Genomic DNA, 141,840 nt, shown 5'->3' with positions numbered 1-141,840 from the left:
TTCAGAACAATGCCTGCCCCATAGCCTAATAAATGCTAATAACATATTCTCCAGCCTTAAGGTGTTTTTTGCCTGGGTTGATGAGGTGTAGTTGTAGGCAGAATTCAGTGTTCAGGTTGGCTTCAAATGATTTCCAGGTATAGGAATTGAAAAGCCTTAAGTATTTCCTCCATAGCCAGCTTATGTCTTCCTGGCCTAATAAATGGGAATCTCGATAAATATTTTACTGTATTGATTCATTTAGATGGAGTGGGAGTCACTAAGCAGTGGAAAAAGTTTCAAACGCAGTCCTCAAGCAAATATTTTAGAAAGGGCCCCTTGCCCTTAATTCATGTCAAAATATATTCAGAAACCCTCCCACCCTGTCTCTTGCCAAAACTCAAAGGCTGCCTTGGAGATATTTATGCCCCTTGGGAGAATCTGCCAGTGTGCAGTTGTCTTTACTGGGTAGTGAGAATACCGCAGCCCCTCCGTGTCGCCAGCTCTGGTTCAGACAGACGGGCCTGTCTTCTGCCTCCGGGACTCCTGGGTCTCAGCCAGATCCTGGGGTGAGCTGAGGAGCGCGGGCAGGGTGGGGGGGACTGCTTGGGGCTGCAAGATGAATGGTTTCATCAGTTTGACAGGGGAGGAGGGAGATGGGCTTTGGGGCTTGCAAAACATCACATCTTGGCAAAAATGCTTTGAAAAACAGGAGATTCCTGGAAAGCAATAATGCTGACAGCGGAGAGCGAGTCCCGGGCCTGCCAGAAAGTGGAGCGGAGCTTTGGTTTAGATGCCGAAGAGGTGCTGAGTCTGAGAACAGGCTGGCCTCTCCTGCTGTCTGCGGGCCTGTTTCGGCCACAGGCACTGCTGTCAGCTCCCCGTTTTTCTGGAAATTGTACGGTCCACGCAGCATCCTCATATCTGCATTTGGAAAAACTTGCCTCTGCGTCAGTCAGAACGGGGCTCGCCCTGGGCACGGCTGGTTGGCATCTAAATCTGGTCCCCGTGTCAGGCTGTGCCCTCCACCTCCGGGGCCTCCCTCCTGCCTGCAATCAACCTGGTCTTTTCCCTTCCGGGCTCAGCTCAGGTGCCACGTTCTCCCCAGGTCTTCCTCATCCGGGCCCCCGGCCTTCCCCTCCTCTTTTTTTCCTTTTGGAGTGGATTTCCTGAAATGTTTCGGCTCATCGGTCGTGAGGATCAAAACAGTTCTCTTCAAACAGCTGTATGAAGCCTCCAGGAGGCTCTGGCTGGTGCCTCGGCCCCTCTCCATGTGGGTCCCCCCCCATCGGCCTCCTCTATCCTGTGAGATTACAGGCCCTCAGGGCCGGCCTGTATCTGCTGCTCGGATCCCCGGCAGACACAGGAGCAGCGCTGGCACTAACACGATGTCTGTTGCCTGAGGTGTGTGAATTCTTGGGGAAAAGAATCTTCTCTGAAGGCTGGGGGGCCACCATTATAAGCCGGAGTAGCTGATCTGCATTCCCAGTGAAAGGCACCCGGTGACCTCCCATGACCAAGGCGGATGGGTGACCACATAGGTGAGGATAGGGATCTATCAGTTCCTAATTTCAGACACTTCCTTTGAATGAACTTTCTACCAGAACTGTGACCCAGAAGCAGCTGACTTCTCTTGTCCCCAGCCCTGCAGTTTGCAAGGAATGTAATAGGGGATGGCCTGGCCAATCGGCAAGGAACGGGGGGTGGGGAGGGGGTGCCTCCTGTGCTATGTGACTGTCACAGACTGAACTGTGTCCCCTCCAAAAGTCCTAACTGTCCATACCTCAGAGTGTACTGGAGATGAGCCCTTTAAAGAGGTGATTAAGGTAAGGAGGTCATATGGGTGGGCCCTGATCCCATCTGCCTGGGGTCCTTAAATGAGATTAGCACACAGATCCACAAAGGAAAGGCCATGTGAAGAAACCAGATGACAGCTGCCTACAAGTCACGGAGAGAGGCCTCGGAAGACCCAAACCCTGTCAACACCTTGATCTTGGGCTTCCGGCCTCCGGAACTGTGAGAGAGGATATTTCTGTTGCTGTCTGCAGTACTTTGTCACCGCAGTCCTAGTGGGCTAAGACGGTGACATACGCATGTGTCAACATGAACAGTCCTGACCTGTCTTCAACAATCACATCCTGAAAGGTCTGTAAACAACACAACTGCAGTTCGCCTCAAACTTGCGCTCTTCCTGGCCTCTCAGGGGCTGTGATGCTAGGGGGAGAATTCCAGAACGAAAACCTACAACCTGAGTGTTTATGATCTGGTGTGGGGACCAAGGTAAATGCACCCTTGTTCTATGTGCCAGACTCTGCCTGGGGACGAAGATCAGAGACCAGAGGAGGCTTGGACCAGGTGCTGGGGATGTGGAGTCACTTTGTCCTTAAGATGAGCTGGTTGGGGCACCTCGGTGGCTCGATCGGTTAAGCGTTTGACTTTGGCTCAGGTCATGATCTCATGGTTTGTGAGTTTGAGCCCCGCATCGCGCTGTGTGCTGAGAGCCTGGAGCCTGCTTCGGATTCTGTATCTCCCTCTCTCTCTGCCCCTCCCCCATTCTCTCTCTCTGTCTCTATCTCTCTCAAATAAGCATGAAGAAGAAGAAGAAGAAGAAAAGGATGAGCTGGATTTGGTCGATGGTAGAGAAAGGGTGTCTGGGAGGCCACAAAACCCTGTGTGGCTCCAGGAGTCCCCGGACACAGACAGGAAAACCTTGGGCAGCCCCAGAGTGAAGCAGGCCTGGGGACTGATCGCTGGGGTAGATTTCCCAAGGCTTCTGCTGAGAGCTTCCTGAAGCTGAGAACTGGACATTGTGACTCCATTCATGAGGTCCAGGGGGAGGCACTGAGTCTCACTGATGTTTCTTTCCTCGCCTGTGGCCTCTGTAGGAGCTCAGCCTGGAGCTCACCCCAGAGTGAACAGTTTGTGGCCCTAAGCACATCACTGACAGTTTCAAAGATCGCTGATGCAAAGATTGAGGCAATTTATTTTAATTGGAAACCTCTAGATGCATTTCCGGCGCTGATATTCCCCAGATGACCCCGTTGGTGGACTGGAAGCTAAACAAGAAAATGTGTGTGTTTCAGAAAACCTGATGATTTGAGTTTTCAGACAAGCCCCCTCCCCGAGTTCTGCATGTGTTAATGTGCAGATGAAAGGCCCTGGGTGACTTGGATCTACAGAAACTGTCAATTCTAAAAGGCCTTCTTTTGGTCTTAAAAGGTGTCCTTGAAATTACTCCCAGGTTTTGGCCCCAACTGACTTTGCAGTCAAATATAATTGGCGGAGTTTAGAGCACAGCTGTGTGGATTTTGAAGCTGCCTTTGAGAGTTCCCTGCTGGCGAGTGATCTCAATGGCGACACGTATAGAGATACCAGCCAGAGTACAAGAGGAAGGGAAATGGGGTGCCTTTTGGAAGACGGTGTCACAAGAGAGCCCAGGCAGCACAGGAGCCTGGAGCTGGTTCCACGCAGCCAGGCCAGATCTGTAGGGCTCGGATTGTTCTCCTCTCCCCCGGCCCCACACCTTCCAGCACCTTCGACGAGCACCTGTCTCTGCAGATGGCTGGTGGGCTAGAGGTGTCTATGGCCACGAGCGGAGAAAGCTAAGTGCCAGGCGGCCATAGATTTTCAATGCCACGCAGAGACCTGCTGGTGGCACGTTATTCCGCACGCTGGCTTTGATGCCCTGTCAGCACCTCGGCGTCAAAGTCATCAAACTTGGACACATATTCTCTTCCCCCAGGTGGCTTTTTCTCCTGCGTTCCTTGTTTCCGTCAATAATGCCACCAGCTCCCTGGCCACGTGCTCAGAAATGCTGGGCTCCTCTTGCATGTGTCCCGACTCATTGAACCGCTGTCCTGTTCCAGATCCCACCCTCCCACTCCATCTCCTCCCTTCTAGCTCACTCCCTGCTGCCTCTCTGTTGGGGACTCTCCAGCCTTCTAACTGGTTTCCTCACCTCTCATTTCTCCTCCGAGTCTACCAGTTCTCAATTTCCATATGCGTTCAAATCTTGGAGGTCTTTAAAGTACTGATTCCTGGGCCCCTTCCTTAGAGAATCTGATTGTGGTTGTGGGACGTGGCCTGAGGATCTGACATGTATTCTGACCTGTTCCTGAGGGATTCTGATCTAGTTGGCAGGGGACCACATTTTGAGAAGTTCTGCTTTTACCTTTTGGGCCCTGGTGGTCAGGGAAGTCTTCCTGTGGCCTGTCATGAGGCCACTCCTCAGCTCAAAACTACCTAAGGCCCCCATTGGCTCAAGCACAACCTTCTGGGGCAGGCTTTCAGAGCCTCCTGTGTATCCACCCCCAAAAGATGTCTGGCTTCATTTCCCACTCTCCCCATGAACTGTGTCATCTAGCTCAGTGGATTTCAAACTTTTTAAGAGACAGAATCAATTAGGGGCACCTGGGTGGCTCAGTTGGTTGAGGGACCAACTCTTGATTTCAGCTCAGGTGGTGATCCTGGAGTTGTGGGATCAAGCCCCACGTGAAGCCCCACGTCAAGCTCCATGCTGAAAGCGGAGCCTGCTTGGGATGCTCTCTTTCTCTTCATCTGCCCCTCTTCCCCACTCACGCTCACTCTCTTACTTTCTCTCTCCAAAAGAGAGAGAGAGAGAGAGAGAGAGAGAGAGAGAATCAATTAAAATAACTATGTAATTAGTGCAGAGTCAATGTTCAATATGAAATTCTAATTCTAACCTACAAGTGGAAAAGGGACCAAAGATTTTTTTTTTTTAATTATAGAGGCCACATATGTAAAATTAGGAAAATTCAATTATTTACTGTGTTTTGGGAAGAGAATCGTACTGGAATTCTTCAAATTTATGTGAGTAGTACTTGGGCCTCATCCTTAGGGTAGTGCGAATCTGGGGTGTAGAGTTTGGGGCCTAACTAACCCAGGCTATTTGTTTTTGTGTCTCGTGTCAACCAAGAATGTGGCGGTGAGCCAGGTGGCAGTGCAGGGCTTTGGAAAGACACTTCAAACTATTCCTTCTGCCCCCAACACTCAGGTTATGATGGGCCTCAGGCCTACGGCGGACCATTTAGTAGATGACAGTGGTTAACACAGAAGCAGTTCATGGCTCCAAATTATCCTCTCAGCTTCCATTCTCTCTCAGATTCAATCTGTTCTTCATAAAATCTAGAATTAACTTCTGAATCAAGAATCTTACTGAAACACTTCCCTGCAATAGTCTTCCTTTGACTCTCCACTACCCACTGGTTTTGGGGTAGGGTCCACCCCCTAGGTGAGGCCCTTTATGGCTTCCTCACTGACCATTTCCCTCAAAAATATCCTAAATGCTACAGCCACGCAGAACTGTTTGTTCTCAACTTTGGATGCCTTCATGCCTCAGAACATCCTTTTTTCCTTCTGCGTGGAGGGTTCTTTCTTTTTCTTCTTTGCAACCATCTTCTTTTTCTTTAGCACTCAACTGAAATATAACCACCTATGAGAAGCCTTTCCAATTTCCTTCAGAGAAAGTAACATGCTTTTTCCCCCTGGCTTCTATGGTACTCCCTGTGTACCCCCACCACAGAGTTCTGTAAATAAATATTTGTGTTAATATTGCTTTCTCCCATAAGTTAATACCTCCTCGGTATTCAGGACTTGGCCCAAATGTCATTTCTTCAAATACCTAGGTCCAAGTAAGGCTCCATTTTTTGCTAAGCTCTTTCATAGACCTGAATATTTCCTTAAGGGTCCATATCTCTGTAACTTTATGTTCATGAGTGAGATTACCTGTCTAGTACCTCTCTCCCCTCTGGACTACAAGCATCAAGAGGGCAGATACTGGATTTGTCACTGAATCCTCAGTAGGTATCACAGTATGGTTGGCACATAGTAGGAGCTCAATAAATAGTCTTTAATGAAAGAATGAATGGTTGAAGAGCTCCTCCTCTGGGTACCAAGGGAATTAGCAAATCCCTTCTTCTGGAGCTACCTTCCTCATTAGATGGAGTCCTTTTGGTTATAGTTTTTTAAAATAAGTTTAATCATAAAGGGTTTATTGGAAGGTTCCTTGGCATGTCGTGTGATTCAGGGAGGAGTTGAAAAGTCAACCCAAAGAAGATGGGAACTAGGCTGCCCTACTGATGTCAACCCCAGAAGTTACTAGGCCTTTCCTGCAGAATATTGATATTAATGTGGTTAGTTCCCATCTCCTGGTGTCTGTTACCCTCATTCAAATTCCAAATTCCCAGAATAAAGAAGTTGATTGGCCCATTTAGGTGAGGGATGGGTCCTCTTCCCCAGTCAGCTCTGCAAGTTCATGCGGTATAAACAGGGTGGCCAGTACCCCATTTCTGGAGTTCCCAGAGAAAAGAGGTTTCCCATGAGCAAAAGACAGAGTTACTAAAACAGGTGTTCACTTTGGTCTTCTGATTCATCTCTAATATTGTTTCTTCTCTCCTTCTCCTCACTCCCTTAAGTGATGTATATTGGCGGTAGCAGAGTCCCTAGGGTACAGAACTGGAAGAAATGACCATGACGGAATGAAGGGGAGGAATGAACATCAGTTGGAGTTTGGGGACACTCTGAACCGTGCACCTTGAGCATTACTTTCTGTGTCCGTTAAGATAATGGTAGCTCTTATAAAACCGATACCAAGAATGTACTAGGGCTTAAACACCATAGAAACTTCTTTCTTGCTCTCCTACAATCCCACATACATTCCTGATCTGTTGGTACCTCTTTTCCAAGAAGTGACTCAGGGACCCAAGCTCCTTCCATGTTGTGGTTTGTCCATATTCAGTTTACAGAAGCTTGCCAAGGCCACTGCATATGTCGTGTCAGTGGAGTGAGAAGCGTGAGGAGGATTGGACCTGGAAATGATACCCAACACTCCGGCTCACGTCCATGGACTAGAACTTTGTCAGGTGCCACAACTAATTCCAAGGGAGGCTGGGGACTGGAGTGAGTCTGTGAGCCCCTGAAGAAAAGGAATTCAGTTTGAGAAGCTCCTAGTCCATCTGCTAACTGTTATCTGGACATGACTTTGTTTTTTTTCTCCTGGAGAGTGGATGAGTGTGCCTTTGTGCCTCTGTGTTCTGTAGCGTGCTACCCAGGGTCATATCAGGATGCACAGGAAGACTGGTATGTGTCGGTGTTTGGCAGTTAAGGTGTGGAACTTCTGGGGACTTGTCCAGCTACATGGTGATTCCCCTCTTTCTAGAAATTGTCCCCTTAATCTATAAGATTGGTCCCCATTTGTCTTGCTGATACTACATGACCATAATTGGTTGGCATAGGATTAGACACCTGACTGGCCAATCAAAGCCTCTCATTTGGGAATTTGAAATTAAATCAGAGCCTCAATCTTGGAGGTTGGCTGTAGAGTCATCTTCATAGCGACCTCTTGGGTGAAGACCCTCAACCCCCTGTAGGGAAGGCCCTGAACGGGCTGGGCCCTGGCTTTCCCATGGCAAACTGCTCATGGCTCCCTTGGCTGGAGGGATCTCTACCATCAAAACTTTTTTTTATGTCTGAGTAATTCAAATTGGTGGCTACTTCTCGCAACCAAAACAATTTTAATCAGTAAAGAAATTTAATTTTTATCTTGGACAAGTCACTTTAACAGCCATGGATTTCTCCGGGTGCCTAGGTGGCTCAGTCAGTTGAGTGTCCAACTCTTGGTTTTGGCTCAGGTCATGAGCTCATGGTTCGTAGGTTCAAACCCCATGTGGGGCTCAGTGCTGGCAGCATGGAGCCTGCTTGGGATTCTCTCTCTCCCTCTCTTTCTGTCCCTCCCCTGATCACTCTCTCTGTCTCTCTCTCAAAATAAATAAATTATCTTAAAAAAAAAAAACAGCCACAGATTTCTCATTTGTAAGTTGAAGATAATTTTTATCTGCCCTGCCTATCCAGACTTTTTTTTTAAATTAATTAATTAATTTTGAGAGAGCGAGGGACCACAAGCAGGGGAGGGGCAGAGAGAAGGAGAATCAGAATCCTAAGCAGCTTCTGCATCATCAGCACAGAGCCTGATGCGCCGCTTGAACTCATGAACCATGAGATTATGACCTGAGCCAAGACCAAGCGTTGGATGCTCAACTGACTGAGCCACCCAGGAGCCCCTCTCAGGACTTTTAAATGGAATAAACTGAAAACCCATACAAATATAAGTGGGGCTATTTGTCTATAGCAGGCAGAGTTTTAAGAGCGTTTTTCCATGTACGAAATAGAAGGTTTTCTTTCTTTTTTGACCTTACTTTAATTGCTTTATGGTCAATTTCTCTCACATGCAGGAAATCACCATAGTTAGAGGTTTACTTTTCTTTTCTTTTACTAGATATTTAATACTTTGATTATTTCTGACACTGAAATTACCCATGCTTTGCCTTTGCCAAACCAAAACCAATTTTTGCATTATTATTGCTGTTTGGAGCTGTATTAAAAAATGCTGTTTGAGAGTCTGAATTGGACAGTTATTCTCAACCCATCACACCCAATACCCTCTTTTTATGCTACCTCTCATACTCCTGTACTTTTCCAGAATGAAATTATATTAGTTTGTATAACAAATGAACTGGGGGGCTGCCATAACAAAGTATCATAGACCTCACAGCTTAAATATCAGAAAGTTTTGTCTCATAGTCCTGAAGACAGGAAGTCAAAGACCAAGACGTCAACAGGGTTGATTCCTTCTAAGGGCCTTGAGGGAAGGGTCTGTTCCAGGCCCTCTTCCTGCACGTATAGCTGGCCATCTTCTCCCTGTGTCTCTTTATATTGTCTTCCTTCTATGCATGCCTGTGTCCAAATTTCCCCTTTCAATAAGGGCACCAGTCATATTGGATTAGAACCCACCCTGATGACCTAATTATATAACTTGATTCTTTCCATAAAGACCTTATTTCCAAATAAATTTGTATTCTGAGGTTCTGGAGGTTAGAACTTCAACATGGGAATTTGGATGCTTGTAGGGGGAGGTGACACAATTCAGCCCATAACAGAAATGAATCTAATCTCTGTACATGCATTGTATTATATATATATATATTTTTTTTAAATGTTTATTTTTGAGAGAGAGAGAGAGCACAAGAGAGGGAGGGGCAGAGAGAGAGGGAGACAGAGGATCCAAAGCAAGCTCCATGCTGTCAGCACAGAGCCTGATGCAGGGCTCAAACCCACAAACCATGAGATCATGACCCAAGCCAAAGTCAGATGCTTCACCAACGGAGCCACCCAGACACCCTGCATACATGCATTATATTTTCAATGGTCAACATAGGGGTGCCTGGGTGGCTCAGTTGGTAAGCATCCAACTCTTGGTTTTGGCTCAGGTCATGATCTCACGGTCATGGAATTGAGCCCTGTGTCAGGCTCCACACTGAGGATGGAGCCTGCTTGGGATTCTCTCTCTCCTCTCACGCTGCCCCTCCCCTGCTCACACACTCTCTTTCTAAATAAATAAATAAACATGAAAAAAATTAAATGATCAATATAATGCTCTGACTTAAAAAGATGTGGGAAGTAATTTATAGCAAGATAGTATGTTTCCACAGATAAATGCTCAGGCAGGAGTAAGGTAGAAAATGTAATGCTCAAGTCAGATTCTTGGGTGTCTGCACAGCCTTTCTATGAAAGCAGCAGATAAGAATGCAGCCTGCCGCAGGTGAGCTGTGCTGGCAACTCAAATACCATGGGGCACTGTCATTGGTGACATGGTGTCCCAGATAGTGACTGACTCTTTACAAAGTACAGTCTTCCCTCAATTTATATGGGAGTCTCATTCCAGGGAATTCAGCATATTTAGAACCTTGCAAGAAATACTTTGTGTGTTTTTTTTTATCTATGGGAAGCTCTGGTGGAACATTTGGAAGTTGGCAGGATGTGGGATAACTCTTTACTGCAGGGGACTGTCCCAGGCATTGCAGAATGTTGAGTATTCTTGGCTTCCACCAAATAAATATCAGTGGGACACCCCTGGTCATTGAGACGAAAGTACCATACAAAGTTTTACAATAGTTGACACACTGAGAACCGTGGGAGGAGAGAGAACTTCAAATAGCCCAAGGAGAGTTACTGCCAAGGTGAGGGATGAGAGGCAATGGGGTGCACCATGTGCCATGCTGAAGGGACCATGTCTGTTTCCTACCAGACACTGGCATCCCTGATCAAGAGGGGCAGGACAGAAAACATCAACCAGTGCTCTCCTATCTGTGATCTTGTGTGCCTGATTGCAACTTAGAAGTCCCAACTCTTCTTTATTACAGTAGTATGTTCAGGGCCCAGCCTAGTGCTTGGCACATAGCAGGCACCCAATGTTTTCTGGGTATTGTTGAATGGCATTCTTTTTTTTTTTTATTTATTTATTTAGTGTGTGTGTGTGTGTGTGTGTGTGTAAGAGAGAGAGAGAGAAAGAGGGAGCGAGGGAGGAGCAGAGAGAGAGGGAGAGAGGGAATCCCAAGCAGGCCCCGAGCTGTCAGCACAGAACCTGACATGGGGTTCAATCTCAGGAACTGTGAGATCATGATCTGAGCCGAGATCAAGAGTCGGACGCTTAACCAACTGAGCCACCCGGATGCCCCTGAATGCAATTCTTAAAGTAGAGTTGGATGAGTCGATGTGAGAAAATTCACATATGTATTTTATGTTTGTTCATTTACATATGCATTCGAACAGTTGTTGAACTATGAGTTGACATGGTGTTAATTCCTGGAAAAACCCACCAGCAAGAGACAGTCCCTGATTTTAGTGTGTGCAGTCTAATGAGGGAGAGAGACCCATATGCAGGTCCATTCCAATATGGCGCCAGTCAAGTGTTACATATGGTGGGAACCTGAAAAGAGGGGTACTCCACCCAGGATGGGGTGAGGGGTGGGATAAGGGAATTCTGGTAATTATCAGGGGTGACTGAGGGTGCCCCAGGGAGTGATGTGCTGCTGGGCTACTACTTTCTTTCTCAGTAGGGACAGAAGATAGTGGGGAAATAGAAAGGGAACCCCAGTTTTGCAGATAGAAGATAAGTCATGGGATAAGGAGCCAGAGATGCCACTTATGCCCCATTACAAGTCCTGGTCCCCCCCAAACTTCACCCCACACCTGGAATTCTCAGAGCCTCTTCACTCCAGTTACACCCCCTTTCCTCTTCTTTTGTCACTCTTCCTAACTCTGTTTTCTGGTGTAAGCTCTGCCTTGAGCAGAAGATGACAAATATATTCAAGGGTGGTGGATTCTGGGGGCTCAGTCTGGCCTAGACTTTGAAGAAACCAATCCTTCTGGAAGTAGCAACAGGCTCCTGGCCCCCCAGAACAACCCCCCAGGCCCATCTTTCTGGAGCTCCTACCTATAAAGGTGCTGTTACAATGTCCTCTACCTCTGCTGCCCATCCCCCTCCCATCTGTCCTCTCCTAACTTGTCCATGCTCCCAGCTGGGTTCACCATCATGGTGTTTTCATCCATGTCCAACCTTCTGAGAAGCAGCTCTGGATTCCGGCTAAAATATGGGGATGGAGACATGCTTAAATGAACTCCTAATGGCAACAAGAAGAATTGAATTAAACAAAAAAGCTTCTGAGTGGGGTCCAGAGCCTCAATAAAACATCTTTGTGCTGGAGTTCGGAAGAAGACTTTGATGAAGGAATGATGAAGGGAACAAATGGGAAAAACGTGGTCCCTGCTCACCCTCTGTGAGTCTGAAGGCAGCGGAAACACTTCCAGGCATCATTTCTAGCCAAGGAAAGAGGCTAAGCAGTTTTCTGGAGCCAAAGACTGCCAGGAGTAATAAGAAAACCCTTTAAGTGAGCTTTCTCCATCTGTTTCGTTTCTCATGCTGAAAAAAGAAGAAAAAATATAAATAAATGATTCAGAGAAATGTCATATGCAATTACCTCCACCAGGGAAAAATAAACAAGACTTCACTTCATTAGGAAGATTCTCACATGGAAGATTCTGGTGGTCTTCCACATGATGAGCTTCCAAAGTTTGGTTGCTCAGACTCAACTTCCGCCCAAACTTGACTCCAGCAGCCAGGGTGATCTAGTGCACTGGACATCTCCCTGTCTGCTCAATCAAATTGTCCAGAGATGAAATCCAGTTGAAGGGAATATCTGGGTAGACTGGAAGATGAGGGGTCAATAAGGCCCTGGCCTGTCAAATATGTTGGTAGGATGGTGGGAGCTTACTCTGTGAGCACCCACACCAGCCTTCCATTGTTTTTACCACCAGTTGTCTAACCAGCTGCCAATGGTGCTAACCAATGGCTTCCTTGGGATCACTGAGAGCAAATTACAGCATGGCCCTACTTGGCAAACACAGGAATGTGCCATGCCCTTGGGGCTGACTCTGCCCAACAACATCAGAACAGGAGAAAGTCAATTTGGACCTTTAACTTTAAAATTGATTTAACTTTAAAATAGCAAGAGTGTTTGCTCTTAGCCGGCAGCTAGCCTTGTAAGTCTCCAGCAGGGCCAGGGAAGCTGGTCATTCAACAATGCTCATAAAAGCAATGTCCTTCTAAAATTCTCTCTGCAGAGCACTGAGCCCAGGGTCTTATGTGCTCGGATCTTCAGTGAACAAGATTCATAGAAGGTGAGTGGTAAGTAGGGACTGCTTCTGTACAGAGATCTCTGTCCCTACTGACATCTGAGCAGATGACCACACCCCCAGGTTTTCAGAAAAAACCAAGGCCACGTACACCAGCAACCTCAACTTTTCTGTTCCATGTATGTTGGTTTCTTGAAAGCTTTCCCTCCTTCTCCCCCCACCCCAACCCATTCTCTTTTATCTCAGAGAAAGCAAGAAGGGTGTATATCTTCATCTCTCGGCACATGAGACCCCAACCTCCGTCTTGGTCACATCCACTCCTTTCTCATTTGGAATCTTTCTCCAATAATTTATTTTACTTCTTAAATTTCTCCTTCTCCGCTGCCTTCTTCATGTTTGTCTACAAATGTCTTTGGCTTTCCTTCACACCTTAAATTTGGCTTGTCTAAAAATGCAGTTATTCTGTACTTCACAAAACCCACCCATCCTCCCAGTGGGAGACCGTTCTCCCAAGCAGCTGAGACCAAACTTTGGAGTGCTTTTTGATTCATCTGCCTTCCTTGTGTAACTCTTGCATTCAGTCCTTCTTTTCCATTATCACTGCAACAAACCCAGTTCAGACCCTTACTGTGTCACATCGGGCATAGAAATAACAATGGCTGTTTCTTAAGGGTTTGTTATCTGCCGTGCACCATGCTGCCTGCTTTATATGCATGAGCTTCCTCTTCACACCGATGTTATGAAGCACCTGCTATTATCCACTTTTTTCAAGTGGGCAAACTGAGGCTTAAGTAACTTACCCAGGGTCAGTATAGCTGACAAATGGAAGAGTCGGACTTCACAGGCAGGTCTGCTGGCCCCACAGCTTGAGTTCTGAACTGTGACGCTAGGCTCACAATTGTGGTTGATTCTTCAAAGGTCTCACAAACACACAGGGCTTCCTGGGCTTCCTCTAGTCTACCTTCTTCCTTGTTACCAGAGTGATCTCCCTAATGTGCCACTGGGAATGCGTCTTCCGCTGCTCACAATTTCTCACTGGCTCTTCACTGCCTGCAGGATAAAGTCCAAACCCCTTAGCTTGATAGTCAAAGTCCCAGCCCCACCTGGAGGCTTATACCTGCCCTATTCTTTCCTTGTAGCTCTTTTTACTTCCATCTTCTCTTGGCTCCAAAGTCCAGTGCAAATGTGACCTCCTCCATGGAACGTTTTCTGGCCACACTAACTGGAGCGGTTATTCTCTTTGCTTAAACTCACCTTGTGCTTTATTTGGGCCCCTTTCATGGTGCTCGTGATCTAGACTAATTCACAGTACCATGATTTGCATACTGCTTTATTATATTCTTGAGGTCAGGGATATGTCTGGGTTTTTAAAAAAAAATTTTTTTTTAATATATTTGTTTATTTTGAGAGGGAGAGAGACAATGCATGCATGTCGGGGAGGAGCAGAGAGAGGGAGAGACAGAATTCCAAGCAGGCTCCGGGCTGTCAGTGCAGAGCCAGATGTAGGGCTCAAACCCACGAACCGTGAGATCATGACCTGAGCCGAGATCAAGAGTCAGAGGCTTAACTGACTGAGCCACTCAGGCACCCCATATGTCTGTCTATTTTGGCAACGCTTACAACATCTGTCAAAATGTCTCACACAAAGGGAAGGTATTACTTAAGGTAACACTGGCTGCTGTGATAGCTACCCCGCAAATATTGGTGGCTTGACACAATGAACATTTATTTCTGAATCTTGTAAAGTTCAGTTGACGATGGGGGGTGGGAATGGCGCTGTGCTCCACATGGTCATTCGGGGGGAAAGAGACCCCTCCATCTTCAACATGTGGCTTCCAACTTTGCTCTGGGCACTGACAGCCAGGCGGCAGATGTAGTAACAGAGAATAAAGGGAGAAAGATGGCAGGTGTCGGGGGTAGGGGGCGGGTTGCATGGCCCGGGCCTGGAAGTGACACATTCCATTGGCTGAAACTCAGTCTCGTGGCCATAGAAGCCATAAGGAAGATAGGAGATTAGGCATTGTGTGCTAGGAAGGAGAAGAAATGGGGTGGGACGGTAGCTATCCAGGTTATATTTGTGAAATGAATAATTAATACGTTGCTATGTATGTATCAGGGAAGTGGGTTAAGAATGATGGTCTCTAAAGCCCGACACACACACTCCAGCGTGCACAAGGTGATCTGTTGGGACAAGGAGAAGGATATTAGAGCATCTTTTTAAAAATCTAAAATAATAAGAAGGAACTTCAGCATCGCTGACATTCGGCCTGTGAAATGACGCTGGTGCCTCCATTTGGTCCTGGTGTCGGATCTTCCCGTGTCCCATCCAACGTGCGAGAGTCATCTTGAGGGGAGAGTAGACTTCCCCTGTATGCGCAGGCTAACAGCAGCCCCTGCATTCATTCATTCATTTTAGCCCAGGGAGGTCTGACAAATGCAAATCATGTGAGCTAAGTCAAGTGGCTCTATGGCTTATATTATCTTGTTTTTAACGAAACCAGTCCTCACAAAGTGAACAAGTGGCTTTAAACGTACTTCCAGATTAATCGCCGGGTGCAGATAATACTGGTGATAAAAGCAGTGGTGAACCATTAGAAAAATGTCAAGGTTGACCCTCCGATGCAAGCCCTTTGGCGGCCACAGTATGAGGCAAAACATTGATAATCTAATCAGTTCTGGCAATGAGTGACCCCCTCCTCCGCAAATTTGAAAGGCCCACAAACACTGCTTGAAATAGGAATTACGTCATCTACCATTAACAATGAAATCCAAGCTAAATGGATATTGTAACCGGGGTATCAGCTAAGGCTCGTACGAAGCCAAAACTATGTGCGAAACATTTAAAAACTTATGTGGAATATCAAGTAAATGTCTACAATTTGTTTTTAATGTTCAGAACGATTAGTTAATCCATTGCTTTGCAAACATCACAATAAATTTAATGGTAAACATTTGGAAGCCCCTAAAGCCTTATTTAAGTTTCTTATTGAATGGTCACTTTCTTATTCAATAGTAAATGGGGGAAAAAGCCACATACTATGGAGGAAACACTTGTGACTCCCGTTGTGGGGACAACTGCGGAACAATAATGCCCGGAACACAAACCGGCAAGCAAATGAAAATGTGTTCCTTTGTCGGCACACACACTTGGAAGGTGCCTTGAAAACATCGCTGAAGATTTAACGGAATAAGTACCAGGAGAAATTAGACAGTGTGGGAGGCTTACTCTGCAGTTGGGTTGAAGTACAGATGCTTCTAACATGTCTCAGCCTCCAGAATTCCCCAATTCTACTCAGTAATGAAATACATCCAGGACGACTTTCTCCGTGGACGTCTAGAGAAAGGTGGCCTGGAGAAGATATTTTTAATGCGAAGCGACTTCTGTAACCAGAACAATGTTGTAGGAGACAACAGCATCAGTGTCACGCTTGATGAGGCAGCTCATTTGACCCGCATGTAAAAGGAATCCCAAGGGAGCCCTACGGAGACAGATCCAAAGGTGATTTTCATTTACGACTTCCTTCACAGGCAGGCGAGCCCTACGAAGGGGTTGTTGCTGCCTTGAAGGAAGAGTTTTAGAGGATGGCGCTGATGAAGCTAATTTTCAAAACAAAATATAGCAGTTAAACACACACACACACACACACAGGAGCGCCTGGGTGGCTCAGTCAGTTAAGTGTCTGACTTCAGCTCAGGTCATGATCTCATGGGTTGTGAGTTCAAGCCCCACCTCGGGCTCTGCACTGACAGTGTGGAGCCTGTTTGGGATTCTCTCTCTGCCCCTCTGCCACTCACTCTCACGCTCTCTCTCTCTCTCTCAAAACAAATAGATAAAAACTTTAAAAAGCACAGAAAAAGGCTTCAAAATACGAGAGACAAGGGGCGCCTGTGGGTGGCTCAGTGGGTTGAGCATCCGACTTCCGCTCAGGTCATGATCTTGAGGTTCATGAGTTTGAGCCCTGCGTGGGGCTCTGTGCTGACAGCTCAGAGCCTGGATCTTGCTTTGGATTCTGTGTCTCCCTCTCTCTCTGCCCCTCCCCCCCGCTCATGCTCACTCTCACGTGCTCTCTCTCTCTCTCTCAAAAAAAAAAAAAACATTAAAAAATTAAAAAATAAAGAAATAAAATATGTGAGGTTCTTCGGACCATTCTGTAATGCAAGGAGGAGTATTACGAACATGTTTTGTATTGCACAGAGGTTACTGGTTATCTTTCATAAAATAACTTAGAAGCATTTGTACAACTTAGAGAGGAGGCATCCGGTTGCTTTGACCATAAGATTAGTGTTGCAAATTCGGGCGGTTTTCTGCAGCCTGTGGCTCTCGGTGGTTTGCTATCTGGCAGAGATTTCCGAAGCAATAAATCAACATAATCTCTAAAGGTAAAGATGATACTCTACCTTCGAGTAAGAAAGTTACCGATTCTCCAGAGTAAATCACGCCGTGGAGAAAGCAGTTTGAAAACAGATGTTTGGAAATATTCCAGGACTGTGTAGTATTGTTGTTGAAAATGATGTGCTCACTATAAAAACTCCTGTCTGCACATTTTTTAATAACGGAAACTTTTTTCCAACCTGTTCCAAAATCTTCCAGAGGTAGTATTTCAGTGAGCTTTTAACCTGTTGGTTTAAAATATCAAAAAGCCAACGCCTTCTGTTGAGACTGCAGGAAAATTCTATTACGTCAGTTAAAAGAAAACGAGCGCCATTTCAAGAAAGACGTCATGGTCGGGGGGAAGGAGGAAACAGTGAGCATCTTGACACAGTAAAGTACGAACAGACACACACACACCTTCCGTTTGGTTCTCTCAGATTGGAGCAGTAACTTTTTTTTAGCCATGCCAGCCAATAAAACCGTGCCTCTAGAGACGGGCTTTGTTGGCGTGCCTGGGCGGCTCGGCCAGCTGAGCACCAACTCTGGCTCAGGTCATGATCTCATGGTTCGTGAGTTCGAGCCCCACCTCGGGCTCTGTGCTGACAGTACAGAGCCTGCTTTGGATCCTGTATCCCCCTCTCTTTCAGCCCCTCTCCCGCTTCCTCTGTTTCTCTCTCTCAAAAATAAATAAAACTTTTTTAAAAAACAGGCTTTGTTGGGGTGCCTGGGTGGCGCAGTCGGTGAAGCGTCCGACTTCAGCCAGGTCACGATCTCGCGGTCCGGGAGTTCGAGCCCCGCGTCAGGCTCTGGGCTGATGGCTCAGAGCCTGGAGCCTGTTTCAGATTCTGTGTCTCCCTCTCTCTCTGCCCCTCCCCTGTTCATGCTCTGTCTCTCTCTGTCCCAAAAATAAATAAAACATTGAAAAAAAAATTAAAAAAAAAAAAACAGGCTTTGTTGTTTCACAAAGTATAAAGCTAAGTCTTTCAAAACTGATGAAGTATATTACTCACCTCTCTCTCATTAAAGATATATTTTTAAGTGTCCTTCACTGTTGGTCCATATTCTGTGAGAGACGAGGGGGCAGTGCTTCATTCAGTTTCTCAAAGTCTTCTAAACATGTGACCGTGACTCTTCCTGACATCACTCATCAGGTGGCACAGGGTCACGAGCAATAGCAAAGTTTCTGAGTGATTGGAGGAATTCGAATGATGATTGGGGTTCAAATAGAGATAAGAAGGTGTCATTTAAAAGAAGCCACCCAGGGGCGCCTGGGTGGCGCAGTCGGTGAAGCGTCCGACTTCAGCCAGGTCACGATCTCGCGGTCCGTGAGTTCGAGCCCCGCGTCAGGCTCTGGGCTGATGGCTCAGAGCCTGGAGCCTGCTTCCGATTCTGTGTCTCCCTCTCTCTCTGCCCCTCCCCTGTTCATGCTCTGTCTCTCTCTGTCCCAAAAATAAATAAACGTTGAAAAAAAAAAATTTTAAAAGAAGCCACCCATTGGGCAAAAAAACTCACTAAAGGGTGAAAAAAAAAAAAGAAAGAAATTGCACATCCACTGGACCTTTAAAATGGTCAATTACATGCTTTGTTGAATGAATGGATTTGTATCTTGGCAAAAATAAAGACCTGGGCCCGGACTGAGGTACACCAATGGAGCAAGGGAATTTCTTTACATGTTTTCCATTTTTTACTGCTTTGTCTCATGCTTAGTCATGTGTGTGTGTGTTTTAGTTCTGTATGTCAAGTCTCTCTTGTCCAATGAGGTCATGAAGGGTACAAGAAGGAGGGTAATATGATATTAGGATAACTCAATGAATTGTAGAATGTTCGATCTCAGGCAAAATTAGAAATTACCTAGCCCTGATGAGTGCTTTCCAAGATTAAATCCTTACAAGTTCTCGAAAAAATGAAAACTAAAGACGATGTTCATGTGTGAGCAAAAAAATAAAATAAAATAAAATAAAATAAAATAAAATAAAATATAGAATAAAAACATAAAGCCATCCATTGGAACCCGAGTGTATTTTGTTAAGCGAAATAAGTCCCTCAGAGAAAGACAGGTATCATATGATTACATTCATATGTGGAATTTGAGACACCCAACAGATGCGCATAGGCAAAGGGAAGGAAAAATAAGATAAAAACAGAGGGAGGCAAACCATAAGAGACTCTTAAATACAGAGAAGAAACTGAGAGTTGCTAGAGGGGTGGTGGAGGGGGGGATGGGCTAGATGAACGATGGGCATTAAAGAGGGTACTTTTTAGGATGTGCACTGGGTGTTACATGTAACTGATGAATCACTGGGTTCTACTCCTGAAGCCAAGACCACACTGTATGGTATCTAACTTGAGTTTAAAAAAAAAAAAAGCCATCCACTGTTTTACCTGTGCTGAATTAGCATTTGAATAATGCCTGGATTGGTAGATGAGGTGGTTAAGGGGAAAAACTCAGCAATGCCTCCTTCACCCAGTCAACATTGTTTTTAATGCTTATTTATTTTTGAGAGAGAAAGAGAGAGAGAGGAAGGGACAAAGAGAGAGAGAGACCGAGACGGAATCCAAAGCAGGTTCCAGGCTCTGAGTTGTCAGCGCAGAGCTCCACACGGGGCTCAAACTCACGAACCCTGAGATCATGACCTGAGCCAAAGTCTGTTGCTTAACTAACTGAGCCACTCAGGGGTCCCCACCCATTCAACATTTATTGGTTCTCCGCCACCTAAGCAGACACTGCAGGTACAAAGACAGCTAAGTCAAGGGCCTGCCCTCAAAGAACACAGAGCCCAGGTTCCACAGGTGACTGAACTTGACAGTTATGCCACCATGCTGGCGACTGTCTTGTCTCCTCCCCATTCCCCGCCCCGGCCCCGCCTGCCTTTTCTCAGTGAAGATTCTTTGATAAAATGGCATAACTCCATCTCTCTTCCAGTTCCTGCTGTTGTATTCTTGGTTTCCTGAGAAGAGCTAGAGAAAGTTCTGTCGTTCTAGATCTGGAAACTTTGCCCTAACTCATTGAGGATCTTCTAATACTTCAGTTAGTCCCATATGCTTTCAACCTGCATCTTTTTTTTTTTTTAATTTTTTTTGTCAACGTTTATTTGTTTTTGGGACAGAGAGAGACAGAGCATGAACAGGGGAGGGGCAGAGAGAGAGGGAGACACAGAATCGGAAACAGGCTCCAGGCTCTGAGCCATCACCCCAGAGCCCAACGCGGGGCTGGAACTCACGGACCGCGAGATCGTGACCTGGCTGAAGTCGGACGCTTCACCGACTGCGCCACCCAGGCGCCCCCCTGCATCTTTTTATAATCTGGGGATTTGTATTTCCTGGCTCTTTTGTCATTTTGCTCACAGTTCCTTATTAAAATCCCAGCCTGAAGCTGTTGACGGCTCCCTCTTATCTTTGGTAGGAAAATAGGGTGACACATTCAACTGACATTAAGGGGCATGATAATACACAACTGTGATTTATGAGCAATGACTGTGTTCTTGGTAGCGAGCTGAGCACTCTTACACACATTATTTAGTTTTTTTTAAGGTTTATTCCTTTTCCAGAGACAGAGACAGAGTGTCAGCAGGGGAAGGGCAGAGAGAGAGGGAGACACAGAATCCTAAACAGGCTCCAGGCTCTGAGCTGTCAGCACAGAGCCCAACGTGGGGCCCAAACTCACGGACGGTGAGATCATGACCTGAGCTGAATCGGAAGCTCAACCGACTGAGCCACCCGGGTGCCCCTATATACATTGTTAAATTTAATCTTCACTTTGACCTTTGGACCTCACTGGGAAAACTTCAGCTCAGAGAGTTCTCTTCTGGCCCAAAATTACGCAGCTGGAAAGTCATAGCCTATGTCTGTGGGACTCCAAAACCCACAGTCTAACCACAATACTACCCCATCTTTCCTCTTCAATGACACACCAGTCTTAACATGTAACACTTACATTAGCTAAATCAGCCAACAAATACTGTCATTGAGAGGTGCTTCCAGAATTCCCTCCCATCCAACTGATGGGTCTCAGTTTTGCAATTCAAATGTTCAGGAAAATAGGCTTCAGTTTTACGAACTCTGCCCTTGACATTACTGTTAGACCCCAAGGGGCTGTGCCCCCCTCTCCATCCCCCTCTCCATCTACTTGTTCCCATTTCCCTGTATACCCTTTGCTCTGGCCACACCAATCTATTTTCATTGCTGAGTTGGGCCATGCCACTCCTTGATGTCCAGGCTCTACAGTGGCAAAACTTGCTGTCTCTAGCACACTCCATTTTCTTCCTTGCCTGTTTCTTGAACCCTTTTCATCCTCAAGACCTAGCTCAAGGGCCCTGTCCTCTCTGAGAATGTCCCAGAGACCGATTCCATCCAGTTGTCGGTAGAGTGGCCCATCCTTCTCTGTGACCCCACATCTCTGTTAGAACACCCTGCCCATCACCCTGCTATACAGAGACAGGCTGTGCCTGTTCAGAGTTTCATTCCCAGTGCCTACCTAGCACTTTATCTGGCCCTGACAGGTAATCAGTTAGTGTCATTTGAATGAATGAATGGAAAGTACGAAATGGGGGCAGGGATGGAAGAATCTGGGAAGTCTCCTGGCCACGTCTGTGGCTGGAATGGCTATGTTTCCAGAACTTTCCACAAACACTCAAGTATAATTCAGCCAGCCAGGGTAAGTGGCGTGGCTTGGAAGAAGGAGAAGAAGAGGAGAGAGATCTTCCCCAAGCGTCTGCCCAGTGTTGAGACCCCCCACAACTTGGCCTGGTCCACTAAGCTCAACCCAAAGCCAGGAATTCCAGAAAACATCCTAGTCCTCTCTATGTGGCTTCAGCCCAAAACAACAAGACGGTTGTTTTTAGGATCTGGGACAGTGGGAAAAAATACAGGGGAAAAGTGAGCCGATCACACACCTAAAAGTAACGGTTGCCTGGGGCAGAATGGCAAGCTCATTGCTCGTAAAGCAAAATACTGTGGGCAAGAACCACAACGGTGGGGCGCCTGGGTGGCTCAGCTGGTTAAACGTCCGACTTCGGCTCAGGTCATGATCTCACAGTTCGTGGGTTCGAGACCTGTGTTCAGCTCGGTGCTGACAGCTCAGAGCCTGGAGCCTGCTTGGGATTCTAAGTCTACCTCTCTCTCTGCCCCTCCCCCTCTCACATGCATGCTCTCTCTCTCTCTCTTTCTCTCTCTTTCAAAAATAAACATAAAAAAAAAAAAACCCCAAGAAGTGCAGAAAGCAGGGAGTATTAGGTTCCTATTGCTGCTGTAACAAATTATCACAAACTCAGTGGCTTAACACAACATCAATGTATTGCCTTACAGTTCTGGAGTTCAAAACTCCAGAATCAGTTTCACTAGGCTAAATGTAAGGTGTTGGTAGGGCTGCATTTCTTCTGGAGGCACCAGGGGAGAATCTGTTTCCTTCCCTTTTCCAGCTTGCAAGGGCTGCCCACATTCCTAGGTTCATGGCCTCTTCTCCATCTTCAAATCGAATCAGTCCTTTTCTACTTCTACCCTTATATATTCTCTCTCTCATTCTGATCCTTCTGCCTTTCTCTTATTAGGACCCCTTTGATTATATTGGGCCCACTGGTATTATCTTGGAGAATCTCCCCATTTTAGGATCATTAATGTAATCCCATCTGCAAATTCTCTTTACCATGTAGGTAACATTTTTGTTCCCATAGTTTCCTGGGATTAGGATGTGGACATCATCAAGGGACCATTATTTCGCCAATCATGGGGGTAGGTTCAGGAGTTTGTGTTCTAGTTCCCCAAATAACTTTTTTAACTTTTTTTTTTTTTTAACAAAAGTAAAAACAGACTACCAAAATGAATACAGCCCTCCATATAAAAGAAAACAAATCAGGGGCGCCTGGGTGGCTCAGTTGGTTAAACCTCTGACTCTTGGTTTCAGCTCAGGTCATGATCTCACAGCTTCACATGTTCGAGCCCCACTCTGTGCTCACAGTGCGTAGGCTGCTTGGGATTCTCTCTCCCTCTTTCTCTGCCTGTCCCCTACTTGCGGTGTCTCTGTCTCTCTCACAGTAAATAAACTTTAAAAAAAATTTTAAAAACAAAAGGAAACATATCAGTTAAATATTTATTTTGGTTTACTTCTGAACAAAGCAGAGAAAAATTCACTTAATGTATAAATAATAAAACTAACATTGGTTGAACTGCAACTTTTCCATTGACTAGCTGTGACCTTGGGTGAGTTATTTAATTTTTCTAATCCTAGATTTTCTACTGAAACAGAAATACCAATACCTACTTTCCCCGTTAAAAAATGAGAGGTTTTATGACCATACAAAACATAAAAAAATAATCCCATTCCTTCAACCCTGCTATGTCTTAATTCCACTAATAAAAAATATAAAAATGCATATCCATTTGACTCAAAAGTCAGAGATGCGTACAAAAACGTAGAGGGCCTAGCCAACTTCATGACCTGGCCAGAACTACAGCAGATATACTCAGTGAGATTGAGCACAAAATAGGAGCATTCTCAAGAACGTTTCCTGATATTTTGGGGCACCTGGGTGGCTCAGTCAGTTAAGTGTATGACTTTGACTCAGGTCATGATCTCACAGTTTGTGAATTCAAGCCCCACGTCAGGCTGTGTACTGTCGTTGCAGAGCCTGGAGCCTGCTTGGGATTCTGTGACTCCCTCTCTCTCTGCCCCTACTCACGCTTATGCTCTCTCTCTCTCTCTCTGTCTCTGTCTCTGTCTCTCTGTCTGTCTCTCAAAAATAAACATTAAAAAAATTTTAATAAAAAATAAAAAATTTATTTCCGGCTTTATTGAGATATAGTGGACATATAACATCATGTAAATTGAAGGTGCACAATGAGTCGACTTGATATACTGCAAATAATTACCACCACAGCATTAATACATCCATCATGGCACATAATTAGCATTGCATTTTTGTGGCGAGGACATTTAAGACCTACCCTTTTAGCAACTTTCAAGTATGTAATTATTAACTATAATCACCATGCTCTACATTCACGTTCCAGAACTCGGACATACTCTAACGATATAGGTTTGTGCACTCTGGCCGACATCTCCCCATTTCCCCCACCTCCAGCCCCAGGTACCAACCATTCCACTCTGTTTCTGCAGGTTTGCCTCTTTTAGATTCTACGTATAAGTGAGATCATACAGTATTTGTCTTTCTCTGTCTAACTTATCTCACTTAACCTGACTTAGGAGTCGGTGGCTCTCCACAGAGAAGACTCACGCGAACCTAGGGAGCTGGGAATGGTGAGCGTAGGTTTGCCGGCTGGAGAGATCATGGTGGGCACGACCATATTCTGACCAAGGTTGTGAAGCACCTGGTGGAGCACGGAACTCATAGATATTTCCATTGGGGTTTGGTGGTCTCAGAAAAAGCAAATACGTCGAGGGAGGATGCCTGGGAAAGCCCATTGGCTGGTAGCCTACTGATATCCTGACATGGTATCTCACGGAGATGCTTAAGCCCAGGACATTCCTTGCATTGTTGTTCCGATTCTTCTCTGGATCCACATTTCACATGGAGCCTATCTTCTGTGGCCTGTTACCGAGCATCTTGGTCCCCAGGGGAGACATCCGCCAACGGCAGAGGGGTGGCATTGTGGAGGAGGGTGGGCCCAGCCGTGGGCAGGCGAGAACACACATACCCGCGTGGGCTCTGAACATTTGTCCTCCCCCTCCTGTCATCTCCTGTCACTTCGTGCCTCTCCCTTGGAGAACAGTGCTTTGTACATAGTGATTAGTCATTGTTAAATAACTGAAAGACTTCTGGAAAAATTAGGATTTTAAAGTAATTCAGTGGAAAAATAATAAATAAACCCAATGGTTATTATTCTTTAAAGAGATAGTATGAATAAAACTCAGACTGTCAAACACTAAACATTCAGAGGAGGCCTTTCCATAGAAAGAGGGGGGTGACAAGGGCAGAGACAGTCGCTTATCTCCCCTGTTCACGTTCCTCTAACTCAGCCTTGACTGAGCCTTATTATCACCCAGAGAATGTTTAAAAAATACCAATGCCAGGGACGCTTCCCAGACCAATTCAGTTGGAATCTCTGGGCATGAGCCAGGGCATTGAGATTTTATTTGAAAGCTCCCTGGAATCATCTAATGCCTGGTCAGTGGTGAGAACACAGATGCTTGTATTCCAGCCTCCCAGGGAATGAGCTTCCAGAGTTGGATTCCCAGTCCCCAGGGGGCCACATCTCCATGATGTTTACTGCTTGGTCTAGCCCACCAGGCAGATACCCGGTCTGCCCCTGTTTCTTACCCATCAGGTCTTGTGTATCAGTGCTTGAGGAACAGCCTAGAAGACTCCATATCCATGCCCAGGATGGTCAGCAGAGAGAACAGACTCCTGGTGGAGTTGTTAAAGGAGGTACCTCATTTCCCAGGGACAGGTCACCTGGCCGCTGGCCTTTCCTGGCATCAGTGATCCTTGGGAACCAGTCCCCACATCTGCCTGATCAGAAGGAGTTTGTACCAGGAGGCTTCTTACTCACCTAATGCTTTTCTCTTCATCCTGTTTCCCGCACTGACCATTTCCCAACCCTGTCCCAGTGAGCTCTCACCCTGCATGACCCCTATACCTCTTGCAGCTGTCCTGAGCTCTGCCTTAGACAAAAAGACTCAGATTCAGGTCAGCTTTCTGGATTCAGGGTTCTTCACTTCCTGGACCCGAGTTTAACTCCTTGTGTGGAGTCCTCTGACCCTGGGGGTCTGCCTGTCTTCCAGTTCTAGTTCTCTACAACCCTCTCATTCTCCCTGCTGCCCAAACCTTGCTCATGACAATTATTTTTCTCAATTGCCTCATGCAAGGTTTCTGCGGGGAACCAAATCTGGTCCCCATAAATGTGCGGTGAGCTTTAAACAAATATTCACAGTGGCATTACAATACCAGCCACCAGATACAGCTCCAAGGGAATGGGTGGAAACTCAGAATGGATGAGAATGTGGTTTCTAGCATCAGTCTTTTAAGTGCATAAGTATCTTGGTGAGTGGTAAAAGAACCCCAGTTATTTATTTTACTTCTCCCTCAGCTCAAGTTGAAGACTTTTTGCCTATAAACCATGAAGATGTAAATTACTGTGGCCATTTTGTGGGCTTCCCTATTATAAAAACCACTTGTTTTCCTGGTGGTTCCACATTATGTTATTTTGAAATTTTAGGTGAGAAACTCGATAAACTCCCAGGATTCTTTTTTAGGCAAGTGGTATTTTGCCAAGCTTGGGAACATCAGTCAGTCCCTACATTTGAGCAAACTATAGAGGGCCAATCTTGAGTGCATCTCAACGTCCACCCCTACATGTTCTTGTTGCCAGCAGCTAGAAGCTGCAGGGAGTCTGGACACCGTGTGGGGAAGGGTTTTCAAGGGAACCGGGCCTGGGAGCAAACCTTAGATTCTTGCCCCTCAAAATGTGGTCTGAGGACCAGTCGCATCAGATTCACCTGCGCAACTGTTAGAAACGCAGAATCTCAGGCTCCACCCAGATCCATTCAGATCCAATCCGCAGGTTAACCAGATCCCCGGGTGGCTTGTGTGCACATGTACGGCTTGAGAAGCAGTGTTCTCAGCCTTTTCCTGGCCCCTTCTTCCTCTCCCCTGGATTTTACTGTCCCCTGCCAAAGAAGCATTTGGTCCCAATTGCCCCCTTCACCTAAAAGCTAAGAAGACGGTAGTGATTTGATGTCACCTGGGTTTCAGGTTGTGGCCTTGTCTGCTGGGGGAGGTATCTGTGCTGAGACACCGTAAAGCGGGTGGGTGCAGGTTGGGCAGGCTTTCAGTAGGTTTGCCTGGGAAGTATGTCCTTCAGCCGAGGTCATTGTCATCACGGGTGAATAAAGAAGATGTCAGCCTTCCCCTTCCAGCACCCCACATTTGTGAGAACTGTGGCATGAATCCTCTGTCCCCTGCTTGCCCCCATCCCATGCACCCACAATGCAGAGGAACCGGGTCAAAGTTTCTTAACTCATCAAGGCTCAGTTCCTTCTTCCCCTGTTGGTGTAGCCGGCATTACCCAAACCCTTCTTATCCCAGAATTGTTTACAACAAAACTGACTGTTCACAAAACTTGTTTCTCCACCCACTTGAATGGCTTGATATTTCCTTACTTCACTCCTTGGTAGTTCCTCTTCCAGGAGAAAGATGGTGGTGGACAGGGTGGGGAAGGGATAAAGGAAAGGTAAGTAAGACTTAGTTTGGGCTTATTTGAGAGGTTCAGATAAGTCAGCAAAACAGTCCCCTGCACCCCAAGTGGCCCTTGTTCTTATATAGTTTGCACAATCAAGAATACCGTACATGACATGGACAAAGCTTTGGGAGTTCTTCAGATTTTCTCCATGCCCACTTTACCAGTGATCAAATGAGGCAGGCACAATGGTTCTCACCTGAATGAGGGAGGGGATTTTTTTTTAATGCCAATGCCCAGTCTCCTTGCAGACCTGTTAGGTGGGATCTTTGGGGGTAAGGGCAGGCAATGATATTTCTTTTACAAGCTCCACAGATAATTCTAGGAGATGGCCAGGGCTGAGAACCTCTGGGCTAGTACAATAGTCAAGAGCAGTGGTTCTTAAACTTCAGTGTGCATCAGAATCGTTCAGAAGACTGTGGGCTCAAGACGTTTGCACTTTTTCTATATGGTTTTGACAACCTCTGCACCCATAACATAGGGTGTAATGTAATCACATTTTATGAGCCCCAAATCAGGACGTGTGGTCATACAAGTATGGATGACTGTGGGCAGGATGTTTGACTTCAGTTTCATCATTAAGATTCTGGGCCTTCCATCACTGTAACCACAATACCAGATAACAAAGACTTCTTATTCCTCATCAATCACTTAGGAATGCTCTGTTAACCTTAATCCTTGGAATCATTATTTTTAAGGAACTTCCAATTTTTTATTAAAAAGTAAAATATATTAAGTGTGGAAAATATAGATGTGAAAGAGAAGTAAGCAAAATAAAATCATCCATCCATTAAAAAAAAAAAGACGTTTCCGCTTTTAACAAATTCCCAGGTGATGCTGGGGCTGCTGGCCCTTGTTCTGAGACCAAGTTTGAGAACTATTGCTCAAGAGATCTAAGAGGAAATCTTAGTCATACTGCCAATTCACCATAAATATGAATAATCATTATGCCTTCTCTTTGCCTTGATGTTCTGCAACAGGGGTAGGCAACCATCTTCAGGTAAGGGCCATTTAATAAATATTTCTAGCCTTGTGGGCCATACAGTCTCTGTTGTAACTACTCAACTCTGCCACTATAGCACAAAAGTAGCCATAAATGATATGGAAACAAATGGCGTGGCTGTGTTCCCTTAAAATTGTATGTAGGTGGCAGGGAGGATTTGGTCCATGGGCCAAACTGCTGACCCTTGGTCCACAGTTTTACTGCCAAGATATCTAAGTGAGGATTTTTTTTTAGGTAGTCTTTACACCCAGCACAGAGTCCAGTGTGGGGCTTGAACTCAAGACCCTGAGATCAAGACCTCAGCTGAGATCGAGTGGGGCACTTAACCAACTAAGCCACCCAGTTGCCCCTAAGTGAGGATTTTTTTAAATTATCTGATTTGGTGTTCTTTAGGCCTTCTGAATCTGAAGGTTGCTGTCTTTCATTGGTTCTGTGAAATTCATGGTTATTACCTTTTAAAATCCTGCTTTTTCCACATCATTCCTGTTACCTATTCATGCAACTCTCACCTGGTAAAGTTAGATCTTCCCCCTTCGTCCTATTCCTCTTAACCACTTTTATATTTTTTACCTGTTTCTCTGTGCTGTATCCACACTGACTTTCCATTTCTGACAGTACTTTTTGGCTCCTTATCAAACCTGCCTGATGTATTTTGATGCCTATGAATCCTCACCTTACATTCAATCCCCTTATTTCTTTCTTTAAGTATTTTTACATAAACTGATGTCACATTCTCTGCTGGTATTTCCAGTAGCTGCAGTCTTTGCAGGTCTGATTCTATGGTTTATGATTTCTCTTGATTTTCATTAATGGTGGCTTACTTTTTCATGAGTTTGGTGGATTTTGATCCTGAGCTCATATTTCTTAAAATCTTTCCTGTGATGATTCTTTGAGGCGTTACCTTTGCTTCTTTCAGGGGCACGGGGGTAGTCCCAACGTGTTATCGCGTGAAATAAATTGCTGGCTTTAGAGCTAGCCAAGCGGTATGAATTTTGGCTCGCTATTAGAAATTCTTGGGAGACATTTTTCTTTCCTCCTGCAACCAAAGGGCCCCTCAGAGGGGCAGGTTCTTTTGCCCTGGTTCAGTTCTTCAGCATATTGTTCTTTAGTGGTCCTGGCTTTATGTGAGGGGTCTCCCAGTCCCCTCCTCACCCCGCCTGTCCCTGGTACCTGCATGACCCATTAAAGCCTGGGCTAGGTCACCAAGAAATGGCCATGCCCCCACAGGTAATGACTGCCTCCAGCATTAGTTCTCCTCTCTGGATTCATGCTTTCTCAAGATTTCTGATCTCTTAGGAATGCCTTGTTCTGATGCTGGTTCAGCTGTGCTTTAAATATATATATATATATATATATTTTTTTTTTTTTTAATTAATATCATCTCTAGCATTTTAAGCAGGCTGTTTAGTGGTGGTGTCACTGTATTACCAGAGACATCAGAGACAACTTCCTCATCTCTAAATGGAGAAACGAACAGAACCAGGACTCGATACGCTTTTTTTAAATGAATGAATCAGTGATTTTTATATTGCTCTCTGCATTCTTAGAGTTATACTGTCATCAGGCTACTGTGCAAGCTGCTAACAGACTAATGAAATGTTTCTCAGATTAGACCAAGTTAATAATATGAATCTATTTCATAAAAATTTTTTTGAAAGGTACCGTATGGAATTTGTGGACTCAGCATTTGTGGGGTTGAGTTTCCCTGTGTGATTCAGAAGGCCCACATCAGATTGCAACTTGTCCTTTTGCTGAGGCATCAATATGAACCGACTACGCCATGGGGTTTGTACTGGGGACAAATCTTTCGGCTTCATGAATGTGCCTAGATTATCCTCCCACCCACTGACAGCCTCGTCCTAGGGCAGCGTATTGACCTCCTCTCCTTGACTAACGCTACAGAGTAAGTCTTTTGAATTCTAAAGCAACAAGAAGTCATTTTTGTGTATGTGAAGAGTGGCCACCAAGTAAAAGCTCGAAGCTTTGTAAAAGTTGGGAGGCAGTTAGATTGTGGTGTGCAAGGATGTGCAGGAAGCACTTAACTCCCGATGGAAATGTGATTCGGGAAGACGGCAGGAGCCTGGACAAATTTTCCACATTCTTGAGTTGGGGAATTCTGGAAGAAGCAAGCGTGCCATCCCATGAGGATTTCAAGTGCCTACTGCATATTAATAAATAGTTTTGTGGAAAATAAAGTCAAGCAGAAATGCTAAGTTTAAAAAGAGCCCGTACACTTTGACATTTTCTTACACACGATCCAGCAACCAAGCTTCCTGGTGTTTACCCAAATGAGTTGAAAACTTCTGTCCACCACACACAAACCTGCACGTGAGTGTTTATAGCAACTTTATTCAGAATTGCCAAAACTTGGAAATAACTAAGATGTCCTTCAGTCGGGGATTGGAGAAACTATGGTCCATGGGACAATGGAATATTATTCAGCCATAAAAAGAAATGAGCTATCAAGCCATGAAAAGACAGGGAGGAGACTTAAATTCAGCAAATTATTATGTGAAAGAAGCCCATCTGAAAAGGCTATGGACTGTACAATTCTAACCATATGACATTCTGGAGAAGCATAACTAGGGAGACTGGAAAAAAAATCAGGGGATGCCAGGGCTTGGATCAGGGAGAGAGATGAATGGGTAGAGCACAGAAGATTCTTGGGGCAGCGAAACTACTCTGTGTGATATTCTAATGGTGGATACCTGTGATGTACATTTGTCAAAACTCATAGAATGCGTAACACCAAGAGTGAACCCTAACGTAAATTATGGGCCTTGAGTGATAATGATGTGTCCCCGTTGGTTCATTGATTCTAACAAATGTGCCACCCTGGTGTCAGATTTGATAACGGGAGAGGCTGTGCATATGTAGGGACAAGGGCTATATGAAAATTCTCTGAACTTTCTGCTCAGTTTTGCTGCGAATGTAAAACTTCTCTTAAAAACAAAGCTTATCAATTAAAAAAAAAAATGAGACCACAAGCCTGGGACATCGCTTCTGTGAAGGATGAGGGGGAACAAGAAGAGAACTCAGGCCATATGGCATTTCCTGCCTCCCCAAGAATGGCCAGGGTGCCTTTCTGGGAAAGCTGATGCGTTGGACAGAAATCTGCACCCCTGGGAGCGTCAGAGTGAGCAGGGAGAGGCTGGCCGGGAAGCTGGAAGATCCCACCTCTGGCCTCTCTTGAGTCTTAGTGAAAAGCAGGACCCACACACAGGCACGCACTAGCACGTGCAAGAACAAATGCACAGAAGGAGACAGATCGGCAGGCATGCATTGATGCACACATGCCCGGCATACACTTGCACGATTATGTGCGTGTGCACAGTCGGAGCTCACATCTATTATAGATACACACAGACAGACGACTGAGGCAGCTTGCCATTCTGGAATACAAGCAGTAGCTGCTGATAAACATGTTCTCTTGAGAGCCTGGGGAGTTAATTGTTCTAACACATGTCCCCTGGGAATGGAACAGCCTTCCAGAACAATCAGCCCTCCCTCCTCCATCAGTCAGCTGCAAGCGGTCGGAATCTGTCTGTATCTGAAACTCCCTGTATGGGTTCTGGCAAGTGCCCACGTGTGTTCATCTCAGGCTGCCTGCAGGCAGCTTTCCCACCCACGCATCCGCAATGCCCAACGCAGGTCATAATTTAGCGCTGTCGGCCGATGACACTCACTTCCCCCATGTGACACTGCAGGGCTTTCAGGGCAAGAACGTGCTGCCTGCAGCTGCCCGGGAGGGTCAGTGACAGGCGCGGTGAAGGAATTGAGTCATGTTGGGCCAGAGGAGTGTTGGTTCCCTTCCGGCCCCAACAGCTTCACCCTTCTAACTTGGAGCCTGACTCTCCATGTTGCATAAGCTGCCTGAAGAGATCAGCAGTAGTTTGGGACACTTCTGCCTCGAGGCTGCACATGGGAGAAAATCTCCTAAGTGGAAACAGCCCCATTTGCACATTGGCAGATGGAATCCAACTGAATGTGGAAAAAAGCTCAACACGGGGCTCAAACCAAACAAAAAAAATTAACCAAAACAACACCTTTTAAGTTTAACAAGGACTTAAAAACTATTTTGAAAAACTTCTGGTACTAATAGACAATTTTCAAAACTTAATTTAAAGACTCTTCCCTTGAGTTAAGAAGCAGGAAGCCTTTCAGGACTTCCATCCTTTTAAAAATTCTCTGCTTCTGAACACAACCGAATTATTTTCTTATAAAATTACTCTCCTGAACTGTTTTGCAACTGTGGTAGACAGGATAATGGCCCCCCGAGGATGTTCCCTTGAACCTGTGAGTGAGTTACCATACACGGCAAAAAAGGGACTGTGCAGATGGGATTACGTTAAGGTTTTTGAGATCACCCTGGATTATGCAGGCAGGCCGAGTGAGTTAGAAAGGTCCTCCCAAGAGGGAGGCTGGAGGGTCAGAATCTGAAAAGGAGATGTGAAGGCAGAATCAAAGGCTAGAGTGGTGACTATAATGACAGAGGAAGAAGCATTAAGCCAACGGACCCAGGTGGCCTCTAGACACTTGAAAAGGGCACGAGAGTGAGTTCTCTTCTGTGGCCTCCAGAAGCGTGGAGCACGGCCTGGCCAACACCCCCATTTCAGGATTTCTTACTTCCCCCGCGGGAAGACGCTAAATTTGTTTTAAGCTACTAAGTTTGTTTTAATTTGTTTTTGCAGCAGCAAGAAACTAATACAACCTATTGCGAGCGATCAGATCACGCCTGCTAGCTTGAGAGAGGAATGACTTGACAAACTGATGGCTCCGCGTGAATCTTCATACAGTTTCCCCGACCGCCGTCCCCCCTGTTCGGGTGAGCTCATAGTAGAATTGTTTGCGGATTTTTCACGTACTTATGCCAAGTGAAAAATACATGGTGAGAGGCTTAAATCTATCTAATTACTGACGTCTTCATACATCTTTGTTGGGGATTATCCTACAGTATTAGTGTTCTAGGACTGCTGATACGAAGTGCCACAGACTGGGAGCTTGAACAACAGAAATCTATTTTCTCACAGGTCTAGAGGCCGGAAGCCCAAGAGAAAGGTATCTTCTGAGACCTTCCTGCTTGTCTTGCGGGCGGCCTCCTTCTTGCCGTGTCCTCGCATGGCCTTTCCTCTGTACCTGCACATGTCTGTGTCCAAATTTCCTCTTCTTGTAAGGACACCAGTAATATTGGATGAGGACCCGTCCTAAAATTACCAAAAACAATTTGAACTTAATTACCTTTTAAGTTTGTTTATTTTGAGAGAGAGAGAGAGCGAGAGAGAGAGAGAGCAGCATGAGCAGGGGAGGAGCAGAGAGAGAGGAGCACAAGAATCCCAAGCAGGCTCTGCATTGTGAGCGCAAAGCCCGTCACGGGGCTCCATCTCGAGAACTGTGAGATCATGACCTGAGCTGAAATCAAGAGTCTGACACTTAACTCGCTGAGCCACCCAGCAGCCCCTGACTTAATTACCTTTTCACAGGCCCGATTCCTGGTCATTTCCCTAGGTACCGGGGGTTCGGGCTCCAACATATGAATCGTGGGGGAGACACATTCCAACCCATAACCTCTATACTAGCTACAGGTGGGAGAGAGTCTGTGCCAGCCAAACAGATCAGACTCTGTAGACCACTGAAGTGACACATCAAGACTATTCACCATAATTCCACATTATTTCTGCTTTGGTACACTCAAGTGTATTATGATATGAGTCCATTGGAACTGTCTCGCTTTGTCACCTTCTGGCCCACGAGAATATGTTGCAGAGACCGTTAAACTAAGATGAGGACAGGCCAGCTCTGGAATGGCAGAAACAATCCTAGGAAGATCTTATGGGATTGGGCAGTTGGGGGGTGGAGGGGAGGGAGGGCTGTATAAATGCAATTAAATCGCTACTTCACACCATACACTGTACACATACATCACCGGATGGATTATAGACCTAAATGTGAAAAAACACACTTCAAAAACTAATAAAGAAAATAAAGGACAACGCCTACATGATCTTAGAGTAGAGGAAACCTAAAAAAAAAAAAAAAAAATTTACAAAGTCCCAACAATAAAGAAAAAGATAGATTTAACTATGTCAAATTTTAAAATTCTGTACAGAAAAAGCATGTAGCCTTCTATTGGCCAAAGATTAAAAACAGACTAGGAGACACATTTAATAGACTAGGAATGAACATACAAAAACACAAAATAAAAAAAGTAGAAAAAAATGAACCAGTTGTCTGAAAAGGAGATGTGAAGGGCCGACAAATAAGGAAACAAACAAAAACGATGTTCAAGCCCAGAGAAGGCAAAGAAACAACACAAAAGGAGACCACTTTCCATTCATTGTATTCGTAAAATTTAAGGGGCGGGCCATCTCAACTGTTGGCGAGGTCGTAGGAGAAATAAATAAATTGTTGCTGGAAATGTGAATTGGTAAAAGCGCCGAGGAGAAAAGTTTGGTGGCAGCTAGGAAAACGTGTTTACCCGGTGTGCTAGAAATCGTGCTTTGGGATACACACTGGACAGCCTCCTGCATAGTATCATAAGCATCTTGCACACAACGGTGTCAGTGCGGCATGTTTTTGTAATGGCAGGGACAAAAAGCAAGTGACTGAAACATCTCCCAATACAGGAATACAGAAAATGTGGTATTCTCTATGATGAGATACCAGACAGCAATTAAAAATAATAAATAAAATTGGTCTATATCGTCCCTAGTAGATGTTACAAACAGAAGGTAGAGTGTAACAGCAAGATGCAGATTGATGGGATTTATACTTGTATGCGCTAAAAACCAAACTATAGGGTGTGTGTGCACGCGTGTGTGTTTTAACAGATGCGCATCTATCTAACAATAAAACTTTTTAAAGTGATACAAGAACATTTTTGTCTGTAGAGGGATGTCAAGAAGAATAGGTGGGGAGGTACTGGTTTGGGGACATTGGTTAATATCGCTCCTTGGCTCGCTCCTCCCCTTTCCTCCCTCCCTCCCTCCCTCCCTCCCTCCTTCCTTCCCTTCCTTCCTTCCTTTCTTCCTTCTTTTTCTCTTCCAAAAAATTGATAAGAAGCAAACAAGACAAAAAAGCTAACATCTGTTCATTCTGAATTGTGGAAATACGGAAGTCTAAGTTACTCCTTTATTTTGCTGTAACTTTTAAATCTCGGAAAGCAGAAGCCAAACCAAACAAAAAAGCCCTGGTATTTATATAAATACAATCATGAGCTATAAAACTCTACTAAAAGAAGTAAAGGAAGACTTGAACAAAAGAAGACGAGTATTCTCGTGAGTATGCTGTGTTCTACAGAGCGGGCTAACTTCCACTCTCCAACCGACTCCTCAAAGTTGGGAGGTCCCAGGGGTCTTTGAATTGGAAAGACCCGTAGTGATCATTTGGTGCCAAAGCCCCTTTTCACTTCCCTCATGAATGGTGTCCAGTCTCTTGAAATAATGTGTTAAGGGTGTCTTCTTCCAGTGCCAGTGGCCAGCCCTACTGTTCTGAAGCAAGTGGTTCCATTCATTTGTCAGCAGCTCAAACCATTAAGGAAAGTGCTTTCTAACTTTGAGAAGAAATCTGTTCCTGTAGACTCCGCCCCTTGGTTCCATTTCTTCCTTCTGGAGCAACAGAGCTGAAACCCAGTGCTCCTTTGACAGGAATGTCCTTCAAAATGTGAAGACAGCTATCCTGCGTTTACGAGTTTTTATACGTAAAAATATAAAGAGCTCTTTACGCAAACGCAAACGTGAGCATCACCTGGAGACGTCACCATAAAACTCCAACAGGCTGTGAAACGGAGTTTTGAAAATTCTCTTTCATAATGTGGAAGAAACTAACGGAGAGCTCGGCCTCTCTCAGGTAGTGAATTTTTCTCTGGGCTTGGAGGCAAAGGACTCCCCACCTCCACCCCAACCCCGGGAGGGAGAAGTACATAATTGATGAGCAATCCTTATCAGACTTGAAAGGACAAAGATACAAAGGGGAACCGGATGCCTGGCTACAAACTGATACCTCAACAGACATAAGAGGAAGCTACATAATCTCCTTGTTAAGGACATTGTATATTTTATAAGAGAATAGCAATGCCTTGCCAATTTCAGTGCCAATGTGGGCTGACAAAGGGATCCGAATACTGACTTAGGAAAGTTTATCTTAAAGGTAAAGGCCTCTGGAGACACAGACCCTACTGTATTGGTGTTTATTGGTTGGCTTCTTTTTCACCAGCTTGAAAAGCGACCAATGGACAAGAAAGGCTGTTGGCATTCCAGTTTGAGAGGTTATTGGTTGATGCTGTTTAAGTTACCTGAGATGTTATGTATCACTGTGGGTAAGAGGAAAGGGGAAGGGAGGAAAGGAAGGTCAGGTTCCCACTGTTAGAAATGGAACAGGGATTCCAACTCAACCTCCTGGAACTCAAATGTTCTTCACTTTGTTGTGTTCTAAACCTCACCCCTCTCAGGTTGTGAAAGCATCCATATCACTCATAAAAATATTTAATGGCTTGTATCAACCAGTCAAAACGGACTATGGGTGCTATGCCTTATGGGTACATCCTGGCTGGATATCCGCAGGCCTACAGCTCTAACCAATCAGGAGCAGAGAAGCCCTTTCCAAGGTGATACAGCAGATAAAGCAGTATTGCTTTAAGAAAGGTAATTGGGTTGTGCTCGTCTTATAAAATAGTTTTATTTCACATTAGATCTCTCTGAAATTATATTTTAGATATTATGCCACTTCTTTTTACAACTTCTCTTTAGAAATCACTTCAATTTGTCTTCGAATGCAGAAGAAAATAATGGAGGAAGGGTAAGGGAAGGGGTGGCTTAATTTTTCTAAATTGCAAAGTGACTGACAAAACTTGATCCTTCTCAAAGGTCTGTGCGTGGCCCGAATGGAGAGAGGGGGTCTAAGCCTCCTTTAACGCTCTCTCCATAGCTCTGCCCCCTGCCCCCATAGTTCCCTCTTTGGAGAATGTTGTCTTCTTAAAACCCCACTCCCCAGCCCCACCTGTTGCCATCTGATCTCAGAGCCATTTCCTGCTCACAGTCTTGCTTTCCCCCTTACCAGACTCTGTCTGCCCCTCCTTTCAGCTGTAAGTCTGTTTTCTAAACCTGACATCGAACAAGCAGGTAAATAAATCTTCGGATAGTATTTCCCAGGCAGCGTCCCTAACGTTGGGGGGGTTGTGACCACCTACGATGGAAAATGATTATTTCAACCTCTCCCTTACCACCCCTCCCCCCGCCCCCAATTGCGGTATGTTTATTTGTTTTTGACTAGAGTGAATTAAAATCAGTTTTGTGTGGAAGATTTCACAACAGTCGTTGACATTTTTGGAGAGACAATGGAGAAAGATTGAAGACCAATGGAAACCTAACGGCCATGCAGCATCTCATGAGTTTGTGGGGCTTTTCCCCTTAGTTGTGCAAATTCAGTCCAGTGGGATATAGAAATAAGTGCTGCAGGAAAGCATTTTTCTGTTTGCCAAAAAGCAGTGGCGTTGAACGGCTTGAGAGACCACAAAATCACATTTCTCTACTCAGCACTGGGAAAAATTGTAATATGAAAGCATATTACCGATTCACATCACCTGGGTCCACTACAGCCAGAGGAAAAGAGATTCCAACCCAGCCGCTAATATGCAATGGATTATCTTGCTGTGAGTGTTTTTCTGGGTCTTGCTGTTGTCTTTTGATTCAACCACATAATTGCCTAAAGTAAGCAGTGGAGAGTGCCTGGCTCCTTAGTTCTGGGTTGCTGCCCCTGGACTCGCATCGTTTAGATTAAGGAAGAGATGAAGGCAAGCAGGAAGGTTCTGGGTTGTGATTGCTGTGGACATGAACTTCAGCTTCAGTCCCCACTCTGCCCCCAGCATTTCAGGTGCAGGAGGTCTGGCTGGTTTCTCAAGAATTTCCCTGGTCTGATGCCCACTTGAGAAGCTTGCTCTCCAAAACTCAACCTCAATAATTATAAAAACTTATTGGAAATGTTTTCAATATTTTCAAGCTGAAAATATGCCTATATATTTTAAACAACCCCAAAGGGATCGAGAATGGGAGAATGTCAGGGCTGGGTGAGAGGCAGCCTCACGCCGAAGGCCCAGGTGGGAATGTGCCAATGTTAAGTTATTGGATGAGATTTCTGAGCAAGAATCAAATATTTGAGTCCTCCAGCATTTGTGGAAATTATTTTAGCAGGGAACAGCGGTGGCACCAAGACAATGATTTGTTTTCTCAAAGTCCAATTTGAGAAACCGTATGGCTCCATGTTTCACTTCTAATTAAAATTGTAATCCCTAAGATATTCTACCTGAGCTATGAGGAGCCAAGGGATAGAGCTCCGATTGTTTTGAATGGCAGGGGGTCTTGAAGACCCAGAGAATTGCCCAGTGATAGATCAGTGATCTCCAGCCTCAAATGACTTCCACATATATAAATTGCAAGCCAGAAGGAGACACTAAGGAGAAGAACAGAAGGGTTTGTTTGGAGTGTACCACAAATAATTATAAGTTATGGGAACAGAGAAGAAAATAAGGCATGTTGATTAGAAACACCAGGATGAATTGGCATTGATTTCGCCGTACAATAGAAAATTTGTTTCAAATTTTCTTCCAACAGATGCATAGCATGGTGAGTGGGGAATTAAATTTTATTCCAGGTTCAAATTTAAGTTTGGAAATGAAATTTGGGAAGGTATGCCTTATTTCACAGAGACAAAGCAACTTTCTGAATACTCTTACATAAGGTAGCCAATAGAGGGCTGATGTGCTTTTCTAGATCTATAGGCTCAGAAAAATTGCTCTCTTGCTTTTGAGTATACGTTTAGCCTTTTTTGTTCACCGACGGACGCATTCTAATATTCTTCTCTGTGAATCTTTGCGTGTTCTGTTATAGCCTGGTTCTGACAGCAGTCTCCTAAAGATTAAAAGAACCCAGGAGTTTCAATAAAGCCCTTGCTGCTTATATGGCTAGAGAATATTAAATCATACATTCTGCTCGGTTACGTTGCAGCTGTTAATTTTCCTTCAGGTCCTTAATAACTGGAATAAATACAGTAGCCACATACTTTATTTCTCTTTTTAAGCCAAGAGTTGGTTGGCATCATCAATTCTGTACCGGTTCCTTCAAGTGGGAGTTGACAGTTTGTGGCACTTCTTTTCCCCGGAGGTACAGGCCCACGTTGTCTCTTGACCAGGGAGCCCTGTCACTCAGCTGGCTATGGGTGCAGGGGCAGAGCTGGCCCGAGGCAGAACCGACAGGTGGGCATGGCCTCTGGGCTCAATCATAGGTGTTCCCCCAGCTTCTTAAGAGGAGACTGTGCCCTGAGCATGTCCTCACCCCCGGCTCCACTGGCCCTCTCCTGGAGCCACTATGTAGAAGGCCACTCATACCTCACTCCATTGGCCTTCCTCTGCCCTAATCTCCAGCCCAGAATCATGTTCAGTGTCCCTGCGTCCCTGCCCGCAAGCATCAAAAGGTCCCTGTTCGTGGGTCCCCTCGGAAAGGCCTACGTGGCTGATGAGCAACACCAGAGAGCCCCCAGAACACTGCCCACAGTGGCTCCTCCTACCCCTGGGGCTCCCCTGGGCCACATTCTCAGCACATGCCTGGGCCCCACAGAGAAGACAGGGGGACCCGCTTAGAAGGTAAGCACCAAAGAGGATCGTAGTTGGGCTTCCGGATGGCCATAATCCACACTCAACAAAGGGCTGGGACACCTTGGGAGACCCCCCCCCCTCCTCTTTTCCTCCTTCCTTCCCTTCAGAGAAGAAGACCTCTTCTCCTGATCAAGGATGACCTCAGCCTGCCTTGCCGTCCTCTGCTCTAGAAGCCTGGTCCTCCCTGGTGTCCTGCCCAGGGTCGTCGTCATCATCTTCCCCCTGCCCTCAGCACCATCCCTTTTCTAAGCAGCATCCTCTGTTACCTTCCCCCCCCCCCCCCACTCCACGGCAAAGCTGAAAACTTGTGTTTATGGGGTAAATAGAAGCGCCACCACTTAAAGAAGGGGCTGGGGCTCTCACGAGGAGATAAGGGGAAACATGGAAGAAGTGACATCGGCCAGCGGCTCTGAAGGGTTCTTAACGTGTTTGGAATTTGCCGCCAAGATTAAAAAAGAAACGATTTCAGATAAAACTCAAGACTTTTGCAGGCTGCTCCTGAAAACCAGAAGGCCTGGAAATGCCAGACCAATAGATCCACATGTCGACAGGCACCAGCTGTTCCTTTCCAGAAGGCCTTGCGCCAGGCAGACGCAACAGACGTCACCTCCTGCCCTCTTCCGTAATGTGGCCCTGCCACTCTGCCACCAAGAGACAGCGTCTAATTGCTCTCCCCCTGAATCTCACTGGCCTTGGTGATTTGCTCGAAACCAGGCGAATGTAGTGGGTCCGCTGAAGAGACACCACAAGATTTCTGAAGCTGGGAGAGCTGGCGATCCGCTAGAGAGGGGAGCCGCTTCCATGGTCGGCGTGTAGACATAATGCTTTGTAATTTCGTTTCCAAAAATATTACCGGCTGCCTAATCCTGATGGACAGACACCCACTCTGGTCCCTGTTTGTAGAGCTGGAGGTTCTTACGCTGAACTTAGCAGTGGTGGAGAGAAGACAGCTCTTGCTGAACTCTTTTCACTCTGTCTTCCGATCTGATGGAGCCACCCCCAGCCCCTCTCACCTTTCTCTCCGGAAACATCCCAACCGTGTGACCATGTGACCAAAACCCCCTGAAGTTCCTCAACATCCAGGAAAGCCACATTCCGGAAGACTGAGAGCCAGGCAGAGACAAAGACCCTTTGTCGATGAAGCACTTACTGACATATTTCTGAGAGATTAATTGGCATCAGAATACAAAGAGGAGCGGGGTGAAAAACGCCCTCTATAAAAGACGTATTTAAAAACGTGATCGCAGGGGCGCCTGGGTGGCGCAGCCGGTTAAGCGTCCGACTTCAGCCAGGTCGCGATCTCGCGGTCCGGGAGTTCGAGCCCCGCGTCGGGCTCTGGGCTGATGGCTCAGAGCCTGGAGCCTGTTTCCGATGCTGTGTCTCCCTCTCTCTCTCTGCCCCTCCCCCGTTCATGCTCTGTCTCTCTCTCTGTCCCAAAAATAAATAAACGTTGAAAAAAAATAATAAAAAAAAATAAAAACGCGATTGCAAACATAGTTCACATTCATTGCCGAAAACTCAGGAAACACAGAGAAGCACAAAGAAGCAAATAAAAACCACCTCTACCCTCACGCCATCCTTCTCCTTTATTTTTTATTCTTATACATGGAACAAATAATGTTGCAAAGATCAGGTCCCATTGTAACCCCCTGTCCTGCGTAATATTATACACATTTCCTCGTGGCAATAAATGTGCACCTACAGTATAATTTTATGGATAATTTTACACATGGTATTCTATTGTGTGAATGTATCATAATTTAGATAATCATCTCCTATTGTCTGGCATTTGTTTCCAATTTTCTCCTAGTTATGAACATCCATCCTTGCCCACGTATCTTTTCACATGCCTGGGATTATTTCCCGGCTAAACGTCTAGAAATGGGATCGCTGTGTCACAGCTACAACAATTTTCTCAAGGCTTTTGTTACTTATTGTCACATTGTCCTCTAGCGTCATATCCTCACCAACAGGGTATAGGCATGCACGTTTCACCAAACCCACGCTAACCGGACAACACGTCCTCATGGTTTGGTCAATCGACAGCTGTAGCACTTTGCATTTAACAATAATATGCCAGTAGCCGAGGACAAAACCCGGAAAACGGTGGAGAGAACAGAAGAAATCTCTGAGGATGCAGGGTGGCTCTTTTACAGAGGAGGAAAGTGAGACCCAGAGAAGTAGGTGATTTGCCCAAAGTTATACGGGGAATCAGTGCGTGGGTCATCGACACTGGACTGGAGCGTAGTCACTGGCCTGTAGCACCATGACCAATTCTGGTCACAGTGTCAGATCGACGAGCTGACAGTTGTCCTAAGCTTACCTGATTCCCTTCGTCCCCTTCCATTTTGAAGCGTTATATTCAGTCAGCTGCTCTATGACCTTCAAACTGGACCAAGTCCGCCTCATGTTTGCTTTTCAATATGTATGCTGAGTCCGGTCAAACTTCCTGACAAGGAGGCTTGTATTGGGATCAAAAAAGGGCTAAATGGTCTGTCCCCCGAAGAACGGGGCAGGCGACGGTGTCCCCAGTTCAAGGTACATGACTAGGTGCACCCAGAGGCGGCTGGTAAGGCCGAGGGAAGCGTTGTGCGGGTGGCCTCCGTGCCCTGAGAGCCCACTGCCTCACTTCTCACAGCCAACTTGGGGGGACCGTGGCTCATCCCTGGCTCTTCAGGCATCAGCTCCTTGGATGCTCCCCTGCTGCGACCCAGTTCACGGATCTCTTCCTTCCCCTGACTTCTGTGACATCACCTATCTCTTTGGGGTTTTGTCCTACTTTTCTGTGTCTATTTCAGTGTCTCTGCGTTTCCTTCTAGTCTTAAACGTGTGGCACAAATCTCAGATCACAAACTCAGAGACGTTCATTATTTTAATTTTCAAAATAACCACCTTTACATTCTATTTCGGGCTCTTAGTTTGCCACATAGTGGAAACCGAAATGTCTGTGAACTCGGGGTCACCTCAGATCTTTCTGCTGCCCTGTTCTCCCCTTTCCCCCCGGGATTCTTATGCCGGGAGGTGGTGGGGGTGAGGGTCTGGCATCCGGTTACCACTCATCATCCTCCACACACACTGGCACAGCCCGAGGCTTCTGTCACTCCTGTCAGGTCCCTGTCCTCGGCAATGTATGTCACCGCAGTGTCCTCCTGGGGCCCCTGAGTTCTGGCTCTCTCTCTCTATTACTTCTTACTCTGGGGCACACGGGGATCATCCAGCTACTCTCAACCCTGATGTGGATTCAGGGAAACTGACAGGGGACTGGGCCATTTGCCCCATTGACATGCCGCCCAGCTTTTGCTTCTCCAGCCCTCAGGCTTGGCACGGAGGCACCTCCTCCCTCCAGGCTTGCCCCCTTTCAGGAATGCTCACGGGGTGTGATTCTTCCTCAAGTAGAGTAGCCCCTCCCTCACTGACTCCCCATGCCTCTTATCCCATTCCACAGCCCACCGCCACCTTGGCTGGGTCAGGTTTTTAAAATCCTGCCTTTGGAATGTTCCAATTGATAGACTAGAAGAAGGACCTAGTGAGCAGGAAGGAATGTCTGATACTAAAAACACCACCTCCGACACATCATGTTGTCATCGCACTACCTGTGGATCTACTCTCAACCCTTGACGGGGACTTGACACCCTGTCATCCCTTCCTAGATGGCCCTCAGTGGGCTCTGGTCGGCTCGTATCACTTCCGCAGAGCTCCATTCTCAGCAGTTACCCTGGGACAATGGGGCCACCGTGCTGCAGTGTGGCCGGAACAGAATCGCTTCTACCTCTGTTACTACCTTGTTCACCCGCCTCGAGTAAGAAGACATCTCCCACCTCCACCCTCCACCCTTGATTCCCTAAGGTCTATCTCACCAGCCTGCCACCTCTTTCACGGAACCTTCCCAACGACTCAGTCACACCATGGTGGCTTCCTTCTCAAGTCTAATAAGAAGATTTATTGTCACTCACATCTCACGGAACACATGGCGTATGGTTTTGTGCGAGGCCGACTAGATCATGACCTTGTAAGGGGGCAGAGACTCTGCGTCTTTCTCTGTATTCCCAGGACCTAGCACATGCTGGACACACAGTAGATATTCGTAGGACATCTTCTTAATAGATGAATTCTGTTAACAAGGTTTGAGCCTCCTCAAAAGAAGTTGTACCTTATACCTTTAGAGAACCCCAGAGCCTAAAAAGTCCACCGTGCTGAATGAGTCTCTGCACGATAGTGAGGGTGAAATAGAGAAAGGGCACAAAGGTCATCCTAGAATTGAGGAAGTATTTTTACGGAAGTCCTGGAAGTACCAATAAAACATTCTCATCACTAAATACTCAAGCTGGCCGCATCTGAATCCTCTATATTAACTCCTTCCTTGACAGAAAATGTTATTTTGTTTATTGGGGTACCTGTAGCGTAATAACAACCATTGCACACATGTCTAAAAACAAACAACCGAATAGCAAACATGTAGTGACTACCTACTATGTGTCTAGCACTGGGCTTGGAGAAATGGAAAATGGAAAAGAAATGAAGATTGTTTCTGGAGAAGTTCTGGTCTCCCTGAGGTTACAGTCTAGTCGGGGAGTCAAGGCATACATACCCCCAAATAATAGTAGGGCAAGAACTAGGCCTCACATCAGAGACCAAAAAGAGGGTCTAGCAGTAAAGAATTAGGATGAGAAATCCCCGTAGGAATCAATCGATGCATCACAGCCATGAAGGGACTTGGTTTGGACCTTACGTGACAATGTCCATGGTAACATGAGAGTGGCCCTGTCAACGTCCAATGGCTTTGACCATAAAAAGCAACACTCAATACTACGTGTGCTTAATCTAATGCATGATTTATTAATCCCATAAGCCTATTAAATATTGTTCCTGTAAAAATCCAAACACCATTTGCCCACCCAATAACATAAAACTTAGGAATTTCCAAATTAAAAAAGTCCCTGACATTTAAACATTGATTACGAACTTCTTTAATCAAATTTGCCTTATCATCCAATTAAAATCACAATTCTACCATATCGGGTTCTTTTACATACTTCAAAAAACGTGTATGTTATTATCATGGTGATAATGGCACTTTGTTACAATTACTCTTAAAACAGTGATAAAAGTGCTAGTATCATGGAGCTATTTCTTTATTATCTTCCTACTCATTTTTATTTCTACCCATTCCCGAGATTTCAGTGACTATACAAGGTAGCAATTTCTATAGCTTCCTAAGGCGATGATAACTTATCGGAACCAAAGTCAAAATAACCCTCTCAGACCTGTGAAGCCAGCAGATTCTAGGTTCTATACCAGCTGACTCTTGTTGGGATTTAGAGTCTGGTTACAAGACCCAAGGAAACTCCATTCTGAATTTGCAAGCTGGGTTCCTTTGTACAATTGAGTTTTGACTTCTCCGTTTGCAGGATCTCTCTCTTCACCATGTTGCTTCCACCCTCCACCCTCTTCCACCCCTGTTTTCTGCCCTGAGGGCCTGACCTGTATGGGCTCATGGATGGGATGGAGGAGATTCCCCCTTCTGGTCGAGTCCAGCTAGGAGGGTGCTCAACCTAAGATCAGAGGCTAGCAGTGGGATGGCGCCTAGTCTGAATTCCCTGGCCCCTTGCTCTAAGGTGGTCTTGGCAGGCTATGTCCCTCGCAGCTCTTCCCAAGGTGGCCTGTTCCATGTTCCGTGTTCTGGGGACCACTGCCTCCCTTGTCTGGTCAGATGGATGGAAAAGCCAAGACAGTGTCAACGCTGCAGTCTTGCACCAGCCCTCAGGGTCCCGTTCAGCCAGCCCACCATTTTGTAATTATCTCCTCCTTGAATGATCATATCTTGCCAAGCCACTTATTTCCTGCTGGGGTCCTGGCTGTGGCCTTGGTGGGGGTGGTGCTTGGATACTCTATCCAATACCCCCCTCAGGGGGGTAACTGCCTAGCTAGCCAAAGGCAGGGACAGGAAGCGCGTCTCAGAGGAAATACACTGACTGTGCAAGATGGCAGCCAGGTTGGTTAATACAGAGCAGACGGCTGATTCGGGAACCGGCCCACCATGGACACCCCCAGCAGTAGGGAAACAGGATTTCCCAGCAGGGAAAGACATCCGAGATGACAAGCTTGTTCAGGGACCAAGATGATCCTCAAGGCGGGAACTACACCTTCCAGGATTATTGTGGACAACTAGCAATAAAAACATTCGTCAAACCTCTGCCAAAGGAAGTCCTTAAACACAAATTCTTAAACACCAGGCTGTTGCTACAGCTGGATTCTCAGCAGAGCCTAGTCCTTCCTTTATTAAATTGGCATCATTACCCTTGTTGCCTGACTTCGAATGCTCGCTCAGATGAGCCGGAGATTTGCGAGGTCGTATCTGCATGATCACACGGGAGAACAGGGGCAATTATGTGGATAATTCAAGCAAGAGCCTGGCTTTGCTTAAGTTCCATAATCACCTGAAAAGCCTGTTTTTCAGAGTATCTCCAACGGCACATTCAGACAAAAACAATTTTGTTTTCTGGATGACTGCCTCAGTCTTTTGGCCCTGTGACTTTAGCCCCAGTGGAAAAGTGATATTCATCATGCTCTGGTCCTGAGCCTGTGGAATCAATAAACAAGGCGCCGCGATCGGGACCAGTAACTGGTCCAACTGTGCACAGCAGAAAAAAAAAAGGGGGGGGGGACCTCCAGAGCTGTCCACTCTCCTTTAGCACAGCCCCTCTACCCTGCTCCCCGCTCTGTGGACAGAATTCAGGCAAGGCCTAGCAAGCCAGCCTGGGGCCGGGCCCTGCCCCTCCCTCATTGCTTTTCTGGAGTAATGGTCATCACTGCAGAGATTAAGTCTTCCTTGGGCCTCATTTAAATAGCACAGGAACCTCCTCCGCACACATCAAACTAATGAAAAGCTTGAGTCAGTGTTGGCGCGAAGCGATCGGCTACTTTGTGCACACAAATAGCTTGGTGGCTATTATTTGCGCTGTTAGCATGGTCAGGACAGGTGGGTGATATGATTTGGAGGATACAAGGAAGTACCCATGCACCAGGGTGCCTGGAAATCTACAGTTAGAGACGTATTTCTTTAGCTCTTCCAGTGTTCTCTACGGTTAAGAGCTTCCTACTAGGGGTGCTTGGCTGGCTCAGCTGGTTAAGCATCTGACTTCAGCTCAGGTCATGATCTCACGGTTCTTGAGTCCAAGCCCCGCATCAGGCTCACCACTGTCAGCGAAAGGTCTGCCTCGGGTCCTCTGCCCCCTCTTCTCCCTGCCCCTCCCCCACTCATGCACACATGTGCTCGCTGTCTCTCTGTCTCAAAAATAAACATGAAAACAATTTTTTAGGGCCACCTGGCTGGCTCAGTCCAACTTGGGCTCAGGTCATGATCTCACGATTTGTGTGGTTTGAGCCCCGCCTCGGGCTCCGTGCTGACTTCTCCAAGCCTGAAGCCTGCTTCGGACTCTGTGTCTCCCTCTCTCTCTGCTCCTCCCCTGTTTACATTCTCTCTCTAGCGCGCGCGCGCGCTCAAAAATAAAAATAAACAGTAAAAAAAATTTTTTTAGATTTTTAACAAGAGCTTCCTTCTAAAATATTATCTCTAAGAGGAGGGATGTGTCCTTAGGACCGCTAGTGCAAATAACGACAGCAAATGATTATTCAGTGTTCAGACTATGCTGTTTCATCTTCACAGTCTCCCTGTGAGGGAGGTGCTGTTGTCATTCCGCATTTTACAGATGTGGAGTCCAAGGCGCAGAGAGGTCCAGTAATTTGTCCCAAACCACACAGCGAGTAAGTGGAGGAGCCAGGATTGAAACTGGGCAGCCCACTGGAAGTCTACGGCATAACTGCTCCTCTTTTCTGCATCTTGGGGACAAAATTGGGTTCCCCTTCCGTGGTGGCAACTCAGCAGGCAAAGTGCATGCAGCTGAGCTGGTCTGGAGAGGGTGGAGAAAGTACGGACGGAACAGAATCCAGGACGGAGAGTAAGGGGCCAGGGGCCGCAGCCGCCAATGTCAAGGTCCTCCCCAGACTGCTGGGCTCCCTGGAGGAAGACAGCCCTTCTGGTCCAGGGTTGCCTTGGGTTGAGGAGTCTTGCTTTGCCCCAGGGCCATGCAGTTGAGTGGACACACAATAGCAAGAGGGAGACAGATACAGATGTGAGGCAGGACATGCTCAGCGGAGTCAAACTCCTTGTGACTGAGTTCTGGCTCCTACTACTTTTTAAAAGAGTGATCCCTGGGCATGCAGCTTTCCTAAGTCCAAGTGGAAGGAAGAGACGTCAGATACGGAGAGAAGTAGTTGCCAAAGACGGACAGCCATGGCTGGCATAAATGGAGACAACTCTCTTTGCACGAGCACAGCTGTCTCTACAATCCTGAGGCTGAGGTTATCCGTCAGTAGTGAGGAGAGTGTCTTGTAAAAGCTGAAAAACATTAATTAGACAGGATACGGTACATTTACCTCTGCTGTTACAGTTGTTTGTCCTGCCCATCTCATTTAGACAAAGAGATCTAAACTAGCTCCGCGGTGAGCTAACTTTTCAAGGCCAAAGTGTTTATAGAAAGATTGGTCCAAAAGCCACGCAGAGCATCTGTGGCTCTCGGACACTGAGGGCTAAGAGGGTCTTTTGAGTTAGAGAAATTAAGCTAGAGAAGTGGTATGTGGCCAGGATCCGAGCCAATGTTGGTTGGGAGAACTTTGGGGGAGATTCTAATTTATCAGGTTGGAAGTTTCATTTCAGAGGTGGTCAAAGTCCAGTATTTTCAAAGACAAGCAAGCTAAATGTAGATCAATGGCCAGGACTGTTGGGGAAGGATGTAACCCATCATTACATGTGGTCACAGTGTCCCCGGAAACCCTCCTACCTAACAGAAGTCTCAGTGTATAAGCCTTGCTACTCCAGCATATCACACAGCACAGGTATGAGAGAAGACAGAATTCCCAATAGTTAAAAAATAGTATTTCTTTGGGGAAAGGAAACAGATTGTATCAGGGCAAAATCACACCTGACTAATTTCCTAGAGTTTGACCTAAAAGTGAATAGCTTTGTGGATACAATTCGCATAGACCTTCAACACAACTTTGTCTTGCCAATGGTTACTATGGAATACTGACTTTCTGTGAAATTGGTGAGGGTGTAAATTACAGTCATGAAGAAGGGATTGGTTTCAGGGTGACAAACACCAGGAATTGGGCCCCCTGGAAATGGACAACATGGTGGCTCAGAGGAGGAGATCCCCAGGCTTGCCAACAACACGAAATCCTTTTGTGCCTAAATCATCAAAGCGATAGAGAGAGATTTCAGGAATGACGGAGAGTAAGGGGCCAGGGGCCCATAAGTAACATACAAGCACCGATTAGTCCCTCAATAACAATTTGAACATTCATAATTATTTAGCGAGCGCCTGTCTCCAACCCCTGCTCCCCATGCCTTGTCACCTGCAATCTGAACCCTTGCAAGAGTCCTACAAGACAGATATTTCTATTTATAGAATGAGAAAGGAAAGCTTGGAGACAGCTCCAGGGTCTTTGTCTTCTGACAGGGTATTAAATTGCTAGGGCTCCATACAAAATACTATAGACCGGCTGGCTTAAAACTTCAGAAATTTATTGCACACAGTTCTGGAGGCTAGAAGTCCAAGATCAAGGTGCCCGCAGGGCTGGTTTCCTCGGAGACCTCTCTCCTTGGCTTGGAGACAGACGGGCATCTTCTCGCTGTGTCCCCACGTGGTCTCCCTTGGTGCACGTGCACCCTTGGTGTCTCTCGGGTGTGTCCAAATTTCCTCTTCTTACAAGGAAACCAGTCAGATAGGATCAGGGCCCACCCGAAAGGCCCCATTTTAGCCTTATCACCTCTTTAAAGGCCCCATCTCCAAATACATCCTGAGATACTGGGGGTTGGGGTTCTAATACACAAATTCGGGAGGGACACAATGTAGCCCAAAGCAAACAGCAACTAGGGTGAACTATGGGGAACCATGGGATTGGAGAGTGGAAGATATATTTTCATTAATGGCAGACCGTGGAGGGCGGGGTGTGGGGGGGGGGTGGTCAGAGGGTGAGGGATAGCTCCCCAAAATAAGCTGTGAGGAGAGAGAGCACCTCTCCTCCCCTCCTTCCTACACGCCCTCCCTTCCATCTCACGTGGAGCCTGGAGTCTCTTCCACAGGTCAAAAACACCACGTTGCTGTATTCATTTTCTTCACCCTAGGGTCTAAAAGACAGAGTTGTAATAAGAGACCCGGCCACCCCCACCCCACCGCAGGGCCAAATCAGAGCGCTGGACAGCTGCTCCAAACACAACATCATTCCATAGCACATAGTTGAGGTGGGGTGTGTGGAACGGGGCTAAAGTTACTTGAATTCTTTTCGAGGCTGACATCTTTGCAACCCGAGGCACAAAAAGCCCTCTCTCTGCATTCAATTTGTAGCAAAGTAAACAATTTGTAGCAAGTAAACAGGGTGCTCATTGTGTTGGTGTTCTGCGGCCTGAGCTCCAAAGAGGCCTTTTGTTTTAAAGGATATTTTAAAATTCTTCATTAGCTGTAAAAAGTTATTTTAAAAACCTTTTCCCAGACACCCCCATACCTCTCCTAAGAAAAAAAAAAAATCAAAAAACAAAAAACAACCCACCTACATTTATGAATAACAAGGAATGGTCCTCTGTGGCCCTGACTTCTAGTCCGGTCAAGTCCACGGGGTTTGTGGGGCGCTTTGAGGTGCAGGCGGGCTGTGAGGGAAGAGGAGGAGGCGTGATGACAGGGACAGCGTCCGCGGGAACAGTCGAGCTCCTGCCGTGTCCGATATTGCTTGGGAATGATTTGGAGGAGGACGCAGGGTGGTGGTGGCTTTGCACAAACCCAGGGGGCGTCGTTCGCCCTGGCAAAGCTGAGTCATTTGTCTCACCTGCAGGGTGACTGGAACCCTGCAGGGGAGTAAAATCGAGGTACACCGGGGCCCAGCCCGAGTACTATCACACCGTCAGTACGATCCCAAGTGCCCCCACGGGTACCGTGAGAGTGACCCCTAGTGGCCAGTCCCCCAGGCCCGGTGGACCCCGTCGTCACCCTTTCCGGAGGCGGCGACAGGCTGCTCCACAGGGGCGCTGCAGCACCTCCTATCGGGTCCCCCCATCTCCATAAACAGGCCTCACTACCTCACGAGAAGCTTCCGCCGGCCCACGGCCCGTGGGCCAGTCCAGATCGAAGGGAGATCCAAGTCACCTAAGTCATGTCCCGCCTTGCACAGGGGCCATGCTAATCTTCCCTGTGCTTTTCCAATTTCAGTATATGTGTCGCCAAAGGGAGCAGTCGTGTCCCTCCTTGTGGAGAGAAGGGAACCGAGACCAAGAGAGAGAGGCCAGTGTCCAAGGCCCCACAGGAAGTGAAGGGAAGAGCTGGGTGAGTGTCCCTCCCTCCTCCCTCCGCCAAAGCTTCCTCACTGTGACCCCTGCCTTCTCTGCTGTCAGCTATTTCCTCAGTTTCCACGGTGAGAACCGGGACCCTCTGTCCGAAGGCATTCGCTCCCATTACAATATAAATAGGTTAATACCCCGTTTCAGACCCATTCTTAGGAGCAGATTTGGCAGGTGAGAAGGTGAGACCCTAAGCTGTTCTGGGTGGTGTGCCCCTCCCCCTGCCAGGAAGACAGGCAAGAAGCAGGGGGAGGGCAGAGAGGGGCCCAAGACAAGTTTGCACACTACACAATATTGCCTCCATCTGGCCTCGCTTGGATGGTCTGAATGATTTTGATATTATCCAGAAGACTGAGGATGCTGACCAAAGACTTCTCCAGATGCTCAGAAGTTGTACTTCCAAGCATAATTCTTGGCTCTCCGAGAACCACAAGTAATTGATGGCACCCCCGCCTTTTCCACATCCTATTCTTTCCAGCTCCCGAACAGATAGATTTTCTTGTTTGTAGACTCATTCATTCCAGGCTTTGCGGTAATCTCAGAGTTGACAAACGCAAAGGCAGTGTGGTCGCATTCATCTGCGGTCACCTGGTCCTCATTAGGGCCATCGGAGGAGGCCAGGGACTGGTTTTGTGATTAGCGATTCCTCCTCCACGCGGGCCTGAGAGCTCTCAGCAGCCTTTTGTTGTTTGCATGGAGGCCTTGGAGAGCTCTGCCAGGCTCGGCTCGACATTTTCCACATGACTGATGGCATTCAAAGCGTTGCAATCCCAACAGGCAAATTTCTCGACTGGCTTTGTTTCTCGTTGGTTCAGGTTGGAATAAGAAGGCTCTTTCTGCCAGGAATGTCAGTGTGTGGTTGAGAAGTTGGCATTTTTCTAGAAGGAGGCAGGGAAGCCAGTTGGTAAGTGCCTGGGTGCCCGGGTGCCCGGGTGCCTCGTGCCAACAGTCAGAAAGGTTATTTCAGTATTTCTCGTTCTCAGTGGGGCAGAGATGGCGTGTCCTAGGGACACGGTGGGCCCACAGAGGGGGTCTTCCTGGGGGGGCTCATGCCGTCGTGAGCCAAGCTGTCGCAAAGCTCCGCTTCGTGTGTTTTCCTAAGGCCACGAGGGGGCTGGGTTTGGGGCGGGGTGGAGGGCGCTCTGGATTTGTCTTCCATTTCTGCAGCTGTGAGAATGGCTTGGCCTCTGCCAAAGCCTTTTGTTCCATTTTTCTCTTGCTTCATCGGGACATTTCCGGAACCAAATATATTCAACTAGTCCTCAGCTTCAGGAGGTAATTGAATATCCAAATGCTGATCCTTCCATTGTCCAATGACCAGAACCAGCTGAAACACCCAATTTTGCAAAGCATTAAGCTCCAGTCTTTTCCCTCATTATCTCTTCCAATTATCACGTCTTCACATCTTTTTCTTATTGAGGTGCGTGAGGCCCACATGAATTCTGAGAATTCTTCTATTAAATTCCATTCTTCGGGCATACAAATCTCTTCCTCTTAGGGTGTTTTGTCCCACTGTACTTTGACATGGATTCCAAAGTCTGCATCCCACCGAAGACAGACTATTGTAATTATTATTTTGAAACGGACACATTTCTCAGCTCTTGGATCTGGGCCTGAAGATAAACACGGGTACTCAGGGGCCTTGAAACCCACACTCTCAGCGTGCTGATCCTTGTAGGCCTGTTAGATCAGTGCCAGACTAAACATAAAGCTGGCGCTCCCTCCCCAGGCCAACACTTTGGGGCTTTTGTCAACTGGGCAGGAGTGCAAATCCTTGAAGATTCTCTCCATGGAAAGCTTATTTCTTTATGTCCTTTGGCTCGGACCTTGGCTGGGGTTGCCACGTGGCCTTGAGCTGCCCTGGGATGCCTTGACATGTCCTCATTTGGGCCTCTGGGGTCTTTGCCCTAACTAACTAAGATGCATATCTCAGGGGGCGGGAAGGAGGGGTGACCGTGCTCTTGTTTCTTGGCCTCTGGAATTGAGAAGAAGCTTTGGGGTAAGGAAGGGTCCCAAGCTCCAGGCCGTGCCCAGTTCCTGACCCGACAGGTGGAAGGGGAATCAGAGAGGTAGGTTGTGGAGGGGTGATGGCAAACAAGCGGGGAGTGTGAGTTTATTGCCTTGTGCTAAAGGTGCATCTGATGTTACTCGGAGTCACTGAGCACCTGGGAAGCTGCACCCCTTTACCTAGTCTGGTACCTCCAGAGAGGCAAACGCATTAGCTCCGCAGACACACTGGTGATTGGAAACCCGACTGTGTCCGATATGGTGATATTCCTGCCTCACTGAGTATCATTTACAACCCTCCTGAGCTGCCCCTGGCAGATCCTGGCAGTGCGGGTCAGTGCCCTGGGTGGTGGCCCTCCACGGTCCTTCTGATAGAGACTACCTCTCTAGTCCTCCCCGATGCTCCTCCTGCTGACTTCCCTTAAAGTTCCTATATCCCCATCTCACTCTCCTGACCAGAGAAGACGTGGGGAGAACCTTCCTCTTCAGGGAGTCTCCTCTCTTGGGTTCTTAATTTCCTCTCTTGTCCCCCCTGGGTGACAACTGCTTCCCGGTGGCCTGTCTCTGGGGACTGTTTTCCATTGCCTTTCGAATATAGAATGTGTTCCTGAAATCAGGGAATCCCAACACACATTGTGACTGGGATGATGTGGAAGGCAGGTGCCAGGAGAAAGGAAAGGAGCTGGGATGGTTGGGGGAAGGCCAAGTCACCCATCTTGTCTCAGAAGAACCTCGGCTAGGTTCCATGCCATCCCGAGGTTGTCATGGAAACCACAAGGCTATAGAGTCAGACCACCTTCCTTTGACAGGTCGGGGGGGTGGCGGTCCCAGTCAGGCTGATGGGGGAAATGTGCATGATGTTTTGTGATGTCACCATTCACCCAGACGATCAGCCAAGAGCAAAGGCCCAGAGGCCTCACCTTACGCTCCAAGCATAGAAACCATGCTCATTCACCTTTGCATGTCAGTGTCAAGCACAGTTTCAAGCTCAAAGTAAAGACCCAAGAAGTGCTTGATGGTCTGAAGGAGCTCGAGCTGCCCAGGACCCAGATGTGAGAGGCCGAACCAGAGAAACGGGACAATTAGGCACTGGGTCCAGGGTCATGCCTGTCTTTAGACATTGGGTCAAGAGGGCCCCTAGAAAAATGAGAATCACTAGAATCCCATTCATATATTTTTCTTTGTCAATTTTGAAATAGGGAGTACTCATATTTATTAGTGAAACACCGTGAAGATGTAGAAAGAAACAGCTCTACCTCCCTTCGTAACCCTTCCTCCTCTCTCATCTTGGTAAGCAGTTTTCTTTGCTCTTGGAATTCTAAGATTTCACCAAGTTACATCTAGGTGTGTGTCTTTACAAAATAAATAAATAAATAAATAAATAACCCTGTCTGGGACTTGGCCCTTTCCATCTACAGCCTTAAATCTTGTATCAGACCATGGAGATTTTCTTCTGTTATTTGCTTAAATATTACTTCTCCTCCATCTGTTCTTCTCTTTCCCTCTCCATCTCTCCTTCTGACGCTCCTATTCCCTGAACGTCCTATTTCCTGTTTTGTCCCTCTAAATCCCTTGCTATTTCCTCCTGTTTTCCAAATCTTTGTGTTTTCATATTATGAGCTCCTTCTTCCACTCGGTCCTGTGGACCTTGAGCTCACTGAGAAGCAGTGATTGTCCTCCTTCCAGTTATTTCCCACGTTTTAAAAATAAAACATAGGGGCCCCTGGGTGGCTCAGTCAGTTGTGTGTCTGACTTTGGCTCGGGTCATGATCTCGCAGTTCGTGAGTTCGAGCCCCGCGTCAGGCTCTGTGCTGACAGCTCAGAGCCTGGAGCCTGCTTCAGATTCTCTGCCTCCCTCTCTCTCTCTGCCCTTCCTCTGCTTTCTCTCTCTCTCTCTCTCTCTCTCTCTCTCTCTCTCTCTCAAAAACAAATAAACTTAAATTTTTTTTTAATAAAAATAATTTTCTTTTAGTTCCAGGAAGTCCTTTTCTTAGACTCTGTGTCCTCTTGAGAATTCTCACTACCTATTCATTCAAACCCCTTTGGTCTGTCCTGCTCCAGCAGGCACCTCTTGGGCTGAAGGCTGCATCTTTCTCCCCCTTATCCCAGATCCATAAGTGTTCCTGATTTTGTAGTCTACCACCAGGCAGATCAAGGTGAACACATTCGTCAAGCAGTGGCAAAACCAGCAGGCAATGGAAGATTCAGCAGTTTCTGCTCTCAGGAGTCAGCAGTAAACCAACTGGTCAACCACTTCTCTGTAGATCTGAGCAGGGTGTCCTCTCTTTGAGCTCCTGGGATCAAGTTCCCATCTTATTTTTTTTTTAATTTTTTTTTAATGTTTATTTATTTTTGAGACAGGGAGAGACAGAGCATGAACGGGGGAGGGTCAGAGAGAGAGGGAGACACAGAATCCGAAACAGGCTCCAGGCTCTGAGCTGTCAGCACAGAGCCCGACGCGGGGCTCGAACTCACGGACCGTGAGATCATGACCTGAGCCGAAGTCGGACGCTCAACCGACTGAGCCACCCAGGCGCCCCTCAAGTTCCCATCTTAAAGAAGATGGAGGGTTGGGAATTATGAGCACAGGTGGGAGAATTAGCTTCAAAGAGGAGGGAAATATTCCTTCTTCTGACCTACAAGACTGGCAGAGAAAGAATATGAGTATAGACCCTATACCTTTGTCATTTTGTGGGCACTAAGTTATGGGAGTTCATGGTCAATGATGGAGATGGGCTTGGGTAGCCATTTGAATGCTTCCTCTGATTCAAAAAGAAATAGCCCCTGAGCTATTGCCTTCAACCTCCCAAGGCGTCTATTTGTCATGGTCAAGTCAGGCAGTTTGTGGCTTGAGTATCCCTTCCATGTCTTACACTGTTAGGTGCTCTGAGGAGTGAAAGAGAGTCAGAAGGTAGAGTTCCAACCCCAACATGCTTCCCTGTCCTTCAAGGACCTATTTGGTTGCCACGTTCTGATGGACCACCAGGTCTTTGGGTCTTCAGGAGGAGATTCCCAAGGGGGCAGCTCTTCTACACAAACTTGGTGGTGCAGGGTGGCTCAGCAGGAAGGCACGAGGCTATAGCTTTCCTGAGCAGTCCTTGGTTTCCCTGTCGGTGGTGAAGATAAGACTCAGGAGGAGCCCAGTTCTGGTTGGGGTAAGGTGGGATCCCTGAGAGGAAGGCCCAGGGGAAGTCACAGCCAGACCTCAAAGGGGAGTCCATGTCACCAGGAGCAGGTACCTCTGATGGAGCCAAGAAGACTGACCACATGACCACAGTCTTTGGCCGCCATTTCCAGTCTGCTGAGGCTCAGCCAGCAGACAAGGGATATGGCCCAGGCGTCCCGAGGAGGCAGAAGTCACCACACCAAGAATGCTGAGATGTCCCCTCTGCCTTGAGGTTATAAAACCGCCACCACATCATACTCTCAGAGGCCATGACCACCTTGGGGTCAGGCAAGAGAAATCATGGAGACTTAGAACTTGGGTTTACTTATTTGTTTATTTTCTAAAAAGACGGAGCATAAGTGGGAGGACTTTTTAGGTTTAGGATCTAGATAATAAAGCAGATGAGATTAGAGATTAAGTTTTTCCCTTAACTGGCAGTGAAGATGAAAAGGAAGACAAATAAGTTTTAGACAACATAATGGAACTGGTCTTATTCCCCACACATCCAGGTTATATAGGGAATTTGGAAACACACACACACACACACACGCTCACACACTTTCATGTCTTGTGATTCTTTTTTTCTGACCCCATTGGTTAGAAGATGACCTAAAATTTGTAGGAGAAACCATAAAAAGACAAACAACCCCACTAAAAAAATGAGTAAAGGACTTGAATAGACATTTCTCCAAAGAAGATCTACAAATGGCCACAAAGCTCATGAAAAGATGCTCAATATCGTTAGTTACCAGAGAAATGAAAATCAAACCCACAATGAGAAACCATTTCACACCCACTAGGATGGCCAGATCTTTAAGAAAGGGAAAATAGCAAGTGTTGTTGAGACTATGGGCAAACTAGAACCCACATACACTGCTGATGGGAGAGCCACTGTGGAAACCAGTGTGTGATTTCCCAATACATTAAACATAGAATTGCCATCTGACCCAACCCATTCTGCTTCTGGGTGTATGCCCCCAAAACTGCAAACAGGGTTTCAAACAAACACTTGATCACAAGTACTCATAGCATTTTTCACAATATTTTTCACAACATTTTTCACAATAGCCAAAATTTGAAAGAACCCAAATGCTCATCAAGAGATGACTAGATCAACAAAATATGGTCTATCCATACCATGGGATGTTCTTTAACCATAAAAAGGAATGAAGTACTGATACGTGTTACAACATGGACGAACCTGGAAAACATAATGCTAAGTGGAAGAAACCAGACAGACAACCACATATTGTATGATTCTGTTTATTTGAAGTGTCCAGAATTGGCAAATCCATAGACCCAGCAAGCAGATTAGTGGTTGTTAGAGGCCGTTAGGGAGGGAGAAAAGCAGAGGGGCTGCTCAGTGGGTACAGGGCTTCCATTTGGGGTTATGGAAAGTTCTGGAACTGGATCATGGTGATGATTGCACATTATAAAGATACTTAATGCCACTGAATTGACAACACTTCAAAATAGTAAAATTTGTGTTATGTGTATTTTACCACAACTTTTAAAGATCCTTAGGAGAGGGGCATCTGGATGGCTCCGTCAGTTAAGCCTCCCAACTTTGGCTCAAGTCATGATCTCACGGTTTGTACGCTTGAGCCCCGCATCGGGCTTTGCGCTGACAATGTGGAGCCTGCCTGGGATTCTCTCTCTCTCTCCCTCTCTCTCCGCCCCTCCCCCATTGTTCTCTCTCTCTCTCTCTCTCTCTCTCTCTCTCAAAAATAAATAAATAAACTTAAAATGAGATCCATAAGATGAAATGTCTTGGCTGGAATATTTACCCCATGTTAATAAAGCTTATATCCTTTGGATGCTTGCTGCATGTTAGGGTTTTGTGTGGGCCCTCTCGTTGTGTCCTCATAGCAATCCTAGGAGCTGGTGTCATTATTCCCATTTGCAGGGGAAGGACACAAGCTTACAGAGCTAAAGTGACTGACCAAATCCCAAGGAACGTGACTCAGGATCCCAGCGGTGAGGTGAGAAAGAGCGAGGGGCTGCGAAGTTCTCCGATCTCCTGAGGGCATCGGGTAAGAGTTCGGGACGCACACCAACTTGCGATAGTAGAGGAAGATGCTCCCCATATCATCGGGCTGAGGCGCGGGAGGCACTGTCGTAATCACTTAAAGGTTTGGTCTCTGACGAATGGCAAAACAGGGATGGGAAGGGGCATCTAGGAGGAGACACCTTCCCAAAGCCTGTTGGAAGGAAGCCCGAAGTCACAAGGGACAATCGTCCATGAAGGAGGAACGGGTGTTCCCTGGATTGTGACTTAGGGGCCTCCTCCAGGGAGAATGTGGGCCCGACTCGAGAGATGCCACTTTTTCAGGGTTTCCCCAGCCCTGGAGGCTGGAGTCCTCTCTCACCAGTGCTGCACATCAGTTCCTACAAAAAAGGGCCCAAGAAGGCCTGCTGAAAAAGAGCAGTGGGGTGACACATGGCGGGCGGGGGGGGGGGCACCGTGCATGAGCAGCTGTCTCCTAAAGGCCTTTAGGATGGCGGCCAGCTCTGTCCCTGCTACAGACTGGTGGCAAAAAGTCCAGTCGAAGGACAAGCTTCAAGTGTGGGTGTGACGAGCAGAAAGGGTGTGCTCTTGGCATTGGCTACCCCACCACTGGGCCGCCGTGCCTGGGTCCCCAGTGAAATCCCATAAGGTGCTCCCCTCCCCAAGGATCACTGGTCAGAGCCAGCTCTTTGGAGAGCAGTGATAAGGATTCTCTGTTTGGGCAGTAATTGGCATCAAAGCCACAGTCTGTCATAGGACATCGCTTGACTCCTGTCCTTGCGAAAAAAACTTTCTGATGAGATTATCGCTTGGGCTTCTTCTGAGTTACTAAAATAGAAGTGGCAAATACTTTCAATCTCTCATGCCAACTCCTATTAATTGTAATGGCTTCCCGGGGTGAAGTGTGGAGAAGGATTCTGAGCTCACGTCTAAGACTCAGGAGAAAAGATAACCACTCTTGATTAGTGATGTCTGCAACGGGCAGATAACAGGTACCAGAGTGGAGGTGGCTGGTTCCTATACTGTGGGCATCGCTGCTCTTGAATGATGACGGCTCGGCCGTGGGCTGGGATGAACACCCTCACTGTCATCGGTATTCACGGAAAGAAGTCCAAGGGCATTCATGCCCTAGAAAATCTCTGGAGGTGATGATCACTCTCTTCCATCCTGGGGGTGGAAAAGAAACCTCCCGGAAAGACTCCTTTCTTCTCCATTATTTTTCGCTCCCGAGAAGGGCAGCGGGTCAAGGGCTATTTCCTCCGCTTCCCCCAAGGAGCGAACCGATTGTTGGCCGGAGGGGCCTCTTTCTCCAAGGCTGTTCTGGAACTCTTATTTGCCCAGGGCAGCTGCAGCCACACAGTTTGTTTCTCGTCATGGAAAGCTGAAGCTTCTCAGAGCCCAAGCTAAATACTGGCTGCGGCAGAACATCCAGTTTTTTTCATGAGCCCCCGGTGAATTGAAACCCAGAAGCCAGAGGCACACCTGCCAATTATTACAGTTAATTTCGTGCAGGCTTGACTCAGGAACCAAGACAGAGAGTTCTGTTTGCTGCTGGGGGTGCGCAGGGCGGGCGGCAGCGGCCGTGGCCATGGGCTGTGAATACCCCCTGTGTGTGCCCAAGCTGGTCCTGGCAGCCACGGTGGCCTCCCTCGCACCGGGAGTCTGGCATCCAAGTGGGACTTCAGTGGGGCCTCCTCCCCTTGACTCTGCATCTGCGATCAGAGATGGTAACTGTCAAGCACTTTTCTTCCTCCTGCTCTATGCCCCAGCCACCCACCTTCCCCTTAAGAACTCAGCGAAGAACACTTCTGTTTATTTTTTTCCGATGAGAAGGAGAAAGAGACACTCAGCTTGAAACCGTGGGGTTTTTCTGTTGCCTTTTCTCCCCTGACGCGTTGCCTCCTGAGATCCTGTCGATTTGGCCAGAAAACAGTCACCCTTTATGCCCTAGAAGCTCCTTGGGTGGTGGGCCACCGGTCAAGTTCTAGCTTGGTCTTGCCTGCCTCGGGGGGAGGGGGGGGCCTTGATTCTGACTGCTCAAGGCTCTCCTAAGTTTCCCCAGGCCTCCTTTGTCTGATCAACTGATTCCTCCGTTCATTGGTTCATTGGTTTCTAGTGAGGCAGGTAACTGGGCTGGGCGTTGGGAAGACCGTGGAGAAGAAGCCAGACTCACGGTTCTCCAGGGTCGAGCGAGAAAGTAGACGGTAAGTTATAATTACACAGTAATTGAGGACTGTCATAGTAATGCTGGGAGGGGATACACAGGGAGCTGTGGCCAGAGTCCTAGGGATAGAATCAAGCGCTGTTCCTCAAGAGGGGGGTGAGTGCACGTAAGACATTATATATAGCAGCACCTGGTGTGTGGTGCAAACATATAAGAAAGGGACTTAATCTAGACTGGGGGAAGGTGCCATCAAGGACATGGTCCCCAACTTCCTTGGCATCTGAGGGGAGACCAGAAGGGCGAGTGGGATGAGTCAGAGGGTGGATCTAGGCAAGCGGGACCGCAGGTCTCAGGAGAAGAAAGAGCGTGTGAAGGGCGCCGGGCTCCTTCCGAAGCTGAGAAGACTAGAGAGGCTGGAGCAGGAAGAGCCGTGGGGAGCCCGGCTCGGGTGACCACATGCAGCCCGGAAGCCACGTGGACGGGAGCCTCCTTCTTTGGGGCTCAGGGAGTCCGTGGGGGTGATTAGCAGCAGGCGTGGCACCCCCATTCCTGCTCTCGTCCCATGGCCCTGGATGTTGTCTTCCTGTTCCTCAGAAAGACCAGTCATTGGCCAACTTGATGGCCCACGTTGGACACTATGCTGGGGCCAAGGCTGGTGTAAAGATGGTGATAAGCGGCGGGTGGACCCAGCCGTGGGTGACCTCAGTGTCCAGCCGTCACCTCTTCCAGCTAGGCAGGGGCCCCGGGGGCATGTCTGGAGGGGAAACTTGCATTGCTTCCGGAAGAACAAGCCTGCCAGTCGTAAAGAGTGGGGGGGGGGGGCAGAGCGGCGAAGGGCGTGGTCCGCGGAGGGAATGTTTCACCGAGCTGCACATCCACTGACCCTACAACATTCCGGCCTCTTTAGTGACCCGGGCACTGGAACCGCATGTCGGCATGAAACCTCTCCTGGTGGTGCAGGAGCGGGGGCTTCATTCCAAACATTGTGCTGGGAAAGGACGTAGCCGGGAGGGGACAGGGTTGGGCTGGTCCCTCTCGGATGAAAACCTCCATCCTCTGTGACGGACAGCGACAAAGGATGCTGGGTCATGACTTCTCTGGCTCTCCCGTGCAACTTAGATGTGCCCTCCCGGGGAGATTTCTCCGCCAGAAAACTGATCTACTAAACCTTATACCTGCCGGGGTCCAAGGGGCCCCTGTGCCCCGTGCTCCCCTCTGGCCTTGGCTGCAGCAAATGTCGCCTCACTGTGGCCCAGCTCCCCGAGCCACCTTAATCACACGGTATAAGCATCTATTTTAGTTACATAAACAGAGTTGTCTACATTTGGATCCCGGGGCTGGCTGCAGGAATTTGTAAACAGCATGCTGTACGCGTCTCGAAGCAACTTGCCAGGACGTACTCTTTCCCACTGCCTGTTGTCCAGTTTTCCCTTTTATAGAGAGTCTGGCTGGGAAAGAGAGACAGAACTTATTTGGGAATAGAGGACAATCTCTCCGGCAAATTCCTTTCTCCCACTCTTTCAACCACTACCTCCTTTTCTGAAATTTTGAGGTCTGGTGCAAAATTAAGACTGCTCTTGAGTTCTGGGTTCCTCCTCAAGGCTAGCTTCTCAAAAATAGAAATCTAAACTCCACGGAAAACAAACTTGGGGAGAGTTGACTCCCAGAAGGGTAACCAGGAATTTTGAATTCGAGGCAGGTTCTAAAAACTACTAGATACTGCTGTCCCTATCATAGCCAAGACCCCGTATGACATCGTGACGTCCCTCTAAAGCTCCAAGCAGGGGCTCGTAAGGTTCCAAACTAATGACATTCTTGGAACCGCATAGAGGCAGTAGCCTCGAGGGGGAGAGGGGCATTCCTTTTTTTTTTTTTTTTTTCAATTTTCATTTAATCACTATTAATGAAGCATCTATTTGGATTAGATGCTACATCCGGCACGGGGAGCCTTAGAAGGTACACGACACAAACCCTTGGCATCAAAACCCAGCAAAGGTGGAATTTCAGGACTCATTTTGATAGACCCGGGATGGCAGAGGGAGTTGAGGTTGACTTAGTATGCATCTGCCGAATGAATGAATGAATGAGTGAATGAATGAATAATAGGTCTGTGCTGGAGAAGGAAGCCCTCTACAGTGACTGAAGTCAAATCTTCATCTGAAATCCAACGCAAGGTAACTTTTGCTCAAACTTAAAGCTAGGGTCACAAACTGTCCCGCCTTGCCTGGGATCGAGACGATTCCCAGGGTGCAGAATGCAAAAGAATTCCCAGAGAAACTTGGTACGAGTTGGGCCGCTGGTTGTAACTTCAGAGAAAAGAGAACTAGGTGGTAACCACAACCACAGATCTGTTTTAACTTCATCTCCGCAGAGAACTGCAAAGCAAATTCATGGCTTCTTATCATTCAAAAGGCAGGAAGGGTCTGGAACAGTTATCTGCTTCTCAAGAACATCCATATATGGAGAAGTTGAAGTTAGAGTACCCAGCAAGTTTCAACAGTTGATGTGCAGTGAAAAGGTTCTATACTCTACCTAGGTGTCGCATTTCTTTGCTTTTTGCTGTCCAGGGCAACCCTTTTAGAAACGCGAGCAGATGTTAATATTTAATGATTTGATTTCTAAGAAAGCACGGGATGTCTGCTATTTAAAAAGAAAAAAAGAGTTTAATGTGCCAGTAATGCTATAGTTGAGCCGGAGGCATGCACCGTGACAGGATGGTTTGAGAAATCAGCCGAAAGCTTCTGTGAAAAGTCTGGCTGGTCCGCGCCGCGGGAAAAGCTCAGCGTTGGCGCCACCTGGTGTCCGCTTTGCGAGTTTTAGGTATAAAACCCCGGGAGAGGCACACTGCTCGGTTAATGCTCAGAAAATGACAGGAAGGGCCACTGTGGTCACCCCAAACAGTCTTGTATGTATGTTGTACCAGGCGCAGCTGTGTAAAACAACGACCTATACCTTGGTCCTTTATTCTAAAACCTTTGAGTCCGAGATCATGACTTTCCCAGCCATTGTTCCTTATCTGTCAGATGGGGCTCACTGTTACCAGCCTTGCAGATGGGGGTAAAGACCAGAGGCATGGGACACAGAGTGCCTCGCACACGGCCTGGCACACAGTACGTTCTCAATAAATGAATAGCTCAGCCAGCAGCAATGGGTGTCGACGTGATTGCTGGGCAGGAGGCCGGGTGAGCCTGGGAAAGTTGGCCATGCGCTGTGACTTCAGATTGTGTTTGAACTTTGGTGCTGTTAGCAATTTCCTGAGAGAAGACAATGCACTGAGTGCAGTGTGAGAATTGGACAATGCAGCTGGAGCGTGGTTTCTTCAATGGCAACAAAACACGAGGTCAAATTTCCCGGGCAAGACGTGCCCCCGAGGCTTGCATAAGGCTCTCAGGTCCTGCCCCACCTTTGACAAGTTTCCAGAGATGTCACAGAGCAGAGACAGCCCTAGCCCGCCACTGGGAAACAGGGCAGGTAGTGACAAAAACGGAAGGATTGGACTAAGGGGGAAGGGATGGTCAGGTCCCTCCTCAGCATCTGGTTCCTTCCTGGGTGGAATCAATGGGCTGGACTGCATCATCTTTAAAGCCTCGTATAGCACGAATCTTCTAGAGTCCTAGGGGTTCCCACCCATGAATCCAAAACACAGAGCTTTGCTGGCTGGCGAGGAGACGGAGCAACTAGAATTTCCGCGCGTCGCAGGTCAGCACGTAAAACGGCACAGCCTCCCCGGAAACTAATTTGGCAGTTTCTTATCAAACTAAACACACATCTGCGATCTGACCCAGCAAGTGCACTCTCGAATGCTTACCCCAGAGAAATGAACATGTGACATTCACACCCAAATCTGTCTGTCAATGTTCATAACAGCTCTGTTCACAATTGCAAGAAACTGAAAACAACTCAAATACCCTTCAGAAGATGAGTGGTTGAACATCTGTTTACTGGAGTATTATTCAGCCGCTAGCACTGACATACACATGCACGGATCTCACGGCATCATGCTGAGTGGGCAAAGAGCCAGTCTCAAAAGGTTATAAACTGTATGGTCCCAGTGTAGAGCATCCTAGAAGTGACAGATTCATAAAGAAGGCAACCAGGGAATAGGGATAGGAGTAGGGGTGTGGGTAGGTGAGGAGTAGGGGTGTAGGGGGGTGAACGTAAAGGGAGGCATGTAAAAGTTAGTTCCTCGATGGTGATGGGGCAGTTCTCCCCCCCATTGTGGTGCCGGTTCCATGAATCTATAGGTCAGGTGAAGTTGCATCAAATTATACACACGCACAGATGAGTCCAGGTAAAAACAGTGAAAATCTGAATTCAGTCTGTGGGCTAGATAACAACGCCATATCAGTGTCAGTTTCCTGTTTTTGTTTTTGTTTTGGTTTTTTTTATATTTATTTTTGAGAGAGAGAGAGAGAGCACGCGGGCAGGGAAGGGGCAGAGAGAGGGAGAGAGAGAATCCCAGGCAGGCTCCGGGCTGTCGGCACAGAGACCAACGCGGGACCCCAGTTCACAAACCGTGAGATCGTCACCGGAGCCGAAGTCAGACGCTCAACCGACTGAGGCACCCAGGCGCCCCAGGTTTCCTGGTTTTGATAATATATTATAGTCATGCACGATGTCACCACTGGAGGAAGCTGGGTGAAGGGTATGTGGGACTCAACATTTTTGCAACTTCCTCTTGAGTCTATCGTGATTTCGAAATAAAAATTAAAAAGAAATGCATAGACTGGTTGCATGTAAGCGAGGAATCACTAAATTCCACTGCCGACACCATCATTACACTATGTGTTAACGAACTTGAATTTAAATCAAATCAAATAGGGTCGCCTGGGTGGCACAGTCGGTTAAGCGTCCGACCTCAGCCAGGTCACGATCTCGCGGTCCGTGAGTTCGAGCCCCGCGTCGGGCTCTGGGCTGATGGCTCGGAGCCTGGAGCCTGTTTCCGATTCTGTATCTCCCTCTCTCTCTGCCCCTCCCCCGTTCATGCTCTGTCTCTCTCTGTCCCAAAAATAAATAAAAATGTGGGGGAAAAAAATAAAAAAATAAAAATAAAAATAAATCAAATCAAATAAAAAAGAATGGTTGTATCCATCACCCTCTAAAATAAAAATCAAAAAAAGAAATAAACCCAGAGCCTTGCTAAGGGCTCTTGGCAGTTAGGGCCCGCAGGGAAGAGGGCTCCTCCCACCCAGGCTGTTTTTATCAGCTGCGCACAACTGAACACCTTTGGACTTAGTGGCTTTATGAGTCACGTACGCTTGAATAGTGCTGTGGGGACACAGTGTGGCTGTTTTGAACACCGCAGCCTCTGGTTTAGATTTTGTTTCTCTAGCCCTAGCAGAGGGGAACCTATTATAAACACCCTGTCTATCAAGCTTCAAAGACCGTAAAATAGAAAGCAGTCGTCAGGGGGGCGCCCCGGTGGCTCAGTCGGTTAAGCGTCCGACCTCGACTCAGGTCATGATCTCTCGGTCCAGGAGTTCGAGCCCCGCGCTGGGCTCTGTGCTGACGGCTCAGAGCCTGGAGCCTGTTTCGGATTCTGTGCCTCCTCTCTGTGCCTCGTTCATGCTCTGTCTCTCTCTGTCTCAAGAATAAATAAAAACGTTTAAAAAAAAGTTAGAAAGAAAGAAAGTCATCAGGAATTCTCCAGAGCTGGACAGCAGGTGCCCCTGAGCCCTCCCTTTCCTGGATGCGTGGGAAAGCTGTGCTTTCTGCTTGAGGTTGCTAATCAGAAGCAGAAACTTCCATTTTTAATTTTATTCTGTCGTGGTAAGAACATTCTGCATGAGATCTACCCTATCACTGATCTTTAAGTGCACAATACAGCATTGTTGACTCCAGGTACAATGTGAGACAGCAGATCCCTGGACATTTTTCATCTTGCTCGGCTGAAACTTCATGCCTGTCGGGTAGTAACTCCCCATTTCTACCTCCCTCCCGTGCCCGGCAACCACCTTTCCGCTCTCTGATCTTCTGAATTGACTCTTTTAGGCATTTCATAGAAGTGGAAACAGGCAGCGTTTGGTTTTTCTGTGACTGGCTTATTTCACTCAGCGTAACGTCCTCAAGCTTGATCCGTGTTGTCACGTAACAGAGAATCTTCCTCTTCTTAAAGGGCTGGCCAATATTCCATTGTGTGTGTGTGTCGAGCACGTTTTCTTCATCCGTTTATCTCTTGATGGACTCACAGGCTGTTTGTGCATCTTGGCTATTTTAAACAGTGCTGCAATGAACGTGGGAAAGCAGGTCTCTCTCTGAGATCCTGATTTCAATCCTTTGGGATGAGTCTCCAGAACTGGGATTGCTGGATCATATGGCAGTTCTAGTTTTAAATTTTTAGAAGACCGTTATGTGTAACAACTGTACCAGGCTGCCTTTCCACCATCAGTGTGCAAGGGTTCCAGTCCCTCCACATCTTGGCCAACGTGTGTCTTTTGATGTTCTGATAGTGGCCATCCTGACAGGTCTGAGGCGAAGCAAGCTCTTGAAGCTACCACCCTTTGGAACCCACCAAAGCCCTGGGGGATGGTTTTCCCCGACAGGCAAGGAATCGTGGGTTTGTTCTAAATGGGCAAGGAGACATTTCTTGGAAGAGACTTATTAAGGGAACAGTGCTTGGGTTTAACACATGTCCCCCACTGAGGCCGACCCTGAGTGTGTCAGGAGGGCAGGAGAGCTGGGAGCCTGTGGGGTGGTTGTTCCCAAGGGAGTGTCGGGTGGGGGGTGGGGGGCGTGGGAGGGGAGGGTCTCTTCTTGTTCGGCAGACTCTCCAGCCCCAGGCTTCTGTCTTGGAATTAGACACAGAAGCTCCAGGGAAAACGAACTCAACCCAGTGCCCACGTGAAGGGCTTGGGAATGAGGAGAGACGTTGCCAGTGACCCATCTGGAAAGAATTTTGTTGGGCGCACGAACAGGACCTGGGTTCTCAGCAAACATAGGCCTGATTCTTGGCAAAACCAAAAAGAAGACCCCCTTCCTCTGTCTCTTTCTCCACATCGGTCTGTTTTCCCCTACAAGGGCCCACGGGCCTTCCACAGCTCCTGGGAGCGAAGCCCCCATGGCTGTCCCTCGAACTCCAGGCCTCCCCTCTCACCTTTCCATCCAGTTTTAATTCCCACAAACCCTCATGCTGAGGCTTCTTCTTTGTTTGCTTGGATTCTCTTCCTCATTGAACATCATCTTTGTGTAGTAACTCTAGTATAATGGTATAAAGTGTCGTTCCACTCCAGATTAATGCCCTAGGTAAAAATGCCACGGGCGATTCTGGGGTGACATATAATTCTCATACGTTCCATGCTGCCTTCATTTCCCCTAAGAGAAATTGCAGACAATGCCCTGCCATTGGGCCCCTGACATCTGCCTCTGTGTCTTTGGCTCTGTGTGCTTTGCTGAAGTTCAATCCTGCCAAGGAAAGTAGAGCACGAAGAAGCTGAGGGGTCCTCTGGCTTTCCATTGCGAAGTAGGCCCCCTGTTTCTTGGTGGCCAGATTCTCACCCCCAGAAGCACAAAGCCAGCAAAGTTGGGGGGAGCACCTTGGGTGAAGGCGCCATCTGAAAAGGATACACTTTAACAAAGCCCAGTTCGCTCTTTCCAAAGAAGCATCTCAAAAGCATCCTGTCTCCTTCGTTGCTAAACAAAAGAAGCCCCAACACGTCTGGGAAGTGAAGTTCTTGGTGAAGCCATAAATGTTGGAAATGGTCAAGCTTGTGTTTGACTTAAAGAAGGGGGAACATTTGAGAAACTCCTCAGTCAAACTGAGTCACTGCTCCAGAACCATTGTCATCTCCTTGAGAATCTGAAGCTGGGCACAGAGAAATCAGTTGCTCTGTATGCAGCTGCACAAAAGTACCGGTGGTTTCTCAGCACAGCCAGCCCCAACTTTTCACAAAACCCTTATGTCCGTGCTAAAACCATCAAAGGAAGTTTCCTGTTTTATGTCCCATTTGGAAACTTCAAGGATCGTGAATGCTTTTGAAATGATGCAAAGTTTCTATTCCAGGTAGCTTTCTGATGGGAAGCATAATCTTGGTACCTTGTAAATCGATGGGGTTGTTTGTTTCATCAGCGCCGGAATCTAGAATTGCCGTCTTTTCCAGGAGTTTGGGAAACGTTGAGAGCTTCTGTTCAGCCAGACTCAGAAAAAAGCAATACAGACCAAGTGCTTGCTGTCATGGAGCTCAAGTTCTATTAGAGACAAGAAAAGTAAACAGCCAGCAACAAAACAGGGTGGCTTCAGAATTCAAAGATGCCATGAACAAAGGATGCAGGCTGTGCACAGACTCCATGCCCATTCTGAGTGGTGTCCTCCTTTTCTGTACTGCCCGACCTATGCTACAGTATGTGGGAGCCTTGCACAACTCAGACAATAAATAATGCTACGTGGAAAATAAAACAGGGTGAGTGGTGACTAGGGTGGGTGTCAGTATTACAGATTGGGACGGCAGGAGAAAACCTGTCTGAGAAGATGTCATTTGAAGTGAAGAGGTGAGCTGTGTTAAGATCTGCAGGAAGAACATTCCAGGCAGAGAGAACAGCCGATGCAAAGGTGCTATGGCAGGCTGAGTAATGCCCCCTCAAAGACATCTACACCCTAATCCCCGGAACCTGTGAATATGTTACCCTACGCGGTAAAGGGGACTCTGCAGTTGTCATTGACTTGGTGGTCCTGAGATGAGAAAATTATCCTGGATTGCCCGGGTAGGCCGAATACGATAACGAAGTCCTTAGAAGAGGAAGGCAGGAGGGTCAATCAGAGGGAAGAAGATGTGATGGTGGAAGCAGAGGTTGGCATGATATGAGGAAGGGCCACCACCCCTACCACGGAATTAGGGCAGCCTCTAGAGGAAACGAGTTCTCCCTTCAGAGTCTCCAGAAGGAAGCACTCCACCTTCACTTTGGACTTCTGACTTCCAGAGCTTTAAGATAATAAACTTGTGTTGTTTTAAGTCACTAAGTTTGTGGTAATTGACTATACCCATAGTGTGAAACTAATACAGATGCTACAGCAGAAATAAGAAGAAGAGGGAAGCCAGGATCAAACTGCGAGAGGAAGAAGAGGTCAGAGAGGGGACCAGGCATTCTGGACTTTATTCTGAAGATGATGGGAAAGCAGTAGGAAGGTTTATACAGAGAACAGCATGTTCTGATTCATGTTTCTAAAAGATCACCCTGCTCACTCCTGGGGAAGTGGATGAATGGGGACAATGAGTGGAAAGCTGAAGACAGTGGCCAAGACATGACACTGTTCAGCCTTGAGCCACGGCTGACTTGGGATGTGTTTTGAGGTGTCAAATTAAAACACAAAACCACTAGAGAAGAAACAAACAAAGCTGAGTTTTTGCTTTCCCGGCGTAGGAAACAAGTTTAAAGAACTTGTCTGTGCAGAAATGGGAAGACGTAGGCTCAGGGCAACAGGGAGAAAGTACAACCAAAAAGGGCAAGATGCTGAGAACAGGTGTCTGGTTGGCTTAGGAAATGGATGGTGATTCTGCTTTGCATTTGGCCCTTATGCCAGTTAACAGCACAAAAGTCCCAGCATGTTTTCTCAAAGAGGTCGGGATGGGTTGCTAAGGTTCTGGTGGGTTCAGTGTCACTGAGTAGGCAAATTCATACATCCAGGCTCAAGAGCGTTCTTTGATGGGAGGCAGTCAACAGTATTTGCTAATGGATTGGATGTGGGAGTGTTGGTTGACAATTCTCCTTGGAGCTTCTCTGGTATAACCTGAAACCAATCCCTCTACTCAGAGGGCAAGGAGAGAACAAAGAAAGAGGTGGCTCCAGGTTGGTAGGTGGCAGTTTTAAAGTTCCAGAGGGAACATATGAGCCTTCCTTAGGTGTCATCAAGGTGAGTAGATCGCTGCACCTACTTGCCAGATCTTAAAAGTTTATAAAGAGGCCTTAATTGGGTCTAGACACATGTACTGTGCAGGTGTTCTCAACACCCCATCACTATCTCAAGGCCATGTCTTTGGAGCAGCCCCTGGGAACAGGAAAGGAGAGCAGAACCCACATTCCAAGGACAGGGTGGGGAACAAGGAGCCCCCAAGTGCCCCAGTCCAGCTCACCGGTCAGTTGGTGGTCATACCTTTTCCATGACCTTTCCCAACAGGGCGGTGAGGAGAAGAAAGGAATCAACACCAACTCTTAGCATTTGGGCTTAAGAAACTGATGGACCATTGGGAGGAGCAGACTTGGTGGAAGAATTACAAGTTCTGTTTGGACCTTGAGGTTGAGATTCCCATTAGACATCCACGTGGAAATGTCAAGCAAGCATTTGGATATTTGAGTCTGAAGTTCAGAGGAGTGGACTGGTCAGGGGACATAAATTTACAAGCGAACTACACAAACATGGATGTTTAAGAAATCAACTTTAGGGGCGCCTGGGTGGCGCAGTCGGTTGAGCGTCCGACTTCAGCCAGGTCACGATCCCGCAGTCCGGGAGTTCGAGCCCCGCGTCGGGCTCTGGGCTGATGGCTCGGAGCCTGGAGCCTGTTTCCGATTCTGTGTCTCCCTCTCTCTCTGCCCCTCCCCCGTTCATGCTCTGTCTCTCTCTGTCCCAAAAATAAATAAACGTTGAAAAAAAAATTAAAAAAAAAAAAAAGAAATCAACTTTATTGTGGTATAGCTTACACAAAATTATATGGACATTTTAAAAAATGTTTATGTGTTTATTTTAAGAGCAAGAGAGAGTGTGAGTCGGGGAGGGGCAGAGAGAGGCAAAAAGAGGGCTCAGCACGGAGCCCAACACGGGACTTGAACTTGCGAGCCTTGAGATCATGACCTGAGCCATGATCAAGAGTCAGATGTTTAACTCACTGAACCACCCAGGGGCTTCTACATGTACCCATTTTAAGGGTACAGTTCAATGAATTTTGGCAAATGTGTATACCCTGTAACTACCACCAAAATCAACATATTGAACAATCCAGTTACCCCATAAAGCTCTCTCTATATCTTTTGCAGTCAGTCTTCCTCTTACCTGGCCCCAGGAAACAACTGATCTGCTTTCTATGACTATAGATTACTTTTTCCCTTTCTAGAATTTCTAGAAACGGAATCATACAGTACAGCTTTTTTTGTGTCTGACTTCCTTTGTTCAGGTAACGTTTTTGAGATTTATCCATGTTGTTGCATGCATCACTGGTTTGTTCCTTTTTATTGTTGAACAATTTTCTGTTGTATAGATATGCCACAATTTGTTTACCTATTTATCTATTGAGGGATATTTGGGTTATTCCCAGTTTTTAGCTATTATGAGTAAAGCTGCTATGAACAGTCACTTGTCTTTGTGTGGACATACCTTTTTTCATTTATCTTGGATAAATACATAGAAATGGGATTGTTAAACCCATGTGGTAACTTCCTAAGAAAGTGGCAAACTATTTCCAAGTGGTTGGACCATTTTATGTACCCACCAGCAATGTATGAAAGTTCCAGTTACTCCACATTCTCATCAACACTTGGTGTTGTCGGTTCTTTAAAAAGGACTCTAGCCGTTCTAAATTAACAACACAGGAAACAACAGATGTTGGTGAAGATGCAGAGAAAGGGGAATATTTTTACACTATTGGTGGGAATGCAAACTGGTTCAGCCACTCTGGAAAGCAGTATGCAGTTTCCTCAAAAAGTTAAAAACAGAACTACCCTATAACCCAGCAATTGCACTACCCAAAGGATACAAAAATACAGATTCAAAGGGGAACATGCACCCCAGTGTTTATAGCAGCATTATCAACAATAACCAAACTATGGAAAGAGCCCAAATGTCTGTCAACTGATGAATGGATAAAGCTGTGTTTTATATACGGAATGGAATATTACTCAGTCGTCAAAAAGAATAAAATCTTGCCATTTGCAATCACATGGATGGAACTTAGTATCATGCTAAGGGAAATAGGTCAGTCAGAGAAAGACAAACACCATATGATTTCACTCACGTGTGGAATTTAAGAAAAAAAAAACAGATGAACATATAGGAAGAAAAAGAGAGAGGGAAGCAAACCATTAAAGACTCTTAACTCCAGAGAACAAACTGAGGGTTGCTGGGGGGGGAAGGGGGTGGAGGATGGGTTAAATGAGTGATGGGTCTTAAGGAAGGCACTTGTTATGATGATCACTGGGTGTTTGTATGCAAGTGATGAATCACTGAATTCTACTTCTGAAACCAACATTTCACTACATGTTAACTAACTAGAATCTAAATAAAAAATTGAAACAAAAAAAGGGACGCTAGCCATTCTAGTAGGTGTGTAGAGGCATCTCACTGTGGTTGTAAATTAATTTCCCTAATGAGTAATGATGTTGAGCCATTGAGGGGTATAGAAAGAGATTCAAAGATAGCAAAAATGAAAACAATGAAATCATAATTTATTCCTTGAAAACCAAAACTTGTATAGGAGAGAGTTAATTATAGCTCATTACTTGGGTCCTCAGAGAACAATATTTCTGTTACCACAGAAGTGCAGAATCTGAAGTCGGATTTACCCCTAAATTATGGTGTACCGGGAGGGTGTGGAAAAGGGGAAAGGATATAGACTTAGACTTACCTACCATAACAGGAGGTCAGTAGATAAAGCCTGTGCAGGATATCTCCTAGCAGGATTGCCTTGAGGCAGACAGGCACTAACTGATTTGAAATTCTCCAAAGACAATTACCCAACTTTCTGCATTCCCCATTACTTGTCTTTAGCAGTTGTGTTCCACTTAAGGAAGCCTTTTGGTTTGTATCATAGTGGTGCCCTAAAAACAGTACTAGTAGCTTGGAAAGCAGGCTCAATTCTGAACCAAGTCTTCCATCGTTCTTACCTTTTGAAGGAGTTTGGGGTTTGTTAGCGCTGGATGTGCAACTGAATGACATCCAATTTTAAATCCAAAGGCAACCTCAACTCCCTGGGCTTTAAAAAACATATGCCATATGTAGGCAGAGGAGCTCTGTAAAGGTGTGGGTTGCAATTTGACTCTCAAAGAGAACATTTGCTTTTATGTACCTTGCTTTCTGGCAGATACCGTTTTACTCTCCTGTTGGGGACAATACAGAGTGAATTTATTAAGAGTCTTTTGCAGAAGCCAAGGTGGCTGAAGCCTGTCAGGGGGAGGCATGAAACATCTCTTCCTATTTTCTTCTTCAGCCTACAGCTGATACTTGGGTCATAGTTACACTCCACTTCTGCATCTATTTTGTCAGGACCACATCTCATTCCAGTTGTGTGGATTGTGTACCAGGCCCTGAGTAAGAGCTATCTGAAAATAAACCACTAAGGAGCTGCTCTTCACATAGTGCTAGAATGTTCTTTTCCTTGGTGAGGCGCAGTTAAGCTCTGCTTCTCACTGCCATGTCCTCTTGCTTATTTCTCTTAAAAATAACAGTAAAAGCTAATACATTAAACATTTCCTATCTTACTATGTATCAGGTTCTGTCCTTGGCGCTTTACACTCATGATCTCATTTAATTTCTATGACAACCCAGTGAGGCAGGAACTTTTATTCTCTCCATTTGACAGATGAAGAATCCAGAGATCAGGAACGCTAAGTAATTTTCTCACTTGGTTTCTCAGCCTCCAAAGCCAAGCTCTCAGCCTCTATGATGTCTTGCCTTCCGGTTCTGCCTCAAATTATGGAAGTGTAGGCTTGCACGCTGTTTTGATTCCCCTCGCCTTTGCACTAGGAGAGTTCAAGACACAAGTGGCCAAGGCTGGTTTAGGAGTGAGCGAGAGGTTGGTCTCTGTTCCTCGTTGCCACCAGCAGGTGGCACAGTTGCCCTGGTGGAATTTCCCGGGGAGCCATTTGAAAGGCGTCCGTTTCTAGGGAGACACTTTCAGCCCAAAAGAACCACCAAACCATTTTTTTTCTAGTTGAGGTTGCCTAATCGTGTTCATTGAAGACAGTCTAGGTAGACAAACGGTGCTGTGAGAAGCTGGTGAACAGTAACAGAGATCTTTATATTTCTTTAGATCACACCTACTATGTTAACTACTACAATTTGTGGATAATTCTATATCCTAGCCATCTTCCTCTTGCCACCCAGTGCCTTTCAAGCCACATTGCTCAGAGCACCGTTTGATGAGAAGATTCAGTTGTAAAACAAAGCTAATCTTACTTCGCACAGCCACGTGACAGAGTAATGGGCAACCTCATGACCTTCAAGTGATTTTAGCGGTGTATCACTACCACATCCGCCATTCAGGGTTAGATTCTAATCCTGGCTCTGCTTCTATGTCATCCTGAGATGACCTTGACCTCTCTGTGCCTGGATTCCTTAGCTGTAAATCTCAGAGTACCGTTACAGTGGGCTGTGACAATGATTGCATGAGACTCCTACAATTAAAGCATTTGAGAAGGGCCTGGCACATGGTAACTCTCAGAAGGTGTTAGCTCTTGCCAAGCCCCACTCTGCCCAATTTCAAGGATAAAGAAGGATCTTTTGATCAGTAGAGAGTGTTTAGTTCTTTTGAAGTCTTTACATACTTTACTGGACTTGCTTCTGTGTCCTTGGTATTATACCTTTATTGTGGCCAGCTTCCAATCTACAAGATAACGATGTTGCTCTAAAGTCACTTGAAAACTGTCTCCAGGAGGGGTATTTAAACAAAATGAGGTTCATGAGGAGGTGCTCAGGATAGGGGCGCTTGTCTGGAAGCATACTGGCCTTCCGCTCCAACCATACCCACCCAAAGCTCGCCATGTTCGTGTCACCTCTCTGGGATGCTCTCCCTGGGCACAAGTCCCGTGGGGAACAGTGCGGTCCACGAAGCCTTTTCCTGAGGACGGTGGCTCACTGTGCCCAGGCAGTGTCCTGGGTGGAGCTGTCATCCAGCGGCCCGAGGGAGAGACCTGTACTGCCCCTACCCAATGGCAGATTCCAAGCAGGCACACCCCATCAGGCACCAAGGTCACTTCCCAACTGCCGGTCGGTATTTAACTTTCCACATGAGATTAGATTAAACATTTGGGTTCATAAACGCCTAGATTGCAGATTGCAGCTAACAAAGGCTTGGTCAGCCGCGAGCTGAAAGTGCCGGGCAGGCTGAGATTTATGCATGGTCCCCGAGAACTTGCCAACACCAGCCAGGAAGTCCAGAGCCGCCTGGCTTTGTAGTAGGGGGTTTCCTACCGCTCAAGCACTGCCTAGGTAAGCTTCTACTGCAAATTCTTTATTGTTTCCGAAATTAAATAACAAAGCAGTCTATTTCTTTTTTCAAGAAATTTATAAAAGGAGCTATTTGCCTGTTATAAGATGGCCTTTCCTTCCTTCTTTGTTCTCTGTCTCTCTATTCTTCTCTTCCTTCTTCCTCTCCTCCTCCTCCTCCTTCTTTTTCTCACCCTCCTCCTCACTCTTCTTCTCCTCGGTATTGTTTTCCTTCCTCATGTCTTCATAATTGGAGGAGAACTTTGAAAGCGTTTTCATGGAATGTTCACGGTAAATGCAAGTAATCGTATCTTCTTCTATTCTTGGTATAAAAATGAAAGACTTGCCTGCCTTTCCAGGCCCCCGTGATGCTAATGAGCCACCATCTTTTAAGAAAAGATGAACTTTTAAGAGAAGAGAACTTCAGGTTTGGGGATCAAAGGGGTGTTACTTTCCTCACAGTGTCCAGACTGTCCTTGTTGTGAATTACACACCCCTCTGACAAGCGCAGCTGGCGGTAGGGGGTCCTTATGTGTCCTGAAGATAGGGCACAACTAATTGGTGTGTGTGAGCAGAAACCACGGTCTTAGTCTCATTTCGTGTACCCAGCTGAGCTGCCCAGTCAGAGCTGATTGAAATGGGGCGTTGTTGGAAGGGCACAGTGGGTCCTGGGCGCTAGCTAGCCTGCGTGATTTGGGTTTCGAGTGCCAGCACAGTGGTCGACATGCAAGCCCTGTGACCCTGGACAGATGATCTAAGCTCTGTGGGCTATCGTTACTGCACCTGCCAAATGAGCAGGCCAGCCTAAATAATCTCTAGGGGCCCAGTCCTTGAGCAAGGACTACTTATTGAAAATGGCCAAAAATATAGGTCCGCATATGTTAGGTTGAACCACATGAAATCGCCAATATTGACCGGATTTCACCAATAGAAATGGCACTTTCATATGATCGAACAGAACATAAATAACAGTCCTCTCATTGCTAAATACCTATTACAGTATTCTACTTAGAGGAGGGATAATATGTATACCAAATACGCTCAATGTCTATCAGTTAGGTAGTTGTTCTGGGTATCATAAGTTTAAACCTATTTGAACGTTCTAGCTCCATGTCCATCAAGAAAATTGCTTTCACCTACCGATTGGCTTTCCCCTCGGTTAGGGAAGAGACAATGGATTGTTCAGCCATGTCTCTGCAACAGTGTTCAAAATGCGCATCCCCCTTGGACCCAATTTTGTCAGCCTGGCTGGGGACCAGGTACTTTATCTATCTGGGCCCTTTTCACTCTAAGATTAAGTCTTATCAAGAAGCACCTCCTGATGTGTTCTCTGCCACAAGCCTTTGTCCATGTCAGCAGACTGAACAAATAATCAGTAGTATTGGCTCCAGCAGGCTGGAGAATGCTGCCGTGCTCACGCCTCAAACCCAAACAGCTCCAGTGGAACCCAGCACTGACATCCCTCAGCTCAAAGATATTTTGCTGCAGAGGTACTTGGTTGGGCTTTAGGGAGTTCCCGGAGATCGAATGTAGAGTATGTGCACATGTATACTTTTGGGGAGAAGAATAAAGTCAAATCCCTTCCTTTCCTGCAAGTAAGTTGAGAATCACCCTTTCTAGCAGTTTCTAGTGGGAATCCACAGTACACTAGAGAGGAGCATTCATTCATTCACCAAACATTTAGTAAAGATCTATGATGCACCAGCCACCATGTAGGGCCCTGGGATTCAAAGATGAACAGAATGGGGGCACCTGGGTGGCTCCGTCAGTTGGGCGTCCACCTCTTGGTTTCAGCTCAGGTCATGATCTCATGGGTTCGTGAGGTCGAGCCCCACGTCAACGTGAAGCCTGCTTGGGATTCTCTCTCTCCCTCTCTCTCTGCACCCTCTGCTCAAAATGAAGAAATAAACTTAAAAAAAAAAAAAAGCAAAGGTGACTAAAATGACTGAGCCTTGCCCTTCAGCAGCTCAAGCTGTCATGTAATTATGATCCAAATCACTTAAGCATCCCTGCAAAATGGAGGTGATTATCTCAGTGTCATAGACAGTGCTCACATGCACGAGCACACAATAAATGGGTAATGGAAAACAAGCAGACGGACACGTGACAGTTTGCAGAAGCAGCACAGAAAGGGATCTCCAACTCAGAGATCTGGGGAAGAGCTTGCGGGTGAGGTGGCCACTGATGGGGTTTTCTCAACTACAAGAGCACACTGCCGTTTTTTTTTTTTTTTTACATTTATTCATTTTGGAGAGACAGAGACAGAGCACAAGTGGGGGAGGGGCAGAGAGAGGGAGACACTGAATCCGAAGCAGGCTCCAGGCTCCGAGCTGTCAGCACAGAGCCTCACGCGGGGCCCGAACTCACAAACCGTGAGATCATGACCTGAGCCGAAGTCGGACGCTTAACTGACTGAGCCACCCAGGTGCCCCAGCATACCGCCATTTTTACAGGTGAGTCTGGAGATACTCAGCTCCTCTGTCTTAGAGAAATTGTATTTCTTTCTTCCTCTGCAGGGCGACTCAGGGATGATCGTTCAGAAGACCAAGGTTACTTCAGTGACCTCTCCCCTGTCCTTTGGGCTCCATTTCCCCTTCCCCTCAATACTTACTTAAAGTGCCCCATTCCCAGTTTACCTGTGGAATCTCGAGGCTTCCCTTGAGGCACCCTGTCCTGGATGGCTTTGCTAAGAAAGCACCAAAACATAGGTCTCCTGTGTCCCCATTCTCTCAGAGGCCTGAAAACACAGGGGACTAACTATTAAGCCCTCTTATGAGTCAGGGGCTGGTCTAGATTTTTCACAGGTGGTGCACCATAGCTTTGATGGAAACATTCGCAAAACGATATTGACAGTGAGCATGCCCTACCCTACCGCATTTCCCATTTAAGACCTCGGGGCGCCTGGGCGGCTCAGTCGGTTAAGCATCAGACTTCAGCTCAGGTCACGATCTCACAGTTTGTGGGGTTCAAGCCCTGCGTGGGGCTGTGTGCCGACAGCTCAGAGCCTGGACCCTGCTTCAGATCCTCTGTCCCTCTCTCTCCTCCCCCCTCCCCCCCACTCATGCTCTGTTTTGCTCTCTCTCTCAAAAATAGGTAAACATTAACAATTTTTTTTTGAATATTTATTAAAAGAAAAAAACTAAGACCTTTATGTCCTCCACTCAGAGGCGTTCACTGGTGGAATTTCCAGGCACAGCAGCACAGTCCACAAAGGAGATAAACGGGAGGCAGGGTGGACGGAGGAGCTCAGAGCACTTGGGAACTTGAAATGCTACCACCTCTCTGGGGGAAACTCAGATACAAGGCAAGGCCTTGGGTGCTCAGAGCATACTAGAGTTCCTCCAAAAACAGGGCTGTCCAAAAAGCAAAAATAACTGGAATAATTCCAATCTTAATTTTTTTTCTTAATGTTTATTTATTTATTTTTGAGAGAGAGAGAGAGAGCGCGCGCACAAGTGGGGGAGAGACAGAGAGAGAGAGGGAGGGAGGCACAGAACCTGAAGCAGGCTCCAGGTTCCGAGCCATCAGCACAGAGCCCAACGCGGGGCTCGAACCCGTGAAGTGTGAGATCGTGACCTCAGCCGACGTGAGGCACTCAACTGACTGAGCCACCCAGGCACCTCAGTAATAATTCCGATCTTGATAGCACCTTAGAAAGAACCCTGCAGGGGACTGACTTCTCTGCCTGGAAGAGGGTTCCCCTTCCCCTTGCTGGTTGTCTGCTGCCCTGGGTTTGCTCAGCACCCTCCCCGATACCCAATTGCCCCCATCATTCATCTCTGTGACTTCCACACCCCTCCACCAGCCCTTCGCTTTGTACACGTAGCTCTTCTGGTTCTTCTTTACCTGTCTCTATCTTCTCTCCATTCTTCAATTTGGCTTTGCAAAAGAAAACTGAATTCTCTCTAGAAGGTGCAGTAGGGGGACTATATAAGTTGGAAAAATCACAGTTCTCTTTATTGGATGAAGATGCCGAGAAAAGTTGGCAGAGGGGCGCCTGGGGGCCTCAGTCGGTCCGACTTCGGCTCAGGTCATGAGCTCACGGCTCCGTGAGTTCGAACCCCGCATGGGGCTCTGTGCCGACAGCTCCGATTCCGGAGCCTGCTTCGGATTCTGTGTCTCCCTCTCTCTCTGCTGCTCCCCCCACCTCTCTCTCTCTCAAAATGAATACACATAAACCTCCCACCAGAGGAGCAGATCTTGTCTCTGTAAGGGTCAGGGGGCCTGTGGCGACATCTTGGGTAAGATTAAAACCAGCCTAGCTGCACTCTCTCACAGTGAGTTACCAGTTAATTCTCACTGAGCAAAATGTTGGGAAAGCATCAGACAAAGACCTGGAGCTCCACTCGGGCCCCTCCCTCAGGTAGGGAGGTCTGCAACATCTCACCTTATAAGAGGAAAGGAAAGACATGTTGAAGACAGTGGGCGTTGTTTCCGGAAGGGCCTTTGGCAAACCCACTGCTTGGGCTCTTACTGCCTGGGTGAACCTCTGGGTAGGTCCTGGCTAGTCACCAATTCACCTCCTGTCTACATTCCCCCCAGTTCTGCTCCCCTCCCCTCCCCCCCGCATTCTCCATCCCCGAACCACGTTCAGCTCTCCGAGTCCCTTCTTACTTTGTCCATACCGCTCACTTGCCTTTGGGATTCTCGTGGCTGTTTGTCTGAAGGGCTCCTGCCACACCGAGCTTCCACAGGCAGAAACCTCACCCTCACCCTCTCTGCCCTTCCGACGCCCCGCCTGTGCCTGGCACATTAACTTATTCATTGAGCATCCACTGGGTGCCTTCGATGTGTCAGGCTCTGTGGTGACGTTCGCTACACTAAGGTAGGCAAAGGCGACTACGAGCCCTGTGTCACAGAGGTGGCAGTTGAGCAGGAAAGGCGACACCGTGAGCCAATGGTCACACACGAACACCAGCGGCACACGCACAGTCAGCACGGATGGTGAAGAAGGCTTTGGGCAAAAAATAAAAATAAAAAGATGCCATTGGAGAAAAGTGGTGGTGGTAGGGGGTGATTTAGAGCGGGGCCAGGGGGTTTTCTCAGAAGTGACAGTTAAGCTGGGGCCAAAAGGCTAAGGAGGTAGCAGAGGGAAGAGAAAGGAAAAGTTATTCCAGGTTGAGGGAAGAGAATGTGCAAATGGCCCGACGCGGGAGAACGTTTATTGACTTGGAGGTACGAACGACCGGTCACCATGAGGGTGGAGTGACTGGGGAGGTGGTTGGGGGCCAGCTCAGGCCAAGCCAGGTAAACCCCACTAGGGAACTGGGGTTTTATGTCAAGTGGGACAGGAAGGTATTGAGTCATATTAAAAGCAAGGGGATATGATCTCGTTTTTTCTTTCTTTAAAATGTTTGTTTCTTCATTATTTATTTATTTATTTATTTAGAGAAGGAGAGGCAGAGAGAGAGAGGTAGAGAGAGAATCCCAAGCAGGCCCCGCGCTGTCAGCGCAAGAGCCCGACAGGGGCTTGAACCCATGAACCATGAGATCACGGCCTAAGCAGAAATCAAGAGCTGGACGCTTAACCGACTGAGCACCCACCCCCCCCCAGGTGCTCCTGATCCCACTTCCTTCTTAAAAAGAGCATCGTGGCTGCGGTGCAGGGCAGGGAGGGACAGATATGCCCCAGGAGACTGTTCGGGGGGGGGGGGGGGTTGCACCGCATGGTGTCATCCGGGTGAGAGGTGTTGGTGGCTGGACAGCGCCAGTGAGGATGCAGAGGAGAGCCGGACTTGGGGCATACGAATGATCTCTCAGGTCATCGCGTTGTGTCACTTACCTAAGACGTTTCTTTCAAACGTGGACGGACACGCTCCGCCCTGGGGCATACTTGGAAAAAGCCCACAGCGGAGACAAAGGGGTGGAGCAGACTGCAAGGTCAATGCCCCTTGCAATCCTCTGCCCCATAATTCTCTGCACACACGGATCAGACATGAGTCCTTGCTTCATTCAGCTGATGTCTGTTGAACGCCTGTTATGAACGACGCATTACGCTAGGCATCGTGAGGCGACTGGTCTTTTTAAACATTCTTTTTTTTTTTAACGTTTATTTATTTTTGAGAGAGAGAGAGAGAGACAGAGCATGAACGGGGGAGGGGCAGAGAGAGAGGGAGACACAGAATCAGAAACAGGCTCCAGGCTCTGAGCCATCAGCCCAGAGCCTGACGCGGGGCTCGAACTCACGGACCGCGAGATCATGAACTGAGCCGAAGTCGGACGCTTAACCGACTGAGCCACCCAGGTGCCCCGCGACTGGTCTTTTTAAAAACAAAGTAGGGTGAGGTGCTTGACGAGAATTTGGAACGTGAACAAAGTATAAAGCTTGGGGGGGGGGGGATGTTAAGTATACTACCCACTGTTAACATCACTGTTAACATTTTGATGTCATCATTTCCAGTCTTTTTTCCATTTTCATTTGTATGTTTATACTTATTTACATATGTAAATTGGGGTACTATATACACTTTTATGTCCTCCAGCCAGCTTTTTAAAAAGTGTTTATTTTGAGAGAGAGAGAGAGAGAGAGAGATACAAAGCGAGCAGGGGAAAGGCAGACAGAGAGAATCTCAAACAGGTTCTACACCGCCAGCACGGAGCCCAACACGGGGCTTGAACTCCTGAACCGTGAGATCATGACCTGAGCGGAAATTAAGAGTTAGACACTTAACCGACTGAGCCACCCAGGCGCCCTCCCATCAGACTTCTGTTGGAAGGTGTCACGCATACAAAAAATAAACTGCATCTGCAAAGCTTAAAGAATAATTTTCAAAAAATATGCAATCAATCACCAGCCAGGTAAAGAAGAAATTATATTACCTCCCCCTTTGTATTCACCCCTCCTTATCCCTTAAAGTAGGCAAATGCAAAAAGAATCAGTGTTCTTAACCTTGGCCATCTGTTTCATTATTTAAATTGCAGCAGGGGGGTGCCTGGGTGGCGCAGTCGGTTAAGCGTCCGACTTCAGCCAGGTCACGATCTCGCGGTCGGGGAGTTCGAGCCCCGCGTCAGGCTCTGGGCTGATGGCTCAGAGCCTGGAGCCTGTTTCCGACTCTGTGTCTCCCTCTCTCTCTGCCCCTCCCCCATTCATGCTCTGTCTCTCTCTGTCCCAAAAATAAATAAACATTGAAAAAAAATTTTTTTTAATTGCAGCAGGAGGGAGGCATGCCGGCCCTGTCCAATCTGACGCAGACGCTGGAAGATGTCTTCAGAAGGATTTTTGTTACTTATATGGACAACTGGCGCAGGAACACGACAGCTGAGCAAGAGGCCCTGCAAGCCAAGCTTGATGCTGAGAACTTCTACTATGTCATCTTGTACCTCATGGTGATGATCGGCATGTTCTCCTTCATCATTGTCGCCATCCTGGTGAGCACGGTGAAATCCAAGCGACGAGAGCACTCCAACGACCCCTACCACCAGTACATCGTGGAAGATTGGCAAGAGAAGTACAAGAGTCAAATTTTGAATCTGGAAGAATCAAAGAGCACCATCCACGAGAACCTCGGGGCAGCGGGGTTCAACATGGCTCCTTGATGAGGAGGAAAGGCGTCAAGCCAACAGCGGATACCTGGATGTGAAGAGACACCTGTGCCGTGGAGCAAATCCAAGTTGCCACTGCTGAGACGACACTAAGCTCCTTGCTCTCTGTTGAGAATTTTCACGGAGATGCTGTGGCAACTCAACTAAGACGACAATGGTAATCTCAGTGTGATTTAGACTTGCTCATCAGAGCCGTGTTTTATGCTGAAGATCCCTTTTACTTTCTGTGCACCATAAATGTCACTTTAGTCAATGTCAAATTTGACACATTTTGTCGAGTGAGTGGAAATAAAGTCAAATTTGAAGGACAGCGCCTGTGTGCTAGCGGCGAGGGCGCGGGGGAGGCGGGGGAGGCAGGTACCAACAAGTCACTGAACTGTCTTCCTCATGAAACAGTATTTTGTATGTGATGAATTCGCTCTATAAATAACCCAGATGTATTGCGCAGAGGCTGTGGTTCAAAAAGGTGTCACCTGCTCACTGGCTTGACATCAGAGCGTTTATTTATTCATTCATGAATGTCAAGTCTGAAGTGATGAAGGAACAGAATCACCAGGTGACTTTATGTATATTGTTTTCCCGGCATCTGGCTTACTGGGAAGTCTGTCGACAGAACAAACATTTCACGAGGGCAAATCGCCCACAACAGAGAAGTAGCATCTTTAAGAAGTGCCCAGTGCAACAGAAACATATTTTTAAATTAACATTTAAAGTTTTATGGAAAACTAACCCTTTAAAGTTCTTGTTATTATAGAAAAGGATAATGAAAAGTTGTAACAGCACTTTATAAATAGCATATTCTTTTCAGTCACTTGATTTTCTTCCATTTACAATGATTTTCATATGTGTTTCAAGAGACTAACGGTACAGAAGGTGTCTGAATTACTGATGTCTGTTGAAAAGCTAGACAGTTCACTCCATCTAGACATTGCATTAGAGATGCAATCCACACATTAGGTGACTTCATCTACTAATTAAGCCAAGCGATACTTAACACCTATCTATCTACTCAGGCCACTGGCGTAGACCCCAGGAGTGTAGAGATGATTGAGACTCCCAGAGCTGGAGTGACCCGCTCATTAGAGCGAGTCAGGTACGTAAACTTCATGATGACAACTTGACAGGTTATAAAGGAGGTCAACACAGAGTGGGCAGAGCTAGAGCAGGGACAGGATGGGGACCTAACTCGGGTTAAGGTGTATTCTCTCAGAGTAGCTGAGAGGAGGAAGTCAAAGCCAAGACGGGTGTATGGGGTTATTGCTTCGTACCTCCCAGCTTCCCTCTCTTCTTCCCTATCTCCCCATCTTCTCAGCCAAGGCACAGCAATTGTCAGTAGGGCCTCAAGTCTCAGGACTCTAGGGGCGCCTGGGTGGCTCAGTTGGTTAAGCGTCCCACGTCAGCTCAGGTCACGATCTCGTGGTTCATGAGTTCGAGCCCCGCATTGGGCTCAGTGCTGACAGCTCAGAGCCTGGAACCTGCTTCAGATTCTGCGTCTCCCCGTCTCTCTGCCCCTCCTCTGCTCTCTCTCTCTCTCTTTCTCTCAAAAATAAACATTTAAAATAATGAATAAATAAATAAATAAATAAAATAGAGAGATGATAAGTAAATCAAATCTTAAAAAGCAAAAAGTCTCAGGGTTCCAAGACAAATTTCAAAAAAAGAATCCCTTCTTCAAGGCTTGTAGGATGTCTTCTGTTGCCTACAAGGATTATATCTCCAGAGGGAGGTGTCTACGAGATATTTGTTCCTTAGAAACAAATGTGCAATTATGCTAATATAAGCATTACAACGGTATCATGAAAATCCACTGATACTCCCATGTGACCAGAGTGGCCTCCTTCCTCAAATCATTAATCCAGAAACGCTATTGCACACAGAACGTTCATCCCGGTGTGCCCAGAGAAGCAGCCCCAGGCTACCAAATCCTGGCCTTGGGTCGGGATCCAGACAGAGACCCAAGGTTTCTACCAGGTGACAAAGACCATCTCCTTCACTAAGCTCTGGTCAGTCTCTTCCGAGCCATCAAGCAGGTCTCGGCCTTGGCCTGTAAATACTGTAGAGACTTGGTACAAGTGATTTCGTCCCCCTCTTCACCCTAAGAGACTTGAACAAACACTAGCACAGCTTCTAACAGCTCAAGGCCTCACCCCTAAGAGGACCCCAGCTCCATTTAGAGTGTCTGCCTGAGAAAACTCAACAGGCTGCTGGGAAAATTCACTGCTGGTTCCAGCCCAAACCTGGAGATTGGCAGATCAGCTCCCTGAATCCCCTCTGAGAGCAGTTAGAATACGTGGAATTAGAAATCTTTTCTCTCCTGCTTTGAGATACAAATCTTTCACCAGCCAGCACTGCCTCGTCTCTTTGAAACGCCAACACTCAAGGAGGGAACCCTTCCCACCCAGTGGCTACCTTGCTCTAACGTGCACCACTCTCTCTGGTCATAAAGACAGAAGCTTCTCTTTCAGGTAAGTCAAGTCAGACCCTCTAATGCCCTGGTTTTTGTAAATTTCCACTTCCCCCGATTCTGCTCAACTGACCCCACTCCCCCACTCTCCCCCTAAGGTGCCCAGTTCCCACTCCGTAAATCCAAGTTGACTTTGGTTCATACTGGACCCTCTTCTCTGTTGCAATAGTTACTGAAGGAAGTCTATCCTTCATGTGTCTGGCTTCATCTTTGACACAGGAAACCAAATTGAGGGAATTTAGATTTCTGGAAGAAAGTGCATTTTATTATCATCACTGAAAGGACAGCTGGTGACATAGATGGCTATCGGCCAGCGTTCCTTTGGGGGGATGGGCGAAATGCCCAATCTTCAGAAGCATGTTGGGTAGAGAGCTGTTGGAACAACTTGCCTGTTTGCCACTTCGACATTAATCCCCCAAATCCTAGGCTTTCCACTTTCAACTCGGCAACTAAAGATGCCCCTTCAAACAACTTGTTTTTCTTTTCTACCCCGTTCGCTGTTAGAGCTCCAGCTGCTTGGATTCCTGGCTCCATTTATGACCTGAGCGCCTCTTAACTTCTTCCAAGAGTTCAGAAGTGGTTTGAAAACGAGCCCATGGGAGTTGCTGCCCCTACGGTCTACATCCAGACTACTGAGAGTCAGGGTCCCAGCTCCGGCATTTGCGGGCTTTAAGACCCTGGACAAATTAATCTCTCTGTGCGTCCCTTTCCTCATCTGCGAATTAGTTGTATGATGTCCGGTTATCGGCTCGTTACGAGACTTCAGCGAGACAAGAAGCCTCACCGTGCTCAGAACAAAGCTAGTTTTGTTACTTTCTATAGGAAAACTTCGCTGGTCAGCCGAACCAAACCCTCCACCCCTCACTCTGTCCTTGTCCTCTGCAGGCCTAACACCTTGTGCGTCATCACCACAAAATGTCATAATGGGATTTGCAGTCAGACCTCCTCCTGGGTTCGAATCTAAATTCTGTCCCTGCAGTTCGCGGGTGTTGTTCTTGCGCCAGCCGCTTACTCTCCCCTTGCTCGTCTCCTTAATCCACAGAAGGCTGAGCCGAGCACGGAGAAAGAGCTCCGTGCACCATCCCTGGGGTCACCCTTGCATTTATTTGGGGTCCGGCTTGCGCGCTCCCGCGGGGCCGGGGCTGAGCGTGCCCGAGCGCGTACTTCGCGTCTGGTGAACGAAGGAAGCTGGGACCCCGGTACCCGGGCTACCGCTCTCCCAAAGGAAAATGCACGCATTTTGTCAGAGATGAACGCTATATTTGGAAACCTCTGGGGACCCAAGGATCCTCAGTCGCAGACAGCAGCGGGTAGTATCCAGAGGAAGGGGGACGCCCAGCCCTGCGGCCGTCGACCTCCCCCAGCTCCGGTGAGGTCACAACGGGAACGCGCCGGGTCCCGGAGCACCGTGTCCGGCCGTGCCAATCGTGACCCCTGACCCCTGCGCAGCCCCCAGCAGTCCGGTGCGGAGCGTCCCACTGCGCCTGCGTACCGGGCGTACGCCCGCGAATGCGGCCCGGGTCCATTGCGCCGGCGCGCGGAGCGGTGCATGTCGGGACGTGTAGTCTCCCCGCCGCCTTGAGCGAGGGACCGTTCCTGTGCAGGCCCCGGCGCAGGAGCCTCCGCGGCCTGGAGCTGTAAGTGGGTGACACCCGGCCAGCGGGATCCTGACCCGAAGCCCGACAGCTTTTGGGGGGCGCTGGGGAGTCCGGTGGTCGGCCCCGCGTTTGCTGTTCTGTCAGGGATGCCCGCCAGCCGGCCCCCCTGCCGCGCGGCGCCGGCTTCCCGGGTGGGGACCGGGAGGGTGACGGCCGCCGCGGCCCCACCCGCGGAGCGCCCCGGCCTGGCTCGGTCGTCCCGGCGCCGCGTTATCCGCGGATCCGGCGCCGGGGGCGCTGTGTGTAGGCTGGCACGAGGTCCGGACGGGGTCCCCAGAGTTGTTCTGGACGGAGGGTTTGGACGGATGAGCGAATATTCCGGACACCCTGTTATGTGGATGGGTGGGGGAAGCAACGGCCGCCGTTGGCCCTCATCCCCGGGTCTCAGCGGGTTAGGTGTTACTCCCCAAGGGTCGGTTATGGAGGAGCCGAGATCCAGCCTCTCTGGCCCTGGGAACCGCAGGTGACCCGGTAGTGGGGCTCAGAGGTCGACGGAGTGATGCCAGGGTTCATCGGCAGCTCCCTCCTCCTCGCACCACCCAACTTCTAATGATTGGGTGAAGAGCTGGGGTGAAAAGGGCAGAGACCGGGAATGCGAACATGTTCCGAAACGTTCTGACACGGCCTAATTAGCGGCCGGAATGAGCGTAGATAGCAGGAGACTGACCACCCTGGAGTTTGTTAGGTGTGCCAAGAAGAAAACGTAGATTCTGGACAGCATTTTGTCCAGATGGCTTTCATTGTCCTAACCTGAATAAACGGAGAGCTTTTCTGGTTTTTAGGATAAATCTGGCAAAGGGAAAAAAAAAAAAAATGATAGAAGCAAAGGCTTCTATCTGAGCCACTGTTGTTTTTCAGATTTAAGTTAGCTTGAATGGTGCCTAGTTCCGGGGGAAGTCTAAAACCTCCTGCCCTTCACAGTCTTTATGCCTCAACAGTGTGCACGCCTTGTTGGCTTCTGCAGTTCAGCCCTCAGATACCAGCTGCCTTCTGTGGCTAATATTGCATCAGACATACATATGGCAGTGGAGCTAATAGCCTGCGGATATTTTTAGCTGTCTCAGTTCTCATTTGCTGAAGTCCTGCCAGGTGCTACGAAAGTTAGAGTTAGAGCATGCGATTGAAGGGAGAAGAGGAAAGTTCTCATTTGGAGGCAGCAGGTAGGAAGGAGCTGGATTGATCAGCCCTCTTGTCTCCCACCCGCTCACTGCATCACTCCCACTACTTTTTTTTTGCAGGTTGACTTTAAATATGTTTCCTTCTAAAGAGCTGGAATTTCATCACCCTAGGTATGAAGCCGAGGCAACTGCCAGTAAATTTTCATAGTCAGATTGTGTGATATCCGAGAAAATGGGGACTTCACGAATTCCAGAGTTGCAGAGTTGTTCCTTGGATTCCGATTTTTAAAATGAGAACATTTTGGTTCAGAGAGGTTAATGGCTTGCGCCGGGTCACATGCCTGCCATTGGTGCCACCAAGAATAGAGTCCAGCTCTCCAGTTCTCTTGGTCCCTGCTATCTTGGGTTGATTGCATTTTGCCCTGGTTGCCTCTTGTTTATGGTTCTTAAGCTTGGCATGTCCATTAGCATAAGGAGAGATATTTATCATAACACTAATGGTTGATATTTATTGAAATGTGTTCCATGGACTGAACATTGTGCTTAGTGTTTATAATCCGATCTCTGAAGAATTTACAAATGAGAGATGCGGGGCTCAGAGAGGCCAAGTGAGTGGTCCAAGGTCACACCAGTAGTAAATGTAATATTTGGTTGCCAGAGGGCCAGACCATTGGGTGTTCTTTTTTTAAGTCAACACTCTTTTTTTTTTTTTTTTAATTAATTTCCTTAAATGATCCCCACACCCAGTGTGAGGCTCTAACTCACAATTCCGAGATCAAGAGTCACATGCTTTACCAAGTGAGCCAGCCAGGCACCCCATGGGGTGTTCTTTTTCATTTCCTCTCATAAGCTTTTTGGACCTATTTGTTGCCCTTGACCTTGGGAATCAATATCTTACATTAATCCATTAATGCATCTTACATTAATCCATTAATTCTTACATTAATTCTTGTAATTAATTACATTAATATGACCGCAGAAAATAAAGAACAGCCAAACTTACCTACTGTATTTGTACACAACTCCGTTAGAGCAAGAGCTGTAAAAATAAAATTTACATAACCTTAAACATTGTTCAATTACAACATGGCTAAGCCCTGAGATTATCAGAGATTACTGAAAGTGAAAATTCTAGCAACAGGTCATAGGAACGTGTTTCCCCAGTGCAAGTCAGAATCTCCTGCTACTTGAGGACAAACAGGCCATTTATCCATGAAGAAAACGAGCACCTTCAATCACGTCATCCCATTTAAAGAGATTGATGGTGTACGTTCCTATCATGAACTTATCTGGCTTTGAAAGAAGTCATGGGGAAAACTCGGTTATCTTGTGCCAACCACCAGCCTGTTTTCCAGGTACTATGACCTTGAATCGATGAGGTATGAATTTTCTATACTTACATGCTTTTGTAAGTAAAAGTTTTAATAAAACACTTTCCCCGAAGTTCGTTTTAGTGTCCCCATTCTAAAGGCCTGACCTTTTCTTGTGCCTTTTCTCCATTCTAAGTACATTTAAAGGCAAGCATCCCCATGATTTTTGAATTTGCAAAGCTTTCTGCCTATATCAGGGTAAGACTCTGGAGCCACATTGGATGGGTTCAAATCCTAGTCCCTGTGCGACCCTGGACGCGTTACATAAACTTTGTTGCCTCATCTCTGACCCGGAACAATAAATCTCTCTCCGGGGCTCGTGTGAAAACTAAATGAGTTTGCACAGCACGGGCACAGTGACGTGAAGCTCTGAGTATACTGTAAGTTGCCAAATTTCAGAAAAAAGTCAGGGCCCTAGAGCCCACCTGGTTGACGCCCCCTTTTTTCATTTACAGATGGGACCAAGGCCCCGGGAGGGAAGTCACTTACCAGAGTGCGTGGGTTCTTCATCCAGAACTCAAGTCTTCTGACTCTTGGGGTACGTGCCGTAGCATAAGAATAATGACATACAAGGCCTTGGAGCAGACGCTGTGCTCCAGCTGTGTCCCCTGACCTGTCATTTCCTGCTGCTTCCTCACATTTTAGATGAGATTCTAGATAGGAATTACTTCCTGAGGACAGTTTTTTTCCGTATCATTTACTCCCCTCCAGATATTTTTTTAAAAACCAAGATGAGCTTAACACTCAGAGGACTTGAAAAAAGAGAGGCACTCATCCGCCGGCCAGCTCTTTGCTCAGGACAGGAGGTGGGTGGAGAAGACTTGGGAGCTCTTCTGTCCACAGATGCGTGGCGGGGCGGGGGGGAGCACCTGTCCCCTCAGGCACAACACTGCCACCGCTGCTCGGGGCTGTGCCCCCAGCCCCGGCAAAAAACAGCCACGGAGACCTTTCTGCTCATCAAGAGCCAAGCCTGTCTTCCTCCCTGAGCCGGGCCATCTGCTTTCCACCAGGCTCTGGGTCCCCTGCTACGGGCCCCCCCGAACCCTCCTCTCGGTGGGGCTTGCTATCTTTGCTCATGTGCCCTTTCTCTCCATCAAAGGGAAGGCTTCCTAAGGTGGACTGATCTGGAAAACCCAAAGTGACCTGTTTCTTCTCTCCCCCCCAGAACAGCAAGACCTGACCTCCCAGTTCCTCTCTCCATGTGCTTGTCTGAGCAGGCCCACGTCGACCAGGAGTGACTTCGCAATTGGCCCAGCATGAACTGGAAGGTGAGTATGCTTTGAATTTATACGTTGTGGCTTGGTTTTTTCTTTCTCCTCATTGTAAAAAGTGAGAGTAGGGGACACCAGGGTGGCTCAGTTGGTTAAGCATCCGATTTCAGCTCAGGTCATGATGTTGCAGCTCGTGAGTTTGAACCCCGTGTCGGGCTCTGTGCTGACAGCTCGGAGCCTGGAGCCTGCTTCAGATTCTGTGTCTCCCTCTCTCTGCCCCTCCCCCGCTCATGCGCTCCCTCTCTCTCTCTCTCCCCCCAAAAATAAACATTAAAAAAAAAACCTTTTTTTTTTTAAATTGAGAGTAACAGTGCTGTAGAGGTGGGTTGATTAAAAAGAAACAATGAATTAAAGCAGGAATCATAATACTATTTAATATTTAATTTTAAGTTAAAACATATAAAAGTTCATTTAATCACCAGACTTTTGGAGGGGGGTTAGGCCCTTTCTTTGAGCGGGGTTACACTGACTTCAGATCTGCCTCACTTTTCTTGCAAAAACCATGCCTGTAAAGTTTTACCTACAGTTTCACATTTTGGTTTCTTTCAAGTGGGTTAATATGTTATGAAACAACCTTCATACAAAATCTTTCCAGATTTTTATGTCGTCTTCCCTAATCTTTTACATTTGTGTTGCCAACAGCACTGTTTTTGTTTTTTTTCAACTCAAACTCAAAAATGCATTGAAAGCGTTTGCTTTACTTCTCATGGAAACAAGGTTTTTCTTTATACAATATAGCCATATTTCACTAAGTGTTGTGTTTAGAAAAATTACCTACGATAACATCAAGTACAACTTCAACTAGTTGGGGAATAAACATAGCTGTCCTCTGCAGAACAGATTCAGCAGATGAGAGCACAGGGCCAAGGGCAGACTCCTGCTGGGCATTCAGCGGGCTGTGGGCAGCGGCCAGCAGGTTTTACAGAGGGAAGGAGAATCATCGCACCAAATCCCCAAAGTGGGTGGGGTGTGGTAGCTGTTGGTTTAGAGACCAGCCACTAAAATAGATCATATTGTAGATTCTTTGAAAGTATGATATCCGGCAAAAACCGTGTTGTCTTCACCGTCTAGAGATGGCTACTGTTAACAATTTTGGTGTGTCTTCTTCCAGTGTTTTGTCCATATTTGTAAGGGTAGCGTGTGTATTTTCAAACTTAGGATCTCACTGTGTATTTTTGCAATTATGAGCATTTGCTTGTTCAAAACATCCACCAGCTTTCCATTGCAAGGCTCCCTGGGAGGGTGTGGAAGCAGGACCGGGGTGGGGGGCTAGGAGATAGAGAACCCCTCTGCTTCCCCAGCTCTTTGGGGCAAAGGTTTGAGGGGGACCATGCAGGAGGACGGACCATGGGGACTTTTCTCCAGGACAAACCTGGTTGAATTTAAGGGGCAGAGTGAGGACTTCTGGAGGGGGTTGAAAATGTTGGAGCGTTTGTTTAGCAAATATTGGGATTCCAGAACTCACCGTGGAAAGGCTGGGAAGGAAAGACGAGGCAGCAAGGAGATACAAGGGGAAGAAGCAGAAAACGGCGTGGGGTGGGATTTAGGGAAGGGCCTGTCCTCTCTGTGGTGGCCACAGTCAGCGGGGACAAGAGGCAGTAACTGTTACTGAAGGCTTGCTGAGGACTTGTTAAAACACAGACGGTGTTAAAACACACACCCGCCAAAGTTCCTGATCACTTCGTCTGGGGCTACCACTGGTCTAAGGCAGGGCGCAGAGAACGTTTTTAATCATAGAATGATGGACAACCCACTTGACCACCCAGGCCAATCCTGCTGGTGACAGAAGGCGTTCTTTCTTATGTCAGGGACAGAATCTGCCCAAACCTTTCCAACTTCGAGCAGACACATAGCTCTGTGGCTGCCTGGGAACCACCTCATGTTTAAGAGGGGGCCCTTCCCTGTACTGTCGGGAAGAAGTGGCCTCTCTTTGCACCCTGACTGCATGAAGCCCTGGAAGGCAGCAGGATTATGTAGCCCACGGTACATCCTGTCGGCTTCCCTTTCTGGCTCAGGGGGCCTGTGGCATCAGTGACAGTCAATACTGCGCATTAGCGACAGTATTTGCTAATTATTCAAAAAATGAGCCACTCTCATTACACAAGATTTGGGGATTTATTTTAAAAAATTGGTATGGGGCGCCTGGGTGGCTCAGTCGGTTAAGCGTCCGACTTCGGCTCAGGTCGTGATCTCTGAGTACGTGAGCTCGAGCCTCGCGTTGGGCCCGCTGCTCTCCGTGCAGAACTTGCTTGGGATTCTCACCCTCTCCTCTCTTGCTGCCCCTCTCCCACTCCTACTTTCTCTCTCTCTCTCAAAATAAGTAAATAGACCTAAAAAATTTTTAAAAATTGGCATAGATCTCGCCCACTCCCACAATATTTTATTCACTTACCCCCTTGAAGGTTGGTTGGTTTTGAGACCGAGACAGGGAGAGCCTGGGCGGCTCAGTTGGTTAAAGAGGCTGACTCTTGATTTTGACTCAGGTTACGATCTCATGGTTCGTGAGGTCGAGCCCTGCGTTGGGCTCTTCATGGAGTGTGGAGTCTGCTTGGGGTTCTCTCTCCCTCTCTCTCTCTGACCATCCCCCTCCCTCAAAATAAACTCTAAAAAAGTTAAATAAAATGAGGGGTTTGTTAGAAAGAAATCAAAGGCAGACATTTAGCACAACTGAAGCTCAGTCCCCCAGACGGGCAGGAGTGCAGCCCTGAAACCCTTTGCTTTAAGCCTGGAGAAGGGGAGCCCCTGACCTCTGCTGCCGCCTCTCTGCCCCCCTTCCCGGTCCTGAAACCCCTGCCTCGCGCTGCCTCCTCTCCACTACCTTTAGAAAGAAAGTAGGTACCCACACCACTTGCCTCTGTCCATTTGTTGATGCATTCCCAATTCAGTGTATTTCCTAACTTCCCGTTGAGCTCTACGTTTCCCGTCACTGGTAAAGCCGTTTGATGTTTAGATCACAGGGAACCGTGGGCTGTGATGTGGGCTCCGTCATAGTAGGACTCCACGGGCTCAGCCGTGGAGATGGGGAGAACTGGAGGGGTGACTTTCCCATGTGGATTAGTGCTCTGTTGGCCTAGATCAACCCCATGAACATAAAAGGGGGTTTCCGCCTCTGAACTGCTTGATTTTTGCCGCCAAGGAGGTAAAATAAAAGCACATTTAACGCTTTTTTTCTTTCGTAGCTGGTTTGTAAGCGTGGCGTCCAGCCTCATCTTGACTGAGAACCTTCAAGAAAATACAGGAATTAGAGGGCTCCTGGGGGCAGGTAGGGGAGGTTAGCTCTCAGTCTGAGTGAGGAAGATCCGCGTTCCAAGCTGCTTATATTTGTCACGATGAAAACTTTCACTTTTGCAAGGTTTTCAGTTTTTTCCACTGTTGCTCGAGTGGTCTTTCTCAGTGCGTATGTTGTATTTATTCTTTGCTGTGAAAATGACTTTGTGCTTGGAAACCGTTACCCAGCTGCTCAGTGTTCTTGGGTTCTGACTGTTCTGGTTAAATTAAAACAATTGAAATATTTGGATTCCTCCTTTGGATGTCTGTTCTCTTCCCGCTGTACCACCTTGCCGTCATCCTCAAATATCCGTAAGTAGCCTGTTAAATAATTTCAGAGGTAGTGATTTCAGTAGCCCAGACATCGTTTGTTTGTATAATTTAATAGTAAAATTGGTGAGCGTGGGGAGCGGATGATGCATCTTACAGTGTAGTGATAAAGAGAGTTCAGGTTTTGGAGCTGTCTGAGCTCGGTCAGACCCTCACCGTTCCAGACTTTACACTTTCTCAGCCATAAAATTAGGACAGTCTGTCTGCCTCCCAGGGACAGGAGCCAGGAGCCCGCCTGCTATGGGAGGAACCTGTAGGGGAGGCTTGTAGTGCCCAGTGAGCTCCCTGTAGGCCTCACTGATGCCACGACTTCTAAATGTGAAATCTATATCTACGTCTAAGCCTAAAGAATTGTAATAAAATTGTGTGAACACATATGTACGTAATTTATGATTTCATTAAGTCCGTTTCCTTGAAACTCGGGAAGCAGGGGAAAGAAGACTGGCATCGAGGTTAGAACGTTTCATTCTGACTCTGGCCTCATCGTGAATCGGCTGTGTGACGCAGGCCTCTCCCCGACCATGAGCTTCACTCTCCTTGTTTGTAAGGCACACGAGTGGTAGACTTAAGTCGTGCTTAAAATCCCTCCCAGCCCTCCCGCTCTGTGAGCCTATTGTTCCCGGCTAGCTAAAGTTTTCACGGACTCATTCTGTTAGAAGGAGAGACAAATGTGCTTCCTGTAGTAGAATCTAGTAGGACCTCCTTATATGGGAATTGCGTATAATAAGTTATGTTTGGCAGTTTACTGATTTCACTGGAATAAATCCTCCCTAATTAATCCTCTAGAATAAGTGATCACTCAACTAAAGCACACCTTTATTCGGGAAGGAAGTTTTACTCAACGCGAAAAGCTCACAATTATCATTCAGGTCACGCTAACCGTGTTTATGAAACAAGTATAGTATTTCCCTTGAGATACTGTTGCTCTATGTGCACTAACATCATAACGTACCTACTAGTACAGACAGTAATTCAAATCCATCGTTATTCCCCGGACGCCATTGTGGCCCATGGGTCAGAATTTACCCTCTAACCGGAAACTATGGGAACAGTTAATGAGTAGCTCAGTTTTCATGTTTTGAATTTTACTGTATTTTTATATTTATTGAAGCGCCGACGCTGATGAGTAGCTACAACCAAGAGGAAATCGTAGCCTCCTAGGATCGGAGAATCTAGAGACGGGGTCTGGCCCACCTCCCTTGAGGAGGCAGAAGCTTAGAAGTCAAGTGCCTGACCCAGGTCTCGTGGTCAGTCGGTGGCAGAGCAGAGCTATAGCCCAGGCCCCCCTGCACCCCCCCCCCCCCCCCCCGCCCAGCTCCGGCTGCTTTCACTGGACCACAGTGCCTCCTGGGCAGCAGGGGCCGGGGTGACCGGCCCAGGGCCTGGTCCAGTCGTGGGAGACCACAGTTACGTCTGCGGCCCGTGGGTGGTTCGCGCACGAAGCCAGCAGCAAGGGGGCGGTGGAGGGCGGAGGGAAAACTAGACCGCGTCTGTCCTGGTCGCCTGCGTAGCCCCAGCAGCTGGCCTAGTGCCTGTTACGTGATAGGTGTGCGGTAAGGGTTTGCTAAACGAGGGAATGTAACAGAAACGTTCCTTCTCAATCATAGTACATCTAGAATGCTTGCTTTCTTCTTTAAGGTCCTTGAACACGTGCCCTTGCTGCTGTATATCTTGGCAGCAAAAACCTTAATTCTCTGCCTGGCATTTGCTGGAGTCAAAATCTACCAACGGAAAAGATTAGAAGCAAAACTGGAAGCTGAGAAAAAGAAGCAGTCAGAGAAGAAAGATAACTAGAGGGAAAAATCAAAGGTATGGGGACTTTGCTCGTGCAAAATTTACAGCGGGCCGGGGTGGGCCGAGGCACAGACGTGGGGGTCAGAGAACCCCTCCTCCCTCCAGGCTGAAGGCCGCGTGAGACCCACCTGCCGTCTGATGGGGGGCATCTGTGGGAGGGGAGGTGTGCAGATCCCGGCCCCCTGCACCCTGGGTGCAGATGAGCTAGGTTGTGCCCGCCTCTGCTCGAAGCCTGGGCGCTGCTCCCTTATCCGGGCAGTGGGGCTGAGCAGGTGTTGGGTCGCAGAACTCTTGAGAGTTTCCTGAGAGCCGTGGACCTTCTCCCAGCAGAAGCACGCATAGTAGAAACACCTACAGTTGCCCATCAAATTGCAGACGGGGGCGGGGAGGAGGTGGGGTCACAGGTCTGTGGAGACCCACGCCCATACCTAAGATGAACAAACCCTGCTCGATCTTCAGGAGAAAGCCTGACTCCCAGGAATGGCATAGAAATCCCTTCCCGATGTGTTCTTGCCCCTCCAGTGCTCACTCCCCACACTTCTGCAGGCCACTCCTGGACCGTGAGAGACTTTCTGGCCCCTTGGCCTTGGCTTGTTAGTCCCAGAGGGTCCTTCCCAACAACCTCTTCCCGTAAGCGTGAAGTCTTACTCGTCGCGGTAGCCCTGGGCCTGTGACAGCACCCAAGAGGTGCCCAGAGCACATCTGTTGAGTTAAGGCACCAGGACGTAGTTCTGAAACCCCCACCACAGAGTGAACAGACGATGATCAGCACCTCCCTTAGTTCTGGTGTGTGATCTGATTTCTTCCATTTATCAGGTTGAATTCTGTGCTGCTCTGAAAATTTGAGGATTCAACTACGGTGGCAGGCGTTTCTAGATCAGCGGTCCCCAAACTTGGCTACTGATCAGAATTGTTGAAAGTGCAGATTTCCAGGCCCCAACCCCCGAGAGATTCCATTACGTGGGTGTAGACATCTGTTCTTTTGAAAAACCATTAAGGGATTCTTCTTTCTTTTTTTTCTTTCTTAACATACGTAGGTGTATTTTTTATTTAAATTTTAGTTAGTTAACATGCACTGGGGGATTCTTAACACAGCCCTTTCAGCAACATGTCGCTCTAGGAGCCACTAGGCCAGCGATCTCCTAACCCCCCTCCACCCGGAGATCCCATGCTTCCGTAAATAGGAATTCCCATAGAGGATTTTTTAAAACCTTTTTTAATGTTGATTTATTTATTTTGAGAGAGAGAGAGAGAGCAGGAGAGGGGCAGAGAAAAAGAGGGAGAGAGAGACTCCCAAGCAGGCTCCGAGCTGTCAGCACAGAGCCTAACACGGGGCTCGATCCCACAAACTGTGAAATCATGACCTGAGCAAAAGTCAGCCTCGGATGCTTAACCAGTTGTGCCGCCCAGGTGCCTCCCGTAGAGGATCTTTAGGCCTGTGGAGGTGTAGGGGCGCCTGGGTGGCTCTGTCGGTTAAGGGTCAGCCTTCAGCTCAGGTCACAATCTCGCACTCCGTGAGTTCAAGCCCTGCATCGGGCTCTGTGCTGACAGCTCGGATCCTGGAGCCTGCTTCGGATTCTGGGTCTCCCTCTCTCTCTGCCCCACCCCCGCCCTCTCTCTCTCTCTCTCTCTCTCTCTCTTACTATAAATAAATAAATGTTAAAAGAAAAAAGTTTGGACCTGTGGAGGTTAATGGCACACGACTAGTGATCGTAGCAACACTTACTGAATGTCTGTTGTGTGGCTAGCATTTTGCTCAGCATTTCTCAGCTGGCCGGTTTATCGCTTCAGCTGACAGCTCTGCGGGGCCTGTTCAGACTGAGAAAGGGCTGGCCCTCTGCCGCATGAAGAGCAGAGTCAGGATTGAACCCAGGTCAGCCGGGCCTCACCCCGGCCGCATCACCTTCCCGAGTGCAGGGACGTGCACTGAGAGACTGTGAAGCACAGCAGCTCTCCGGTCCTCACCCCGGGCCCAGAATCCCCTCCTCTGTCATTGCCCCCCACGCCGTCCCTGGCCAGAACCTTGGTTTTTTTGGAAATGGTGTTTTACTGGCTGAAACCCAGGAGTGGGCACTGGGGTGAGGAAAGAGGGAGCATTGCGAAATTAAAACCATCAAGGGAGGGCAGTTCTCTTGGAAATGTGTGGTAGGTTGAATTTCTGTCTCAGGCAGAGTCTAATTTTTTTTTTTTCTATGTTTTATTTATTTTTGAGAGCAAGAGAGACAGAGCACGAGCAGGGGGAGGGGCAGAGAGAGAGGGAGACCCAGAATCCGAAGCAGGCTCCAGGCTCCGAGCTGTCAGCACGGAGCCCGACGCGGGACTCGAACTCACAGACCGTGAGACCTGAGCCGACTGAGCCACCCCGGCGCCCCCAGAGCCCTCATTTTGCGTTAGACCAAGAAGAAGAAGGAAAGATGGGATGTGGGGCCACGAGCACCTCCCTCCCACCGGCACCCGCAGAGGCCTCGGGGCTCAGGGGCTGCCGCGAGACTGACGCTTCATTTTCCTGCCAGCCTCGAACCTGCTTTTAAACCAGGGCAGAAAACCGGAATGTTGAAAATAACATTCTTTTAATAGATAAACTTGCGGTGGTTTCTCTTTGTTACGTTGAACCGGCTGAGCGCCAGGGTCGGCGCTGAGCCGGTCAAACCTCCGTCAGTGTTCAATCAGACATTTCATACCCACCCTTTTCGTCTTCCTTTCTAGAGTTTGCGATTTAAATGTCAGCCTGAGTGGACCCCAGCTGAGAAGGAAGCGGAGACCCTTACCGAATGGGGTGTCGGAGGATAGACTCCCAACCTATAGGTTTAACTTAAAATTGTATGCATTTTTTTATGCCCTTGAAAGAACCAGTATTTTGTTTACTGAAATAAAATACCTTTGTAAAAACGTTGTCTCCGTCTCTGGAATAAGCCAGAGCATTTCTGTCTCACGCAGACACACACCGCCCCCCACCCCCGCCCCCCACCCCCCGCCCGGCGTTGTGAGGGGAGGGAGTTTTGCCAACCTGCACCCCTCCCGGCCTTTCTTGGGATCGCAGGTGCTCTTGACCCAGGAGGGAGAAGTGGCGTCTGCTCCGGGGGTGGGAGCCTCGGCCACGCGTCCTCCCCGGCTCTCCGGCCCTCTGCTGTGCTGCCCTCCCGCACGCTGCCCTGCTCCGGCCCGTCTCCGGCCGTGTTTCCATTGTTGGGGTGGAGGGAGGCCGCACCCCACTTGCCCAAGCCACGTTGGCGCCTCTGCTGACCCAGGAGGGTCCTCGTGGGGAGGGCTGCAGGGTGAGACCCATCGGCCACACTGGGCGGGAGGCTAGGAAGAACTCGCGTCCCCGAGTCCTGCTGTGACAGAGTTAGAAGAGCGGGGTGTACTCGGTCCTCTCCCCCCCCACCCCCACCCCCACCCCGTGTGCTTGTTGGGATTTGCGATAAGAGACGAAGGGGAGGGATGAGCCGGGGAGACTTTCAGGTTTGAGAGAAGCGGTACTAAGATTTTTCGACTCAGCACCTCACGGACAGAGATCTCTGCAGAAAGATTCACGACGTCTCACTTCCCTCGATTAGAGAGCGGATCAGGGATGAGAAAGCAGTAACCACAGCCGTACATCTGGGGGAAGGTTTGGTCCCGTTGCTGGTGGCCACGTGGAACATTGGCATGAGTGTGTGATGGACCCTTGAGCCACGGAGGTTGGAACCACAGGGCTCCACTTGTAAGTGGGTTTTTTCCATAAATACAGTGCCGTCAATGTATTTTGCTTCTGGTTTTAACGGGTTTTTTTCCCTAGCTTGCTTGAAGAACACATTATATTTTTCCTTCCCTTCCCCATGGTCTTCTGTTAAGTTTCTCGGATTGCACATGTGAGTGGAATCATACGATATTTGTCTTTCTCTGACTTACTTCACTTAGCAGAATGCCCTCCAGTGAAAATTAAGCTACAGAGAGGGAGGCAAACCATAAGAGACTCTTACACACAGAGAACACGCTGAGGGTTGATGGGGGTGGGGGGGGTGGGGGGACGGGGAAAATGGGAGACGGGCATTAAGGAGGGCACTTGTTGGGATGAGCACTGGGTGTCGTATGTAAGAGATGAATCCTAGGAATCTACTCCCTAAGCCAAGACTACACTGTATACACTGTATATCAGCTAACTTGACAATAAATTATTCAAAAATAAAATGGGAAGACACCATTTTTAAAATGCATGGTCAGAAATGACATGTAACCATTTGCAGAATAAGAGCTGATATGAAAGATGAAGAGAAAAGAACCCATTGTATAATACATACACAACAGACGTGTTAATCAACTGTTTACGTCCATCAGTAAGACTTTTTGGTCAACGATAGGCTATTAAGTTTTACGAAGAATACAGGTGAATTTTTGACTACGTAGGGGATTGGCATCCTTAACCCCTGCATTCAAGGAGCAACTGTGTATTAATGCGTGTCCAGCCCACTCTGGCCCAGATTGACAGAACTTCGAATTTTAAACCAGAGGGGTAAAAGGAATTCTATCGTTCTTAAATTTTACTGTGGTTACTGGATGCTCTTAGCCACAATTTAGGAAGCAGAATTGACATAGGATCAAATTCTAGGTACAGAATTGATTCTGACCCAACAAGCTACAGATCCCCAGAGTCCATGTGGCCTGGGTCTCGTGGAGCATGAACAGACCCAGAACAGAAGTGGAATGCCCTAGGATTTCTGCGCCCTGGTCCCCACGTTCCCCGAGTTCCTCAGGTGGGGTCCAGAACTGACCCTGGGCCACGGCCAACCCTCCTGCCTTTGTCACGGTGCCCTCTCCAGCCTGGCAGGCGACCCACCCACCCTGGCCTGGGAACTCTGTCTCTGCTTCCTTCCCTCTCTGCAGGTCTAGGGCATCCCTGGCTTCCAGCACACGGGGTACCTCTGGGTACCTTTACTCCCACCTGCACCCCCTGCTGCCTGCCTCGTCAATCCTAGGAGAGGAGCTGTAACCTTTTCCTGGAGAGTCAATCTGCCCAACCAGATGATCCACGTTTATTTTAAACAGGTGCTTTCCTAGGGGACTGAAAACTGGGGAATTTGTGGAACATGGGGTTATCTTGGAAAATTTGGTAGAGGGTGACCTAAGGATTGAACTGCTTAAACCATTAACCACACACGAAGTCGGTAGATGTATTGTTTGAGTTTAAATAATTGGCGGGATGCAGGCTATGCGTGGATGAATGTAGGTGGACAGAGAGATCGGTGCAGCCCACAACCAGGACCCCAGCCGGTCTGCCGCGATCCAGCAGCTCTCCGACCTTAACCGTGAGTGGATCCACAAGAAGACCACCCCCGGGCAGCCAGAAGAGGTTTCTGAGAGCGAAAACTGAAACCTATTCTCTCCCCCCAGGGGAGCTCCGGGACCCCTTACACAGATCCCATTTAATCTTATTAGACTTGTCCTAACCCCTCTCTATTGGTTTCAAGCTGATAACATATCGGAAGCAGAAATGAAAAGGCTGTTAGCAGGAGAAATGCCTCGGCACGAAAGAGGTGGTCTTTGTGAAGCGGACCGAGCCTGAGAAGTCACTGTACCATCACCTAGTGCCAGACGGCACAGTGGCCGACAGCCCCACACCGGGACCACCGCACGTTATGACTTTATGTTCACAAGGATGACCTTAGTCACTAAGAAAAGGTTCAATTACTTTGCTTATCGAGGCAGAGAGGCAGAGACATATATGATGTATTTCAGGAACTGAATAGTTCAAACGAAAATATCTTGAGTGTGTTAAAAAGCATTACCTCTTCCCCGAAAAGTATCCAAATTCTCATCTCTGGGGAAACATAGCTGCCTAAATGATTCAGTCTCGATGATCACTCTCTCTCTCTCTCTCTTTAATATTTATTTTTGAGACAGCACAAGTGGGGAGAGGGCAGAGGGGGACAGAGGATGCAAAGCGGGCTCTGCACTGACAGCAACGAGCCGGATGCGGGGCTCGAACTCAGGAACTGGGAAATCACGACCTGAGACGAACTGGGACGCTCTGCTGACTTCATCGGACCCCCGGGTGCCCTAGTCCTGATGGTTTCTAGATGCCTGGGCCTTGATAGCAGGGCGTCTCGCCTGACTTGATCACGTGGATGTTCCTCAACATCGCCTCTTGGGCGCCAGTCCCCGGTCGCCCCTGTGTGGGAGCGAAGCCGGGAGATAATGGAGAGAGTCTGGAGGGAAACAAGAATGCAGGATGGGTTCTCCAACGTGAGCACACATGAGAGGCAGTTTCAAATGCAGATTCCTGGGGCGCCTGGGGGGCTCAGTCAGTTAAGCGTTCGACTTCGGCTCAGGTCATGATCTCAGGTTCGTGGGTTCGAGCCCTGCATTGGGCTCTGTGCTGACAGCTCAGAACCTGGAGGCTGCTTCCAATTCTGCGTCTCCCTCTCTCTCTGCCCCTCCCCGACTCACACTCCATCTTTCTCTCTCTCTCTCAAAAATAAATAAGCATTTAAAAAATAAGAATAATTAAATTAAATTAAAAATAAAATCTTTAAAAAATATATTAGAGGGGCGCCTGGGTGGCTCAGTCGGTTAAGCTTCCAACTCTTGGTTTTGGCTCAGGTCATGATCTCACGGTTTCATGAGTTCGAGCCCCGCATCGGGCTCTGCAGAGCCCGATGCGGGGCTCCAACCCACGAACTGTGAGATCATGACCTGAGCCGAAGTCGGACACTTAACTGACTGAACCACCCAAGCGCCCCAAAAACATTTCTGAACATGTTAGTTACAAACAACTGGCTAGTTTTCAAATAATTGGCTCAATATTTTCCTTGTGTTTCCAGATGTTTGGGACTCTCTCTTGTGTACTGATTGTACTTTTTCCAGATTCACAGCTTGCCCCATTGAATTAAAGCTGGAGGTAGCTCACCTGAAAACATAGCGAGCTGAGACCTTGAAAACTGTAGAATTGTCCTGTGATCCCCAACTTTGCAGCAGGCTGAGTACCTCCCGGGAGGGGCGAGGAACCTCGGTAGCCTCGGGGGAAGGCAGGATTGACGGAAAAGTTTTTCTGAAAGGGGGAAGCTTGAGCTCCATCAGGGCTGAAGGAGACAGAGGAAGGGGGACCGGCTGTGTGAGGAAGCAGGGAGGGCCCGAGGAGGGGGGTCATCTGGGGACCAGGCACTGAAGGCCTCGGAAGCCAGGGCGGTGGCCTCAGTTTCCCCTCCGGCTTGGCACAAGGCCTTCTGCTCCCAACGTGGGAGGGGTGCTGCGTGCAGCGGGGAGAGCCCCCTGTGTCTTGCCCGTGAGGGGCCAGACTCCACAATCCCTTCTCCCTCTGCCTTCTCCCCTCGGACGGAGGCACCCTCCTCCCTGTTCCCCCGTGGCCTCTGTGGTGTCTCCCTGCTTTGGGGGCTCCAACGGCTCAGCTGAGCTGGGAGAGGGGGCTGAGCTGCCAGCCGTCCGAGTAGCTGATCGAGGCAACAGGCTCCAAGTGGAACAGTTAAGCCTTTAACCACTTACTCTGAGGGTACCAGATGGAACCAGCAAGAGTCTAAAGCAAGGAGGAAGGGCCGGCCTGCCCCGTTCTGTTCCCCACCCCGGTGCACCTGCCAGGGGTCAGATGGATCCGCCCAGACGGAGAGCTGCTCCCTAAACAAAGGCTCTGGTGGTTTCAGGCCCCCCCGGGGTGTGGGTGGGAGGCCAGAGGGAAGGTCCTGGAGTGGCGAAGTCAGAGCGGGGCAAAGTGTCCCCAAGCCTTCCCCTTCCCTGCGAGGAGCCTGGAGACCCCACCGGGGGAGTCCAGAATGAAGGCGCCAGGCTGGGGGTGCAGATGTGTGACCTGTCAGTGCTCCCCCACCGCCCCCCGCCTCCCGCCTCTGGAATGCTGATGCAGTGGCTTGTTCCGCAGCCGTTTGGGACAATGAGGATGGAACCATGTTAGGACAGTGGAAGGACTCTGGGTTCTTGATGACCGTGGATCCATCGTATTAGCCCTGAGCTGCCACCTTGGCACTTCTCGATTTTTCTGTGGTGGAGGTGGGGTACCTTCTTTTAAAAAAAATTTGTTTTGTGTTTATTTATTTTTTGAGAGAGAGAGAGAGGAGAGAGAATGCCTGAGCAAGGGAGGAGCAGAGAGAGAGAGAGAGAGACAGGGAGAGAGAGAATCCCAAGCAGGCTCCGTGCTGCCAGCACAGAGCCCAGTGCAGAGCTCGATCCCATGAACCGGGAGATCATGACCTGAGCCAAAATCAAGAGCCAGACACTTAACTGACTGAGCCACCCAGGAGCTCCCCGGGGTGCCTTCTCTGTTAAATCTCTGTGGGTTAGGTCTCCACTACTCACAGCATGACCTAATCCTAACCAACCCACGAAGCCTGCTAGAGACGGGCGCGAAGGTCACTTGAGAAGACGTGGATCCTGCCTGACCTTCCTGTCACTACAGGTGTCCGTGCCCCCAAGGGTGTCAGTTACCGCCTGGACTTGTCTTCATGGGCAGATGAGCTTAAGGATCACTGCCCTGCCTATATATAGGGTGACCGTCTAAACTGAGGTCAAGTACGTGAAAATGGTTTGTATGTCTAAAACGATCACACATAGAAGGAGTCTGCACCTCCTGGATAGGCCTTGGACCTTCCTCAAGTGGACAAGGCAGGATCCACTGGGCTCCAGCTCCATTTGCCTATTTGCTTGTGGGCTCATTTTAGGACGGACCGTTCCAACACACCACCTCCTTGGGAGTCACCATGGTCCATGGAGACAGAGCGGGGATGTGCTTGTGGGTGACGGTGAGGGCCGAAGAGGAAGGGGTACCTCACCAGCCAACCTCTTAGCCAGACAGCAGCTCCACTGACCTCATGAAGTCTCTTCCAGAGGACTCGTCCACACACGCAGGGTTGCTGTGCCTCGTTACCTTAACTGTTTGTTTCATTCAGGCGTAGCACATGATTGGTCTCGAAGAGTCCTGGCTATGCTCACCATCCTCCCTGTCCTCCCCATCAGAAGAAACCTCTTATTACCATCAGCTGCCTAACCTATCACAGATGGTCTTAAAAGAAATGCCAGAGAACAAAGTGCCTTTGATCAAAGTATCTTCAGATGCGTCTACTCTCATTATGCCCTGGTGATGAAAAGCAGCAGGAATTTTCCCCGAAGAGTGAAAAGGAAATGAGGTCAGCAACATCCGGTCTAACCGTGGGCATCCTTGCTGGCCCGCAGCTTGGACTATAATAACAGGAGCTTCAGTTTATGGGGCACTCAGGAGGAGCCAGACATGGCTTGCGCTAAGAGTTTTAAAGCCCTCAACCCTAATTTACTAATGAGTTAACTGAGCCTCAGGGAAGTGAAGTAACTTGTCCAAAGTCCCCCGGTTCATAAGCTGGAAACTTGAGATTCCACCTAGGTCTATCCGACTCTCAAAGCCCAGCGTACTTTCCATGACTTTCTGCTGGAAGTTTCCACGCTTAGTATTACGCAGCATTTCTTAATTATGCATCCAGGATTATGTAACTAAGTTGCACATTAAAGGGGGTCCTTTTGATCTCTCTGGTTATACTGACGTCTCTTTCCCCTAAGTGCCTTCCTAATGATGAAACCAGGTCTCAAGGGAAGAGGACCCCAAACTCATCTTATTAGATCATTGTGGTATTCAAACAAAAATAGCGTCTGTTGGTTTCTCTTGTTTGAGAACCTTAAAAGTCTTCCATTTTTCCCCTCTCACTGCAAAATAATGTGTTTTTGCAAGGCATTCTGCCTCTTGCTCAATTTTGTGTTGAAATATCTGTTTGTTGTGGGTGTCCACTTGGAGGCGGCTGCTTTGTCAGCTGGTGTCGCCTGGTGTCGCCATGTTGTGGGAGGGAAAAAAACGCCAAATACTCCGGGAACAAAGCCAAATATGGTGGTTAGGCATGTGGGCTTTAGACTCTGACTTCAAAACATCTCCGTCTCCTCACCTGCAAAGTGGGGAAATGGTAGAACCTACCTGATGGGGTCATTATGGGATTAAATGAATGCCCAGTAGTAGAGAGGCAGTGTGAATAATGGCTGTGCGCATGATCTTTGGATTTGAATTTTAAAAATTTTTTTATGTTTATTTTTGAGAGAAAGAGAGAGAGAGCACGAGCAGGGCAGTTGGCAGAGAGAGAGGGAGACACAGAATCCAAAGAAGGTTCCAGGCTCCGAGCTGTCAGCACGGACCCTGACGCGGGGCTTGAACACAGGACCCATGAGATCATGACCTGAGCTGAGGTCGGATGCTTAACCGACTGAGCCACCCAGGTGCCCGTGAACTCTTCATTTAAACCTTCACTCCTCCACCCCAGAGCAAGTTACATGATCTCTTGATTCTTGGAGGATTCTTGGATTAACGGGTTCCACAGCCTCCTGTTCACTTCACCTGTTCACCCACCAACTCCTAGCTGAATCAGTCCCTGGTACAGCTTTCCAGGTGCTTCATGGAACCACCAACTTACCTTGGAGCATCTGGATGGGTTTTCACCTCCTTGGAACCTCCTTGTCTCTCACTCAACCTCCGACACCTTTTTTTCGAGCAACGGGAAGCAAAAAGCCTGTTTAGCCACTGTCTGGACCACATCTCCTACCGATGGCAAACTGGTTCCCTGTAGATTATTTTGGTGGCTCAAGCTGGTTGGCACACTATTTCAACCCTTTTGTGACCACACACTTGGTTCTTTTTCTTTCTGACCTAAAAGTTTCGACCACACAACCTTTAGCTCTGACCACCCCTGCTCCCCATCAAGCTCCTTTGGGCTGAGTTAGTTGTAATCCTCCCACTGACCAGCCCTCAAGATGGCCTTAACAAGATGGGAGTCGAGATCCCTAATTCACCAACAAGCTTTAATGGAACCTCCAGTAAACCTACAGCACTTGGCCAACGCCCTTAGAAACCTCAGTCCTCACAGCAGCCCTGTGAGGTCATTGTTGAAGTATCTTTGGCTGCAGGGGTCCCGAGTCGAGCCCAGCAGAGTTGGTAAAGACTGCCCGTAGCATGGTCCCAACCGCTTGTTAGAGGAATCACCCTTAAGAAAATTGACCGAGATAGTAGTTTTCCCATCTCCGCACTTTGTTGGTTAGTGTTTTCCATTTGCTTGGGTTTATCCTTTCGATCCCTTTGCTAATTAAATCTCTGACAAGTATGTACTGGTAAGAATAGACACTGTCAATGTACTGAAAGCAAAACTCCTTTCTGTTATTGATGATAAACCATTTCAAAGAAGACCAGGCTGAGTCTAAAGGGTTTAGGTAATTGTAAAGGGAAGGCAGAGAGAGTAGTTCGTGGCCACGGGACTTGGCTACCTCCGGGCAACACACAAGGCTCTTTAGGTTAATGACCGATGGGGCATGGATCTGGGCCTCTGGCTCTTTGTCTTCCTCTGGCTTCTTCTTGTCTTGCTGCCTTCTCTCTTTGACCACAATGGCGCACTTCCCGTAGGCCTTCCTCGCCACATCACAGAACTCAGAGAAGAGGCTGTCTTCCTGTTTGATGCATACCTCATCTCTAAGGAACGTCCGGTACTTCCAAGGCACCCATCCTTGACTACCACCAGCATGCACGATACACCAAGTTGGAGTCTGCGTGAAACACCCGTCACCGAAATCTTCTCCGGCGACAAGACTCTCGGCAATATTGGTTTCTCCAAAATATATGGTCTTAAATCCATCATTTTGCAGTGTTTTCAGCGTTTTCAAATATTGGAGGCATCGCTTCCTCTTGATGTTATCGAATGGATTTCTGGTAATGATGTTTCTTAAAAGAGGGTTTGCAAAGTGAGGCATGGTGTCTTCTCAAGTGTTTTTAAACGCCTGCATGTCTCCATCGGTGCAGCTTTGCCAAGAGTGACATGATGACCTCACAAAGGGCTTTCTTACAGCGAGGCCAGTCACACAGATACACTGTGGATTTCAAAGCACCACGAAACACATACTGAGAACAATTTTCTTCTGGCTTATATGATATGGGAATGGGAAGGGCGAACCACGAAAAAATGTTTCTTTGACATCGCTTCTGCCATGGTCTGGGGCAGAGATTGGCAATCGTAGGAGTTCGCTAGAGCTGTTGTAACAACACACCAAAGACTGGCCGGCTTAACCAACAAAGTTACTTTCTCATGTTCCCGGAGGCTGGAGGTCCAAGATCAAAGTGTCAGCAGGTTTGGTTTCCGCTGAGGTCTCTCTCCGGGGCTGGTAGATGGCCACTGTCTCACTGTGTCCTCACATGGCCTTTCTTCTGCATGCGTGCATGTCTCTGGCCTAATTTCTTTATGATCTTTATGATTTCTTTATGTTGGATTAGGACCCACCCATATGACCTCATTTTATTTTAATCACCTCTTTAAAGACCCTCTTTCCAAACATAGTCACATTCTGAGGTACTGGGGATGGTTAGGGCTTTGACACATAATTTGCGGGACGGAGGGACACAATCCTAACCACGACAGTCCTTTAACGGTGATGAGCCAAATTGATGACGCCTTTCCGATGGGTTCATGAGGACAAAGAGGAATATTTACATTCATTCATCCATTCCAAATGTATTTATTGAGCACCTACTAAGCACCGGGCATTGTGTCAGGAGCCAGGGGTACAGCCATGACACGTCCAGTGAGACCTGCCCGTGTGTGTGGGTTAAGTCTGCATATGCATGGAGTTCACAGGTGGAAGAGGAAGGTCTGGCAAATAGTACAAAAGAGTCAGTCTGCAAGCCTATCTTTCATTGGCTGCCGGTTCTTGAGTGAATTCAGTAACCCATCTGGAAAGCACTTTTAATTTTATACACTCAAGGCAAAAGGACACTTTGCTTTAAATTCTAGCGGCCTCTTCAACTGCCTTTGTGTTTTCTTGTTCCCTTCCTTAGAGCTAAAGATGTTTCCTAAATGTGCAAAATAGATTCCCTCAAATGACAATGTGGACGAGATGATTGGTCAGGTCCTTCACTCAGTTGTTGAACAGATGAGTGTTTCTCTTCCACCAGGGTTTTCTTGGGACTCAAGCTTAGGCAACCCTAGACAGTAAGATTATGCCAGCCTAGTAAAGTTGACACGAAGCGTGTGCTCTCTGGACAGCCTCTCAGAAACCAGGATCAGGGAGTTTGGGTTGGTAATGAGCCTGTGACCATTTTCTCTTTGGATTTTTCCAAAAAAAAAAAAAAGTGGGGACTGTTTTTCAGACCAAATTTGATAGGAATGCCAAATATGTGGAACAGGAATGTGGCTGCTGTGGCTGAAATAGTGGTGGTCCCAGAGTCACCCTGTTCAGCCACCCTCTCTCTCCCCTGTCCCAAGGTACCTTGTGCCCTGGAACAGCAGTGTGAGAGCACTATATAAAGCAATGAGGTCGATTCCAAGACAATTCTTTGCTTTTTTCATCCAGTGTTTGGTTATGGATATGAGAAACACGCTCAGAAGTATAGAAGAGAATGTATCATATGTTATCTTCTGTGTAAATATATATATATGAGTAAATGATAAATAGATATGCACATTTACTTGTATTTTCAAGTAGGAAAAACAGAGGATGAACCAAATACAAATTAAAACTGCTTACCTATTGGGGCGCCTGGGTGGCGCAGTCGGTTAAGCGTCCGACTTCAGCCAGGTCACGATCTCGCGGTCCGGGAGTTCGAGCCCCGCGTCGGGCTCTGGGCTGATGGCTCGGAGCCTGGAGCCTGTTTCCGATGCTGTGTTTCCCTCTCTCTCTGCCCCTCCCCCGTTCGTGCTCTGTCTCTCTCTGTCCCCAAAATAAATAAACGTTGAAAATAAATAAATAAATAAAATTGCTTATCTATAAGTGGAGGGATAGAACAGGAGGGACATAAAAGCAAGAAACATTGGCTTTTTCGAATGTATCTTGTTTTATAATTTTAACCAGAAAATGTAGACATTTTACATTTTTTACAAACAAAAGGAAAAAAAGAAAAAGAAAACAAAGGATCTCAAAAATATGCAAATAAAGCTGAAACTAATGAACCTAACTGCTTCTCCTGTCAGTAACAGCAGCAACAACAAAATCACTAATCCCAGCAGCAATGTACACTTCTCTCTAAATATGAGACTATAATCTGACATGGGTTCATCTGTTGTGTTTCCTAAATTTCACATCTGAGTGAAATCATATGATATTTGTCTTTCTCTGACTGACTTATTTCACTTAGCATAATACATTCTAGTTCCATCCATGTTGTTGCAACGATTAGAGGAATTGGAGGTCCTTTCGTTCTAGGGGAAAGAAATGTACAAGATGAGTTTGGGACATCTTGTCCAGCCTAAAAGCAAGGAAACCATCAGAGACTACTAGGTTCTGTGGGAAGAACCCAAGAGTCAATTTGAAAGGTTCCCATGGGCTAAAGTGGAAGAGTTTGAACATCAACCATTGAAGAATAAATGATGACTCCAAGAAACTGAAGCAGAACGAATGTATTAAAATCTCTGAGTTCAAAACAGCAACAACAAATCAAACACACCATTAAAAAAATACTCAAAAAACCTGCTAGTTGTCCGGAGGTGGCATTGGAGGGCCCCATAGCACTATTTCGCCTATTAATAAATGGAAGAATCAAGCACTTATCTTGACTTTTCTTGTGTTGATTCCATTCCAGAGCGGGAAAGGCCAGGATGGTGAGCCCAAGCAGATGTCACTCCAAGGTGGCAGGTGTGAATGTGGCCCCGCTGGGCAGGCAATGGAAGTAAAGTAAATCTGAGCACTGGGGTTGTGTGCAGGGGCTCTGGTACTGGATAAACCTAGGATTAAATCTTAGCTCCACCCTCAGTAGCCTCAGCTTCTCTCTGTAAGATGGGGAGAACACCTATCTCAGAGTATTGAATCAAGGACGTAGGAGGTAGCAAACAATCTACTGGCATGGAGCTTTATAAAGGGCTGCTTGTTATTGTTGAGACAGACTGGCTGAGAAGACAGACCATAAGAGAGCTTGGCAGTGACTGATGAGAAAAGAAAAAAGTCATGGAGGGAAGTCAAGGAGAAGGAAAGGAAGGAACAGTTAAAAAAAAAAAAAAAATCAAGGCTGAGGACCAATATTGAAATGAACTAGATTGTCTACCCTGTTGCAAAAAAGGAAAATATTCCCTTCTTCTCTTCCTTCCCTCCCTTCCACCTTCCTTCCTTCCTTCCTCCCCTCCTTCCTTCCTGTTTCTCTTTTTTTCTCTCAACTTCATCAATAAATCTTGAATGCTTCCAGGTTCCAGGCAGTATAATCTTGGAAAGACTGGAGTCTCCTGAGGTCCCCTCAAGGAAGGCGCCATCTTGTGGGAGAAAAGAGTCAACAAAGAGTCTCAGTAAAAGGAGATGGGCCTTGGTTGGGGAGGAAAATTCTAGAAATGGGGCCTCATGGGAAGGAGACCTTTCAAGGAGGAGATGGAACAAGCCAGTTGTGGAAACCTGGGGATGGCAGTGGTGAAGAGCTTGTATTTCAGCCGAGATAAATCCTTTAAGGGGTTCCTGACCTCTTTCCTCAAGGCTTGACATGGGGAGTGTCACAGAGTTGCTGAGGAAGGGGTAAGTTACAAAGGAGCCCAGAGAATGTGCGGCCAATGGCGGTTCTAGAGGGGACTGCCGCCAGCGAATTCGAAGGTTTCTCTGTCGAGGGGGATGACTGGATTAAAGAAAGACACAAAGATGTCTTTGCAAAACAGAGGAGGGGTGGAGGGACCAATGGCTATTTAGGAGGCACACCCTTTGTTTATACCTCCTCTGGACACTTCCTGCTTGCTAAGCAGTCTCTTAATTAAATCTCTATCCCTACTTGGGAGATGAGAGTACTTCCTGGTATTTCAGGAAATGGGAAGCTCTAGAGGGTTGGGAAGGGGGTTGACTGTGAAAGAAGGGGAGGATCTGTTAACCTGTCAGAATCAAAATTAAAAAAATGTTTTTCTCATTACCTTCTTTAAAAATTTTTATTTAAATCCAAGTTAGTGTAATAATGGTTTCAGGAATAGAATTTAGCGATTCATCACTTACATGTAACACCCAGTGCTCATCCCAACAAGTGCCCTCCTTAATGCCCATCAACTATTTAACCCATTCCCCCACCAACACCTCTCCAGCAACCCTCAGTTTCTATCCTGTAGAGTTTCTTATTGCCTCCTTTTCTGTTTTTATCTTATTTTTCCTTCCCTTCCCCTGTGTTCATCTGTTGTGTTTCTTAAATTTCACATATGAGTGAAATTATATATTTGTCTTTCTCTGACTGACTTATTCCACTTAGCATAATACATTCTAGTTCCATCCATGTTGTTGCAAATGGCAAGATTTCATTCTTTTTGATTGCCAAGTAATATATTCCAATACACACACACTCACACACACACACACACACACACCATATCTTCTTCATCCATTCATCAGTCAATGGACATTTGAGCTCTTCCATACTTTGGCTATTGTCCATAGTGCTGCTATAAACATTGGGGATCATGTGCCCCTTCAAAACCGCACTCCTGTAAATACCTAGTAATGCAATTGCTGGGTTATAAAGTAGCTTTATTTTTAATTTTTGGAGGAACCTCCATACTGTTTTTCAGAGTGGCTGCACCAGTTTGCATTCCCACCAGTAATGCAAAAGTGTTCCCCTTTCTCCACATCCTCACCAACATCTGTTGTTTCTTGCGTTGTTAATTTTAGCCATCCGAACAGGTGTGAGCTGGTATCTCATTGTAATTTTGATTTGTCTTTCCCTGATGATGAGTGATGTTGAGCATCTTTTCATGTGTCTGTTAGCCATCTGGGTATCTTCTTTGGAAAAGTGTCTGTTCCATTGATCTATGCGTCTGTTTTTGTGCCAGTACCATACGGTCTTGATGGTTACAGCTTTGTGATACAGCTTGAAATCTGGAGTTGTGATGCCTCCGGCTTTGGCTTTCTTTTTTAACATTACTTTGGCTATTCAGGGTCTTTTCTGGTTCCATACAAAGCTTGGAATTATTTGTTCTCGCCCTGTGAAGAACGCTGGTGTTATTTTGATAGGGATTGTGTGGAATGTATAGATTGCCGGGGGGTAGTGTTGACATTTTAACAATATTTGTTCTTCTGATCCATCAGCATGGAAAGTTTTTCCACTTCTTTGTGTCTTGTTCAATTTCTTTCATAAGCTTTCTATAGTGTTCAGCGTACAGATCTTTTATTTCTTTGGTTAGGTTTATTCCTAGGTACTTTATGGCTTTCAGTGCCATTGTAAATGGGATCCATTCCTTGATTTCTCTTTCTGCTCCTTCATTGTTGGTGTATAAGAATGCAACTGATTTCTGTACATTGATTTTATGTCCCGCGACTGCTGAATTCATGTATCAGTTCTTGAAGTTTTTTGATGGAATCTTTTGGGTTTTCCACATAGTCGTAGAAAGAGTATCACGTCATCTGAGAAGAATGAAAGTTTGACTTCTTCCTTGCCAATTTGGATGCCTTTTACTTCTTTTTGTTGTCCGATTGCTGAGGCTAGGACTTCCAACCCTATATTGCACAACAGTGGTGAGAGTGGACATCCCTGTCGTGTTCCTAACCTCAGGGGGAAAGCTCTCAGATTTTCCCCATTGAGGATGATATTAGTTGTGGGTCTTTCTTATATGGCCTTTATGATCCTGAGGTATGTTTCTACTATACCTCCTTTCTTGAGGGTCTTTAGCAAGAAATGATGCTGTACTTTGTCAAATGCTTTTTCTGCCTCTATTGAGAGGATCACGTGGTTCTTTTCTTTTATTAATGTGATGTATCACATTGATTGATTTGCAGATATTGGACCTAACTCCACAGCCCAGGAATAAATACCACTTGATTACGATGAATAATTCTTTTAACATTTTGTTGGATTCGGTTTGCTAGTATCTTGAAAATCTTTGCATCCATGTTCATCAGGAAGATTGGTCTGTACTTCTCCTCTTTGGTGGGGTCTTTGTCTGGTTTTGAAATCTCATTACCCTTGGGGCGCCTGGGTGGCGCAGTCGGTTAAGCGTCCGACTTCAGCCAGGTCACGATCTCGCAGGTCTGTGAGTTCGAGCCCCGCATCAGGCTCTGGGCTGATGGCTCAGAGCCTGGAGCCTGTTTCCGATTCTGTGTCTCCCTCTCTCTGCCCCTTGCCTGTTCATGCTCTGTCTCTCTCTGTCCCAAAAATAAATAAACGTTGAAAAAAAAAAATTAAAAAAAAAAAAAAAAAAAGAAATCTCATTACCCTTTAAGTTAGAAACACAAAGCTTAGGTGTTGTAGATAATTATTTTTATTAATCCATAACACTTCACTCACCGGAGGGAATGCTGTTGGAATTGTTTTGTGTCATCCAGGCACAGGTCTCACCTGGATTTAAGAGTGTAGATACAGATCCTTAAAAAGATGTTTGATTTTTTTTTAATGAGTTACGTACTGTAGTCTTTAACTTGCTTTTGTAAACCTAACAATAAATCACAGATGTTTTTCCATGTTAATACTGGAAAACCTCCTTCTTTTTAATGGTTACATTGTATTCCATTGTTTGGATGTGACACACACTATTTGATGAATGCCCAACTTTGCGGTTAGATTGTTTCCAATAATTGTTTCATCGTTTGCTATCCCAAATAATGTTATGATGAACATCTCCTGGTAGTTATGAAGGTATAATGTAGATATACACATCTGTAGAGGGGTGGGAAGAGGAGGGGTCAAAAGCTATGCATGGTTTCAATATTGGTAGATATTGCCAAATCATCCACTAAAAAGTTTGTGCCATTTTGTACTTCACAGATTGTTACCACCACTTGATATTAGTGATCTGTAATCTCTGACGATCTGATAGGGAAACATGGCACTTCACTGTTTTAACATCATGAATTATAAGCAAATCTGGCAAAATATAATTAGAAAACAATGACAAGAGGAATTTGCTAGAAAATGCACAAATTTAGATGCCCTTGGGGGTTAATTTCAGAGAGGGCACGGTGGCGGGCGGGGGGCGGACGGGGGGCTGTGTTTGGAGGAAGCCAGCCCAAGGACGAGTCATGGCATCCTGAGAGGCCAGACCCAGGTGGCTCCCAGTGGGCTGACCGCCAGGTCTTGGAGATGACTGAGGACGGGGTTCTGGAGTCTGAGAGTGATCGATCAACAGAGGGACGAAATGACAACCCACGGCAGCCCTTGCAGAGACACCTTCGGCACCCCACCCTCACCCGCTTAGGGGGAGGCCTAGCCAGCCTCTGGGCAGGGCCAGGAAGTAGCCTGCGCTGGCAGCCAGGAGTGGCCTGGACTCAAGCAAATCATTGCCCCACACACAGCCAGAGAAACTCCGAGAACCTTTCACTTTTCCTCCTTCCCTTAATTCTGGACCTTCTCTGCTTCCCCTCCTTGGCTGAGACCTGGGAGAGAGAACATGGCCTCTCTAGGGTCACCTCCCACTTTGGAGATTTTGGAGGGTGATGGAAGGACCACCAGGGTCCACCAGGATGAATCTGTGCCCACGATGACTTCTAAGCAACAATATAATACCCTCCCAGGAGAGGAGGTAGAACCCTGCCAGCCCCAGAAGCACCCCACACTTCTTCCCAACCACAGACTTCTCCCTCAGTCCTAAGAATAACTACCCTCTGCTTTTCTAGAAAACGTTTCTGTAGTTCTTTCTTCTCTACTGCTTGGGTAACCAGGTGCCTTTTAAAGGCACGTTTGTGTATTTAAATCAATGACACTGGACTCAGGCATTGTTGGGGCTCCTTTCCCATTCCCAAGGCCAAGGCCAGAGCAGTGGCAGGGCACTGAGGACACCCTTCCATGCTGCTCACTACGGGCACCCCAAGACGTGCCCAGATCCAGTTCTTGTGGGCGCCTCACCTGGGCCCTGGGGGGTCTCGCTGGGGCTAAGAGCCTCTAGGTGTGCCCCAAAGCCACCCTCCGGGAGGCCCAGTCACTTTCAGAGGGACCCAGAACAAGTAAGTCGAGGACCCCCCAGAACCCCAACCAAAGAGCTTCTGTCCAAAGCTGTGCTTAGGGATGGCTCTGCCCCATTCTCTCCCCTCGGTGGCCCTGCCCTCCCCCCCTCTGCAGGCATGTAGCGCAGTCACCCCATGCACAGGGGGAGGACCTGCCCTCAGGCTTTTGGCCTGGCACCTTGAACCTCCCGGGCGACACAGAGCCTGGCACCCCTCCCCCCACAACAGGAAAAAGAGCTGAGCACGAACCCAGCTTCACAACTCACAACTGAACTTGCCACCGTACGTGTGTGAGCACGTGTGTGTCCAACCTCTGCATCCTCCCCAAACTTGCCGCTGGGAAAATACTCCCAGCGAAACACGTCTGTCACGTGAGGTCACAAAGCCCCTGCTAGGTCAGCGATCGGTCGTAATGATGACATTTGTGAGCGCTTAGTGCTGGCAATGGCCCAGCTCCTCTGCACACAGCACCCTGCTCAAGCCTCACTGCACCCAGGGAGCTGGAAGGACTCTTGTTCCATTTTCAGGACAAGTTGTTTAGGAAGAGAGGGCAAAGGGGCCCCTTCTCCTTGCCTTGCCAACCGAGAGAAGAATCCGTGGTTGCCTCTTTTTCTGCAAAATGGATTCTTAAAAAACAAACCAGGGGCGCCTGGGTGGCTCAGTGGGTTAAGTGTCTGCCTTCAGCTTGGGTCATGATCTCACGGTTTATGAGTTCAAGCCCTGCATTGGGCTCTGTGCTGATGGCTCAGAGCCTGGCGCCTGTTTGGATCCTGTGTCTCCATCTCTCTCTGCCCTTTCCCTGCTCGCTCGTGTGTGTGTGTGTGTGTGTGTGTGTGTGTGTGTGTTCTCTTTCTTTCTCTCTCTGAAAAGTAAATAAACATTAAAAAATTTTTTTTGAAAACACAAAAAACCAAAAACACCTTCTAATGTACTTTATAGAGCTGAGGAGAGTTGACCGGGACCAAGGGGGCTTCTCCTATTCCTTGACTTTCTCCAAAGCTTCTTTTCCTCACATGTAACATGAAAAGATTGGGCGAGGCAAAGGCTGCATTTCATTTGCCCTAAAATTTGCCCTTGTGGAACAAGAAAGATGTGTGTGAGTGTGGATGTAAGTGTGTGTGTGTGTGTGTGTGTGTGGCCTGCTCTGTGTGTGTGTGAGTGTATGTGGGTTTTAAACACCTGGGACCCAACGGAAGACACCTGTCTCCAGGTGTGCTTCCTGGTTCTCTGCTCAGAGTGACAGTGCTCATGGAGAATGCCTTCCTCAGGCCTGGCCCAGAGGGGCACTCCTCCCTAGGCACTCCTCCCATGGCCCTCTTCCTGCATTATTCCCAGCTCCCACTGCTGAGAAAGAGCCGGAACCATTAGTCAGGGTAACTACTGAGGCAAACTCCCATCTCTGGCTTCTCCGAGGGCCCTCACCTGGCAGACGAGAACAATCCCACAGAGTTTCAAACTCCTTCTGGGGTCTGCCTGGTGCTCAATGGGGTGCATGGAGGAATTATCTGGGGGAGCTCACAGAGTTGTCAATGTCTGGCCCCCATGCTCAGAGGTTCTGATGGAATTGGTCTAGGGTGAGGCCTGAGCATCATCCAGATTTTTCAAGTATCTGCATGATTTTCAAGTGAAACCAAGGTGAGAATCCCTATCTTAGAACAAGTTTTAATGAGGCCCTGGGGTGGGGGTCGGGGGGAACCTATGGGGTGCAGAACAGTAGAGCTGGCCGGGCTAATTTTGAAAGGAACATAGACATATGTTTATATAGCATATAAACAGAAAACCATTTTTATCACTTTTTAATATAGAAAGGTTTGTTTTCTATAAATGCAGAAGAGAAAAAGTAGGAGATGGGTTTGGGCTTCTCCTTTCTCCCTCTAGTGGCCTGAGGAATCCCATGGAACATGGTGTCTTAGTCCATTCCAGCTGCTGTGACAAGTTACCAGAGACTGGAGGCCTTAAACAGAAAACATTTATTTCTCATGGCTCTGGAGGCTGGCAAGTTAAAGATCAAGGTGCCAGGAGATCCCACGTCTGTTGACAGGCCCACCCTTGGTTTGCAGATGACCGTGTTCTCGTTATATCCCCACATGGGGGAGAGTGGAGAGAGGCAAGCTTCTCCTGTCTTCTTATGAGGGCACTAATCCAATCACACGGCCTCCGTCCTCATGACCCCGTTGTCCTTCCCAAGGCTCCACCTCCTCACACGATCACAATGGGGTTTAGGATTTCAACATGAACTTTGGAGGGCACCTTCAGGCCATAGCACCTGCTTTGAGAACTCCACGTCTGCATCAAGTCCATGGTATCTGTTAGTACTGTTCCCTGGACTTGGGCTCTTGGCCTTCCAGACACATGGTAGGTAAGAGACCGCTTCCCCACCACCTTGTGGTTGGAAGCAGCCATTGGTTGATTCTCGCCAATGAGTGACGGATGGAAGTAATGAATATCTCTCCAGGCTGGAGCATTTAATCGTCTAGGTGAGACCCTCCAGAGCTCATTCCTTCAACACGAGACCGGCAATGTTTCAGAGAGGGACGGTGCCAGAAACCCGGGTCTCAGAGTAAGGGACGTAATAACACGGAACACAGTGAGACAGAAATAAACCTCAACCAAACTAGTAGCCTTCCCACTCCTTACCTTGAATGAAATTGAAAGTGGATTGTGGACAAAGACTTAGTAGAAACATCACATGGACTTCTGAATCCGATAAACCTCGCTTTGGACTTCTTGCCAGGTGAGTGACATAGACAGGTTTTTTCCACGTCTCTGAGCCTCAGTTCCCTAAGAGTACCCCCCTTATGGAGTTTATGAGGAGACCGTCTGGGCTGGTGTATGTCAGAGCACCTAGAATTTGGTCGTGTTCATGTAATGTTAGTTTTCTTCTCTTCCTATTGTGCCTTTAACGGGTACATGGTTGTACACCCTGCTTGTATTTTCCCTACCCCCCTTTTTAAAAAACTTTTTTTTATTTTTATAATTTTTTTAATGTTTATTTATTCTTGAGAGAGAGAGAGAGAGAGAGGGCAGGGGAGGGGCAGAGAGAGAGAGGGAGACACAGAAGCAGGCTCCAGACTCTGAGCTGTCAGCACAGACTTGAACAGACAGACTTGAACGGGGCTCAGACTCATGAACTGCGAGATCATGACCTGAGCCGAAGTCAGATGCCTAACCCACTGAGCCACCCAGGTGCCCCTCCCTACCTGCCTTTTTGACAGTACTGTGAGTTTGGTTCATGTGTTCGGCCATCTATCTCCCAAGAAGCTCCAGACTTTTCTGGAGGAAGCCACGCCAACTCCTGCTCCAGACTCAAGGCAATCTGTACATTCTGCTCCCCACCGATCGCGTGGTTTGGGATGTGCTGTGACTTAAGCAGCGCCTCCCCCCCCAATAAATCTCAGGATTCTTGCTCGGACTTCTGCACCCTTGACTTCAAGAGAGCGCTAACCTTGCTTCCTTGCATCTCTCTTTCCCGAAGAACAGATCTGTCCTCTGTCCTTTGTGCAAAAAGCCTCACCAACACCTGTTCAAACACATCCAGCCTCGGCGGGGGACGCAGCCTGGGCTCCTGCCGGGACCCCCACTTGTTTTCTGCTAATTAAACTTCCTGATATAACTGTACTAAATGGGTTTGCAAGGCAGGGGGTGTGGGATAAAGGGCCCTGCCTGGTTTAGAGAGGCGGCCGCTTCCCCCCCCTGCCCACCCCCAACCTTTGAACTAATAAAGGGACACGCGTGAATGTGCTTGTCTGGGCTTTGGTGACAGCTTGGGGCAGAAGGCTCGAGATAATCAGGGTTACTAACAACAGCAGGGAGAACCTGACTTGGGGGCAGACAGCTCAGCATCTGCCTGGCAAATACTAATTACAATAATAATACTCTCTATAGAACTTCAGGCTTTGTGTGCACGGGAGAGCAACCAGAAATCTACGACATCAAAACCATACGGCCTAATTTAACATTTACGACTTTTATTGAAGACTCATCAACATAATCCTGCTTGTTGGTTTCACTTCATTAAATTTTCCAGTGTGTCAGACTATATGGCTGTATAGCCAGTGCTGACGGCGGATGACATAAATCTCTTTTTCTGCCCTGACTTGAGGTTTATTGATCAATTTTTCCGTTGTGTTGCAACATAATCGTCCCAAATTACCAACACTCTGCCCATGCTTTTCTTACAAAGAGTGTGCAGACTGTGGAAGACTTGTCTTCTGTCATGCACCGATGTGGTCATCTCACCAGGTCTTGGAGGAGGAGTCTAATTTGGGGGGGAAGGGGCGGTCCATATGCCACGAAGAAACCTAAGAGAGACCATGATGCCTTCTGAAAGTGATCCGCACAGAATCTGTCCCTCTGGAGGGGCATTTCTTACATGTCAGGTCTGCGATGGGTGACCCTTCTCCTGGAGCCCTCCTTTGCATCATCCTCCCCTGCCCCCCACTTTCTCTGGCTGGGGTTACCTGCCCCTTCTCTGCTCCCAAAGATCCCAGTTTACCTCCAGCTTTGCTCATATTGGTTCGCCCTGTGTGGTCCCTTGACACTCTGCCTTCTCCAGGAGACTGTTTCTCTGTCTTGCTGGTCCCAGCACAGTGCCTGGGCCTTTGCATGCCTGCCAGATAAGCAACATGTATTTGGTCTGTGCCTCATACCTAGCACAGAGCTTCAAAAACCAGTGCAAGGTCCTGAGTGGGAACATTTTATTATTCATAACAAGCCCCTTTCGGCTGTACCTGAGTCTATGCTAATAAGGTGACCTTGGTGGGCCCTGAGACAGCAGGATGGGTGCTGGCTGCCATAGGAACCAACGGTGTGATTAGGAGGTTGGAACTTTCGGTCCCACACCCAACCTCTAAGGAGGGGAGAAGGGCTGGAGATTGGATTAAATCACCAGTGGCCACTGATTTAATCAATGCTGCCTACCTAATGAAGCCTGCATAACATCCCCTAAAAATGGGATTCAGAAAGCTTTTGAGTTGCTGAACACATGGAGATGCCTGGGAAGGTGGTGCCACTCAGAGAGCTTGGAAGCTTCACACCCCTTCCCCCCATCCCCCCCCCCCCCCCCCCCCCCCCCCCCCCCCCCGTGGAGCTCTTTCATCTGGAACTCCTTGTAGAGTTGTATCCTTGAGACTAAACTGGTAATCTAGTCAGTAAAATCTTTTCCTGAGTTCTGTTCAAGCCGAGTGAAAAGTAAGGGAGATGATTCGTTTTCAGAAATACTAGATAAAAGCTGTGCTAATTAAGTGGGTTCCCCCATAATAGAGTCCCAAACCCTTAGACACTTCACTTCCTGGTTCTTCTTCCCCTCTCCGTTTCACGGGCTTATTTTCATGGGCTTTGCAATGAGCATGTGCCAAAGAACCAAGGGAGGAGGGACCGAAAGTCTCTGTGTCCCTCAGGGAACGTACATTTGTTCCAGTCAGACTACTTTTTGCCTTACAGGGGCACAGGCAACTTCCGGGTAAGGCTGTCACCTCTGTAGTGCTCAGCCAATGAGGAACCAGGGGAGGGACTTACCTCTGTAGTGCTCAGCCAATGAAGAACCAGGGGAGGGACTCACACGCTAGGAGATAAATTGTCTGCTGTAACTGCCCGGAGTGTGCCTGTTCGTCAGACACCTGCTCTTGCGAGAACGTTGGTTAAAGCCTCGCTTCACTGTGCTCCAAGTCTCCGTGTCCCTCCTTTGATTGGGTCCTTGGGCTTATTTCTCACACTGTTCGAGAAAATTACTGAACTTAAGGAGGGTGTTAAGGGAACCCCTGATTTAGAGCCAGTTGGTCACACAGGTGACAATTAGGAACTTGAGACCGGCATCTGGAATGGGGGCCATCCTGTGGGACTGAGCTTTCAGCCTGTGGGGTCTGTACTAACTCTGGACAGTTAGTGTCAGAATGGAATTGAATTGTAGGACACACAACTAGGGGCTGGAGAACTGGAGAACTGGTTGTTGGTGTGGAGATCCCACACATTTGGTGTCACAAGAGAGCAACACAGAGCTCGGGGCCCCTAAAGTGTGTCTGGAGAATCACATGACCTCAGGACAAGATTTACGTGCACTGCGCTGATGTAAAGTGCTACTTTGATAAGGCTGCTTCGGAAAGATGAGGTTGGGGGGGGGGGTGGGCACCTGGGTGGCTCAGTGGGTTAAGCGTCCAACTTCAGCTCAGGTCATGATCTCACAGTTTGTGGGTTCAAGCCCCGCGTCAGGCTCTATGCTGACAGCTCAGACCGTGGAGCCTGCTTCGGATTCTGCGTCTCCCTCTCTCTCTGCCCCTCCCCCACTCGCACTCTGTCTCTGTCTCTCAAAAATATATAAACATTAAAAAAAGAAAAGAAAAGAAAAATGAGGTTGAGAGCAGAAAAGAGAGGGAGGGAAAGAAAAAGTGGGTTATAGGCTGTTATCTGGGAAGCATCCTCAATACAAGCAAATATGTGGTTTGTTTTCCTTCCTGACCTCTGAGCGCTTGCCATCACCCTTTTTATAGTTAATCATGTGCTGTCTGATGGCACCTCTTGCTTAACGTATGTATTGGGCTAAAGTAAACCTTGTGTCTTTTACATCCTCTGGGCTGTGAGCCTCCAAAACCAAAGCAGTCTTAGGCTTTATGTAGCAAAGTGTGTGCACAACGCAGGTATTGGGTACATACGAATTTATTGGTCTATTTAACTCGAGTTATAGTAAACGCAGAACAAGTGAAAGGCTCACGATCCTGCGGGCTCTGTCTCTTGCTCTCTGTGACTGATGTTTCGTTGTAATGGATCACGCCCCACACTGAGCATTAGTCTCTCACCAGGCTCAGTGAAAGAAGTGGCCCATTATCTACGCTGCAGATTATATTAAAAGCTTCCCGTAACCTCAGGGTCCAGAAGCCTGTTAGACTTCGTTTCGTCCGCCACTGCTCAAGCTTGCTTGGCCGCAAACGTTCATTCTTTAACCTAGACCTTGTGTCATTCTGGAAGCAATCAGGAGACAGAAGCCACACGATGAGGTATGGATGTTTAAGGTACAGAATTCCTAACTGAAACAGAGGAGATGCTAAAAAGATGTAAAGAGAACTCTAAAACTCTAAAGAGAACTCTAAAGTTGCGCCGGGACTAAAGAAGAGTGCCCAGGGAAGGACAAACTTGGAGGAGGGTCCCCTTCTCGAGGCTGGGGTTCAGACCTTGATGGAGGAATGAGACCACTGGATAGAGAAGTTCCCAGGGCTGCCTGGGCCTGGGCTGGGCTACGATCTCCGAGCAACAGGAAGTGATACCCCAGACTTCGGAGAGCCAAGGCTGCTGGGCAGGCACAGGGGAGCCCGGCACCGCCATCTGTGTGAGGCCCAGAGGGTTGTTTCCAGTGGCCTTTCTGATGCAGACACCATGGTGCTCCATAGCCCAGGCCGGACCCTACCTGCCAGTGAGCGGGCTCCTGTGAACTCTGAGCTCCCTCTAGCACAAAGGACTCACCTGTACCCTGTGCTAAGAGACTTAACCAAACTGGCTTTCACCCACACTAGGCTGTGTCCAGAAAGGTGACCCCAGCCCCATGCTGAGTCTTTGCTCAAGAAAACACAGTGCCGCAAGACAACAAAATACGCATTGTCCCCACAGTGTGCACCTTGTGCACAACCCAGCTTGCCAAAGTGTTTTCAGTAATCCTCCACCTACCCTCTTCTGGAATCTTCCACGTCTACACAGCTCCAGTCCTTTTTTGTTCCTTATCTGCTCTCACCTTTGTCTCAGTTGGAGTGGAGCTCAGTCTATACTGGAGTCTCCCTCCCCTAGGGCAGTCATCTGAATACAATCCGTCCTGCCACCCTGAGTAAGTGTCCAATTCTTCTTTCCCTTTGACGCTATGTCTTAGACTATCATAACGACAGCCGATAGAATGGGGGCTTAGGCAACCGATGTTTATTTCTCATGGTTCTGAAGACTGGGAGTCCAAGATCAAGATGCTGGCACATTCCGTGTCCGGTGAAGGCTCTTCCCGGTTTGCCACCTTATTGCTTCACCCAGCAGAAAGGGAGAGCTCTGGTGTCTCTCTTCAGATAGGGCCCCTAATCCCATCATGGGGGCCCCAGCCTCGTGACCTCATCTAAAACCAGTACCTTCCAAAGATCTCACCTCTAAATACCATTACGATGGAGATGAGGGGCTTAGCCTATAAATTGGGGGGACACAAATGTTCAGTCCCTAGAACACTATCAACGCCCTTACATGCCGTCCCCTATCTTTGGCTGGCTATTATCATAGCTTCCATCACAGGTGACTCTGCACCCGCCTGCCAGTGAGCGGGTCCCTACACCCCAATCCTTTCCGTGTGCCTGTCCACCAGCGTTGGCCCTCCTGTGCCCTGGGAAATTGCTTCCTACTGCCCAGAGACTGTGGCCCAGCTCAAGCCCAGGCAACCCAACAAACGTTTCCACCTTCCAGTGGCTACAACCAGGGCTTTGCCAACGGGTCCTGAACCCCAGGTTTGGGGAGGGGACCCCCTTCCAAGTCTGTCTTTCCTGGACACTCTCCCTCAGCGCTAAGGTATGTTTTAGAGTTCTTTCTATATTTTAATACTGTCTTCCCATAATTGGATCATTCTTTATGTGAAATTAAGTGTTGGGGTGCTTGTGCGGCTCAGTCGGTTGGGTGTCTGACTTCGGCCCAGGTCATGATCTCGAGGGTCGTGAGTTCGGGCCCCGCGTCGGGGCTGACAGCTCAGAGGCTGGAACCTGTTTTGGATTCTGTGTCTCCCTCTCTCTCTGCCCCTCCCCCGCTCACACTCTGCCTCTGTCTCTCTCAAAAATAAGTAAGCATAAAAAAAAAGTTTTTAAGTATTTATTTATTTATTCGGAGAAAGAGAGAGACAGAACAAGCAGGGGAGGGGCAGAGAGAGAGGAGACAGAATCCCAAGCAGGCTATGCACTGTCAGCGTAGAGCCTGATACAAGGGCTCAAACTCACAAACAATGAGATCATGACCTGAGCCAAAATCAAGAGCCAGACACTTAACGGACTGAGCCACCCAGGCACACAGGCACCAAGGTGTCCCTAGTATTGATATTTTTTAAAAGCACATCTTTAGGAGGCTGGGCCAGGGGAGAAGGTTTTCTGGAAGAAATATATGAGCTGGTTTGAAGGCAGACAAATGAATGGGACATATTGGCAGAAAGGAAGCCACCAGAGCCAAAGCTGGACACTTGCCCAGCCCCCGCAGTTGCTATAAAGACCCAAGTGAGATCGAAAGATAAATGGACTTTCTAAACACACAGAGAGATTGTAAACAGTAATAATCCAAATTCCTTTGCTTGCTGGAACTACAGTAAAATCTTGGTTGGCGAGCACAATTCATTCTGGAAACAGGCTTGTCATCCAAAGCACTTGTATATCCAAGGGAATTCCAAGAACCATTGGCTCGGTTGTGATCATGTGATCACTCGGCATCACATACTACTCATATTGTAAGATATCACTTGTTTATCAAGTTAAAATCTATCAGAAATGCTTGCTCGTCTTGCGGAACACTCACAGAACAAGTTGCTTGCAGTCCAAGGTTTTACTGGCACTTCGTTCCTTGAGAACGACGAATGGGCTTCTTCAAATTCCATGCTCACTCTCGTTTGTCTGGAGACTGGACATTCCCACCAGAAGAAAGTGGCGGGTGAAAATTGTTAGGACCTATTGTTCCCAATGAAATAGCTCTCGTTATAAGGAACTGAACTGACCCACTAGTGTATGCATCCTCCATTCATTCGGCAAATATTTATTGTGTGTTTTGCAAGGACCCGGTAATGTCACAGTTATTCTTGTCTTTAAAGTTCTTATTGTCCTTCTGTTAAAATAATATTCTCCTGGGTCCGCGGAGGAAGCAGATTGCAGACCAAAAGTTGCAGTATTATGTGAGAAGTGCTCTAACAGGGGGACCTAGCTTTCAGGAGCCTCCTTCAAGCACCCACCTCCACCCTTCCCTCTCTCTCTCTCGCACCCACCCTACAGCGATTTGGTTGAATCGGATACCAGCCTCCCCAAGACATCGGTTAGTTCTTGACCGTTCAGCTGAAACTAACCCAAAACTAAAATTAGAACACAGCACTTTTGGGGCGCCTGGGTGGCTGGGTGGGTTAAGCATCCAACTAGGTTTCAGCTCAGATCGTGATCTTGCAGTGTGTGAGTTCGAGCCCCGCATCAGGCTCTGTGCTGACAGCGTGGCGCCTGCTTGGGATTCTCTAGCTCCCCTCCCTCTCTGACCCTCCCCTGCTCACCGCTCAGTCTCTCTCATGTTTAAATAAACGTGAAAAACGAAAACACACAGCACTTTGGCCCCAACATCCCATATCTGCTAGCTGCTTCAGTTCACCTGCACCAGACCAGACACATCGCTGCTCCCCTTCGCTGTTTCCCAGATCACTCACTTCAAGCATTTATTTATTTGTTTGTATAGATTTTATTTTTTTTTTAAAGTAATCTCTACACCCAGTGTGGGGCTTCGGCCCCAAGATAAACCCCCAGATCAAGGTTTCACACACTCCGTCCACCAAGTGAGCATCCAGGCGCCCCCTCGCTTCAAGCCTTTATTTCATGAGTTTCCTAACACTGTAGATAAGGGCGGGGGCGGGGGGCCGGGTGCTGGCGGGTAAGTCACCCCGAGGACATTTCTCAAGGTATCCTGCCATCCTGCTGGGTCCCTAACCTACTCCCGCCTCTTTTTCTTTTCCCTTTCTCCTGAGAAGCGACTTCTTCTCCTTATCTCCCGTACAATAGTTCCACCCACGTTCCTGAGCCCCTGGGGTCTCCCTTCCTGCACCAAACACTTGGCAAACAAACGTGGTTCCCAACCTTGGAGAGATTCTGTTAAATACAAATTTCTCGTTGACTCGTCCAAGTGTTTGCCAAGTGTTGCAGCCCCTGGGGGAGCCACCAACTCTGCCTTAGGTCAAGAAGGTTTCACAGGAGGGGATACCTGAGCAACGCTCTTTTCATTGGCAATTTCTCCATAGATTTTATGGCCCTCAGCCACATGAGGGAGCACATGACTCAGCCTCAGCCAATCAGAACTCAATCCCTTGAGCCCACCCTCAGTGATTGGTCTAAGGAGTAGGCACCTGCCGCACCTGACCCAATGCAATAGTCCCCTCTGCCGTTTGAAATGTGAGCGGGGTCCAGAGAGGCAGCACGGAAGGTGAGTCATCTTCTGGGAAGACCCTGGAAAAAAGGTTCTCCGACTGGGGCATGTGAGTGAGGGCTTCAGACAGACTAATGTCTCTCCCTCCTGAGGCCTAGATAAACTGCTATCCTTTTGATTCTGGGAGCTGCCTCAGTTGCCTTCCCACAGATCCCTCTTTGGGGGGGGGGGAGGGCATGAGTTAGCTAGAGTGGGTTTCTATTGTTGCCAAGAGAAGAACTCTAACTGAAGAATGACTTGACGTTCTTCTGCCCTAGTAGAAATCTAGACTATCAGATTCAGTTATGAGAATCAGAGCCACCAGCCACTCTAGGAAGAGCTAACACATGTTTAGTCTTTAGTCTGTTTTTAAATCCTCTTTTAAAATGTGGTGGGGCGCCTGGGTGGCTCAGTCGGTTAAGCGTCCGACTTCAGCTCAGGTCACAATCTCATGGTCCGTGAGTTCAAGCCCAAGCCCCGCGTCGGGCTCTGGGGTGATGGCTCGGAGCCTGGAGCCTGCTTCGGATTCTGTGTCTCCCTCTCTCTCTGCCCCTCCCCCATTCATGCTCTGTCTCTCTGTCCCCAAAATAAATAAACATTAAAAAAAATTTTTTTAAATAAATAAAAAAATAAATAAATAAAAATGTCATGGCAATTATATCATGCCAGACAAATGAAAACAAAGCTGAGCCGATAAGAATTTTAGTTAGGATAGATGTATTCCAAACACCCGTGAAAGCTCTGATAACCTACCTGGATTTGATTTCGTACAAATCGTGGTACCGTCACCCACAAGTCCCCAGAAGAGCCATTCCTGGAAACTATTAACCCAGATACATTCTGCATTGATTTTAAGTAGTTTCCATTTCAGAGGAAGGCCTTTATCTGACCCGATCTCCTAATCTGGAGTAACTTACTATAGGGACAAAGAAAGAAAAAGTGTCTGGAATGTCGGGAATCAGCTTACTCTATTTCTGTCTCCACCAGAGTTGGTGGAATGTACAAAATCTCTTCCCCACTTGCTGGACCGAACACTCACACCACGGTGCTGGCACCTTTCCCACTGGTCCACCTACGTGTGGTTGGCCAAGATAGTGGTTGATTACTCCGACCCTGAGCATTTTAGATTTAAGGGATTTTGCATAAAACATTCATAATAATTGGGGCGCCTGGGTGGCTCGGTCGGTTAAGCGTCCGACTTCCGCCCAGGTCATGATCTCACGGTTCGTGAGTTCGAGCCCCGCATCGGGCTCTGTGCTGACAGCTCGGAGCCTGGAGCCTGCTTTGGATTCTGTGTCTCCCTCTCTCTCTGCACCTCCCCAGCTCATGCTCGCATTCTGTCTCTGTCAAAAATAAATAAAAAAATTTTTAAAAATCTCAAAAATATGCATAATAATTGCTTCCCACCAATCTTGCTTAAAATAGAGACTATACAGATGTAGTTTTCATCCAAGAACACATCTCCCATGCAAATTCCCAGACCAGCTCCCCAGAAAGCAGGTGAATTTGGATCAAGCAACAGTCAGGTGGCCTGAGAAAATGTTCTTGGACCTCATGTAACTATGTTTGGATGTCACTGGGAAGATGGTAGCTTTTGCTTCTTAGGAAATACGTTAGGAACCGGTCCCTGACCACACGTCTAACATGATAAGCCCTCCTTGGGGTTTCCATGGAGGTTTATCGACAAAGTCAAGGGTTGGGAACTGAATGGAACAGAATCTCATTGAATGCTCCTTGAGAGGTCAACCAGTGCAAAATCCTACAAGTGACCATTGATTGCCCTGTCCTAAGAAGCATGCTAAATCTATGTTTTCCCTAAAATACAAAAACCCTAGAAATATAAAAACCTTGGTGAAAGGAGTGATCCCAACTTACCATATCACTTTGCTCCTCTTTTCAAATTCTCCTTCAAGGCCCACTTCCTTCAGGATATGATTTATCCAGTGGTATCATATAGGATATTTTTGGTTGAGGGGGTCACAAAGCTTTATAAAGGAAATTTCTTGGCTCACAAACTAAAACAGCCCCGTGGCGATGCAGGCTTTGAGGACAGTCTGGTTGGGACTCTAGTCTCTGTGATTTTCTTAGTTCTCTATGTTCGTTTTTGCCCTCAAATTGGCTTTTCTGATATTGGCAAAATGGCTTCAGCGACTGCAGGCTCAGATCTGCAGTTAATGCCATCCTGAGCAAGACAGAACTTTGGGGGTCCCAGAATCCCGCTTTAAAATCTATCCAGTCATTCTGATTGGGTAAGCTTACTTAGGTCATGAGTTCACCTAATCAGTGAAGCCAGGACATGGAAAGCACTGATTGGATCAACCTAGGTCTCTTATTTCAGGCCTTGAACTGGGAGTAGTTTCAGCTTCCTTAGTGCCCCATGAATCTCCAAATGCACATTAGGAGCAGTTGGGTTAAGGAAGGGGGAAACGCATGCTGGGGAAGCAACCAACAGGAGAAGACTGTATCTTCAAATCCACCGAAGTTCTGACCTTGACTCCCATGTTAATGCATTCCATGCTCGTAGTCACTATGGATTATATATCTTTTTGTCTATATTTCTTAATCCTGTTTTATCCTGCCCTATAAGCATCTCAAACGTATGGATGATGCCCGGCCCTAACTATATAAACGAGCCAACACTTTTGTTGGATAACCTGTGAGGTGATGATGTGGAAAATATTCTAAAAAAGAAAAACATTTGGAAGTCTATATCCCCCTCTAAAAACAAAAGCTTGGGGTTTAATTCTGACCTTTATGAAATTGTGGGGCTGACTGCAGACCACTGTCTGCAGACAGGGAGAAAAGAATTCATTTGTAGTCCAGGGAATGTCTCCAAGAGCTGAATTGTATAAACTTCACAGACATTGGTACAAAATATAATTTATCACTCTGCCTGCTGAAAGCCACTTGCAGAAGTTTCGCTAATCACGGTCTCTCTAAATTAATCCGTCATCTAGGCAAGGTCTTATTTCTTTTTAGGCAGAGACAAGTCTATAAGTAACAGGTATTTATGAAAACATTTGAGTAAATCATGTGATGTCTAAAACAACAAAACCCAAAAGTAACTGTTTTGTCTACATGGAAAATTTGAATCTGATGGACTTGACCCAGCTTTCAGGTCATCAACTCTTACGCAGATGGATCCTCTTAATAGAAGGTAATGTAGCCATTGTTTACGGACTAATTGCCAGCGAACTGGTTGTTTCCTTCTCCACAAGAGTATAACCACCACCATCCCCCGTAACATCAACCGCCACCAACACCATCGTCACCACCATCAACATCAACCACTACCAACAACACCAACTGGCATCAACCATCACGACCGTCACCACCGACACCAATGCCACCATCAGCATCAACCACCATCGCCACTATGAACACAAGGCTTATATTTTACATATGTACTTTACTTGGAAAAGTATGCTCATATGCGTGATGCCATTAGCTCTTACCCGCTTTGTAAGATTGGCAAAACAGACATCGTCATTCTCATTTTATCTGTGTGGGAGCTAAGTTCCAGAGAGGCGAGGTGGTGTGTTGAAGGATGCCAAAGTGGTCAAGAATCAAACCCAGACTAGAGTTTGATGCCTCCACCTCCAAAATGAATGCTTTTTTTCAGTGGATCACACACCCTCAGTGAAAATGAAGGACTTCTGACTAACGTCGGCTATTAACAACCTTGGTTCTTTATTCTAGTGAGAACCTCTAGAACGAATGGCTCTTTGAAACCATCTATCCCACTGCCATGTGTTCCAGGTAAGAGCCACAAGTCACTCAAAGTTCATGTGATCCTCTGGAAGTTTAACTTTAATCCAGGGTGCTTGACTCCAAATTCAGCCTTCTTTCCATGACAAGAGTCCACCTTCACGTACACCCTCGGGAATCTCCTAGATTCTCTGAGGACACTAGATGCTCCATGTCCTTCTCTGGGACACAGGCTCTTCCAGTGATGGGTATGACTGGAGCCACTGCCTCTGCTGTCTCGTCTCCAAGTGCCAGAAAGCCTGAGAAGGAAACAGGACGCTGGCTTTTGGCCATGCTCCCATCGGCGTAAGTGCCCCAGTAATGTTCTTCTAGCTCCACTCAAGGACTTGACCCCTCTATCAAGGTTCCAGGTAGACTCAAGGCTTCTCCCCCTTGCATGAAACTTGGGCCTCTTCTGTGGAGGTCTGTTTGCCTTGACTTTCAAGGGATCCCTTGGATTTCAGTTTGGCACCCACTATTTTTACATTTTGGTTCCAGGCTGGCCTGGTTGGACTGCAGGACAGCTCTGTTGCTAAAGGTCAGTGCAGAGCATTTGGCCACCCTGCTTTGGAGATGTTTCTTTTTGAGTTCGGAGGTCAAATTTGAGTAGTAGATATCTTCCAAGGATTTATCATTCTTTCTGAGGATGTTGCTGGCCAATCGGAAGAGGAAAATCACTCCGTAGATGCCAATGATGGTGAGAATGTACCAGGCAGCGCTGGTCCCATCTGGAAGTTTCAGGGCCCTGGTGGAGTTGGTGCCATTCTTCCCCTCCATGTGGTCCCTCAGCAGGTAGCCTAGGCCAGTGCTGGCCTGGGTCGGGTGGGGGGCTCCCTGAGGAGTCCACTTGATTACTGAGAAACAGAGAGATCCAGATGAGACCCAGAATCCTGGCCTGAGGGCTGCCTGGCCAAGCCTATGAGAGTGTGATCCTCACATCAGTGGGAAACATGGGGCTGCCTACAGGGGCTCTCTCTGTTGAATGGGCAGGAGCCTGACAACACATATATCAATATATTTTTAAAAATCAAAAGGGTTCGAAAACACCAAGTTCTTAAATGGGAGATGCAACATTGTACAGATATCGATTGCCCCTAAAGTAATCTATGCAGCTAACATAATTGCAGTAAAAATATCAGTAGAATTTCTTTGCGAAATAGACAAACTATGAATATTGAAAACATCAGCTCTCAAGACTAACTGGGAAACATCTGAGAGCGCCCAATCCTAACCGCTAGACCACCAGGGAGGGAAACATCTGAAAACAATGAGTGGTGAGTGGAAATTAGCCTAGCCAGAAATTTAAAAGGAGCCAGCCAGAAAAATAATTTACTTTTTTTTTGCATTGAATGAGTGCTTTATTTGCCCACAGCCCAGCTGCCATGGCTTAACTGGGCTTTGCAAAGGGCATGGGGGCTCTTCAGAACCAGGTGCAAGTCTCCCTAAAAAGTCCCCCCCGGGGGCGCCTGGGTGGCGCAGTCGGTTGAGCGTCCGACTTCAGCCAGGTCACGATCTCGCGGTCCGTGAGTTCGAGCCCCGCGTCGGGCTCTGGGCTGATGGCTCAGAGCCTGGAGCCTGTTTCCGATTCTGTGTCTCCCTCTCTCTCTGCCCCTCCCCCGTTCATGCTCTGTCTCTCTCTGTCCCAAAAAAAAAAAAAAAAAAAAAAAAAAACCACGTTGAAACAAAAAACAGTCCAGATCAAAGATTTTAACATAAAAAAAGAAACAATTTAAAGTACTAGAAAAATCAAGGCAGATTTTGTTCCTTTGGTATTGCGGTGTGGGATATCCCTTTCTAAGTACAACGTGAAAATTCAGAAGGAAAAAAAAAGCAGGGAGAAAATGTTAAATTCAACTACATAGGAAACTTTAAAGTTATGGCATACTATAAAATCCAAAGACAAATGGAAAACTAGAGGAAAACTGCAATTTTATCATGAAATTTCTTAAATTAAAAAAAATGGGGGGGGGGGGCACCTGGGTGGCTCAGTCTGTTAAGTGACCATCTTCAGCTCAGGTCATGATCTCCCAGTTTGTGAGTTCAAGCCCCGCATCAGGCTCTCTGCTGTCAGCACAGAGCCTGGTTCAGATCCTCTGTCTCCCTTTCTCTCTGCCCCTCCCCCCACTCACTCGCTCTTTCTCAAAAAATAAAATAAACATTTAAAAAGTACTTTTTTTTATGGGGCGCCTGGGTGGCTCAGTCAGTTAAGCATCCGACTTGGGCTCAGGTCATGATCCCACAGCTTGTGAGTTCGAGCCCCGTGTCAGGCTCTGTGCTGACAGCTGGGAGCCTGGAGCCTGCTTCGAATTCTGTGTCTCCCCTTCTCTCTGCCCTTCCCCCACTTGCACTTCCTCTCTCTCTGTCTCTCAACAATAAATAAATATTTTTCAAAATTTAAAAAAAAATACTTTTTCAGAGAGAGAGAGCAGGGGAGTAGCAGAGGGAGAGAAAGAGAGAAAATCTTAAGCAGGTTCCATGCTCCGTGCAGAGCCTGATGCAGGGCTCAATCCCACGACCCTAGGATTATGACTTGAGCCGAAATCAAGAGTCAGACGCTCCCCAATGAGCCCCCCCAACCAAAGGTGCCCCATCACTAAATTTCTTAATAGCCTTCAGTCTTATTAGAAAAGTCCAAAGCCGGGGCGCCTGGGTGGCGCCGTCGGTTAAGCGTCCGACTTCAGCCAGGTCACGATCTCGCGGTCCGGGAGTTCGAGCCCCGCGTCGGACTCTGGGCTGATGGCTCAGAGCCTGGAGCCTGTTTCCGATTCTGTGTCTCCCTCTCTCTCTGCCCCTCCCCCGTTCATGCTCTGTCTCTCTCTGTCCCAAAAATAAATTTAAAATGTTGAAAAAAAAAATTTTTTAAAAAAGAAAAGTCCAAAGCCTCAGTTGAAAAACATGCATAGGGGCGTGGGCAATGAGGTGATGGAAAATCAAGGGGATCTGGAACATAAAAAAAGTCTTCTCAGTCTTCCTCATAATAAGGTAAATGCAAATGAAAACCACATCAAGGTAACATTTTCTGATCTATAAAGTTTGAAAACGAATGTTTCAGAATATACTTTCAGGCATTTGCTCAATGCTGGAAAGAGTGGAAATTCATACAACCGATACGGAAGGCACAGTCAGGATATCTATCGACATTACCAATGCACTCACCTTTGACCAAGCGGCTGTCCCTGTAGGAATTTATCCTAAGATATGCTGGAAAACGTCCACAATAATGATGTTTAAACATTGCTTGTGATGATCAATGCTTAGGAACAGCCTGAATAACGTCAATTGGGGGATAGTTTAACACCTTTTGGAAAGTCCATCATGTGGAATACGACGGAGCCATAAAAAGTAATAGAGTTTTTTTTGGGGGGGGGTACTAAATATTAATATATGAAAAAGTAAGCTGGGGCATCTGGGTAGCTCAGTCGGTTGAGCGTCTGACTCCGGCTCAGGTCATGATCTCACAGAAGGGCGAGTTCGAGCCCCGCGTCCGGCTCTGTGCTGACGGCTCAGAGCCTGGAGCCTGCTTCGGATTCTGAGTCTCCTCTCTCTCTGCCCCTCCCCTGCTCATGCTCTGTCTCTCTCTGTCTCAAAAAATAAATATAAACATTAAAAAAAAACTTAGAAAAAGTAAGCTGACCATGTTGCAGTATATAATCATATGCATAAAAGAGGGGAGGATATTTTATTTGCTTGAAGCTCATATACGCATAAAATATCCCTGGGAGAATACACAAGAAATTGGTACCTGTGGAGGCACTTGGGGAAGAGTATGAGGGATGAGATGTACTTCTCATGAGTGCCCTCTGGTACATTTTGTACCATGTGTATTTATCTTCAAAAAGAAGTTAATTTAAAAAGGAAAGGGTACAAGTGGGCACTTCTCCGGTTTCCGTGGTGAGGTGCCCCTGGGTAATGACACCGTGTGCCCTTCCAAGACCAGAAGATTAAAATCTTAATTGCTGTTTAATTCAAAACTGTTTTCTCTCCTAGGAGAGCCAGTGCAAATGGAATGAAAGCCACAGGAGTAGGACATAAAAAAGTGAGACATTTTCTAATTGAACTTGACCAGCTCAAATCCCCATTTCTCGCCCTGTGTGAACACAGACGTATTCAGATGGGTCATAGGATAAATCCCACGGACACATTATGAGCTCAGAACTCTACTGTGAGTTGTTAGAGAAGGATGTGATGTGTTCAAATACATAGAAAGTACACCCAACCAAGAACTACGGGACATTAAATTATTTTAAAAGTAGTCCATTTCCACATGAAGGAAACTCACAGGCTTCATTATTGCAGTCCACTGTTCTTCACTTTTCTTTTAAAAAAATAATAAAGGGCGTCCGGGTGGCTCAGTCGGTTGAACCTCCGACTTTGGCTCGGGTCATGATCTCATGGGTCATGATCTCACGGTTCATGAGTTCAAGTCCCGCGTCGGGCTCCGTGCTGACAGCTCAGAGCCTGGAGCCTGCTTCCGATTCTGTCTCTCTCTCTCTCTCTCTCTCTCTCTCTGCCCCTCCCCCACTCACACTCTGTCTCTGTCTCTCAAAAATAAATACGTGTTAAAAAAAATAAAAAATAAATAAGAATGAGCTGGTTGTATCTTAATGGATAAGCACATCCTGTAAAAAGGCAAACCTTTCTATCTGTGCCATCTGGCACTTCTAATTTCATGCTGTGAAATAGAGCGGTCATTCTAGAACAGCCCCTCCGTGCACTGAAGCAGAATACTCACATTCCACGAGGTGGTCTGTTCCTTGACTCCTGGGGAGGCGAGTTTAAGCAGCGGCCGTGGAAAGAGAAGACAGAATGAGAACTCTTCCCTGCAAGATCCAACTGACGTCTGGCCGCACGGAGTTTCCTGAGCAGGGAGTAACATGATACCTGGAGAATTTGGGGGCAATACCAAATAGAAACTTAGCAGAGAAGAGCGGGACTCATTTTCTCTCCTTTAGTTAATCAAGAGATCGAAATCTGTCTCCTGTTGGCTCAGAACACAAAGTACTTCCTGGCTTAAGCTTGTTGAGAAGGCCTAACGCAACGGAGTGTTTAAAAACAATGCTGGTACCAAGGAGTCTCCAGCTCTCCCTGAGGCTGGCTCACCAGCTTATAGCCTGGATGGTTCCTGAATTCCCCTGTTCTGCACCTGTCGCAGGTGTGGCAGACGGTCAGGTGTGGCAGTGGCCTGTTGTCACAGGGTCAGGAAACTCCATGGTCAAGAGTCACCAGCTTCCTCTTGGACTGTCTCCCGGATGAGGAAACCCAGACAGGAAGACACAGGCATGGGGGTGGGGGGTGGGGGGACATAGCTGAGGGACCTGGGTTCCCCCTCAGGGATCAGTGGGCAGTGGGATGACAGGTCAAGCTGTGAAGAGTGGTGCTTCCTTTTCCCACACCCGTGAGTCACAGCCCACACTGGAATCGGAGTAAATTTAACCAGAAAGTGCTAGAACAGTAGGAGTCTGGGAGGAAAAAAAAAGCAGGGAGCTTTGGTAGGGTCTGTGCAGCCACTGTTCCCAGCCCTACTCCTGAATCCTCGCTAATAAGATCAGCACCTGCCAAACATGTAAGGGTTGTTGGGTTTAAAAAAAAAATTTTTTAACGTTTATTTATTTTTGAGACAGGGAGAGACAGAGCGTGAACGGGGGAGGGTCGGAGAGAGGGAGACACAGAATCTGAAACAGGCTCCAGGCTCTGAGCTGTCAGCACAGAGCCCGACGCGGGGCTCGAACTCACGGACCGTGAGATCATGACCTGAGCTGAAGTCGGACGCTCAACCGACTGAGCCACCCAGGCACTCCAAGGGTTGTTAGCTTTTAAGATGTCATTTGGTCAAACTTCCATCAGGAGGCGACGAGATAAGCAAATTATAAAACAGACCACAAGGTCCGGCAATTCCACTCTTGGGTCTGTATCTAGGAGAGACGGGAACAAACACCTGGACAAAAACTTGCGTTTGGATGTTCACAGCAGGATTACTCGTAATAGCTAACAAGTGGCAGCGGTCCAAATGTCTATCCACTGATGATTGGGCAGTAAAATGCGGTCTATCCATACGATGGAATATTATTTGACAGTGAAAAGGAGCGAAGTACGGACACGTGTTGGCACGTGGATGGACCTTGAAAACATTACAAATGGAAGGCTCCAGTTACAAAGAACAATACATTGTATGGTTCCACGTGCATGAAATGTCCAGAACAGACTGATCTATAAAGACAGAAAGTAGATTAGTGGTTGCCATGGGCTGGGGTGGGGGTTGTGGGGTGATAACTACGGGGTAAAGGGTTTCTTTTAGGGATGATAAAGGGTGCTAAATTAATTGTGGTGCTGGTTGCACAACTCTTCTGCGAATATACTAAAAGCTACTGAATTGTACGCTGTAAGTGGGTGACCTTTGTGGGATCCGAATTCTATTTCAATAACGTAACACGGGTATAAGACAACGGAATACTCTGCGGCTGTGACAAAGAAATGCGGAGGCTGTTTGTGTACCGATGTGTAAAGTTCCCCAACGTGTACTATGGAATGAAAAGAGCAAAGAAGAGGGTATTGTCACCCTTTCTAAAAAAGTAGGGAAATCATATAGATCTAGTTGGCTTCTTTTGGCATCGGAAAGCTTTAAGGATGGCTGGAGACGGTAAGAACGGGAGTTATTTGGAGAAGAAGACAATTGGGTAGATGGAGAACAGGAGTGGGGGTAGAATTCTCCCTGTATTTTTTTTTTACGTATATAAAGAAACTTAACCATCTCTGTGTGCTCCCTATTCAGTAACACACACATCCATTACTTAGATGGAAATCTTCGTCACCATTCTATTTGGGCTCCTGTGGTCTCTCTGTAGGGGGACGGCTGGACCGTGGTTCTTCCCGTTGTGCCACGCAGACAGGGATTTCCCACACTGGCCAGCTGAGGTGAGAAGGGGCCAGAAGGGGTCCCTGGATGACAAAAGGCAAAGGGCGGATCAGGGTCAGAAGTCAGGACGCTGGTCCCAGCTGTGCGCTCGCCCCGTGATCCTGGGCAATTCCTTTCCCACCGTGATTAACAGTTGCCTCACCTGTAAGGTGGGGGAGCAGTGGGATCCGGTCCCGTCTGGTTCCATACGGGAAGGAAGCCTGGGGAGGCAGGGGAGGGGGAGGCGTGGGGAGGAGCCGCTTCTGTGGAGGTGTCTGAATGGGAGGGCTGTCAAGGCCAGCCGCCTCAGGGCAGGGAGGGCAGGCCTGGGCGGCTGGCGCCTCCGGAGTTGGAGGCTTCAAGGAGTATGTCATCTGGTGAGGTCAGAAGGTTTCCGCATTCAGCTCAGCAGGATGATGGCACAGGATGCGGGGCTCACTAAGCTCCAGAAAAATGGGGGAGGCCAAAAAAGGGGGCCTGTGGTCTCATCCACACTCTACAAGGGGTACTAGCTAAGGTTAGGGCATAGCTCTGTACTGGGTGCTCTCAGCCCGCTTTCTGCCTCTCTAATCCCGTGAGGCAGGAGTGTCATTCCCCCTTAAGGAGGGGGTGATGCTCTTTCAGGCTCGGAGAAGTGACTTGCCCAGTGTCGCACAGCTCACAGGCGCCAGGGGTGCGATGTCTGAAACCAAAGGCGTTCTTGTTCCACACCCGGAATGTCATTTTCGAGCTGGACCCAGAGCCCCACGAATCCTCCCAACCGCTTGCCCTGCAGGTTGTCATTGCTGAGGCATATCCATGACCTTGAAACCCTTCCCGTTGGCCAAAGTGGAACCGTGATGTTAAAAGTCAGGACAGTGGATCTCCTCCAGCTGAAGGTAAGTAACTAAAGGTGGAAGGAGGAGGACCCTAGGGTGCTGGTCATAATCTGTTCCATGGATTTGATCAGTTTGGGGCTCTTCATAGCATCATACACTTGGGCCACATTCACTTTTCTGCATGCATGTTACATTTCGATGTGAACCTCACCCTGTGTCTTTAACACAGAAAGCCTTGAGAGACTATGGGAAAATAAAGTGGAAGGCTTATACAGAAAATTCAAACGCTATTTTAAAAATCTTTTTTCCATGTCTATTCATTTTTGAGAGACAGAGAGAGACACAGCATGCGTGGGGAAGGGGCAGAGAGAGAGGGGGGGACTCAGAATCCGAAACAGGCTCCAGGTTCCGAGCTGACAGCACAGAGCCCGACGCGGGGCTCGAACTCACGAACCATGAGATCACGACCCGAGCCAAAGTTGGACTCAACCGACTGAGCCACCCAGGTGCCCCTACAAATGCTAATTTAAAAAAAGAATTCTACACTCTGTCATGGCCGTGGCCACATGGCATCATCTAATGAAAGTGCTCTGTGCCTGGGGTTGAAGAGGTGGTCAAGATCATGGTCACAGGGGCTGGGCAGCTGCCTGCCTTAGTATGCACTGTGTGGATGACGCTAACTCTGTCATTCCCGAATGCTTACATAACAGTGAAATGGAACAAGTTGTACCACCACGAGGGCCAAGAATTTTCTCGCTATTTGTGTATGTCTCTTTAGACCTTCTGGTTCAGTCTAGACAAAATGCAATCAAACAAAGCCATTCACCTGGTAAATATTTGTCTGAGCTAAAGTTCTGGGAGAAAGGACCCCAACACCCTCTGGTTCCTTTGACATTAGAGACCAAATTCTCCCAGATAGCCGTGGCTTATTTCCTTTCTTCCTTCCTTCCTCCCTCCCTTCCTTCTTTCCTTCCCTCTTTCACTCCCTCCCTCTTTCTTTTCCTCCCTTTCTTTATCTCTTTTTCTTTCTTTCTTTCTTTCTTTCTTTCTTTCTTTCTTCTTTCTTTTCTTTCCATCCATCCATTAGTCATTTCTTTCTTTCTCTCCATCCCTCCCTCTTCTTTTCTTTCTCTACTGAAGAACCAGTCAGCTTAGAAGATGTCTAAGTTGGAAGCAAAGGTAGCAATAGTGTGGATTTGATTAGCCAGAAAAAGAAGAAGAAGAAAAAAAAAAGGATAGAAACAAGTGCCTTTACATTTCAGGATGTCAGAACTGGCATTTTTAAAAAATGTCAATAAACAAATGCTCATAATCACATTTGGCATTCTTTCTAAGGAGTATTTTCTAGGGGAGGGAGACTTCACCAACCAATTCTGACTCCTTGCAGTGCAAGAGGACATTAAAAATGACAATTCAGGAGTCCTGTGGAGAACAACCCAACTTCCTCCCTGCCCTGCCCCAGACAAAGGGCACTGGCAAGCTCTTCTGGCAGGGAGCACAGATTCCAGATGTTTCCCGCCTTGCAGGGGGTACAAACTTCCAGAGGACATTTAAAAGATGTTTTGCATGTTTTAAAAATCTTTAACCTATATGTCATTCTTGCCTTTCCTTTTTTTTTTTAAAGTTTTTTTTATTTTTGCTTATTTTTGAAAGAGAGAGAGAGAGAGAGAGAGAGAGAGAGAGAGAAGGGGCAAAGAAAGAGGGAAAGAGAATGCCAAGCGGGATCCGCACTGTCAGCGCAGAGCCCAGCCCTGGACTTGATCTGATGAACCAGCTGTGAGATCATATGACCTAAGCGGAAACCAAGAGTGGGACGCTTAACCAACTGAGCACCCTGACCCAAGCACCCTGCCTTTCCTTTGTAATGCCATTCATTGTCTTCTCCACCGTTGAAGGACATTTCATGTCACCTCGCGTCTCCACGGAGGTGCCGAGGAAGGCTCCCAGCCCTTGGAATCGGAGATGCCAGGTTCCAGCTGGGACTTCCCCACGTGCCCACTGCGGGACTGTGGCCAAGTCACTTCACCACCCCAAACCTCAACTTTTAAACAAAGGGTAATAAATTGTGGTGACGTTAACTATTTCATAAATCCCAGGGGCAAATACAGCCACACCTCGTGTCTTCTCCCACTGAACTCTCTGGGCCCTCGGTGCCTGGTTAGCAGGAAGTCCTACATTTATCACCCTCCTAAGGCCTCCGGGTTGACCGGGACTCGCTGGGATTTCGTCCAGAGGGGGTGGGGAGGGCAGCCCACGGCAGAGGGCCGCCTGAGTCATCCAACGCTGCTGTTGCCTCCAGGGGCCACACGGGGCCGCCATTGAGCACTGCCTCCGCGAGGGGTGGCAAGAGTGCGCCCACGAGACAGAGCCTGAGCCCTGCACGCTTGGCCTGTTGCTCTCACGGCCACCGCAGAACAGACCAGTGAGACTGCCCCCTCCCCGAGGGAGGTCGGACAGCACAGTCAACCAGGCTCAGGAGTGGAAGCCGACGAACGGGGCAGAAACCAACCCAGCTGCCATTTCCCGCCGCAGTTCTGCCCCCTGCAGGCCTGAGCTGGAAGAGCAGGGGAGCCTCAACCCTAAAGATTGAGTTCAGAATTTTGACTGTGACCCGAGACGGCACGTGTGAATTATCGAATGAAGTCCCCTTTCCCCCACCTGACGTGACGATGCGGGCCGGGAAGGATCGAACCCCACATGACAGAGCCCACAGAGCAAAACCAAAGAAATGGTGGGAACACAGATAAAGCGTTATTGTTACCTCAAATGAGTCTTCTCTGTCGTGATGATGCTACTACCCCCGGGACGCTCTGGGGTGCAGAGCCAAAGCTAGACCAGAGTTAGAGAAAGGGAGACTTTCCAGGTTCAAGTAGGCAAGACAGAGGCAGGGTAGAGCTGGTCTAAGGGGCTGGATCCGAGGGGGCAGGTCCATTTCTGGCTTCGGCTTCTGCCTCTCTTTGCACCTTGGCCTCGTTCCCTCCTGCAGCAGAGGAGTTTTCTCCATGTCCTGTAAACACAGAAGACA

The 141,840-nt window shown here is 47.6% G+C and overlaps 4 protein-coding genes, 1 long non-coding RNA gene and 1 other non-coding gene across 16 annotated transcripts; 2 read left to right on the top strand and 4 right to left on the bottom strand.

Moving 5' to 3' along the window:
• The first annotated feature begins 32,695 nt into the window (after positions 1–32,695).
• KCNE2 (potassium voltage-gated channel subfamily E regulatory subunit 2) lies at positions 32,696–83,388 on the top strand. Its single transcript, XM_043593665.1, has 3 exons — positions 32,696–32,859; positions 50,934–51,053; positions 82,689–83,388. The coding sequence occupies exons 2-3, from the start codon at positions 50,943–50,945 to the stop codon at positions 83,070–83,072; spliced, it is 495 nt and encodes a 164-aa protein (XP_043449600.1). The 5' UTR covers positions 32,696–32,859; positions 50,934–50,942; the 3' UTR covers positions 83,073–83,388.
• Positions 50,857–50,961, bottom strand: LOC122492495. Its single transcript, XR_006299673.1, has one exon. It is a non-coding gene; the product is annotated as a U6 spliceosomal RNA (small nuclear RNA).
• A 3,578-nt stretch (positions 83,389–86,966) lies between the features above and the next one.
• SMIM11 (small integral membrane protein 11) lies at positions 86,967–109,490 on the top strand. 11 transcript variants are annotated; one of them, XM_043593656.1, is made up of 6 exons: positions 86,989–87,179; positions 88,439–88,489; positions 90,144–90,226; positions 90,400–90,494; positions 90,854–90,956; positions 94,139–94,476. In XM_043593656.1, exons 1-5 carry the CDS (start codon positions 87,052–87,054, stop codon positions 90,866–90,868), a joined length of 372 nt encoding a protein of 123 aa, XP_043449591.1. In that variant the 5' UTR covers positions 86,989–87,051; the 3' UTR covers positions 90,869–90,956; positions 94,139–94,476. The 11 variants fall into 11 exon arrangements, with proteins under 11 accessions (XP_043449593.1, XP_043449591.1, XP_043449590.1 ...); XM_043593655.1 differs by lacking the exon at positions 94,139–94,476 and adding an exon at positions 107,758–109,490 and having other exon boundaries at positions 86,993–87,179; XM_043593654.1 differs by lacking the exon at positions 94,139–94,476 and adding an exon at positions 99,057–99,239 and having other exon boundaries at positions 87,006–87,179.
• CC2H21orf140 (chromosome C2 C21orf140 homolog) lies at positions 107,346–108,101 on the bottom strand. The gene has a single exon (XM_043593652.1). The coding sequence runs from the start codon at positions 108,099–108,101 to the stop codon at positions 107,346–107,348; it is 756 nt and encodes a 251-aa protein (XP_043449587.1).
• Positions 109,491–114,487: 4,997 nt separating the features above from the next.
• Positions 114,488–116,556, bottom strand: LOC122492282. The gene is made up of 2 exons (XR_006299586.1): positions 116,489–116,556; positions 114,488–114,939 (listed from the first exon to the last, which is right to left on the bottom strand). It is a non-coding gene; the product is annotated as an uncharacterized LOC122492282 (long non-coding RNA).
• A 14,990-nt stretch (positions 116,557–131,546) lies between these two features.
• On the bottom strand, positions 131,547–138,720 carry SMIM34 (small integral membrane protein 34). Its single transcript, XM_043595973.1, has 4 exons — positions 138,660–138,720; positions 138,161–138,218; positions 137,962–138,041; positions 131,547–131,959 (listed from the first exon to the last, which is right to left on the bottom strand). Exons 1-4 carry the CDS (start codon positions 138,718–138,720, stop codon positions 131,547–131,549), a joined length of 612 nt encoding a protein of 203 aa, XP_043451908.1.
• Between the last annotated feature and the right edge of the window lie 3,120 nt (positions 138,721–141,840).

This window comes from Prionailurus bengalensis, chromosome C2 (assembly GCF_016509475.1).
Source record: "Prionailurus bengalensis isolate Pbe53 chromosome C2, Fcat_Pben_1.1_paternal_pri, whole genome shotgun sequence".
Lineage (NCBI taxonomy): Eukaryota > Metazoa > Chordata > Mammalia > Carnivora > Felidae > Prionailurus > Prionailurus bengalensis.
The sequence above is the reverse complement of the archived record's forward strand: the minus strand, read 5'-3'. Positions and strand labels throughout refer to the sequence as shown.

What these genes read in the sequence shown, in the direction of transcription:
- CC2H21orf140 (XM_043593652.1), bottom strand. Translation starts at nt 108,101, where the DNA reads ATGCCTCACTTTGCAAACCCTCTTTTAAGAAACATCATTACCAGAAAT.
- SMIM34 (XM_043595973.1), bottom strand. Translation starts at nt 138,720, where the DNA reads ATGACATTCCGGGTGTGGAACAAGAACGCCTTTGGTTTCAGACATCGC. An exon ending in ACATCGCACCCCTGGCGCCT is followed by an intron (nt 138,219 to 138,659) that starts GTGAGCTGTGCG and finishes CTGCCTCCCCAG; the next exon opens with GCTTCCTTCCCGTATGGAAC. An exon ending in ACTGCTCCCCCACCTTACAG is followed by an intron (nt 138,042 to 138,160) that starts GTGAGGCAACTG and finishes TTTGTCATCCAG; the next exon opens with GGACCCCTTCTGGCCCCTTC.
- KCNE2 (XM_043593665.1), top strand. Translation starts at nt 50,943, where the DNA reads ATGTGTCGCCAAAGGGAGCAGTCGTGTCCCTCCTTGTGGAGAGAAGGG. An exon ending in GAAGTGAAGGGAAGAGCTGG is followed by an intron (nt 51,054 to 82,688) that starts GTGAGTGTCCCT and finishes TTTTAATTGCAG; the next exon opens with CAGGAGGGAGGCATGCCGGC.
- SMIM11 (XM_043593655.1), top strand. Translation starts at nt 87,052, where the DNA reads ATGCGGCCCGGGTCCATTGCGCCGGCGCGCGGAGCGGTGCATGTCGGG. An exon ending in CTGGAATTTCATCACCCTAG is followed by an intron (nt 88,490 to 90,143) that starts GTATGAAGCCGA and finishes TTTCATTTACAG; the next exon opens with ATGGGACCAAGGCCCCGGGA. An exon ending in CAAGTCTTCTGACTCTTGGG is followed by an intron (nt 90,227 to 90,399) that starts GTACGTGCCGTA and finishes ACTCCCCTCCAG; the next exon opens with ATATTTTTTTAAAAACCAAG.